At 43.0% G+C, this 144179-nt stretch overlaps 3 protein-coding genes across 4 annotated transcripts; 2 read left to right on the top strand and 1 right to left on the bottom strand.

Annotated features, from left to right (window-relative positions):
• The first annotated feature begins 19701 nt into the window (after positions 1-19701).
• Positions 19702-34052, top strand: PRKAA1 (protein kinase AMP-activated catalytic subunit alpha 1). Its single transcript, XM_054986479.1, has 6 exons — positions 19702-20165; positions 22179-22266; positions 26965-27189; positions 28398-28881; positions 29028-29154; positions 29943-34052. Exons 2-6 carry the CDS (start codon positions 22190-22192, stop codon positions 30185-30187), a joined length of 1158 nt encoding a protein of 385 aa, XP_054842454.1. The 5' UTR covers positions 19702-20165; positions 22179-22189; the 3' UTR covers positions 30188-34052.
• Positions 34053-38040: 3988 nt separating this feature from the next.
• TTC33 (tetratricopeptide repeat domain 33) lies at positions 38041-79859 on the top strand. Of its 2 annotated transcripts, XR_008597520.1 has the most exons (6): positions 38041-38181; positions 40514-40741; positions 62914-62995; positions 68349-68480; positions 76591-78605; positions 79795-79859. XR_008597520.1 is itself a non-coding variant. In XM_054986842.1 (5 exons), exons 2-5 carry the CDS (start codon positions 40524-40526, stop codon positions 76945-76947), a joined length of 789 nt encoding a protein of 262 aa, XP_054842817.1. In that variant the 5' UTR covers positions 38041-38181; positions 40514-40523; the 3' UTR covers positions 76948-78931. The 2 variants fall into 2 exon arrangements, 1 of the variants encoding a protein (XP_054842817.1); XM_054986842.1 differs by lacking the exon at positions 79795-79859 and having other exon boundaries at positions 76591-78931.
• A 2559-nt stretch (positions 79860-82418) lies between these two features.
• On the bottom strand, positions 82419-96389 carry PTGER4 (prostaglandin E receptor 4). Its single transcript, XM_054986991.1, has 2 exons — positions 94761-96389; positions 82419-84205 (listed from the first exon to the last, which is right to left on the bottom strand). Exons 1-2 carry the CDS (start codon positions 95589-95591, stop codon positions 83612-83614), a joined length of 1425 nt encoding a protein of 474 aa, XP_054842966.1. The 5' UTR covers positions 95592-96389; the 3' UTR covers positions 82419-83611.
• Positions 96390-144179: the final 47790 nt, after the last annotated feature.

The following is a 144179-nucleotide window of genomic DNA, read 5'->3' as shown; positions in this document are numbered from 1 at the left end:
CTTTTGCTATTTTTGTTGCTATCTTGAGATGGAGAAGATGAGGCAGGGTATAACTATTTTAAGTAATTTTTTTTTAGAAAATCCCATATCAAAGGTTGGAGTAGTAGTCTGTAGACCACCATAGCACATGATCAACACTTTGCCTTTAAACATGTTAGTATTTTTTTCTTCACTCTTCCCAAGTATTTCAGTGGCTGGCAATATAAAAGAGCACTTATTGTCCACCAGTGGAAATTGAACTAAAGTTCAGGGTGAATCTTACATTTTGTGTAAGGGCTGAAATATTGAAATGTCTTGATTGCTATCTCTCCAGCCCCGAAACAGATCACAATCCCAGTGGCAATGCAGAATCATAAAAGGACATATACCAGTAAAAACATGACTAAAAATTTTAACTTATCAAAATATGTATTCTTCCATTTTCCAGCTACCTTATCACATATGCATACCCCTTTGCCTATCTTTGAAGATGCAGGGGTGAGGTATATATATCCTTTAAAACACGGTGTAAAGATTTGGTGTCCTTGACTTGAAAATCTGGTATTTGATAAATAGCTGATCAGGCTCTCCCTCCAGAAACTGCATCACTTCAATATAAGGCTTTAAAAGTAGTTTTTCAAACGACTGCACTGGATGTTTTTATAGTGCCTTGATAAACTACGATGTTCTCTGAAGTGCAAAAACAGATTCTTCCAACCTGTTAAGTAACCTCTGTGGAAGGGAGGCTTTCACCCCCTGGAGTTAATGATCACTGCAAGAATAAACTGAACTTTTCTGACTTTATCAGCAGATCTGGGAATTTGCACATTCAGCAACTCTGAGTTTAAGAGCTTAAAACAATACTAATGAAGGTTGTGACGGATTTATGCTGCTCAGTAATAATGGCTATGGATTTGTCTATAAAATGAAGGCAAAAACAGGTGAATTACAAACACATGAACTGTATACATACTATAGAGATGTTTTATGTGTTTGTCCTGGGAGGGTGGGTATGTTCCCTAAGCATCAAAAAAAGTTCTGCCCTCCTGTCAAGTATGAATGTATGAAGCTGCCTTATGGGCCACATTATCTGACCCAGGTCTCCTGGCACTGTGTGGTCACAGCTTAACTGGAAAATACCATATATGATGCTCTGGAAGCAGGAAGACGTTTTAAAAATACGATACTAGTGATCCAAAAGATGGTATTCCCCATTACTATGTATGAGTGTGAAAGATAATTATAACAACATTCGACTTATACACCTCCCTTCAGGACAACTTAATGCCCACTCAGAGTGGTTTACAAAGTATGTTGTTGTTATCCCCACATCAAAACACTCTGTAAGGTGGGTGGGGCTGAGAGAGCTGTGACTTGCCCAAGGTCACCCAGCTGGCTTCAAGTGGAGGAGTGGGGAATCAAACCCAGCTCTCTAGATTAGAGTCTTGCCACTCTTAACCACTACACCAAACTGGCTCTTCAGATCAGCAATGAAGAAAGCCGACAGGAAGAAAATGGATTAATTTGACGTGGTGTGGGAGGAGAATTTTGCACATCCCATGGACGGCCAAAAGGACAAATAAGTAGCTTCTAGATCAAATCCGGAATTCTCCCTAGAAGCTATAATTGACAAAACTGAGGCTATCATACTTTGGTCACATCATGAGAAGACAAGACTTGAAAAAATAATGCTAGGAAAAGGCAGCAAGAAAAGAGGAAGACCTAAAATGAGATGGCTTGACTCGATAAAAGAAGCCACATCTTCCAGTTTGCAAGATCTGAGCAATTCTGTTAATCATTTTGGAGGGTTTTTCATTCATAGGATTGCCATAGATCAAAGATGATTTGTCAGCATATAACACACATTGATGCTGCAGGACAAGATACAAAATTTGCATGCAAAAAGTCCCAGTATCCATTAAAGGATTGCTGAGAACACTACGAATGCCTCTGCTATTAATGGGAGATCTACAAGGTTTGTAGGGGGTTATCTTATTTTGTCCTCCACTCCTGTTTCCCTTCCATGAAAGCCCTCATAATCTCTCCCCATTTCCTGCTTTTCTCTCCTTCCCAACCACCACCAGTCACCCTACCTGAGAGCATGGCGTAGGAGTGTTAGACTAGGATCCAGGGGGCCCATGTTCAAATCCCCACTCTGCCATGGAAGCATACTGGGTCATCTTGGGCCAGGCAATCACACAACAGCCTAACCTACCTCAGAGGGTTGTTCTGAGGATAAAATGGAGGAGAATGATGTGAAAGGCAGGGTGTAAAAAAGTAAAATAAAATTTATCTGCCCGCCTTTAGCTTTCTCTCCTTCCTCTAGCAGCCTGCATCTGGGAAAACTATAGTCCAGTGTTGTGGTACTGGCTGCCAGGTAGGGTTGCCAGCTCCAAGTTGGGAAATTCCTGGAGATCTGGGGGGTGAAACCTGGAGAAAGTGAGGTTTGGGGAGGGAAAAGACCTTGGCATGGCATAATTCCATAGAGTCCACCCCCAAAGTAGCCATTTTCTCCAGGTGAACTGATCTCTGCCCTGGAGACCAGTTGTAATTCCGGGAGATCGCCAGCCACTTCCTGGAGGCTGGCAACCCTGCTGCCAGATTTGGGCCAGTTGTAAGGTGGGGAACCTGAAAGTTGTAACAGGAGGTACCTAACCTTCCCCTTTATCTCCTTTTCCTTCTCCCCTTCTGGCAACCCCCAAATTCTCTTCCCGGCTTCCTTCTCTCCTTCCAACCCACCAACCTCTCTTTCTCCCTCCCACCACCTTCATCTAGATTTCATTAATACTCGGTTGGGTACTGTCTGCTGATGTAGACATACGCCTTCTAGGGAGTTTTCACATTAGTAATGCTTTGTTTCAGAAAGAATTAGTCTCTGCTTTGATTGTTTTCCAAATTTCTACCATATCCCATTGTATCTCTTTCACTGAATGCCCTAACAGTTGCTCATTATTGTACTTTGCTCGGTGAATCTCTTAGCTGTTGAGGCTATTGTATTTTCACTTGCACTGTGTCATCCGCCTTGGATCTCGGAGGGAAAGGCGGACTGATGGTGATGATAATTTTCAGGGCTTCCCTCCCCCCCCTTTCCGGCCCCGAATGGTCCTTCCCCTTCCCCGAAGAATGGTTTCGCCCACAAATTGGGCTAACGAGGAAAGGGGCGCAGAACTGTCTAGCGAGCCGCTTCGGTTCGCTTCCGGGGTTTTGGTGCGGGCGGGCTCTCGTTTGGTTGAGCCGCTCCTTTCTCCTTCCTTTTTGTAGTCTGCCGGCTCCCCCGTGGGAGGGGAAAGAGGCTCAGTCTTCTCTCGCTTGTGCGCAGGCCCGGTTCTTGGTGCAAGATGGCGGCGGCGGATAAACAGAAACATGAGCACGGGCGGGTGAAGATAGGGCACTACATCTTGGGGGACACGCTGGGCGTGGGTACCTTCGGCAAAGTGAAGGGTGAGTGCTGGGAAGGGAGGCCCGGCCTGGCCTCCCCTCATAGGGGGAACTGAGATGGGGGGTGAAGGCGCTCTGTCCCCATAGGTGGAGCGGGGGGGAGGCACTGGCGCCTTTCTGCTGACGGGACTGAGGGCTGAGACAGGGAGGGGGTCGTTTATTATTCTGGGGGTGCACAAACGGTTGCTCCCCCAAGTTTTGGAAAAACAAATGGGGCTGCCTGCCTTTGGGTTGAGGGAAGGAAGGAGGGGGTGGCTTCATGGGGTTTGTATCCAAGAGGGATTAAATGCACCTGCCACTGATTTTTTTTAGTTAAAAACAAATTTTGCAAGCCGGATTTGCTTTTCTTCAGCTCTGTATTGGGTTCCTGCTGGTTTTAAATCTTTGCAAATTTGAGTTTATTGAAACGTCTTTGAAATTGATTCTACTGACTCGCACCATATAATCTGCCTCAATGAGAAAGGCGGATTATAAATAAGGTAAATAAATAAAAGTGTGCTGTGCAGCCTGAGCCTGTGTGCTTTTGCATGGAAGGTGTCTCTAAGTGCCCAGATTTTGCTGCTACTACAGACTAACACGGCTAACTCCTCTGGATCTAAGTGCCCAGGGGCATCTACTTGCCAGAAGGTGTTGTCAGACCGGATTCTTGTAGCCTGAACCTATACACGTTTATTCAGAAGTGTTCAAAAGTGCTTGTATCTAAGGAGGGATGTGTTGGAGTGCAGTTTTTTAAACAAAAGTTGAAAAGCCTGTACCTCTGTAAATTCATGGAGTTTCCTTATTGTTGTTACCTTCTAGCAACCTTCTCCACTTCCTAGCCAGGTCTGCCTCCCTATTCTTGCACCATCCAGTTTCAGCCAGGGTGGCATGTTCTTATCCTTTTCCAAGTGTACTATATAATGAGGTGGAGTGGTAGGAATGGCAATAAACCTGTAAAAACCAAGGTCTCTTGAGCACACTGTCTGGAAAACTTTGCATCTGTAACCAACAGCTTTTTACTTGCAAAACAACAGGCTGGCTGTAAATGTTAACCCAAGGTGATTGATAGATGTGTACACAGTTTCATGTTTGTGGTGTACTTAAAAGCTTCTTTTCTTATTGAATAGTCCAGCTGAATGGCAAAAGTAGAACTTGTTTTGCTTGTAATTCCTTGGGCAAGTTCCACTAAAATCCACAGTTGGAAAATGAGCGAATGAAGATTTGTCTCAGTGTGATAGTTTGAGGCTTGGAGGTTTGTAATGAAAATATAATGCGCTGTCAACGAGCCAGAGTACTGTGATTCAACTGATTGCTTATGTATATTTTGTTTATAATGTTTTTCCTACCTTTCTGCAGTTGTTCTCAAGGTGGCGTACAAATTGTCATTTAACAGAACGAAAACAATAAGTACACTAAAATAATAGGCAATATAGCTTTACCATTTGCTTTTTGAAGTGCAAATCGGGTGTGGCCTGGCAAACTTCTTAGGAATTGGAGTGTCAAGAACCCCCCTCCCCCCCTGCAATCCAGAGCAATCTCACTTAATACTGCTCTCTTTGGGAGCAAGAATTACTTCGCTGCACCCTCTCCCCATGGCATTCTGTTGATTGCAGTGTATTTCCCTCAGTCCCTAAAGGGCTGCAATTAGTAAAATAATGAAGGGTAGAAAATACTTGTCTCCAAAAAATGTTGCCTGAAGCTTCAGGAAAGAAACTATATCTTCCTTTTTCTGTTTGAGACTTTTTAAGAACAGCCTGTAAATTTGGATCACCTGAGCAGCTAGCTCCTGCTGCTGCCATTTGGGTTTGGCTGGGCCTTATGCGTTTATTAAAATTGCTTTCCTATCATGCATTTCTTCTGTAGAACTCAAGGTAGTTTACCGAGAGGCTCCCAGAGCCAGGCTTTAAACTCAAGGTAGTTTACTGAGAGGTTCCCAGAGCCAGGCTTTAAATTCAAGGTAGTTTACCGAGAGGCTCCCAGAGCCAGGCTTTAAATTCAAGGTAGTTTACTGAGAGGTTCCCAGAGCCAGGCTTTAAACTCAAGGTAGTTTACCGAGAGGCTCCCAGAGCCAGGCTTTAAACTCAAGGTAGTTTACTGAGAGATTCCCAGAGCCAGGCTTTAAACCATAACTATGGTACCTGAAAGATCAGTTGGAAAATTTGATGATAGGAAGGAGCTGCCCTGGATATGCTGTGCTCTGGTTGTTTAGGGTTCTAAATTTGGTAAAGTCTTGGCAGCTGATACTTTTTTCTTTAGCATTGTTTATGGTTGCCACCTTCCTTTTGAATAAGTACAGTATAATATAATAAAAGGTATTGTGGAAAGTGTTCTTTGATTGTTTTGAATTTTACTTTGGGGTGCGTATGGCTGCTAACAAGTTTCATAACCATTTGAACTTCTGAATTGTCTTCAAAGGGTAACCATGCATAAAGAAAACTACAAATCAGGTATGAGCTTGAAAGGAAGCATTGCAGATAGCTTTCCAGGTGCAGCTGATGACATCTAGTGCCACTCAGGCTTTGTGTTTGCATTAGTGAGGTGCCCTAATCGGTTTGTAGTTAGTATCTGACAAGAAGAGCTTTCACTCTTCTCAGATTCCAAGTGACAATAGCCGTGATTTCCTCATCAAAGAAAATGCCTTCTAATTTGAGCCTTTGCATTTGTGGAGAGAAATGCGGTGGAAGATCTTCCTCTAAAGTTTGTTTTAAATATTCCAGTAGAGGTAAAGTCCAAATAACTGGCCCTGCTGCTTGTTTGTTTACTTAAAGGAAAGCTGAGCACTTTGCCGACATGTCGCTCTTAAAGTAGCCTCTTGTTAAATTCATCCGAAGTATTCAAACATGTTACAGTGACGATTAAGGCCATTGATTAACATAGTTTTGTGTACCATTAACTTGGGGGCCTTCTACTAAGCCCCTTCTATATTCACTAGCATATGCGTATAAGAGTGTATATAATATGCAGCAAACCAAGACTGGGTGTGAGTGAATTGTTACTCTGAAGCAGCTTGTAAGGCAAGTAATGCATTTAGTCAAGCTGTTTATCAAAGATGAGCTTAAAACAAAGCCTCGTCTCTCATCCAGCCCTTGAGAATGCCTTGTACAAGTGAGGTTGCTGTGTGGCTATAATGTACTCCAGTTGCTCTAGCCAACAAAATGGAAATGTTTATTTTGCAGCCTGGTTCTGTGCTTGCTTACTCAGAAGTCCCACTGAGTTTAATGGAGATTATTCTCAAGAAAGCGTGCTCTGGATTCTCTAGCCCAAGAACAGTAGTTGATCACATATTTTGAGCCTTTTGTAAAAAATATCAAGGATGCCCTGTTGCTAAAAATGGTTATACAGTTAAATTCTTGATATTTGCAAGCAAGGTTCCTTGATGCTTCATGACATCAGTAGTAAAGCACATAATTAGCAGGCCTGTTTTTTTTAAAAGAAAAATAGAATGGAAACAGTACCTGCAACACAACTCTCTAGGTTTTCTTCTTTGTTTTAAATAAAGTGGAATAAAGCTGCTCACACAAATCTTCGTGAAGAAATTGTCTTCCCACTTACTTGCAGATGCTTTGAAGGCAATTTACAGAAATATCTGCAAAGCATCTGCTGTTGTGCTTGCTGCAGTCTCAGACAGGATTTTGAATGAGATGAATCACTAAATGTACAAATCAAAAGTGCCACGTTCTAGCATCTGTGACTAATACCAGCGATGCTGAATTGGCATAAGGAAAGTCGGAGTGTTGGCGTGATAATAACTCAGTTAGGGGCTTATTGTCTCTCCTCTTTAGGACGAAGAGGCTATGGCCCAGTAATAGAACTCATGCTTTGAATGCAGAAGGTCCCAAGATCAGTCCTTATATGTGGTTGAAGGGTCTTGGTTGGCAGGCGTTAGAAAAGACCCCTTTCCTGAGACCTAGCTGCCATGCAAAGTAGTAGGTAATATGCAAAGTTTTAGGTAATACAGAGCTTGATGAGTTAGGGCACTGCTCTAGTACAAGGCAGTTTTAAATGTTCCCTTGCTTGTGAAATTTAATGTAGGGATATCTGTGACATACAAGCAAGTGCTGAAATGGCATCATGCATATATAGGAGAACACTTACACTCCATATAACCCTTGGGCTAGCTCACTATTGAACATTTGAACATTTTTCCTTGTTAAATAGGCAGAGTATAGTGTGGGTATTAGAACCTCACTTGGGCAGAATGCAGCAATGCTTTGTTCCTCCTTGTGTGTCTTCACAGGAAATTGCTGGTATACTGTCACTGGAAGAGGTCTATTTTGTAGTAGTTGTTGTTGCAGCAAGAAGAAACCATCTTTTGGAAAGAAAATTATTTCCCTCTGATGCTTTTTCAATTAGCTTTTAGTGAATGTTTCACTGTGAAAATTCCATTGTCGACCTGACCTCTACAAAAAAGAGCTCCGTAAATATCCTGTGGCATGCTTACTTACATGTAAGTCCCACTAGGTTCATGGAGCTTGATGCTTGCAGCTTTTGGACAGAAATACAGGGGCCTTATTTTTCTGCCTCCCAAGGATTTCAAGCCATGAAATGAGCTTACAGACCATTGGGGCAGAAACACATAAATCTGATAATGTTATTGGCTTGCTAATCTTCCAGCATTTTAATTTCCTTACTAAGCTCAATGTAGTCTTTATGGGGTTTAGGAAAATGAGGAAAACCTGTATGTTTTGTAAGCATTTGGAAATGTTGGATGTCTTTCCTCTACGGGTTTTAAATTGAGCTAGTGTCCTGACCCAAAGGCAGTGACTGGTGTGTTGTTTTTATTCTCTGTGTTTTAGTATATACCTTTCCCTGTGCAATTGCATGAATGACTTACACATTTATTTTTTTAAAATGCCTTGTTACTTTAAATGAGGAAACCTAGCCCAGATTAAATCACATTTGGTCAATCCAACTGGGTCCTCCTCCCCCAGTAGTTTCTTTGCTATCATAGTTGATAGCATACTGAGTTAGAGTTTCATAAAAGTGCAAGTCCTGGCCTTGGCATTGACCTGAGTTGACAGTACCACCGTGTGTTGTGTATCTTGAATTGGATTCAGCTCATACTTTGTTGTTGGAAACAATACTCATGCTCTAGCCTTACTGTTTTTCTTTTGTAATTGTTCTGTATGGCTTTTAAACTTTTGTTGAAACAGGTCTTCGTTGTGCAGGCTGTATGCCAGGCCAAACTTACCCTGGAAAGCTTCAAAAGTGAGGTTTTCTTAGTGTGCTCTTGTGAGTGTGTTAGCAGGGAGTTCCCTGAGTGAAATGCAAAGATATCTTTTTGTCCTTCTAAATTTAAAGCACGCTCTGCTGCTGAAGACTGGCAGTAGTCATTAAATCATCTAAATCTGTTGTTGTTGTGGGTTTAAATGACTTAATGTAAATAGACAGTCACCCACTTCCTGCATTCAGTAAGATGTCTCCAGGAGATCTGTGGGTTAGGAAAATTAGGGAAACAGATGAGTTTGTTCCTTTTTCTTGCAAGCCACCAATTGCCACAGAGATGGTTTTTTTTTGTTTGACACTCCTTGGAAGGTAACTTTTCTGAAGAAGGGAGCTCTGACTCTTGAAAGCTTTCACCCTAAAAAAGTTTTCGGTTGTAATGTGCCACTAAACACAACTCCTGCTGTACTATTGTAGACGAACACCGCTACCCACCTTAAACATATTTTTTTCACTTATTTTTCATATGTTTTTTTTCTTGTGATATGAATATGCACTGATTAGTTTTGAAAAACTTGCCTTTTCCCCTGGCCCAGTACTGGAAACAATTTGACAGGAAGAGAGGGGAAGTGGCTCTTTTTATTTTCCCACAGAAACCTAGGCAATGGTATGACCTCTGCAAGCTTGCTTTGAACTTCTTAATTCAGTTGCTGAGGTAAAACAGCCAGCAAGCTGTCATCTGTGAAATTTGGCCTGAGTCAGAAGCGCTAAACTTTTTCTGATTCTCAGAGACTCAGAGATACTTATACGTTTTGGATTAAAAGCCCAGAATTTGGCAATTTAGCTTCATCGGCTGTTTTAATAATCTTCTAGAAAAAAAATAGTGTAGCCCCGTTCTTCAATTGAGCAAAATGCCAGTAGTCTTCCCTGCAAAAGTAAAGTTGAAATTAAGGTCATTGGTAACAAAAGCAATTAGGTGCAGACAGATGATGTTTCTTTGAAAACCAAAGCTGTGTGAAAAAGAATATCCCATTGTAAGTTCCTTGTGGGGGGGGGGATTAATTTAGGAATTTCATGAGGGAAATTTGCACTTCTGCATCTGAATATTTAATAGTCTTGGGGTTTTTATCAGTTTGTTACAGTTCTAGATTACTTTTCCTCCAAGGAGCAGAAGGTGGCATAAATAGTTGAGGTGTATCCACTCAAAAGCAAAACTTTTCAGAAGCCATGTGTGTGTTTACCTGAGAATCCTGAAGTGAACATGTAAAGCAGCTTAAACTACATGCCCCAGCCACCCCTGCAGGTCTTTCCACCCGTCCTCTTAACCATGATGTATGCATATCAGCCATTTGGTCTGCTGTCATCTCTAGGGGTAGAAGATTTCTGTTTAAATAATCTGCATTCTCCATTTGGACAGCAGACACGGTTCTATAAAACTGAGTAAGAAGAGACGTGGCCTAAAGAGAGGGACGGTGCTACTGCTACAGAATTTCTTTAGAGATTTGGCATATTGAGTCCTTTTCTATTTGGTTGATCTTGTTCATTTTTGGTGGAAGACTTTGACTGTGAACAGAAAGCTGCACGCTTAGCTTGCCAGAATCCATTTGGCTCGCCATTAGTGCTTTCCCATTTCCTTCATTTAGGAAAAGTTCTCCTTGTAAGAAGTTCTCTTGCCTTTTTATAGGCTCCTTGATTACGCTGTTTGACTGCAATAGAATCCATTGGCTCAGTTATGTCATGCTGGTATCCTTTTGGCCATGTTTTTGGTTTAGGGGGGTACTGTAGGGGGTATTGACCATCTACCCTCCATATATGAGCGACCACGCATGGTTAAGCCGCACCTCCACCTCTGTCAGATGTTATATGGTTTTTATATGGTGAGCAGATGTTTTATTAGAAAACTGTGTTAATTTATTGTGATTTTATCTTGTATATTTTATCTTCTGTTGTAACCTGCCCTTGCGGGGAGGGCAGGATATAAATATAATAAATAACAACAACAACAACAATAATAAATAATTTAAATGTTCTTGGTTTTAAAAAAGTGGGCTGGGATTCAGAACGTTAATTTAGGTGATCCCAAGGGTTTGCGTATGCTTAGTGGGATGTCAATGGGCACAGAAAGAATCAGATTTGAACCCCATGGGGAGATCTGACTTTAAATCTACTTAGCAATGATGGTCTCTGGGTGACTTTGGGCTAGTAATTGTCTCTGTCTAACCTACTTCACAGGATTGTTGTGAGAGTAAAATGGAGGGGAAGAACAATGTGCTCTGACCTGAACCACTTAGAGAAGCCTCTTGACCAGTAACCACCCCTCCCACTATATCTCAAACAGCTTTTGAAACACTTAAGTTTCAAAAACTGTATACCGTATTTTATAATGGAAATTTTTGGTTCTTCCATTCTAAGATGTGGTACACATTCGCAGAAAGAACTCAAGTTGTGATATGTCATTCTTTCTTCCTCATCTTCATGGCAACCCTGGAAGCTAGGTTAGGATCAAGCTAGCCCACAGTCAGTCTGTCAAGCTTTCCATGGCAGAGCAGGGATTGTCTCCCCCAGATTGTCCTCTGACACTCTAGTCACTCACCGGGCTGGTTCTCTCTTACATAAACTTCGACTATAATGTTTGTAACATTGCAACGCTTTGGAAACTGTTTAGTTCCCAGTCAGAGACAAAATGCAAACATGACCTCCAAATAAATGCATACTTTCTCTGTGTGTTCTCAAGTAAGAGAAAATAGAATTAGTTGTTTAGTGTTAATTATAGGGTCAGTGTTGCAACTGTTTTTTAAAAAATGGCCACTGATAACTCAGGAGATTGTGGCATTATGAGGTTGCCTAGTAACCCCCTTACAGGAAGCATTTTGAGGGGAAAAACGGCTGGGGGGAAGGAAACAGCAACCTGGAGGAAGGAGAGAAAAGCAGAGATAAGAGGATTGGCAGCAAAAAAGAGTCTAGGAGAGCTGGAGTAGAAAGTCATGTTTATTGAAATGTCTTTGATATTGACTATATTTTGATATTGCCTGTACTGACTAACGCTGTGTAATCTGCCTGGAGTCTCAGTGAGAAAGGTGGACTATAACTAATGTCAGTAAAAAAAGAGAAAGCAGAGGCTACAGCAAGATTGGTAGGACAGTAGCATTGGGTGGGGAGTGGCAATGAGAGAGGACAGGGAGAACAAGTGGTGAGGAAAAAGGGGTTGTTTTATACACCAAGTGCTTTTTTTATGGGGGGTGGGGGGAACAGCATGTTGTAAGTACTATGTTTCGGAGACATTGTATTCTAATAAGCAGGTGGCATTTTTAAAAAAAGAACAGAGCTGTAGACCCACATCTGTATGTATTATGCCAAGCAAAGTGTGACCAGGAAGAGGAATTTCACCCCACAATGTTCGCAGCAGAGTTTGTTAGTTTTTTAAACTTTTCCCAGGTGTGTTCTGAGCCAGTTTTTTCATATTAGCATGTAGTTTTTATGTAGAGGAAGATTTAATATTGGAGGCATTGAGTAGACCACACAAACATACCTGAAAATATATTTATAGCTTGGCATTGGTATCTGGCTGCATAAAAGCGCAACTTGAAATATGACATAAGGAAAGAAACAGAATAAATGCCAGTAGTTAATAATTGTAACCTAAATCCTAAAAGCTGTAAAATGACATAAAAAAACATCCTCAGTGTATTAAAATTAATCCTCTCCTTAAATGCCTGCCGGAATTTTTAGAAAATAGTTTTCTTTGATTATCTAAAAATGTAACAGCTGGTTTGGAGAATTTCTTTAGGGGGTCTGATAATGAAGACGTTACTGCTGAAAACATTCTGCTTTAGCATTGGAGTTTGTTTTTATATTGATGTTGCTGCAGTGGTGTGAACATTTCAGTATTTTTTTATTCATTTCAGTTAGATTTTTGTTTGCAAAATACATGTCATTTAGAAGATGGTGTCTTAGAAACCTCACAACACAATTACACAGTGTATGCGCACTTATTTTGCAGTGAAAGGCGAACTGAAGCCTGATAAAACTTAGCTGGGGAAGTGGTGCGTCTTGTCCAGATAGTGCCTTCATTGTCTAACTTATTCCCCTACATGGAGTAAATTATTAAAGGAACTAGAGTTCAGGACGGGTTGCAGCGCCATCCTTTCTTGAGGCAACTGTAGTAAAATGCCCTTGAAGATTTTGAGTTTCACCAAACTCCTGACCAAGGAAAATAAGTGGTTGGAATATTCAGCAAAATAGTCTAGAGTTCATTACCTTGAATGAAGATGGCATAGTTTTTACTTGAAATCACTAAGACCGTCTTACAACGGTATTCTATATTGTTAAATTTTCTTGTACATGCTGAAAGGGAAACATGTCTAGAGGCATTTTTTCTAATAGGACAGACTCTGATCCTCAATGCCTGATTTGCAATGTTGTGTCTGAAATAGTCTCCACTCTCAAAATTCTCAAATGGATCTGACCTTTCCAATTCTTTTTTTCTTTTTTGTTACCTTTAATTAATCATTAAATTTCTTTGTTTAAAAAAATTGGTGTAAATGTCAGTGTTTGTTTAGGTTTGCGGGATGATTTTTCATTTCATGTATTGCTGCTGCTTCCGCTCAACTGAACGAATCTTTCCTCATATTTTAAGGTATTTTTGTTATTCGGTGCTGTGTCACTTTTCTGCCTACTGGCTCTGTAACTACCCATTGTGTGGCTTACCAAATTATGTCTAGAAACTAATTTGCTTTGCTATTTTGAAATTGAAGTTCCCGCTGACCTCTGCTGCTGTCTCCCTGATCCCTGTCTTTCTCTCTCGGCACTTCACGATCATCACTGCAAAAACTTTTTTCAAACAGTTTGATGTTGAGTTCCTGGATTCACATTCCCCCAAAGGCTGAGAACAATAATCTTTTTCTTGGCTATTTTCCATAACAGTTTCTGTTAAATTTTAATCTCTTTTAAGATAGGATATTCCTTGGGAAACTAAGCTTACCTGCCTAATGTATAAATGAACGCTGCCGAGTTTTCAGGTATAATTCTGTTCTTTTGTTGTATAAACCAGTGGTGGCAAGAAAACATTTATAGTTTATATAGCTTTAGATGTCCTTGTGAAATCCAAAAAGGCACTCAAAGAAAACTAAGCTGGAGTGAGGCCTCCTCAGTAGTAAATGCAATAAAATAGCTGTTATGAGGCCTGAAGGAAACTATGGGGACAAGATTAGATGTGTGGAATGTACATGGAGGAATGCAGGCTCTTCATGTTAATCTCCATTTTCCAAAATGCCATGCAATTTATACAACTGACTAAGCTGGGTTAGCTATTGGGGACTGGCAGTTCTTCTGCTACAAAATGGTTGTACGGTTGGATGTATACCTGAGGCTTACACATGACATCTATAAGTAGGATCATCCACTAGATTTGATCAAAAAGAATCCGTGTGAAAGTATTTATTTTACTTCATTTATACCCTGCCTTTCTTCCCAGTGCAGACCCGAAATGGTTTACAATCATACTCTCTTCTGTTTTATCCTTACAGAACAACCCTGAGGTCACCCAGCCAGCTTACATGGCAGAGTGAGGGCTTGAACCTGGGTCTCCCAGAGCCTATTTCACACTCTAACCACTGTATCAATACTTGTTGCTGTGATTTTCTGCCCTCCCATGTGTCCTTTGGGGAGGGTTCAGTCCAGTGAAGTGAGGCAGAACATTTTCCAGAAATAGGCTTGGATCTCACTGAACATTTCCAATAACTGTTAATGGAGTGCAGTTTGATTGCTTCTCACTTCCTACAGTAACCCCAAATGCCAGTTGAAATGTTGCTGGGGGACATTGGAGCATGGGTGAAAGGGGAGTGCAAATATCTCCAGTGGGAGGGGAGAATTGGGGAAAATCTCTACCCTTCTGTCAGTGAAAATCCCATGTGGGCTTATATACGTACCTGTAAAAATGTTCTGGATGCCCCCCGCCCAGTAGAGAATATTCAGTGCGTAAGGTTGCCTTGTTCCATAAAACTAAATAGTAACACAATAAAGATACATTGCCAGTCAGATTTGGCATTTTTCTTCTGTAATTAACTTTTTTCAGATGACCACCCCTCAGGAAGCACCATTTTGTTTCTTTATTAAAATATGTATATCTCGCCTTTCTTTTTTTGCTCAAGGCTACTTACAGTAATTAAAACATTACAAATCAAAAATAAAATAATAAACCCCAAACTCTTTCTCTCATGTACAACATAATCTGTTTTCTCTAATCACATATTTCAGTTCATCTACTTCTGGTTTTTGAAAAAAGTTGTGTGCTGCTGTTATTTTTTCCCCTATATGAAATAATACAAGTTTGAAGTGAAATACAGTAGCTGTCGAAATATTTAACTTGGTCCTTGTTCGCCTGGATGGTTACTTTAGTTTCAAAGCCTCTTGATGGTGCTTTAACTGCGTTGTCCTTGCTGAAAGAGGAGCAGGAAGGGTAGATATGGATTCTTCTTGATCTGTTCATTCATGTTAATGTTACCAAGTTATTGGCCACTTCACCTTGTTTCAGTTTTCTAGAATTCAGAATGGAGTTTCTCATACAGCTCTATAGAATATGATCCTCATATATTACATAGGGAAGGTATTACTGTATGTCCACTTAGTTAGTAACACAGGCATAAGGTGTGTCTTGTTTTTGTAGTAGTGCCCAGTGTCATTTACCTTTATTTTTGAGAAGTCACCCTGCAATAAATGTGTATAATATTAGAATAAGCATACAACATTTTCTGAGGGATTCCTGTCTCTGGTGCTTTTAAAACAGAATTTGTCAATCCTTTTGTTACAGTTGGCAAGCATGAACTGACCGGCCATAAAGTTGCGGTGAAGATTTTGAACAGGCAGAAGATTCGCAGCCTTGACGTGGTGGGGAAAATCCGCAGAGAGATTCAGAATCTGAAGCTTTTTCGGCATCCGCACATAATTAAACTGTAAGTTCACATGACACGTCTGTCCCTCAGTCCTCTCCCGTTGCATGAGAAACTGAGCTTTCCTGTTCAAACTGTAAAATAAGTGCCAGCGGGTTTGATTTGTGCTCTTCCTTGTGCTAATAGGAAGCAGCCATTTTTATAACTCTTATGTAATTGGGAAGGCACCTTGCTGAAACATAGCTTGAGAAGCCTTCAGAGGATGGAGAATAACTCTTGTGAGGCCTGTGGGAGACTTAGGCAAGATTGGAGTCACAAAGAATGGCACTGCCCTTCAGCGAGCAGCTAAATGGCTTGCTGCATCTGTGCTTCGTGCCTTCTGCATCATTTTGACTACCCACTTCTCTTGCAGCCATTGCAGCTTTTAGGAGCCAGTCCCTATAGGGCTGTCCTGTGTTTTTCCCTGAATGGGGAAATACAGTGGAGTGCTGCCACAGTTGTGCTTGTAGAGGCTCCGACTCCTTTTATGGTCAGAGAGCAAGAATTTGGATACACGCACAGCTGCCACTGAACTGTTCTGTGTTTCTTCAGATACGCAGATGCAAAGGCATGGCTCATTCTCAGGGTTTTTTAAAAACTAGAAATCAGAAACTGAATTATGGGCGTCTTTAGGGTGGCACTGCCCCCTTCCTGCCTCAATTTCAGAGTGCCATGGCAACTGAAGATCCCCTAGAAGACTGAGTGGTTCTTAGAATGATGCTGCAATAATGAGGGGGAGGGCAGAAGCTCTTGCTGTTCTAATGTAGGTTGTGTCAGAGGAAGGGAGGGAGTAAGGAGAGCAGCAGAACTGAGGGATGGGGTGACCACATCTCCTTTGAGCACATGAAGTAGCCTAATACGGAGTTGACAGTAGTGCCATTGGTCTGTATTGTCTGTTCTGGCTGGCATTGGCTCTCCAGGTGTCTCAGCTGGAGGTCTTTCCCAGTACCTACTACTTGATTTTTTAAAGTGGAGATGTCAGGAATTGAACATGGAATCTTCTGCATACAAAGAAGATGCTCTAGCACTGAGCCGTGGCTCCTCCCATTAATATATAATTATATGAAATCTTGCTTTACTTGCTGGTTAGAATACTCGTTGCTAGTTTGTCTAATAAACTACAAATTCTCTGTTTCTGAAATCCGGTAAGTGATCCAAGTGATGTTTTAAGCATCCTGTCTCCATGCCCTGGTTTTATTATTCTGGTTTTGAGAGGTGGGGGTGGGGGGAAAGATGCCTGTGCTGGGGAACCCTCCCCTGCCTGTAGTTCGAGGTTGTGACAATATTGGCAATATTTGTGTTCCTGTTAAGTCAACCGGTCCATTTCATTGATGAGCAGTATTGAAGCAGGCATATCTGAAGACGCTTTAATGGTAACTCACAGATTATTTTTGAATGAAGGAGTAGGGACTTTATATAGCCAAATAATAAATCTCTTATTTGTTGGTGAACCACACTGAGTCCCACAAAACTCCCAGCACATTAAAATGGCATGTTCCCTTGCGTGCATAAATGCCTCTTCGTATGTCAGTTATTGAATGCAGCACCGCTGAAGATTCTCATCCAAATCCTTTTGATCTAGTTATTTTCCCCTGGTCCAATATGCCATGGCCAATTTAGGCTTAATTGTTTGGGATCATAAACAATTTAATAGGGGTCAGATTTGGCTACTGCTGTTGAGCCCGTAGGTTGAGAATCCTGTATACATTTATTTGGAATCAAGTCCTAAATGAGACTTCCAAACACATGTACGAGTGGTCGGATGGCCTATCTGCGTACTGTCCTTAATTAAAAGAGCAGCCTAGTTTCATACGGTGTGCAAGTGTATACTTTGAGTTAAATAATGTATTGTCTTTCTCAGCTACCAGGTCATCAGCACGCCATCTGACATTTTCATGGTGATGGAATATGTTTCAGGAGGTGAATTGTTCGACTACATCTGTAAAAACGGAAGGGTAAGATGCTCCAGCTTTTGCGAGGACTGTTTTATAGACTAAGATGGCCTTTTTGCATGTGGCTGATGAAACACGGAGAGCCGACTTGGGCAAAAATGCAGTGCCCAGGGGTAGAGGAGTTCCCTCCTCCCACATTATGCTGCTCACACAAGCAAAGAATCTGTGTCAGTGCTTTTGTAGAAGTCGGTTTCCAATGTCTTGTCAGAACTGCGTGAGAGAGAACCTTCTCTCTGGAGCACGTAGATACACAAGCATTTATTAGCACTAAGTAGAAGCATTGTGGTGCATAATGGCCATGGCCTTCAGAATATTGCTGATGTTCTCTTCTGGGAAGAGAATCCTTAGTCATTGTTTTGTATTATCAATGCTAAATTGCTCGCAGTACTAATTTTAGGATGCTGTATCGCTTTGTATTTTTGCTTCTGTCGCATTCCTCTGGAAGCTGATGGATAGATACAAAAGAATAAGCAAGGGAACAGAAATATCATGGCAGCTGTTCTCCTTACTACCAGTGGTGCTTGATCATACGTAATTGCTCTACAGGTTTTTTTGGTATTTACTTGTTGGTTTAAATTATTTGGAGTATGATTGCCTATTTGTTGAGAGATTGAATGGGAAGACATTCAGGTTGTAATTTCAGTAGCTTGTAGTTTCAAGGGTTTTGGTCTGCTGCGGAGTCTCATATGCATGTCTGCTCCAGCACATCTGTGATGCTCCTGTGGGAGCAAGGGCTTCTCGGTTGGTTTCGCTGGTGGAGTATCTCTGTGCTCCCATCTCCTTTGTAGATACAGAGGTATATTTAGAAGACCAGGAATTATGTGAGAGCTCAATATATATTATCTGAACGAGATTCTTAGCTTTGTTTTATAACTAGTAAATTGGGGAGGGGGGGGGGCTTTAGCTAGAGCTTCCATATGAGCTTCCACCTGTTTACTTCAGTCTTTTTCTGAGAGTGGTAATTTTATCTGAGAAGCCGCATTACTTCTCAAATAGGGGAATAACATGGGAATCTGCTAGCATTGCTAAAACTGTCCGGAGGTTATATTTCACTTTTTAATTTTTAAAGCCTTAACCTAGCCTTTTAAGTCGGATGAAATACACCCTCTTAGTAAAGTGAATTCCATCAAGGCACTTAAAGCTGTTTCTTAGTCGTGAGATGGATAGCTGTATGCTGTTTAGATAACTAATTTTTAGGAAGCAGGGACATTTATTCAGATCTTTCCACAGCTACTAAGCAGGCAAGGACATATTTTTGCTGGGCTGAGGATGTTTGTGATTTTTTTCCCAACAGTTTCCCCCCCAACCCCTTCCCTACTGCAGATGCCAACATTGCACCTGGTTCTGTTCCTGGGAGTCCCATGAAAACAGGGTGTAACATTTGGGGAGGGTTGCTGTGGAGCGCAGTGGGAGGGAGAAGGCAGGAAAACTGTTTCATAAGCAGAGCTCTACTTATAGTTGGCAAAATACAAATCAAGGATAATCCTTCTGCATATGTATTGTCATTCATATGACATCAGAAAGCCATCTTGCTGTGTGTCCCCCCGCCCATACTGGAAATGCCCATACCGGAAATGCCCATATATTTTATGAGGAGTGTATATTTAACACTCTATTCTCTTCTTCTGTTTCTAGCTTGATGAAAAGGAAAGCAGACGCCTTTTCCAACAGATCCTTTCCGGTGTGGATTATTGCCACAGGCACATGGTAGTTCATAGAGATTTGAAACCTGAAAATGTTCTGCTTGATGCACATATGAATGCCAAGATTGCTGATTTCGGTAGGTTTCCTTGAAGTGTGACATTATTTACTCCATAGTTAATCAGAATTTCCCCTCATTGATATACGAGGTATCTTTGCCAGAATTTAAAGTTGTGTAGCTGTCACGTTATCATGATTAAAACTGCTTTCGGCTTTCTATGTATCTCTTTTATGCATTTGTTACCTTTTTGTAGATGAAGAGTGTGGCAGTTTACAAAAGGAACCACCAGTAATGAAAAGCAAAAAATCCTGGCTGGATCCTGCCTCCCCTCTTCTGCTTTGTGTATATTGGGTGAAAGCGTAAACCGCAATGTGCTTTAATCACGTTTGTTAGCTACTTTACAGCCTTATCCTAGGCACATTTACTTGAAGTGTGTCCCAGAGGAACGTGTTTCCAGGTAATGGTGCAGAAAATTGACCTTTATTCACTGCAGAAGTGGGTTGGATCCTTTACTTTAGAGTGAGTTGTATCTGGCAATCTGGACACAAGGATTGCTGATCATTTCCGTGTTTGCTTTTCCCCCATCAGTCCTTTCCAGTCTTTGAAAAGTTGCTTCCCAATGTCTCAGGGTGGACTGATAGCCATGTGGGTCAGGTGGGCTACATTAAGGAAGGGGAATGGGGCAGAATCATCCTATACTTCCTCTTCCACCCACACATCTCTGAAGGGGATGGAAGGGTGACTTCAGTCCCTCCTTAGTGAAGCCCACAGAACCATGTCCCCATGGGTTAGTCTAGATGAGACCCCAGGAAAGGATTGCTATGGTAGAAGGAAACCAGGGCAAGGTTTGCATGCCAGATCTAACCCAGTGAAAAACTCGGTTTTGTGGATTGTCCATAAAAATACAGCTACATAATCCTGATATTTCTTTTGTAGACATAGTGGATAGTACCTGTCCTTGTAAAGCGTTTTGAGGTCTCTGATGAAAGGTGCTTTATAAATGCTAAGTATTCAATTGTTTTAAAGGTACGGAGCTCATGTACAATTTGGGGGTTGGGCATCTGTTAAATATTCTTATCCAAAAATTGCCTTATGTAAATGTTGTAACACTTCTAGCCAGCAAGCGACTTTGTTGTGAAAAACAGAATTTAGCTTTTTCTTTTTCCAATTTGAAATGTAGCTAGTGCATTGTAAAAATATGAAACTGTTTTATAGAGTTGGACAGTCTGTCTTGACTGGATGCAGCTTTCCAAGAACTTGGGCAGTGGTCTTGCTAGAGAAATAAATGTTCTGGAAAATTTTTAAGCCATGGGAGAAAACCATTTTTTTCCTAGAATTTTTGTTGGAAAAACGGAAAGAAGAGGGGAATTAAAATATGTGCAGTACTTTATCATCCAGCACAAACTTATATTACTGCTTTAAGAACATAAAATGCATCATTCATAATTCTTGTTAGAAATTGTATTTGACACGTTTATAAAATTCAAACATAGCTTGAATGTGCCTGATGAAATTGCAAATGTGCCAAATACTAGAAAAAGATGGAGAACAGCAAACTGCTCTGTCCTGTGCTACCAAACCACACCCATCTTGAGTTTTGCCACTAGGGAAACAGGAAAAAATAAACTATTACCTGGACTTAGAAACAGACTTCACATAAAGCTTTCTTTACATGTTACAGTAAGTGCACGTACATAACAACAACAACAACATTCGATTTATATACCGCCCTTCAGGATGACTTAACACCCACTCAGAGCAGTTTACAAAGCATACTATTATTATCCCCCCAAAAACACCCTGTGAGGTGGGTGGGGCTGAGAGAGCTCCAGGGAGCTGTGACTAGCCCAAGGTCACCCAGCTGGCTTCAAGTGGAGGAGTGGGGAATCAAACCTGGTTCTCCAGATTAGAGTCCCGCGCTCTTAACCACTACAACAAACTGGCTCTCCAGTAAGTAAAGGCATTGTATTCAGGTGGTGGCATACTTTGAAAAGATATTTTCAGTTCACCATATCGTTGATCCTCCTATCCAAAGATATGAAGTTGGGTGCGGGGGTTGAGGGATGCTTGTTTTCTGTTTTTTTCTAAAAACTAAAAACATTTCTAGTGAGGGAAAATGGGAAATTTGGGGGAGCTTTTTGAGTAAGAAAAACCTCATCTTAAGAATTTCATTTAGCCCTCCAACTTTTTGTGCTATTCATTTGGATTTCAATTTTTCCAAAGGATACATGTGCTATGATAGCACCAAATGCTCCAGTTTGCAACCCTTCTTAAGTATTGGGTGTTCTTGCAGTTTTTTCATAGAGAAATCAATGACCCTTAAATTCCACAAATATGCCAAATAGTATAATTTTACATGCTAAGTCATACATGATGCCTTTCTTGTTGTTAAATCAGTATGTTTATAGGAAAGTAAGTATTACAGCTCACATTTTTCCTAGACTTTTAATTTTTTAAAGGTTTTTTTCTCCTGACTTCAAAATTTCCAGACTCTTTTTTCATCTCTACTTTCCTTCTTGAGGACACAGAAAACATTTAAAAGTAGGCAGCAGCGTCTGAGTCGGTCATGAGCTAAAATGGTTGATGTGCAGCTTCTCAAAATGGATGTAGAGGAACATTCCTCATGTATCTGCCAGCTTTATATAGTAGGAGTAAAAATTGTTACAGGACTTGATATTCTTGGATTACCCTATGTTGTGTTTGAGTTGTATGTGTTGGAGGGGAGCTGTATTCTAGGGTACTTAGAGCTTACTCTGTTCTTGGTTGATCCCTCAAAATAGTAAATTCTGTATCATTTAATCTGATCTAAAACTTGTTCATGATGCTACTTCTTGAGGCGAATTACTTTGGGGCATGTTTACACGGAGCCTAACAGCTGCTTGTCAGTATGTGGTAGTGAACAAGCAATCTACCATTGCTGTACAGAGACATTAGGAACTTAAGGTACAGGGTTCAAATCTTGCACTACTAACTTGTGTTGATGTGTGTCAACTATGTGGCACCAGCCGCCTTCATCTGAATCTTTTGTGCATTTTCCAGGCCTCTCAAATATGATGTCCGATGGTGAATTTTTAAGAACAAGCTGCGGTTCTCCAAACTATGCTGCTCCAGAAGTAATTTCAGGAAGGTAGTTTCTCTTATTGGATAAATGTATATATGTATTCCCAAAAACAAAAGCCCTGCTCTTCAGTGTTAAAGCTGCAAGATATATTGCTAAGCTTCCAGGTTTGTACTTGGAAATTTGAACTTCCTGGCTTTGATGGCGGCTTTGCTTAGTCTCAGTACTTTTATGTATGATTTGCCCAAAAGAAATAAAGTAAAAAAAGGAATCAATATTGCTAGCAGTGCTAGGCATAAAGATACATGCTCTTGGCCTTTTGAATGGATAAAAACTCTCTTATCTTGGACTTGGCTGGGAAAACATTCCAGATGTTTAGTTAGCAACATCAGGAATGAAAGCAGTCAGGATCCTTTCTTCCCCCTTGATCTGCTTTCTGGATTGAAGTTGTTGTAATATGATGTTGGTTCTTACAGATGTATCCTTCTGTATGAGAAATGAATCTTCTTAATAAAATAAGAAGGGTATTTTTGTCATGATACCTTGGGTTTTGTAGTTTGCTATCACGGTACTTAGAACATAAATGTAGTAATTTTCCTACCTCACATAAAATGTGTGTCCCCATAGTATTGAATGCTTGAAGCTGCTTTATACGGATCATGTGTCCATCAAGTTCAGCGCTGCCTTCTCTGACTGGCAGTGGCCCTCCAGGGTCTAACATAGAGGTCTTTCACATCACCTGATCCTTTTAAACAGAGATTGAACCTGGGACCTTCTGAGTGCAAAACATGTGCTCTACTTCTAAGACATGCCCCCCTTCCAGTTTTCAGTACTTTCATGTGGTACAACTGTGATGGTGGCTTATGCAATTGAACATATATGTTGCTGCGCCTTGCACCCTTCCCACGGAAAGCTCATCACTGGGTACATGAGCTTATCTCTTTTATACTCTTGCAATCTCCTGGCACATTTTATCTGCCACCTTGAGGCAAGTGGACAAGTGCAGTATAAATATATTAATAAATAAAAATAAACAGATCTCTGAGAGAATTTAGGCTAAGAGGGAAGGTTGTGCAGATGTCTTGCTGCCTACTCCTTTACAGTAATTAGGGGAACTGGGAGTGTCTGCTCGGTTCCCTTTTGCACATGAATTGCTCTGCTGTTCTTAACCATGGTGGTTCATTATGTAATTTTAGCTATGGTTGGCACTAACTAGAGCTTGCTTCTATACATGATTTAAAACTAGGAATCTGCTTAGGCAAGTTGGAATTAACTTGAACCAGAATGGTTTAGGGCAGGAGGAACTTGTCTTTAAGGGGAGGGGCTGGAGAAGGGAGCACATGATAGACTTCCTGCTTTTGATACCATCCTAAGTATATAACTGGTGCCTGTTGCATCATCTTACAGTGAATTGTCTAGAGTACCCTTTAAGCATCATTGCTGAATGACACCCCCCCCCCCGGATATTTGGTCCTTCATCAGTCTCGAACGGGAAACCGGGGGGGGGGGGTGGCAATCCTTATCCGAGAGGCTTTCTCTTTCAGGCCGCTCCCCATCCCTGAGATCTCTGGCATTGATTGTGTAGGACTGATGTGGAATGCCAAAGAAAGTTTGGCTATCTGCTTGGTGTACCAACCATCCAGCACACCAGCAGATACTCTGCCGTGCCTGCTAGAGGTGGTCGCTGGGTGGGCCTTGGAGTATCCCAGACTGATAGTGTTGGGGGACTTCAATGTCCATGCTGACGATGCTGCCTCGGTGCAGGCTGTGGACCTGGTGTTGGTCATGGCAACGCTAGGACTTTCCCAATTTGTATTGGCTCCACACATAAAGCAGGCCACACGCTAGACTTGATCTTCGGGGTAGGGTTATATGTGGTTCTGGATAGGGTAGAGTTGGTGCCATGGTCAGACCATGCATTCTTGAAGGTTTGGCTGGGGTTGCCACGCCCCCCTACAAGGGCGGGGAGCTAATTTATGCTCACCTGCAGAGACTCATGGATCCAATTGGTTTCCAGAATGCTCTGCGGGAACCGATGTTCCATGGCGGTTCGTTGGAAGAGCTGGTGGAGGACTGGCAAAGCCGGCTCTCCAAAGCCATCAACAAAATCGCACCCCCATCATCCTCTTCGCCCCCGCAGTCGCCGAGCTCCCTGGTATATGGAGGAGCTTCGGCAGAGGAAGCGGGAGCTAAGATGACTTGAGCACGTGTGGCGGCGATCTTGGGACGAAGAGGCAAGAACATCTTATAGGTCGTTTTTGAAATCCTATGAGGTGGCAGTGAAAGCTGTGAAGAAGGAATTCTATGCAGCTTCCATTGTGTCAGCTAGCTCACGCCCAGCTAAATTGTTTAATGTGGTACGTTCATTGGTCTCCTTATCGAGTGGAGACCATCAAAATTTGAATTTGGCCATTAGCTGTGAGGCTTTTGCGAGCTTTTTTGCTGATAAAGTCCTGTCTCTCCACCATGATCTGCCGGCCACAGTTGACACGGTATGTGAACTAGAGGCCTCTTGGCCGCCTTCGGGGTCAGTAATTGATCATTTCGGCCCTCTCTCTGGGAAGGAAGTAGACAGGATCCTGCAGGTGGTGAGCCCTACCTCTTGCCTCCTGGAGCCGTGTCCATTGTGGCTGGTGAAAGCCAATGTTGGTGGACTACGGGATTCCTTGGAGGCTATTGTCAACACATCCTTGGGCTCCGGGGTTTTTCCTGGGGTACTAAAGGAGGCTGTGGTGAGGCCCCTGTTAAAGAAGCCATCACTGGATCCCGCCAACCTGCTCAGTTACCGCCCAGTCTCGAACCTCCCATTTCTGGGTAAGGTGATTGAGCGGGTGGCAGAGAAACAGCTGCAGAGTTTCCTGAAGGAGACCTCGGCCCTGGATCCCTTCCAGTTTGGCTTCTGCCTGGGCCATGGGACTGAGATGCTTCTAGTTGCCCTCACGGACAATCTTCGCAGACACCTGGATTGAGGTGGAACGGCGCTGCTGATTTTATTAGATCTTTTGGCAGCTTTCGATACAGTTGATTATGATAATCTGACCCACCGCCTCACCAATGTGGGAATTCAAGGGACGGCATTACAGTGGCTTGTCTCCTTTCTCCACGGTCGGGGACAGAGGGTGGCGCTAGGGGAGAAGTTGTCATCCCACTATCCACTAGTGTGTGGTGTGCCACAGGGGGCAATACTCTCCTCATTATTGTTCAACATCTATATGCGCCCCCTTGCCCAGCGTGTGTGAAGTTTCGGGCTTGGGTGTCATCAGTACGCTGCTGACACCCAGCTATACCTGTTGATGGACAGCTGGCCTGGATCGGCCCCGGATGTCCTGGAGCATGTTTTTGAAGCCGTGGCTGGATGGTTGAGGCAGAGTCGGCTGAAGTTAAACCCCTCGAAGACGGAGATCCTGTACTTGAGTCGCGGGAGTGCGGATTTGGGGCCCAGGCTTCCTACAGTCGATGGGGCGGTGCTTACACCGGCTCCGAGAGTTAGGAGCCTGGGGGTGATCCTTGATGCCTCCTTGAAAATGGAGGATCAGGTCATGGCAGTTGCCAGGTCATCATTCTTCCATCTCTGACAGGCCAGACAACTTGCCCCCTATCTTTCAACCCGCGACTTAACTACAGTGGTCCAGGCAATGGTCACCTCTAGGTTAGACTACTGTAACACGCTCTACGCTTGGCTTCCCTTGAACTTGATCCAGCGGTTACAACTGGTCCAAAATGCAGCGGCGCGTGTCATCACCAGAGTACCTTCTAATGCACACATTATACCAGTATTGCGCCAGCTGCATTGGTTGCCGGTGGAGTACTGGATCAGATTCAAGGTTTTGGTATTAACCTGTAAAGCCCTTTGTGGACTCGGACCGGTGTATCTGCGGGACTGCCTCTCCTTATATGAGCCCCAGAGGATGCTTCAATCCAGCAACAAACAGCTGTTAATGGTCCCTGGCCCCAGGGAAGGCCCGCCTAGCGTTTACCAGGGCTTTTTCAGTCCTGGCTCCAACCTGGTGGAACGCTCCGTCTAAAGAGACTAGGGCCCAGCCGGATTTGTTATCCTTCCGCCGGGCCTGGAAGACAGAGCTGTTCCGCCAGGCATATGGTTGACGCTGGTTGGGCCTCCCCACCAGCTGACTAGAGGAAAACATGCCCCCCTACCCACCCAGCCTGTTAAATACTTTGGAAATGGTTGGGGGGTGGTTCTTGGAGAAGTCTGCTGTTGTGTGTTTTAAATAGTTATGTGTTTTTAAAGTTATATGTATTTTAAATTATTATACTGATTGTAATCCGCCCTGAGCCTGCTGATGCGGGGAGGGCGGAACATAAATTGAATTAAATAAAATAGATAAATAATGTTGTTTTAGATCCTGGTCTCCCTACTTTGAGTCTAGCATATGGAGAGTTACCTGCCTGGCTTCATTTCATACTGTGAAATGAAGTGCAACGCCCTTTGGCTTGTATCTTGTATCTTCTGTCTGCCATGGTGTGCATTCCTCTTGTGCTTAGCACTTTTTGGCTTCTTGAAAGGCATTCCATAAGAGGAAGTGCCTAATACCAGATGAGGACACACCACACTGGAGGGCCTCCCCTACAATGGATGACCAGGAGCTCAAGCAGAATGAAGGTATAAGATCCAAGCATGAGAACAACGTATGTGTTTGTGTAGTCCTTCCAGCTAGCTGCTGAAAGACTGAGAAATCAGTTTAAGAAATGATTATTGCAAAACTTTTATTCCTTGAACAAAACTAATTTTAAATGCAATTTTTTCAGGTTATATGCAGGTCCAGAAGTGGATATCTGGAGCAGTGGTGTTATTCTCTATGCTTTGTTATGTGGTACCCTTCCATTTGATGACGATCATGTGCCAACACTTTTTAAGAAGATATGCGATGGTATATTTTATACTCCCCAATACCTGAATCCAGCAGTAATTAGCCTTCTGAAACACATGCTTCAGGTGGATCCCATGAAGAGAGCTACGATCAGAGATATAAGGTAACTGATGGCTCAGATGCAGACACAACATAACCCCGATGCTAAATAGTTACACTTGCGTTTTGCGCTGTAACACCGGCCAGACATCCTATCCTGCATTACAGTGATATGATCATCTTGTAATTGATACATCATCTCTTCTTGTGTATTACTGGCCCAGCAAATTGTGTGTCCTTATTTACCAAAATCTTCTAGCCGTAGTGCTTCGTATGTGACTATAAAATTAATGATATAATTCAATCTACTTCCAGCTTCTTTGGGTTTTGGATAACTTTCTTCTTGAAACTTTATCTGTAATTTGCTTTCTGATCGTTAAATTTTTGCTGCTTCTAATCTGCGGTTAGGTTTTTAGTTCCTGTGGCCTCTTCAGACTCATATTGGATTGGACCCAAACTCTTCTCCCCTTTTGCAAGGAGGAGATGCTTCCACTTGTGCAAGGTGGAATGTGGGGTCCACTAACACCCCCCCCCCCACACCACCACCTTTGCTGTTCTAGGGGATCTCTAATCCTTGGGAGTTACTTTTCAGGGTGCTCATGTCGTTGCATCAGGACAGGGGAGGTGGGAAGGCCATGGTCCAGGAATGGAACTCTGCCCTCAGTTTGCTGCATCCTGTACCCCGTTCTTTTGCACTGGATATTTTTACACTGGATTTTATTATTTTGGATACTTTTGGTAGGAAAGTGACTAATGTTAGTATTACAAAAATCTTACGGATGAAAGAAGACCACCCAGTCCCAACAACTGCATCTCACTCATGCAGGGATATTCCTCTGGTGAAAGAACCTCCTTACACTGGAGTAAAGTGCTGCTATCAGCAAAGTGGAGTCATTGGATGCAGTCCTGTGTGTGTGGTCTGATTCCAAACCCTATTTTTTGCTGTTAGGGTGAATTGATATTGGTGGTAAAATACCTTAAGGTTTACAGAAGTAAAATTTTTAGACCTGAGAAAAAAGTGTGTTATAAAATTGGACCAGGAATAGGTATAAAAAGGCAGTTATATTTTATATATGTTACAAGAGTTGCAGTAGTTACCACAGCTTTTTGTGGTGAATCAAATTCCATTTGTAAAGAGAGAACAAAGTTCCTAAGCTGTTGTGTTAATCGAGTCTAAGTGAAACTTGTGTTCACAGTAATAATCAAGACACTCTAGGTAATTTTTTTTCTTGTCGATCTGGCTTTTAAAATGCATCCCCCCCTCATATTTAGGGAACATGAATGGTTTAAGCAAGATCTCCCCAAGTACCTCTTCCCAGAAGATCCATCATACAGTTCAACTATGATCGATGATGAAGCCTTAAAAGAGGTCTGTGAAAAGTTTGAATGCACAGAGGAGGAGGTGCTGAGCTGCTTATATAATCGGAACCACCAGGATCCTTTGGCGGTTGCCTATCACCTCATCATAGATAACCGAAGAATAATGAACGAAGCGAAAGACTTCTACCTGGCGACAAGCCCGCCAGATTCTTTTCTCGACGATCACTTCTCCCGTCCCCATCCTGAAAGAGTGCCATTTTTAGTAGCCGAAGCACCAAGGCCGCGCCACACACTGGATGAGCTAAACCCACAGAAGTCCAAACACCAAGGAGTCAGGAGAGCCAAGTGGCATTTGGGAATCCGAAGCCAAAGTCGACCCAATGACATCATGGCAGAAGTTTGTCGAGCAATCAAACAGCTGGATTATGAGTGGAAGGTGAGAGACGTCTGTGTGCATTTTTTAAAACAGACTATTTAAACATGCAAGCCATGAAAATGTGACTCGGATTATTGCAAGTGAATACGTTCTGGGTCTCTTAATAAAAATTAGACTAAGAATTAACTTTCAGGTGTATTTCCTAGGTTGTAAATCCGTACTACTTGCGTGTTCGACGGAAGAATCCGGTGACTGGCACGTATTCCAAAATGAGCCTGCAGTTATACCAGGTGGACAGTAGGACTTACCTGCTGGATTTTCGTAGCATTGATGGTATGAGAAAGGAGGACAAATATAATCTTAATTTTTGAACTGATTATTGGTAGATTAGCTTCTAATTTTGCAAAAAAGGGAAAAAAAACTTTAAAATCTCCATGGAATTCATTCTCACCTCAAACCTATGAGGCAAATTACTGTTTGGCCAGTGTTGCAGATCCTCATCTGACAGAGGAAAAATGAGTTCCTTGGGGCATTTTTTAAAGATAGTATCTATCAGTGCAAGAGAATTTGATGTGTTACATATAATAATTTATTCCCTGCCTTGAAATTACTGCCATAAATTTTAGCTGGCAGTAATTTCAAGACAAAGGAAATACTATATGTAATATATCAAATTCTTCCTACACTCAGATGCATGGATGGCTGCAATTTAAATGATTTAAAAATCACGATTGTTAAATAGAGCCCTCATATTTAGCACCTCTTTGTCCTTAGGATCTGAGATGGCAGGGGTGAACAGAAAATGGCCCATGCCTTTGTGTCCAGCTTGTGAGCTCCCGAAATGGGGTTTGGGCTGAGCGTATTTGTGAGCAGATGGATCTTGTCTAATCTAGGAAGGAGATTCTTATTGCTCATAAGAAAAGATAAGACCACCCAGTTAGCAGCTAAGTTGGGGTCAGTTTGAGGCCAAAATAGCTGCACTTTATTCACTGTATTAAACTGGTTCAGCCTGGTTCTCTTAATCACTCAGCAGTTGACCACTGTTCCTCTAATTGCTTGCTTACCATTGTGTCATCCTTGCCAGCATCCCTTTATAGATTGTTTTTCTGTTGTTGCCCCAGATGAAATTACTGAAGTAAAGTCCGGGACTACCACTCCGCAGAGGTCAGGCTCTGTGACGAACTACAGGTCTTGTCAGAAGGATTCGGACACTGATGCTCAAGGAAAATCCTCTGATATGTCTCTTCCCTCATCGGTGACCTCTTCCCTCGACTCTTCTGCAGCTGAGTTAACCCCAAGATCAGGAAGCCACACGATAGAATTTTTTGAGATGTGTGCAAATCTAATTAAAATACTTGCACAATGATTTATAAGATGGGTTTATTTTTTTTACAGCAATAAGCATGCCTAAAAAAAAAAATCATAGTTAAATGCTTCCAACTATAATCAAATACAGTTAACTTTGGCGCTGAGACAACTAGCCACATTGCAATTTGCACAGAGATTGAATACACAGAAAGCTGTCTAGACCTTTTAATGCGGTGAAGCAAATTGTGATTAGACCTCCAAGTATGATACAGGTACAAGAAACAGGTTTTTTGAGTGGGTTTTATCTTTTTGTTGTGTACACATTGGGATTTCTTGGAGTATCACAACTGACCATAAAGATCTTTTTTGTAGTTTATATTGCTGATTATATATTTCTGTTATGGTATAAATGGTCACTTGGTAGATTAGTGGTCCATGCCACGGGTGACTCTCTTGATCTCAGTCTTCAGTAGCATCCTACTCTATCAGTATAAGTGTTCTCCTTGTCAAACTGCAGTTTAGACCACTGGCACATCTAAGTATTTTGCAGGTGCAATTGGCTTGGGTGAAAAAGGCTAAAGGAAGACGCTGCCTTGCTTTGCACCAGTGAAGAGCTTGGAAAGTCCAAAGTCAATTCAGTATCCAAAGACACTGTTTGAATTTTACATCAGTTAGGCATTGTATGCCTAACTGATACAGCCAACAGTATTGGGTTCAGTAGCGGGGTGGGGGACATGTAGAATTGGGCCTAAGGGGACTCTAGACTCTCTTGCTTTTTCTCGGACTTCAGCCTCATGCCAAAGTGCTCTGAGACTGAAGAGTTTCAGAAGTAATTGGCGGCATAGGGGTGAGCAGTTCAAGGCAGAGAGTTAAAACTGTTCATGGAGGATAGCAGAGGCCCTTTCTGTGCACTTGAGAAAGGTCTTCAGTCGGGGTGGGGGGAACACCCTTTCCAGCATTGCATAGGATATAATCACAGCTGTGTAGATTCCATTTGTGATACTGGTAGCCTAGCAAGCAGCTTCTTGCATGCTACTATCGGATACGGATCCTGTGCCGTGCCCAAACTCAATGAGCATGTGGTTGACAGGACAGCCCCAGTGGATTGGTGCATGCCAGTCTAAAATCCGGCATTGATCATTGTCAGTGCTCCTGCCTTTCATGCATCTCACTGCTTTTTGGCAGGTAATTCTTCTAGTAGTGGGTGATTTGAGTCTTGCCTGTGTTGTGCGTAATCACTTTTTTACACCACTTTTTTATACTGAATTAAAATTTTTTAAAAGTAACGGAACGTTAGTTATGATTTAGTTTTGAAAATGGCAACAGCCCCTTGAATAGAAATGAATGAGCAGGCTTAACTGATAGACACCTGCTTGGAAATCTTTTAATTCGGTAAGTTTGCTCCAGGGAAGGCTTGATTTTTACAGTAAGTTAAAATTAGAGAAGAATATGTATATGGAAATACTGTGTTTTCTGTCAGTCTTGCCTGACACGTACATTGCATGTAACTGCAGCCAGTGCTAATCCTGGTTTTCTGTCTTAACCGTGGTTGAGCCCCCGAATGTACAATGAAACTATAATTTCAAAGTGAGCCCTGCCTCCAGAAAATAGGCACTAGTGAGAACTGCTTTTTACCTTGAGAGCATAAAGGTGTGAGAAAACTCTCTTAACCGTGGTTTGCTTGGTATAGCAATAGTGCCTAATGGATACAAATCCTTGTCAATCTATGGTTTCATGTTCTAGCTTATGCCATCCGTAACCGTCATGTAAAGGGGTGGGTTTCTTTAGACAGTTGTAGGAACTCCATGGCTAAGGAAAGCAAACCATTGATTAGTGTTACGTCTGCATCAGGTCTATGGTTTATGCAGATGCCATATAGCACAAATTTCTTAATCTCAGTTTTGGAAGTAGCAGTGTTTAATTTTTAAGCCCTTCATGATCTAGCTCTGAAGTATTTCTTTATATCATTGGACACTTACGTACATGGAGCTAAATCATTCTGGAAACTTGTGCATGGGTATCTCATATTTTTAGAGGGAAGTCTGTGATGAGAGGTTCTGCTAGCGATAAACAGCTGGTTAAACAGTGCTTATAATTGCATCCAAGGCCAGTGATCTCGATCTGCTGAGGGTGTTGATGCCTGCAGCTTCAATATGCGCTGAGCTGAAAGAGACATGCAGCTGCTTAAGCCTAGATCTCCATCAATTCGGGGGTTACACTGTTACCTTGCTGCTATTTGAACTAGTAGAAGCTGGACCTTAAAACCTTCTGCAGAGACTCAAATTCCATAGTTTGCTTTTGGAGTCATTGGATTTTTTCATATACACTCAGTGGTCTTCTCGTGTTGCAGTTTTCACAGCTCTTCAAACCATGATGTTACTTACCATAATGCAACCATGTCTTTAAAATGTGGTTTGAGTAGCCGTCTTTAATATGCACTTCAAATGGAAAGTATGTGTGTATTAGTGTGTGAGAGAGGGGGGGGGAAGAAAGAGGGGTGAGTTTTAAAGAAAACATTGAGTACGTAATGCAGTTCCGATGACCATAATAGAAATGTTCTTGTGGGGGGACCATGTCGTAGTCCTACCTTTTAATTTAAAAAACAGATATTGTTATGTCTAGTTCTGCTGCACCTGTTCAATAATTGTGACTTTTTAAAGTTATGCTGTGTTTAATTTTGAAATTGTTAAAATTGCACTTGGCAAATGGCATAAAACGCACACTTTTTAAAATGCTGGTTAGTCTTCTAGAAGTGTTCAGTGTTACACAAACTCTACCTTTGGCACACGTTACTGGGCACAAGCCATAAGTGCTATTGCTGCAGGTATGCTGTTCATTTCCAGGTGGCCTGTAGCTGGATTGCATACACTTTTACTCTAAAGTAAGTCCCATAGAGATGAGTGGATGCACAAGAGAGCAGCCGCTGAGGGATTGTCATGAGCCCTGCTTGAAAAGACTGAAAGGTGTGTGCCACTAGCACTTGGTGGATTGTGTCCAGTGTTGTCTGTTTGGAAAATGTCATGGTGCAACAGATATTAATTTTAAAGATCTGTCTATCTATATATATATGGTCACTCCTTTTGTTTTAAAGCAACCGGGCTTTGACTTTACTTTGGTGTACAGTAGTTAAAATACATGGCAGAAAGGTACTGTGTGCCTGTTCTTATATGGAATCAGTTTTAATTTTTTAAATAGCTTTTGGCCATCAAATATTCCTTTTTTTATTGAGGTTTTTAATTTTTTTTTCCATAGCAGGGCTGTCCAATGTGTGTTATTAAAGCAAAAATAAAATCACTTTTTCATAACTTTTTTACACTTACAATAAATATTGAGGTTGAAATGATTTTTTTTACCAGACTTTTACAGGGTCTTGCAGTGGAGGCTTAAAATTGACATTTCTTAGTATTACCTTAGAACATGGCAGTAGTTGGTCACATACCCAGAGTTTTGTTTGTTTTGTTAAGAAAAAGGGCTCGCTTAATCACATCTTTCAAAGGCTTAAACGGCAAAGGGAGTGTTGTGTAACTAGCCAAGTACCTTTTGAAAAGTAGTATTTCTCTAAGTTTGTTCCAGTGGGAAGGAAAGCCTTTGAATTATTTATTTCACTAAAATTCATAACGAACTAGGGCTGTTAATCTGTCCATGTGCAATGTATTGTGACACTGGTAAGAGGGTAGAAGCCATTTGTGTGGTGCGATATTGTCAAGATCAACTTTCAGATACCAAGTGTTTCAGTACAAACTTTTGAGAGATTTACTTTGTCAATTGATTTACCATTCTATAGCTTAAGAAAAGGATGACCACCTTCTCCTACAAACAAGATGTGCCTACTTCTATTGCAGATTTTTTTTTTGGCAATACTGAATGAAAAACTGCTTGTGATAGCTGTATGACTTGTTACTTTTAACAAACATTAAATTGTATGCAAGTACATCTGTGTATTGGTCTTCTGTGTGCACGGTATCCTGCTTCTATCATCTGTGCATAGCCTTCGATAATCCCAAGGAAAGCTGCTAAATTGATTCAGATTTAGAAAAAGAACTTTACCAGGGCGCACACTCTGGTTCATGGGGGACTGTTAACACAGTACATTCATAGGACAAGCAAGGCAGTGCTGTCTTGTGAAGAGAGTGCATCAATATACAGGTCCAGAGGAGTTAGCCGTGTTAGTCTGTAGTAGCAAAATAAAAAAGTCCAGTAGCACCTTTAAGACTAACCAACTTTACTGTAGTATAAGCTTTCGAGAATCACAGTTCTCTTCGTCAGACGCATGGAGGGCAGAAGGAAACTGGTCACATTTAGTTAATGCACAGACATTACTCATTAGACTGCTGCTAGGAGGCTTCTTTGAATATACAATGCTTCCTTCTTTCAAGCCATACCCATGAGCCATCTAGCTAATTCTTGTATCCCTTGGAAGCAGTGTGGTTTCATATGAATGGGAAAATAAAGGCTCCTTCATCTATAATTTAAATATAAAGGAAATTATTTAGAATATGAATTGTTAGTAATTTTGATTGTCTAGTATTTAAAGAGTAAAATTTGGTTGAAGGATCAAATGGCAGATTGGATAAATAATGTCTGTTGCCCTGATGTCCTCGGAGGCTAGGAGGATGAGATAAAAACGTAATAAGCAATATATTATCAATGTATCTAATTCTCAATGAGGCCCTATCTGTGGATACTTCAATCTGGAGCCTGGAGGTGTGGACAGACAAGACAGATCTTTCTACAAACTTGAGAATAGCCCCATAGGGGGAGGATTACCCCCCCCCCCATGATAGGAGCACTAGTAGCTTTAAGAAAGAGTGCTCTCAGTGGCTATTGCTTGGCAACCACAACAGTATTGCCAGCCTTAGTTTTTGTCAGTAAAAGGCGGAGGGACAGGCCCCTTCCATGAGTGTCTTGGCCTTTGGGGGTGGATTTATTGGGGCCAATTCCTGAAGCAACCACCAGACAACTTTATAGTATGTGACTTGTCCCTAGGATTGGCTGCTTGCTACTGTTGAACAGCAGCCACCTCATGAAAGCCAGTGTGCGGCAGTAGCTAATGTCAGACCAGGATCTGGGGGACCCAGGTTCAAATCCCTATTCCACTGTGGAAGTTCACTTGGTGACCTTGGACCGATCACACACTACCAGACTAACCTACTTCACAGGGCTGTTACAAAGATAAAATGAAGAAGGGAATGATGCAAGCTGATTGGGGATCCCCATTGTGGAGAAAGACAGGAAATAAGTGAAGTAAATAAATACAGCTGAAGATGGCAGATAAAAGGTAGATTAGTGATGGGTTGAAGGAGAGAAGGAAGCAAGGAAAGGTAAGAATATAGGGGCTTCTAGGAGGAGGGAAAGGGGATGCGGTAAAGTGAGGTACAAATCCTTGCAGGCTCCTCACGACAAGCAGGTCCAGCTGAGGCTGCACTGTGCAACTTGGGGGTTTTCCAGCAAGAAGCTGCCTGGGGGAGGGAAGGGGAGAAAGCTGAAGTTGGATGGACAGAATAATAGTAGTTCGGCTGATGGGTGGGGAGCAGGAAAAGGGGAGAAATGGGGGCCTTTCAGGAAAGGAAGTACTGGAGGAGGATGAAATGCCCCTACAAGTCTTTGTGAATCTCCACCAGTAATATCTAATTTTGGGCAATGGCCTTGGTGTCTTATCAAAAATGGGACCATATCTAGATAGGGAATTTTTTACAAGCCTAGGGAAGCCCCAAGTTTGCAGACTGATAGGAAGTGTTTTTTTTTTTAAGTTAAACCACCATAGGATCATAGAAACAATCTCTGCTGCTTTAAGAAAGGAATGCCAGTGACGCTAAGCTTCAGTTTTTTTGAGCTAAAATTCAGGCATGAAACAAAAGCTGAAGAAGAGTGTGTTCAGTTTTAGTTTGCCATGCCTAGGAGCAAAGAGAAAATCCCTAAAAGTAGCAGAAGAGAACCACCAGAAACTGTAGTTCTATTTTAAAGAGTTTTTTGACAGTCATCTCTCAGTAAGCTTCAGGGAGTAATTAGAGACGGTCAAAGTGAAGGTTCAGTGCTATGCCAGATCAGTACCAGAGGGGTAGCTGCCTATTGCACAAAAACAGGCATCTCATGACACCTTAAGAACGAATACATTTGAATTATGATGCATGAGTGCCTACAACACTAGCTGGCCTAAAAGCTGCTGTAGCATGGTAGTTAAGTGGCTGGGCTGCAAATCGGCACTCTGCTAGTTCAACTCCCACTACTGCGCTCAGCAGGTGGCCTTGGGTGAGCTACTCCTCTCAGTCCCAGCTCTGCAGCTATATTGTGGGGTCTGGGGATAATAGCAACACTTAGTTCACTGCTCTGTGTGGCACTGGTCTGTCCAGAAGTGTGTTATATAAACACACTGTTGTTATTACTAGTCACAATTTTTCAACAAAAATCCAAGGAAGAATCTGATGTGAAATTGCTAAATTAAAAAGTATTAGGAAACCTGATGCTAGCCAATTAGGGTTCAACAGGGATGTAGGTTCTACTCATGGTACTGAATGTCTAGGAGTGTTTTGTTGTCTCCCACTTGCTGGTGTTGTGGTTACAGGAAGCTATTTCATGGCCTTTTACTTCCACTGTCCACAACTTCTCATCTGTAGATACATACATATACATAGGCACATATCCATATCCATAACTAACTTTGCAGGATGAGGACACCATGAATCTGATAAGATCCAAATCAGGCACTTGTGTGCATCATCTGCCTTGCACATCTCATTCCTATTAAGCTGAGCCCAAACACAAGCATAACCACTTGTTAAAGCAGTGGATGAGATGGGAGGATGAGATGTATTTTAAACTTACTCAAATTGCACTCTCTTCCAACACAAGTCTGGAGGTGGCTTAAATATTGTAAACCATGAAATACAAAATGCATAAAGACATAGCAGAGAGGGTCGCCACTATCTACTGCAGCAAAAATAAACGAATATTGTGTTAAAGCTTTTTTTTTTTAAACCCTTTTATTCCAGCACTAGAGCCGTTTTCATGAGCCAATTCAATCATGAATTGCCGGAAGAACAGTTTAATCAAAAATGCACCCACAAATTAACAGCAGCAATGGGAGGGGACTAGGGCTGCCAGGTACAGTTTGGGAAATTCCTGGAGATTTTGGAGGTGGAGCCTGCAGAGGGCAAGGTTTAGGGAGGGGAGGAGCCTCAGTCGATGTAATATCATAGAGTTCACCTTTCAGAGCAGTCATTTTCTCCAGGGGAACTGGTCTTTGTTGCCTGGAGATCTGGGGTAATTCCGGGAGATCTCCAGCTACCACCTGGAGGCTGGCAACACTAGAGGGGTCTCCCAGGTTTTGCTAATTCCATCATAATGTTATCGGTTTCTTCTATTCCTTCAAGGGAGCCGAGGAAAAAGGTTTGTAAAAACGAGGGTTGCCAACCTCCAGGTGGGGCCTGGGAAGCTCCCAGAATTACAACTCAATCTCCAGTACACTGTTCACGAACATAAAGGAGCAGTCAAATAAAACTGGGAAGCAAGCAGCAGTTATTGCTATAAAAGCAAATAACATCGAAACACACAAAAATTTTATCTGAACTAGCCAAAGCCAACGATAAGCAACAACCACAAAGTAGAATTTAACAAATAAAAAAGCAAAACCTAGCTGTACTACATCATCGAGCATGCTTTTCGGCAAATCCTGCATAAAGACCAAGCCACGGGTGTTCCGTGCCATGCTGGGAGTTGTAGTATCTACGTCTTCTCGCCACAGAAACGGAAATAGCATGTCGTTTCACCGGGACTTCCGGTAAAACGTAAGGTCCCGCCATCGGCTCTTTATTGGCACAGAGCGGCATCGCTCTAGGCCGTGCCATCTCCATAGCAATATTCTTGTATACTCGGCCTCATCCCGTTCAGGACTAGACCGGAAGTGCTTGCGAGAACAGCGGTGGTCTGTAGAATGGGTCTGCCTCTATGGCTCTCAGAACGCAGCTGTTTCCTCTGACGTTAGTTCCGGTGGAGGCAGGGCATAATCCAGAGGTGACCAGCCTGAGAACGACAGTGCTGGAGGGGAGGCTGCAGGTAACGCCTCGTTCCCTCTTCTCTCCCCGCCGAAGGAAGAAAATGCGCCCCCGAGCCCTTGTCCCCCAGCATCAGGGCCCCGGTTCTGGATTTTCTGTAGAGAAATGGGGAGTGGCTTCTCACTGGCTGGGGATGAAGCTGCAAGTTTTAAGAGTGAGAGAGCCACCACGTAGATGGTGAAAGCAGGGCCCTGGAAGGATTTTTAGTATGTTTATTATAGAACAAAATTCGAGTCCTATAACAACTTAGAGACCAACACAGTTTTCCAGGGTTTAAGAAGGGTTACCAACTTGGGCGGGTGGGGGAGCTAGGAAGATCACTTCCCCTGGAGGAAATGCCAGCTTTGGATGGTGGACTTTATGGTATACCATAGAGTCTAGGAGAAACTGAAGTTTAGGAGTGGCATCATATCTCCCAAATCTCCAGGAATTTCCCAAGTCAGAGCTGGCAATTCTAGGTATCAACTTTCCTGAGTCAAAGGGTTGCCAGCTCCAGGTTGGGAAATTCCTGGAGATTTGGAGGGTGGAACATGAAGAGGAAGGGGTTTGAGGAGGGGAGGGACCTCAGTGGATTATAATGCCATACAGCCCATCTTCCAAAGCAGCCTTTTTTCCCCCAGAGGAAATGGGTGTTGTGGCCTGGAGACCCGTTTTAATTCTGAGAGATCTCCAGCCACTACCTGGAAGCTGGCAACCCTAACTCAGATTCAAATAAAATGAAGGTCCATCAATCCTTATATCTGGGTCAGAAGGTGGGATGTAAGGCCTATTTGTATCTGAAGAAGGGAACTTTGACTCACGAAAGTTTTATTAGTCTCTACAGTACTACTAGACTCAAATTTTGTTCTACTGCTACAGACTAGCATGGCTATCCACCTGAGGCCAGGTTTATTTTGGTACCCCAAAGGCGTCCTAACAGATTGGAATCTTTGGCACCAGTTCTTATGCATTATCAAGCCTATTTCATCAGCTGCATGAGGAGAAACCTTATCAGCACTGTATGTACAGGTATATAAGTAAAACTAAACCAAGGAGTAGATGCAGAGGAGTTAGCCGTGTTAGTCTGTGGTAGCAAAATCAAAAAGAGTCCAGTAGCACCTTTAAGACTAACCAATTTTATTGTAGCATAAGCTTTCGAGAATCAGGTTCTGACGAAGAGAACTTGATTCTCGAAAGCTTATGCTACAATAAAATTGGTTAAACCAAGGAGTAAGAGTGCAATTTCCAGATCAAGGACTTCGAGTACCATCTGGGGGGAGAGGTTCTCTGTTTAATACCCTAAAGAGTTGCTGACACCGGTTACAGTAGATAATACTGAGATAGATGAACCAACACTCTGGCTTGGTATAAGATGGTTTCAAGTGTTCATATTCATAGATGTATAGTCTGTGTCATTTCTATGCAACAGATGTATATAAGTTGAGAACAGTGAACATTCACTATAGCACTAATATGTTGGTGTACTAAGGTTACACCTGCAATATGATAGGCATCTATTGCATTTATTGAGACCAAATGAGATGCTGTCTCATTGCTGTCTTGCAATGGAACCATTTAGCTGTCTTCTTGCAAAACCTGGGCCACCAATCTTATTGAGCTTGCAGGCACTTTTAGAATTTTGGGAATTGGGAGGGGGTGCCATAGAAAGGCTGCCATGGGGGGCAGAGAGTAATCACAAAAAGATGACAAGTTCTAAGCCAAACACCAACCTCCAGTGGAGGTAACTGTTATTGGATGGGCACTTGCTGCAGGCACAGAGGTGATGCCTCCTGGATTCTTCTGAACCACTTCCTACTCCAGCGAGGTAGACGAAAACTGGGACTTTGGCTCTTGGCTTTGAGGCAGAGATGCTTCGTCAAATAAACAGAAGGGCACCAGGAAATCCATAAGCAGGTGCTAGGTTATTTGAGCTAGGTTGTTTTTTAAAAAATGAAAGAAAAACCAAGCATAGTTATTGTTGAGTTACTACTAGCTTCTGTAGAGCTTAGGAAGTGCTAATGGCTTTACAATTATTTTCACATCTGGCATCTCGCACTTAAGCAATATTATGTCACTGTCCATAGGAGTTTACAGTCTACATGGGGAAAGCAACTTGTGGGCGTTTCCCCATTATCTAGATCCAGTGGTTAAGGAGGTGAAATCTGCAAGCCAAGATCAAAGACTAGGTAGATGGTTGCATTACTGCATGTGTGTATAGAAGCTGTATATTATTGCCAGAATCTGTTTGTAGAAATTGGTCTTCTTTTCAGTCAATTGTCTTGTATCGTTCCTTGAACTTATTTCAGTTGTAGTTTTAAGATGCATGTGAAAAACACAATATGCATTTTTTCCAGTTCTTAAGAAATGGCTTCCTTTGGGTGGAAGAGGAAGATTGGGGAGAAAGTATCCAAGGTAACATCACAGCAGTTTGAAGCTCAGGCTGCAGATGAGCAGGGCCTCGATAGCGATGAGGCCAATGGGCTCCCTGAGGCCAAAAAGAAAAAGGGACTTCTCCATGAAGACTGCTTAGCCCAAAGTAAACAGCTGAAGGACGAAGGAGCAGCTTTGGCAGAAAACGAAAGGTACAGGTTATATTCTTTAGTTTCTCTTCATGGCGCACTTCTTCGGGTGCGCACGTTGCCCTTCTGATTAGATAATCTCCTCAAGAGGATTTGAGATTTGTACAGAGTTAGAAAATGGAAAGCTCACAAAGATCCGCTGCACATGAAATGTTCCCTGATCCACCTGTCCTTAGTTAAGAATGTTCTGTGGGCTCATATAATCTTGTCTCCTCTCATGCATCAGTCCCTCCCCCCTTATCTCTGATGTAATCTGAAAGCAAGCAAGGGTGAACATCAAACCACAGTTTGCAACCTCGGTTAGAGGCAGGTTTGTAAATGGCACTTTGGTGCTGATGCTTTGCTGGCTCAAAGGTGATATTTTTACTGTTCCGTAAACTAGAAGGATCCTTTTATTAGAAGAAGACAACTTCTGTGAACAGAAGGAATAATTATAGGAGTGGATGATCCAACTACAAAAGGAAAAGGGGCCATTGGATTGAAGCCTATGGTTAGCTTTAAAAGACAGTGCAGAGATACCTATCCTGTAGACCGCTGGATTTATTTTTATCTTGCCTTTCCTGAAGGAGCTCAGGAAAGGCTCTTCGGTCTTGTGGGGGTCGGTGAGGTTGAGACTGTCCCATGGTTGCTCAGCAAGCTTTGCAACACAGTGGAGATGTGAACTTGAGCCATCCCAGTCCAATTCTCTGATGGCAGCACTGCTGACTCAGTGGTGCAGTTTAGAAAAGGCAGAAGACTCCTGCAATGTCTTCCCTTCTCCAAACTGCAGTGCAAACGAAAACGAATCCCACCTCATTCCTCTGGCAAATGCACAGAACTCGCAAGGGGGGCTGGGTCTTGGTTCACTTACACTCAGGTTTGGATAAGAGAAACATGAGTCTTCTGCACGGTTTCTCTACCTTTGTTATAGCACACCCCAAATAAGAGCAATCCCCGTCTCTACTCAGAGACCTCTACGCATGCCAGATTGCGGCTGGAAGAAAGGAGCACAAATAGGGCCCAGATAGTAAAGCTGATGTTGATTCCAACCAGGGTATCCCAGATACTAGTTTGACATTCTGACCACTATACCGTACTGCTGTGTTTTTGGTGGGTGGTGATGAATTAAAGGTCAAGAGCCATAGTCTTAGATGTATACCTTGCGAATTACGAAGTGGCCTTTAAACAGTCGAGCAAATCGAGTAGTTATATTGATTATCCACTAGATGGCAGTAGAGACCATGTTAACATTGCAGCATGGCTTGATTTGGACTGAACTACAAGCTGTGGTTTGGTACTAAGTGAATACGCCTTGAAGGATTCTTGGTCTTCCTTGTACAATCAATTGTATAATCTGAACAGAACATATTCAGTGCTTTGGCCACTGAAGGTGTATAGAAATGTATTGTCTTTCACTCTTTTTAAAAAGCCATTGTACTGAAGCATAGCTGGCTGGCAGCATTTCTTGCAGAAGGTTGATGCTTAAAATGAGTGGGAGGTATAAAAGTACATGGCTGTGCTTCTGTGCAACTTCATTATTTTCATTAGGACTTCCCCTGGAGAAGATCCCTGCAGAGCGTGTGACAAAGCGCTGGAACTTCTAAAGCAAAGCACAGCTTGCGTTATTCTGGGAGAGGGATATTAAGCTGTAAATTGTCTCTCCACATGGGACACCAGCACCGTTTCTTTTTCTCTCCTTAACTTTTTATTAATGTACTCTTTAATGACGTTAGCTTGTGCCTTAAGGGGTGTGGGACATTATTAAGTAGAACATGACTATGTCATGGTTTTATGCACCTTTGTTTCATTCAGCATCTTCTCAATTTTGTGGTATTACACATGACATCTACTACGTTTTCATTCATTGCCATAATATGGAGGGTTCATATAAGATACACACGTTGTGGACGGAAGTAGGAATGGTAGGGGAGAATGCTGAGGAGTTGGAGTGGACTGTACTACTTCAGACCTTTTTTTTTTGGCACGCGTCACCCTGTAAAACAAAATTTAAAAATTCTTTTGCAAATAGTCCTTTCAACCGAGAGTCCTGCTTGCATGGGTGGCTTTCTGTTTTTAGAAAGCTGCTTTAAAATGTGTTTCCTTCCCCTGCGGTCTGACGTGGCACAGACCATTCTACCATCTCTTATCTGTTGCACGTGTGGATTGGGCCTGCCTAAGGCTTTTTTCAGCTGAAAAGAGTACCAGACAGGCATGTTGCTGACAGCTAAAGTGTATTTATAGACCAGCACTGAACTTGTTTTGGCACAGCAATAAAAATTACATCATGAATTGGATATAATTTTATAATTGCCTGGGCAATTAGATTTGGACTTTTCTGATTATTTTATTAGTCCATATTGTTCTGTGTAATGAATGCATTGTGCTTATAAAGCATATCTCCTTTCTTATAGTATCTGTTTTTTTGCATATCCTTTCCTGGCTGTTTCCTGGCTTGTCTCCCTCACCCCTTTCCGCACCCTGGGGTATCTTTTGTTGTTTCCGTTTTACTCTATCTTCTGGCTTAAACCTACATTTAAGTGCTGGAACATTAACAGACATGCAAGCCATTAACAATATTACTTTCTCACTCATTATTGCAAGCTTTTAAAATGAATCTGTTATGTTTTTGCAAACAATGGAGTAATGAAAATTGTTTAGCCTCTTGAGACTCAGCACCATTATAGTATATATGAATGCTGCCTCATTCTCTAAATTTATATAGGAGTCAGTATAGTGTAGACTTTGGATTCTGCTCTCCAGTCAGCCAGGAAGTGGGGCTGAGTTACCTTAGCTCTCCTGCTCTCTCTCTGTGAGGATGTCCTATCTCACAGGGTTTGGGGAGAGTCTACAATAGTTCATGTATTTACCATGGGAAAGGCCCTATTTCCTTGTCCCCCTAACTTGTCTTTGAATGCAGGAAAAAACCAAGTAGGGCCATAGATGGCAAACAGAATGCCCATGCTGGGGCCCTCTTCCAGTCCTGCTTTTGCATTCTAGTCCACCTGTAGTAAAAACCAGCACCCTGGATTGGGACTGGAAATAAATGGGCAGCCAGTGAAGATCTTTAAGCACTGATACAGCGCGCTTCCTGTAGTCCGTGTTAGCTAGCTTTCTTGGTCCTGCCTCCTGGACTGATTGAAGTTTTCAAACCATCTTGAATTGGAGGAGGAAACCCTGCGCCTGCTGCCAGGAGCTCCTTAAAAGACGAGTGGGATAAAAATGTGATACATAATTCTACAGCTGGGTAGATGGACAATGTTATATGTTGACTTAGAAGTACATCAGGTACTCAAATACTGGGAGGTATGTAAGCAGCTAAATGAAGTCCTTTCCTGGGTGGGTAGCAGTCATTGTTTGATGTGAGGAAGGTTCACAGAGGACAAGGCTGTTGGAATCATTTAATCAGTTGAGGAAGTCGGTGTCTTGTATAAATACGATATGAAAATGTGATATTTTTTAATGAGCCAAATAATCTCAGAGGAAATGTGGCAGCTGTTTTATAGCACACAGTATTATTATGCAGCAGGAAAGGAAATGAAGTATATGGCATGCACTTGTAACAACAAATAAAATTAGGCTTGTGGTAGGTTGTGTACTTACGAAATCTCAGCCTTAGCAACAAAGTATAGATTCTAAATAGGTTGAACACCTTTATGTTCTGGGTGGAACTCTATCTAGCAAGAAACTCAGGACTGCCACTGACTTTGGCATCCCTGTGTCATGTTCTGCTCTCCCCCCTTCTGGAACATATAATAACTTTCTCTATTTTCTGATGTCATCGCATTTTGCAACACACAAGTATACTGTTGGCTTGAGTTTCTAGGGGCAGGTGATCAGGGCATGGGGAAAGTTTTACTGCCTGTAACTTCAGCTCCTACCTCTTCTGTAGAAGTCCCTTTGGTTGGCAGCAGCTTTATGTTTCTGACCCAGTTCAGTCATGTCTCTGATCACTCTATATTATTTGCAGTAACAGGAAGATTCTGGATCAGGTCCGTTAGAATTCAGAATGTGGGCGTTCTATTAAAAAATACTGCAAAATGGGATAATGAGAAATAGAGGTTTTGGACAACTGAGAATACAGGCCATGAATTGGATCCTGTTCTTCTATGATTTAGAGAGCTTCTAAAAGGTTTTATTATAATCATTTAATGGCCTTTGTGGGTTTAGTAGCTTTCATTATGAAACTGAATCTTCAGTGAGACTATTGAATTTTGGAGATAAAATGGGATTAAGTTGGTAATTATGAAAAATGTAGTGAAATGATACACATTATTATTAGATACACATTAAAAGGAAAACACTGATCATATTTTTAGAAACAACATCTTGAATATATTCTTGTATTAATCAGGCTTCAAAATGTCTTTAACAGATTCATTTTCATCTTTTGATTAATGATAATGCGTTAATTTTATTTATTAAAAATATATATACCTTCTTTGTGGTTCTAATTTAATTGTTTAAAGTGGCTCTTGTAAATAAGAGTGTTCAAGAAAAGCAATGACATTAAACTAAATGAGCAGCAACCATTTTTTTTGCAAATAAAAAGTCACAGCCAAGTGAAATGATGCATAATTCAGCAGGAGCAGTTTCAAGTGTTCAAAGTCTTTCCCTTACATTGTCTTCTAGTATGGCCCTTTAACATAGGTTAGTTGCAGATGGATGGGCAGGGCCTGTCTATAGGCACCTGCAGAGTTTGTGACAGGTGAAATTCGAGCAGGGGAACGTCCTGAACTGGAGCTCAGTTGTTTAGCCATCAGTCTCTGGATTTAAGTATCCCCAGATGGGGCCATTTTGAGAATTAGATATTTAGATGAAACCACTGCAGAGTAGTGATCAAGCTTCCAAGTTCATCAGCATTCCGGGGGTGGGGAGATGTTGGTATGATGGAAAGCACAAACATGCAGGCTGCCTTAAGGTGGAGCAGTGAATGTGTCATGCGTATTTAAATTAGAATGCAGCCTGCTAGGACCCAGAGAGATCTTGGGTGCACCAAAGGCCACCAGGACAAAAGCACAAAAACTAATACCTAAAATATAAAAGCCAACAGTAATTCAGATAGCATCCCCGTGTTGAAGTCATTCAGTCTCCTGCCCATTATTAGTTCAAGGTCCTGACTATCACACACAAAGCCCTTCATGGCCTTGAGTCCAGTAGCACCTTTAAGACTAACCAACGTTATTGTAGCAAAGGTTATGCTACAAATAAAGTTGGCTGGTCTTAAAGGTGCTACTGGACTCTTTGCTATTTGGCTGCTGCAGACTAACATGGCTGACTCCTCTGGCTCTATCTTCGTGGCCTTGACACTCATATCTGCAGGACTACCTCTCCCCTATGTTCCTCCATGGCTGCTTTGCTTCTCTGAGCGAGGCCGTCTGCAGGTACCGTCCAGTAAATGGATGAGATACTGTACTCATGCATTCTCTGTAGGGGCCCTCGCCTTGAGGAATGGCTTGTCTGAGGAGGTCAGGAAGGTTCCCATGCTTCTGACATGCCACAAACTATGTAAAACAGAGTTGTTCAGATGGTCATTTTTACACAGATAGTATGGCTGCATTATAACAGAATGGTTTAGATGTGAAACGACTATCTGGGAGATCCAGGTTCAAATCCCTCCACTCTGCCATGGATCCTTGCTGAGTGACTTTGGGCCTGGCCCACACTTTCAGCCTAACCTATCTCAAAGGGTTGTTGTGAGGATGCAGTGGAGGAGAGGAGAACAATGGAAGTCGTTTTGGGTTCCCATTGGGGAGAAAGGCAAGATATAAATGAAGTAAATAAATAAAATAACGTTACATTGCTTATTCGATGTCTCATCCTGTTGATTGTACTGCCTTATGTTTGTAATCCATCTTGGATCTCAGTGAGAAACATAGGTGATAAATAACGTAAATGAATAAAAGGAGACGTTTACGGAGAATTTTAGGAGAAATTCGAATACTGACTTACTGTTATGTGCATGGACAGATCTGTGGAATAGTTTCCCAAAGGAGGTGTCAGGGGTCTTGGTTTGCATCCTGTCAGCCCTTTTCCGTGGCCAAAAGGGACCCACTTCTCCCTGTTCCAACAGTGGAAAAGCTGGTGGGCTACGACGTCTTGTTCTCTAAGATGTTTTAAATCAAGGAACGATAATTTTAGTAAGGACTGTAGTTTAGGGGGCTTGGCCACTTTTTGTTCTGGAAATCATTCGTAAGCAGCTTTGGCTGTTTTCAGTTGTTCCAGGGAGGAAAAGTGCATTATGAGGATCCCCAAAACAGGGCAATAAGGCACAAATACATCTGCTAGAAGGAGGAAGACGAAATGTATTTTCAGGGCTTTGGGTTACCATGGGAGATCAATGAGCGTTTGGGGATATCTCACTTGTATTAAGTGAATACAAGAGAGACAAACTATGGGGCAATTTTTGTTTACTGTGGATTTTTGCAAGGCACTGTCCCTTCTCTTTCCACTCCCTCATCCAGAGCTCTTGAAATCCAGAATAAGCCATTGTTCTCTTTGGGGAAAATTAACTGAGTTAATATTCCATATGGAAAATATAGGCATTAAATAGTGCACTGCCCTAAATTGAAGAATATCCAATAGAGCCTTCAGAACAGGAAATGAGATCAGTTGGTGCCTGTCCTTACTTTGGAAGCAAACATATCTTTTAAATATCCTAATGCCTATTCATGGATTTTCTGTGTATCAGACATGGCTGGGTTTAAGTATCATGGCTTCTCTTTAAGAAATCTGTGGATTTTTTATTTACAGTACAATTCAGTCTATTAGTCCCATTGAAATCAGTAAATTTAGACTGGAGTAACTCTTCTTAGGATTGGTTATTTAGAGAATCTGTGCTTTCTGTCCAGGGTTCTGCTCAAGAAAGCTCAAAAGTAAAAACAATTACATAAATTAATAAAACATAAAAAACAACAACATAAATTAACCAGTATTAAAAACAAGCCAAGGGGATAAGAACATAACATTAATCGTTGATTGGACTGAATAATATCCATTAAGCACCTCTCATGGTAGAAGCAGACTATAAAACAGCTTAAAGAATAAAACCCCTCAAATAAAATCTGGGTGAAAAAGAAATATTTTGGTCTGGCCCCTAAAAGACAGGTGGGTGCCAAGCAAGCCTCAAGAAGGAGACATTCTAAAGGCAAGATGGCACCACTGAACAAGCCCTGCTGCTGTTCACCACGTGGCTCACCTCTCAAGTGAGAACCACAGAGCGCAAGGCTTGGGAGGCAGATCTTAATTGACAGCCTAATGGCATGCATGCTGTGATGGCCTTTCAAATACCTTGGCCCCACACCAGTTAATCAGTTTGAATTGTGTGAAGAGCCTATGGATTTCCAGTGCTTCATCTTCCCAAAGTGAGGTGCTTATGCAGAAACCATTCTGAAGAGCTTTCTTTGATTACCTCATGGATGACAATAAATTGCTTTTATATTTGACCTAGGACAGCCTGATCTTGTCCGATCTCAGAAGTGAAGCAGGGTCAGCCTTGGTTAGTAATTGGATGGGAGACCTCCAGTGAAGACCAGGGTTGCAGAAGCAGGTGATGGGGTTGCCATGTCAACTATGACTTGAGGGCAGGATTTTATTTTCATATTTGCCTTGTTATCATTACTTCTTGCTAATATAATAACGGTCATTGTGGGATGGAGGGAGAGTTTGTGAACTTTGTGAACTGTGTGACCTCTCTGTTTTCCATACACTGAGATACATTTCACTCCCTATGGAGTCTTGTTTCATTTTTAGGGGTGGAGTGCTGCTTTTGCCATCACTGCAGGAGCATCTCTGTAGGAATCACTTACACATACGAAAGTAAAGAGGAGTAAAGAAGGAACCTGTTTCCTCTCACTGGTTCTTTCAGCCCATTGTGCTTCAAGCTTACGCCTGTCTCCGTGTGCTCATCTGTGAGTTCTGCTTGTCATTTGGCAAGAATATGACAGAATTTTGAAGGATGGCCTTTCTCTGTAATGTGGTCCAGGACTGAACCGTGTCTAGTGCCCAGCTCAAGGGATCTCTCATAAAGAGCTTTAAATGACTTCACAAAACTTTCCAGAGCTGCCTTGGGAAAGTTGTTTAATCTAGTTTTAGAACCTGTATCGATCTGAAACATAGATACTACAAAAAGGATGATTGGTTATTAGAGCAAGAGCAATGCCAGAAGGCTTTTGACAGTGAGCTTTTCATTTTATTTTGCTGCCATTCTGCAGTGTATGTGAGAGAATAAGAGGACCAGTGTGCTCTTATTCTCTCACATACACTGCAGGGGTTGGACTAGATGACCCTAGAGGTCCCTTCCAACGCTATAATTGTATGACTCTGTGATTCTAAGAGAACCACATTATAGTAATATCTCCCAAAAGGTTATTCTTAAAGTTTTCTCTTTTTACAGAAACCATGATAGGAACAACAGGACTGGAGGACATTCATGATTATCTATAATATTTTTATCAGTGATACCGTCTCCCCTCCCCTGCCTTCCCCATGAATGGAAATGGTTTTGTGTCTTGGACCCCTATTCTCAGGGGAGTGATCTTATGCAATGTGCCTCCCAAAAGGTGGTCTCAAGTCAGCTGGCTGTGGAGAGTATAATTCCCTAGGTGTCTGGATGACTTTAGTTTTTCCCTTGCTAAAAACAATATTGTCTACCGGAGTTCAACAGTAGTCCAGTTACTAAAGAATCGTAAAGCGTTTCAGTCAATTAGAGAGAATATCCTATCTAGAATACCTGACTTCTTTTAAACCATCTGTCATTTAACTCAGCTTGATTTGTTACATTATCAGAACTGTAGGAAAGAAGATAAGACTATAGGACTATTTATAAGATCTTTTCAGAGCTTTGCTATAGCTTCTTTGTTTCCATTTGGAGCCAGTTTAGTTCTGTAGTTAATGGGGCATTTCTGGAGTTATTTGTACACATTTTTGTCTTTGTGGTTTGTTTCCATGCAATAGTTGCTTTTTCTACTATTTTTTTGGAACTGTTCTGAACATTTTTGAATTTCAGGCCTTTCTATCAAATGATTTATTTATTTTATTATTTATTTAAATATTTGTCTACTATCTCTTTATTATTAGTCCTTGGGGTGACTGAAATGAATCAAGCAACCCCTATAAAAGTATAATTTAAAACAAAACAAAATAATTTCAAAACTTTAGTAGCACTAAAGTAGCAGTAACTAAGAAAAAAACAGCAACCAATTAAAATCATAATATTATCAAAAGCTGAAAAACAGAGGGGGGAGGACAAAGCCATAGATCAGCCAATTAAAGCCAGATAATTTTTTTAAAAACATTGGTTTGGTGCCCAAACTCCTTAATGATAGTGTCAGGTGTGGTGAGAGAGGGAAGGTTTTCTATAGCTAGGGGGTAGCCACCTGCCACCTTATACCCCCCTGCCTCACCTCAGAAAGTGGGGATATGACCACAGTATTCAGGCAAGATATAACAACAACAACATTTGATTTATATACTGCCCTTAAGGCCAACTTAACACCCACTCAGAATGGTTTACAAAGTGTGCTGTTATCCTCAGATCAGAAGATCAGAATGTCATTTTCAGTTATGAGAACAGCATATATATATGTTAGCAGGGATTAATTAAAATAAATTAGTTGCACTCCTTAGTTGAGACCACACATTAGATCTCTGGCTTCCTTTCAGTGAAAGATTAAATTTATCCAGCCATTTGTTTTAACAGTCCTGACTGAGAGGTCAGAAGGGCGATTAAAGTGTTAAGTGGTCTTGAATGCAGACCTTTGGAGAGAATTTTAACTACTCACACTGGAAAATGAACAGAGTGCCAAGACTTAGTTGCCTATTATCTCAGCCAAGAGACGCCTCCAACAGCGCCAGTTTTCTCAGAAGCACAGTTTGTCACCAGTGAAATAAATAATTGTCATTCAGTGGGAAAAGTGCAGCCAATTAAATCCCCCAGCGCCTCTTCCTGTCTCATCCTGAATTCTTCCTGGTGATGCCAAGTGTGTTCTAGCTTTTTACAACCTCAGCCTTCAGTGCCACTCCATTCATAGTTTTTCTACAAACCGTGTCCAGTTAAAAAGATAAGCTTCTTCAATCAATCCAGAAAAGCTCGTCTCCAACCTGTGATCTTGCTGTCTTTTACAGAAGGAAACCTGGGGGTCCTTTTTTTTAAAAAGAGGTGATTTCACATTTCATCACAAACAGTGATCTTCCATTTGTCTTCCTATGCACAGATTGTAAAGGAAATGGGTTTTAGTCTACTGGAGAAATGGAGTTCAGTTTTTTAAGGATCTCATTAATTAGCATGTCAGAGAGTAATGCTAGGGGTGAGCCATGGCTCCCTGGTGTCTCTAATTGGATCAAGTAATAGATGATGTGGAAGAGTTCTATCTGAGACCCTGGAGAGCCTTCCAGTCAAAGTATTAACCTAGACGGTCTAACTCAGCATAGAGTAAAATTTTCTTGAAAAGTGTTTTATTATTCATCGTGGGAACCACTAAAGATGCATCTGTAGACAGATTCCTGCAATTTGATATTAGTGAGCAGATTTGACTTGTAAGGAATTAGTATCGGTTTCCTTATCAAACCATGAAGGCTGCATCAAGATATTTTATCTGATAACAGCTACTATGGCAGGGTTAGGTTAATAATTTTCAGTCGTATTTATGAGTTTTTTCTTGTAGGCCTATGCATTTTAAGTGTTGGGTAGTGAGACTGGGTTAAATCTAATAGCTCCCTTCCACTAAACTTGCTATTGGATCCAATGCATAGTTGGAAGCTGCTTTACAAATGTGGTTTTGTTACCCTAAATGGGGGGCCTCCTTGTGAGATGGGGGAATTAGCATACAAGGAGAAGCTATGAGAGGGGGTAACTAGCAGGATCTCCACCAATGTATACCAGGATCATTCCCTTAGAAAACCAGGGAGGTGTTCAACAGGAATGGTTTTATTAAAGGGGCAGCAAAAGCAAACACACAGGTAATCACACATAGCATACATACAGAGCTAACTAGAAAATAGGGAGGGAAAGGGAGAGGAATATAGGGACATCCCTAGAGAGTAGCAGCTGAGTTACCAGTGCTTTACGGGAAGAGGAGGGAGGCTCAGACATGCATCTGAGGGTGTGCATAGGATCCCAGGACACACACACTGAGCACAGGGCCCAGCAGTCTAGTTATACTGGGGAATGTACCCTGTGTGTTGCAGGGTAGTCCTTCCTAATGGCTGTCCCTGCCCTTTGCGTTGCTATCTGTCCTCTTCCTGCATGCCACCTTTTCATATTCTCGCTTCCCCCACCCTATGCAGCAATATTGAGGAGGAGGGAAGCCATCTTGCAACTAGTAATGTTACATGTATACACATTTTCCTATGTAGAATATTTCTCTAGGAAAATCATCACGTGAATCCCCATAAGAACGAACTTTTGTGCTTAACTTGAAGCAAGGCTTTGATCAGTATTTTAGAAAGTAAGACCTGAACCTGGAAACAATGTCCTCTATGTCATACGTTAGTTGGTATTTTTCTTCTTCACTGCATATGTATGTTGCTTAATAAAGAATCAAGTAAAATGTTTCCTGATGGTTAATAGAGTGAGTTTCTTAGAATCTTAAAGGGGATTCGAGTGTGGTCAGAGGCTAGAGTATAGCCATCATATGCAAAGGCTGTATACTTCAGAATGCCTCTTGCCTGGGGTTCATAGTAGGATGTGATGTTTGTTGGTTCCTCAAAACATCTGGTTGGCCACTGTAGAAAATGAAATTCTGGACTACTTGAGCTTCAAGGTCATACTTAGAGTGCCAGAAAACCTCAGGTCAACCCTGGATGTGTCACTGTACCAAGTAAATTTGGATTTGTGGTCACCATATCCAAAAAGTTTGGGAACCACTGGTCTTGATCAAGTGAGAAATAGGTGTTACTTTGGTGTGTGTGTTGTGTGCCATCAAGTCACAGCCAACTTAGGGCAACCCCATAGGGTTTTGAAGGCAAGAGACGTTTTGAGGTGGTTTGCCATTGCCTGTTTCTGCATAGCAACCCTGGACTTCCTTGGTGGTTTCCCATCCAAATATTGACCAGGGCTGATCCTGCTTAGCTTCCAAGATCTGACAAGATCGAGCTTCCTGGACCATCCAGGTCATAAGACATGGTATTTTAGCTCCAGTCTTCAAATTTTTTATCTTCTTTGCTTCCATATTTATACTTGATTTTTAGACTCAGATACATAAGTTTCAGTGTATAAATTCTTTGGAGAACCTGATATATTAGGAAGCAGCGGGTGTGGCGCCCCCCCCAAAAAATTTGGGTTTCCTGCTCTGAGTTTACCGAAGCGGGAAAAAGATCTGGAAAAACTCGAATCCCAAAGTGGCAAGTCGTTTTGGGATTCGGGTATTTAAACTGCTTCGGAAATCTTCGGGTAGAGCTCAAAGCAGCACTTTTCTTGCTGTTTGCAAGAAGGGTGTGAAAGAAATTAACTCAGGAACTCCACCCACTCCCATCAAGTAAGAAAAGGCAGCGGAGGAAGCTCAAAGCAGCACTTTTCCTGCTGTGACTGTTGCCACTCTACTCAAAGCTTTCCGAAGCATTCCTAAGCGCACCCCCTGTTAGGAAGACATCATCTCAGTCCAGGCTTTTATGTACTCTAAAAAAATAGAATAAGTATCAAAGCCAAACTAAGAAAACATATCTCTTTCCTTCCCTGTCCCCCCTCACCCCCATAATTATTTTGGGATTCTATGTTATGATACCTCAGCCCCACTTGGGTTTTTGATACGAAAGCAGGTTTTCAAAAGGAGATGCATTCAGACATTGGTGTGTATCTCTGATTGGTCTACATTTCTGTTGCTGCTTTTAATTATCAGGGTTTTATGGCACTTTTAAAACCAAATGGTTTTTAGCTTTATTGATAATTGTATATTTTTATTATTATTAGTCTTTGTAGATTTCACTGCTAAAAGAAGAGGGGGGAATTGCGGAGAAACAGTGAATCATTTGAATCAGTTTTTGCTGAAGAAAATGTAGGACACTTACTCATGCAGGAGCTGTTGTTTTCAGGAAGGATGCCAGAAGAACCAAATTCAGTAGAGATGAAGAGCTGAAGTCTGAGGTGGAGGACATCTTGATGGGTGATTCCCACCCTCCATTCAAGGAGGCAGGAACAAGTTTTCTACTTCCTGTCTTCCTAGTGGGAGTCATCCTTTCTTTCAGTTTCATTCCTGCCTCGACAGGGAGAGCTGCTTCATCCGAGCACTGCCTTGCCTTTCAACTGTTTTTCTTCCTTTCCTTCACTTCTACTTTCCAGAACCTCATTCTTGTCTTGATTACTCCTCTCTACTCTGTCTCCTTGCTATTCTTTTTCTCCCTATGCACCTGTTAGTAGGCTTGCAGGGAAAGCTTTCTCCTTCCTTCCTTCCTTCCTTCCTTCCTTCCTTCCTTCCTTTGGCCCCGGTGGCCATTTCATGGCAAGAGTGAGTTGTAGACTGGCAGAATGTACTCTTCTGTCATGATAGGACGGAAAATCACGGGAGACGCCATGGATTCCTCTCTAAAGGAGAGTTGGAAGCCCTTCTCACTGCCGTTTTCCAGCAACAACCCTAGAGACATTGGGTCATACCATGAAGAAACTGCAGCTGCAGCCACTCCTATCGCGAAGAGACCGGAAGCACAAAAGGTGCTATTCTTCCCTGAGCACAGGAAACACGACAGCTATTTCTGGCCTTGCCAATGAGGGCAACATTGCCAACCCATGAAGAAGTGGCTGTGGAGTGGATTTCTCCACCTCCCTAAGCCTGTCTAGTGGCGTAAAACCCAGTGTGGGGCAGCCAAACTGGTCTAAGATTCAACAGTCATCCTCTGGAGCCCATGGTGAACGAAGGAGGGCTACTAGTGAGTAATGCGTTGGGATCAGGACCCTCGGTAGTATCCCAGGAATTCCTAAATAGGCAGACTATGGAGAGAAAAAAGAAGAAAAAAGCTTATATAGTGGACAAGGATGACCAACCTTCTGCAAGGGAAGCAATACTGCATTGCAGTAATGGAACAGGTTTCCACAGATGCCAGTCTGCCTGGATGGTGAGCAGCACTAGAAGATCCACTGGTGCAAGGTCAATAGTCCAGCAGCGAGACGAGACCCTCTGTCAACATACTAGAGCATTGGCAATTTATCTAGCCCTACTACACTTCAGACCAAGAATACTTAGATGAACAGATTCTAATCAGAACATGTTCACCAATTAAGTAGACAGATATTTCACCAGATGCTTCCATCCTGAGGGCAAAGTAACCAATGCATCAGTATCACAGTGACCACGTGTTCTGCTGTTTGCCTTGCAACCACTCTGATTCCCCTAAAGCTAATCAGGAATTTTTTTTTAAAAAAAGCAGAAATCATAGTGGTAGCACCCTACTAGCACCCTACTGGCTCTCTGCTCTTCAATAGCTGTCAGCATTTCTACCACTGACTCTTCCAATATCTCCGGATATGCTTCAGCAATGCCCAGTTCTGCATCCACACCTTGAATGGCTACATTTAACAGCATGGAGAGTGAGCAGGATTACCTCTCTTGGCTAGGCTATTCTCAAGAAGTAACCGACATGCTACTGGCCTCTAGGAGACAGTCCACTAACAGGATATATAATGCATTATGGAAAGCCTTTGCAGGGGATGCAGAAGAAAAAGAGGTTAATGTCCTGAAACCCAAAACCAGATCCATTCTGTCCTTCCTACAGGTTGGTCAGGTAAACAGTCTAAGAGCCTCAACCTTAAGATGCCAGGTCACAATCTTAACAACAGTGCTACCATGCTACCAGGGTCTGAGTCTGTCCAGACACCTCACATCCATAGCTCCCTCTAGAGTGATACTCTGAAGGATCCACCACAGGTTCACCAATTTCTGACTTGGGAATTGCATACAGTTCTGTCTGCTCTTACCAGACACCCCTTCGAGCCTATCAAGGAAATTCCTCTTAAGTGGCTGAGGACTTTGTTTCTTACTGCAGTTACATCTACATGAGGAGTATCAGAACCGGGTGCTCTTTCAATTAGCTAGAGCTATGTATCTTACACAAGGACAAAGTGGTCCTGAGAACAGATCCTACTTTCATACTAAAAGTGATCTTTCCCTATCACAGATTACTGGAATTATGTCTACTATCAGTTGGCCAAATACTTTTCATCCCAACGAAGAAATGTGGCATACTCTGGATGTAAGACTTACTTTAAAAGCATTTATTCATAGAACAGTGCAAATCTGGAAAACTACTTCCTTATTTATTTCTATATCCTCACCGAATAAAGGAATGAGGATGTCTAAATCAGCCATTAGCACTAATCTCAAGGCTTGCATCATCGAAGTACACAAATTTAAAAACTAGACATACCAGCTAGGATTACTGGTCACTCAGTACGAAGTGCCACAACCAGTGCAGTGTTTGCCAGATGGGCTACAGTTAAGAGATTTGCAGGGCAGTTACTTGGTCATCTGTATCTACCTTTGTTAAACACTATAAGCTGAACACGTACGACTCCGCTGATGCAGTGTTTGACAGAAGTGTATTACAACATATCTTATGACTAGATGACAATGACCCACCCAGAAAATAAGGACACTGCTCTGGGAGGTCCCATCAAGATGTCCTTCGCCTCAGAAGGAGAACGGACCATTGGGTACTCACTGTGAAAGGTCCTCTGCCTCTGAGGAAAGGAGGACTTCTTGTCCCTCCCGAAGTCATTGTTATTTTACACTCTTCTGTCGGACAAATTCACTTCCTGTCCTTTTGTTTCTCCTTAACATGTTGTTACTCACCTTTCTCCTTGTTATTCAATTCTAGAGTGTCATATTCATAATTATGACATTTTAACTGCTTTTGGAGTTGCCAAAACTGAAAGTAAGGGTAACTCCCACTAGGAAGGCAGGAGATAGGAAACTTGTTCCTGCCTCCCTGAATGAAGGGTGGAAATCACCCATCAAGATGTCCTCCTTTCCTCAGAGGAGAAGGACCCTTCATGGTGAGTATCTAATGGTCCATTCTTGGGGCTAATGGACAAATTAGAAACTAACAAGCCACCTGATCTGGATGGCTTTCCCAAGGTTCTTAAAGAACTTTTTAAAACCCTAAATTGTTCATCGCCTGACAGAAATATGCAACATCACTAAAATTATCCTCTCTCCAAGAGGACTGGTAGTTGGCAAATGTAATGTCAGTTTTTAAAAAGGAATCTAGCAGAGACCAGACTGTTGCAGTCCACTTACCATAAAGTCAGTTCCATGCAAATTAATGGAAACTGTTATTGAAGGTAAAGTTATTAAACATATAGAGGAACAGGTCCCACTGAGAACAAATCACTGGCTTCTGTAAAGGGAGGTCCAGTCTCATCAACCTTTTGGAGTTCTTTGTTAATACACTTGTGCGCAAGGGTGATCTAATAAACATTTTATACGGACTTCCAAAAAGCTTTTGACAAAGTGCCTCACCAAAGGTAAACTTAGCAGCCATGAGATAACACATCCTGTAATGGAAATGGTTGAAAAACAGGAATCATAAGGTGGAAAAGACAGTTCTCACAGTGCAGGGAAGAAAACAGTGGAATACCAGAGGTTTCTGTGTTGGGACTACTGCTCTTTAATTTGTTTATAATTGATCTGGGATTGGGGATGGCCAACAAAGTGGCCAAGTTTGGTGATGACACCAAATAATTCAGTATGGTGAGAATCCAGGTGGACTGTTCCAGAGGAATGTTTCCAAATTGGGTAGGAGGGCAACAAGTCTAATGAAAGAAGCTCAGTGTGAGTTAGTGTAAAGTGATGCACACTAAAGCAAAAAAAATTCAGGATACATAGTTAAGCTCTGACCTAGAAAGAGATCTTGGAATTGTGGAGGGCAGCTTGACAACATTGACTAAATATGTGGCAGCAGTGGCAAAGGCAAATTGAAAACAAGATAGGCAGTCTCACAGGGTCCATGGATGCAAAATAGTAAAGAGTCCAGTAGCACCTTTAAGACTAACCAACTTTATTGTAGCGTAAGCTTTCGAGAAGCACAGCTCTCTTTGTCAGATGTGTGGGTCCATGGATCTATCTCTGTCCATGGATCTATCTCTGTTGCAGCCGTATCTGGGGCTCATGATCGAGGTTTATAAAATCATGCATGGAGTAGATAAGGTGGATGGAGAGAAATTTTCAACCATTTCTTATGATGCTAAAATTCACAAGTGATGGGGACTAGATTCAGGCAAAGAAGTACTTCTCTCAAAAAAGTGCAATTAACTTGTGAAATTCACTGCCACAAGATGTAGTGATGGCCAGTAGCATAGATGGCTTTGAAGGAGGATTAGACACATTGATGGAATTATTCTCCATTAATTGATATTAGCCCTTGTAACAAAATGGGCTCTCTGTTTTTAGAGACAATGATGTCTGAATGCCTACACTGGAGGACAACAGTAGGGGAGACTTCATCCTCCGTGCCGAAGATATTCTGGGGTATGTAGCTGGTCAGTGTGAAACTGTATGCTTCACTGGATGGACCATTAGTCTGCATCAACATGGCTATGGAAGCAAAGAAGGCAGGATATAAAAGTTTTAAATACTAATAATGTTTTAACCAAAGTTAATAATCTTTTAACAAAAGTTAGTCATTTTTACATCTCATTGATTTCAGTAGAAGAGCTTAGCTCTCTCTTGTGCTCAACTCTTCCATTAAAATTAGGGGTTCAAAAACATACTTAACTCTGGCTGCATGTTGTGCTGTATGTTATAAGACATCTCTTAATCCAATTTCAGCTTGTTTTTGCTATTTCTATACAGATTAGGGCTGAGATTCCACTTAGAATTTCAATGGACGTGAGGCGATCAAATTCCCCTCCCATGACAATCCAAACTGCACCCCAAATTACTGCTCCTAAGGACAGGAGGACCCCCCTCCCCCGCCCAGGAATAGCTTGGGGGGATCAACGTTAGTTTCAGGTGGATAGCCATGTTGGCCTGCAGTAGAAGAGTAAGCTCTAGTAGAGTCCAGTAGCACTGCACTAATCTCACACTTTTTAATCTGCCTTGAGTCTCAGTGAGGAAGCTGGACTATAAATAAATAATAAAGATCAATCAGATTTTCCAGCATATAAACTTTTGAGAGGCAAGCTCCCTTTGTCAGATACGAATAGGAATGGAGATCCCTGAGTCCTTTTATCCCAGTCAGAAGGTGGGAGGGATGTTACAAAGAAGGAATTAGTGAAGAAGGAGGGATCAGTGAAAACCACTCCTTCCCCTTGTGCCTGCAGAAATCCTAGGTAGGTACCAAGCCTAGGGATTTTTTTAAAAAACATGCTGTTTGTAATTAAAATTGGAGTTGAAGGGAAACACTGAAAACTCTGAGGAAACACTGAATGGTTAGTATAATATGTTTGTTGGCTGCACAGACTTTTCTTACTGCAAGTAGTTTTGAAAGCCTGCCAAGTTTCTATCTCTCCCAAAGGGTCAACAGGAGGATTGAAGAAATTATTTCCGCTAGATTAGAAGTGCACTGAGCTCCTGTCAGGAAAACTGTCGATATATCTTGGAGGCCTTGCTTTTGAAGCCAGAGAAAAAGTTGCCAGGTTTCAGCCACATTACTGCTGTTCTGCTGTCGCTTATCAATGAAAAGATCAAATTGCTCCAATGAGGGTCAAGGAAATTGAAGTTTTGTGGGAGGAAGACTGAAGGGACTGTCTTCTATTGCTATCAGCTTTAGTAATGACCGCACGTTATTTACACATTTGAATAGATCCATGTGATTGCACTGTCATGAAACAGCTGTTGAGATACTGAACAGGTAACAATCAACAGGTAGCATGGTTATCTTTGTCTTTTTCCTTGGGGATATCATTTTGTGTTTTGGCATGGTTCCTTTTCCTTGGGAAGTTAAGTATACACACACACACACACACACATACAAACACATACATAGATACTTTACTTCTTACTGTTTTTACAACCTAAGTCATAAACAGCAACCCTCATGCCACAAAAGGAGAACTAAAAAATTAGTTTTCACAGAACTTAACAAAGGCTGCCAAAAATTTCGCCACACAGAGAATAGTTTGTTTATCTTAGTCTCTGAGTAGCCAGGATGGTTTCGCTTCTGAAGAAAGAGAATTCTGATTAAATAGTGGGGGGATATACATATATACATTCATAAGAATTCTGTAATATTATAAATACTATGACAATGACAATGTGCAAATGTCCATACAATTACAAAATAATAATTTTACTCCAATGCATTAACAGTGAATAAGGGAAAAGATACTGTTGTTTGCCCTTTGTTTTAAGGGTCTTTTCTCTCTCTCTCGCTCTGCTCACATCACATCCCTAAGCTGGGGCCATGGCGGGGAATGACTAGTGCTGTCTTTCCTAAGTGCTTTTCGTTGCATGAGGCCCACATAAGCCACACCGTTTCTTCTTGCTGAGCCATTCGTTGTCTCACCTGGTTTTCTTGAACTTGAAAGAAACAAGGAAGAGGAGTTCCGTTTATTTTGAAATGTTTGCGCACAGCTTCTTGTTATAACAATTCTCTAGGTGTGTGCGGGTCTGTCCCCTGTAAACTGCTTCACTGGTGTATATGGGGGAAGTATGGTGAGAAAGCTAAGGTGGGAAGAATTGGCTGTTTGGGAGAACCTGTTGCTTTTTTCACATAAGAGAGAATGGCACAAATGCACCATTTTTTTCAGGAGCAGCAGTAAGGAAAAGGCTACCTCAGTGCAGGGGTATATAGAGTATTGTGACATCATCAGCTGGTAAACCAACCTTCTCCCATTATTTTCTTCTCTATTTGCTTGCTTGAGACTCCTAAAGCACTAAATGGCCCAATGGGCAATGCTTTAGATTTCAAAGGTTTCCCCCCATTTGGTGGGTCCCTGTGAGTTACATATAATGGCTGTGATCTCAAAATCCAGTACATGCGTGTACAAGGGAATTGCATGTGCCTTTAGAAGCCACTGTCACATGGGACAGCCATGCCCAGAGAAGAGATTGTAAACCTTTCCTTGTTTCTCCGTACAAGTGTAAGAGGCACAGTATTCAGTGCTACATTTGGATCTGCTGCAGATGCTTGCCTTGCAGTTTGGACTTGCAAGCAATTTGAGATTAAGGTACCAAGTTAATAAAAATGTGCATTTTAGAATTGATCGGAATACAACTCTTACATTTATAATCTTTAGAATGGCTTAGATATGTCATTATGCATTGTGTCATGTGTGGCTACATAGACTTGAGAATGTTCTTGTCCAGCAGACATTATGAATGCCCTAGGCAAGTTGATACAAACCTTAGTGACGTGTTAATGTTTACATTTAACAAGAAATATCAAATACTTGAGGTATTTTTGAACTGGAGAAAGAAACATCTAGGTGGATTTTGGTAATGTTTTATTTGTCTGAAAGAAGCATAATAAAAATGTGATGGATCATTTAAAAACAAAACAAAACTCTGTCTCATCTTCTGATAATAGAAAGAAAATGGGTGGGAGTCTTCAAAATAAGAAAAAGAAACACTGTGTTCCATATCCTGTCACAAGCTAAAGGTTCGATCAGTAAAATTTAAGCAGATGTCACTATATATGAGATTGTGTCTTTATTTTGCCTGTGCATGTATAATAGCCCCCAATCAATAGTAGTTCCTAGTTTGGAGGCTGGATTATTGCTGTCAAGAGATTGTTTGATGAAAAGTGGTTTGGCTCTTTGCCAGGTTGTATGGCACTTTCAGATTTATGGAACCAAACAGATTTGTGCTGTGATACACCAGGAACATCAGCTGCCCCAAGACTTCAAGAGTGTTGGGTTTTACTTCATAGAATCATAGGGTTGGAAGGGATCTCTAGGGCCATCTAGTCCAGCCCTTGCACAGTGCAGAAAATTCACATTTACACCCCCCCCCCCACCCAGCGGTGAATGTCAGTTCCTGGACGTAAACAGATTTGTCTGCTGCAAATTTGACAGCGTACCAAGGAACACAGAGAAAAATACGATATAGAATTGCTAGGTGAGAAGTTGTCTTCAGCAGTTTGAAACCACGCTGTTGTAAGTTGTTGAACTGTACCCAGATGTCATACAAGGAGAACTTTTTTAGAAGATGGCCGGTTTCTGTCTATACGAGACCGCATCCTTCTGCAGTTAATGATAACTAAGGTTTCAGTTGTGCACTTGGAAGTCAATGCCATGCAAGAGATTAGTTTTTACTCCTGAGTACATAGCTCTAAACTGTGTATGTTATTAAAACCAACTTGAGGACCACCTCTCTATGCAATGCCAGGCTGGGCCTTGAATCCCTGGAATGCTAATGCTGTATGTGCAGAAGAGTTTTAAATGAGGTGCTGGATGTTCGGAATATGAGGCTCTAAGGCCACAAAGGGCCAATACCTTGAACTGAGCTAGTAACTCGAGAAGCCAAAGGAGTACCTGCGGAGTGGGTGTAATATGCATGCTTCACCTAGTTCCTGATAATAGCCAAACTGCAACGTTTTCTACTAACTGGAGTCTCTGACTTCAAGGGCAGACCGATGTACAGTGCATTATAATAGTCTAGTGCTGGTGCTACCGTGGCATGGTTTCAAGTGGACAGATCAGCCAGGTCTTGGCAGGGAATCACGTTCCAGGTTGAACAGAGTTGGAAGAAAGTGTTTTTTGCCGCTGCATTAACTTGCATCTCTAGGAGTAACGCTGGATCTGTTATAACCTCTAAACTCTCAACCAAGTCTGCAAGAACCAGCTGAATTCCACAGAGAGTAGGAAGCACCATGTCCTTCAAGACCTCACTTTCAGTTTTTGAGTCTCCTAACCATAATAAAAATAAGCTGGAAGAACCTGTCACATTTTTGTCCAATAGGAAAGTGGATAAAAACAAGTAGTGAAACTTACCAAATGCAGGATAGTTAACAAATATCTAAATTTGAGGGGGGGGGGCTTGAGCTTGAGGCCCGGGCCAAATCATCCTCCTGGCCGTCCCTCTGATTGGCCCTGGGCCAAGGGGGTTGTCACATGCTAACATCTCCATTTCCAGCCAGTTTGATGACCAGACTATGTTATTGCCACCCCTTAAGTTCTTTCTTTACATCTCATCTCTGACAGGATAACATTGACTATCATGAGGTGTCTCCATGTATCAGAGCTGTATTGTTCCTATAAAGCGATTGACGTTCATTTTAATTCATCTGTAAATCTAGTAAGACCATTCTGTTGCTTTAACAACTTGCAGATACCGGGAGGCTATTCACAAATGGGATGAAGCACTTCAGTTAACTCCAGAAGACGCTACCCTCTATGAGATGAAATCACAGGTAACACATTAAGATGGTTTGGCATTTTAAAAATATGGGAATATTTATTTGTACCAGCTGTAGGTGGTCTTGCAAAGAAGAATCTCACACTGGGATCTGTGTTATAGGCAATCCAATCGCAAAACATTCCAGAGCTTTTTCAGAGCTTCAGAGCTAGATCTGTTCCTGCCATTTCCCCTCACTGGGACATACGGATCTGTACACAAGCCAATATTTAAGATTTTAGGGGATAGGAGTGGAAAGGAAGTAGCCATGGAATAATTCTTGGTAGAATTAAGACAGCACATTTTGGTTGGTTCATATATTATGAGTTACCAGTTTTTCAAATCAAATTTATCAGATGATAGAGTGAAAATTGTAACTGAGCACAGTATTTGGTGCAAATGTCATGTGCTGCTTGCAGTATGTGACTGATCAAATAGTTTGGTATAGAAAACTCTTAGGAGAAATTAAAGTGAAAGTATTTTACAATTGAGGTGTAGTTTGAAGAGTTTATTATCCTAAATTATTATAGTTAACAGAAAAATGATTGAAGACTGAAACTTCAAAGGGTCATGTCCCAAGGAAATAGTAATTGGCTACTGCGCTATAAAAACACTAAAGAGCTAAGAATCCAGACATGAATAATCTTATTCTTCTTCACTTTGAATTGAATATGGAACACATGACCAGGTCACTTTGGAATGTGTCTGCATAACTAAGAATAATAAAATGCTAGCTGTATTGTGGGATCACCTAAAGCAAAAACATAGTGCCCTAAAAGTGGATGAATTAAGCAATCAGAATTAAATTTATTTCCAGAAATTACCCATCACTGTATTCCATGATTCTCTGCAGTTTGGAGGCAGACCGTACTAAAGAGTATTTTAATGCTGTACATTTTGCTGAAGATGTACCTGGCTTTTCATTTTCATTTTCAATTTAATTTAATTTATTGCATTCTAGCCCTCCCTGCGAGTTGGCTCAGGGCAGGTAGCAACACCTGCTCCTTTAAAAGAGAGAGTAGTAGCGTTTGGAAATATTATGAAGTCCAATGCAATTCCAGGACGCTTCCTTAGCCACTAGACCATGCTGTCACTGCCTGCAGTTGTGCCTCACTATCTTAACTCTGCATTCAAGTACTGGACCTTGTGACTGGTGCAGGGGGTGAGGGAGTTCTCATCTGGTGTTAACTCCTTCCTAGAACTGGTGTTTATTATTTTAAAATGTTGTATGCTGTATCCTGAGATTAGGGTTGCCAGCTCAGGATTGGGAAATTATTGGAGATTTAGGGGTGGAGCCTGGGAAGGACCGCGTTTGTCAGGAGGAGGAGGAAGCTCAGCGAGTATGTTGATATCCTAAAGTCTACCCTCCAGAGCTGCCATTTTCTCCAGGGAAACTGTTCTGTGTAGTCTGGAGATCAGTCATTATTTCAGGAGAATCCTAGGCCCCGCCTGGATGTTAGCAACCCTATCTAAGATACAGGCTATCCAAAGCCTCTTGCAGTTTGGCGTACAGGTTTAGAGCGGCAGGACTGTAATCTGGAAAGCCAGGTATGATTTCCCACTCCTGCGCTTGAGGCCAGCTGGATAACCTTGGATCAGTCACAGCTCTTTCAGAGCTCTCTCAGCCCTACACACCTCACAGGGTGATCGTCATGAGGATAATAATAACTCACTTCGTAAACCGCTCTGAGTGGGCATTAAGTTGTCCTGAAGAATGGTGTATAAATCCACTGTTATTATTTATTTATGTTATGTATATCTACATAACAGAAAACAGTGATGAAAAGCAGCTGCGATAAAGCAGCAGCAGTAAAGTTAATACCTGTATGAATCTGGTTGGGAGGGGGAACCACACACAAATAAATGGGTCCAGTAAATGGGTCCAATGATAGGACAGACTTTGCCTGGTGCCTAAATTATCATCAAAGATGGTGCCTCATGAACATTCTTTCGGGAGGGGGTGCCATTGTTGGGGGCACAACAACAGAAAAAGCTGTCTCAAGTAGATGCCGATCTCAGCTGCTGACGCTATCGGCGGACAGGCAGTCTGCTATGGAGTTTTTCATTTTATTTAAAACATTTCTACGCTGCCTTTCCATCCAGTTCAGGGTCCCTGCGGTGGCGAATATTAAAACATTAAAACATTTCAGACATTAAAAAGCATTTAAAATACAAAAATAGAAAATACAAACATGGAAAATATTTTAAACAATTAAATCAAACTGAATACAAACATATAAAAATATAAGTGCATAAACACAGACAGGGAGAAGTACTTATAAGAATTAGTGAGGGAATGTCAAACAAAACCAAGTCTTTACATACTGATAGAAGAAAACGATAGAGGGAGACAGGGAGGGAGTTCCAAAGCTTTGGTGCTGCAACCAAGAAGGCCCTTTTTCAGGTTGTCACCTATCTAGCTTCAGGTGGCAGGGCAGCCGCCTGTAAGCTACAGACCTGCTCTTTTAATAGGAATGCATCCAGAACAGGCAGTGTCCCTGTTCTTGGGTCACACCTTCCTCCAACCAGGAGCACCTTTGTTTTGTCAGGATTAAGTTTCAGCTTGTTAGCCCTCATTCACTCCAAAAACGCCTCCAGGCACCTGTTCATGGTTTCCACAGCCTCGTTGTGATCTGCTGGAAGCACAAGATACAGTCAAGCATCATCTGTATATAGGTGGCAGCTCAGTCCAAATCTCCATATGACCTCTCCCAGCGATTTCACATAGAAGTTGGGAGGCATGGGGGACAAGATGGAACCTTCTGGGACCCTGTAAGCCAGAGGCCAAGCGGCAGAGCAGCAGCCCCCCAGCAGCCCGCTCTGAAACTTACCTTCAGGGTAGGGCCGAAGCCACTGCAAAATGGCGCCTCCCAGCCCAACCCCCAAAGGTGTTTCAGAGTGGCTTGTGTGTGCAAACCAAGCAGTGAAGAGAAGAGCAAAGACTAGCACATCCTATTCAGTTGCATCTTTAAGACATTCAAAACCACTATGAGTTTATCCATTTTACGCTTAGATGATAGAGGCACACTCCAGAGCAACGATTTCCATGTGACTATGAAGCTGGATGGCTTTCTTCCATTTATCAGCCTCTGTGCAAAAATCAAAGGGTTCTTAATTGGTTGGGTCCCCCCCCCTTTTTTGGTATTATAAAAGTGCAGCATAAATAACTGATCATAAGAACCTTCTCTGATGGTTTTTTCATGGGAAGGTTCAATATTATATCCACTTTAGTACAGCCAGATTTTTTTCCAGTGCGGAAATGGTTCCGCCGCTAACACACCCTAATGAGGAGTGTTACTAATTTCCTTACCATTAGTAATATTTTGAAAGAGATGGAGTCTGAACGGTTCTTTTTCCCAAGCCACAAGCAGCAATACTGAATGCTCTCTCCCACACCCATCATTATTATTTTGGCATTGGCAAACATTAAGGGAACGGGTCTGGTTTGAAAAATTCCGTCACTTGGTGTGTTGACAGCTGTGCTGGTTTTCCTGGAGACCTTAAGCTGAAGACAAAGGTGGAGATTTTATTGTGGCAATCAGTGCTCATATTTTCAAATTTTGGTTGTAGTGTGATTGCTCCCAGAATAGAAAGTTCTGAGGCCATTGTTCTGGTCTAGATGATGTACAAACAAGACCTTCCCATCTTAAATTTTTACAACCCAGGAGTATCCTGTAATTGCCCCAATTTCCCCAGATGTCACATAGGAAGAATGAAATTTCATTAAAGACTCAGAAAGAAGCACCAGGCCTGCCAAGCTGCTTCCCTATCTTCTGCATCCTTTCTCATAGCAGTATAAAGGTAACTCTTTACTGCGTGTCAGCTGGCATGGCTTTTTGGCAAAAGATCCCATTGTAAAAGTGAACATGCATCAGTCTGTGTGCTCTTATTTTGTTGTCTCTGAAGCTGCCCTGACTCTTCTGTTTTATGCTTACAACCCTGGGATTAATCCCCATTAAACAGTTAAATTTGCTTGTGTGTGACCAGAACTTTCCAGAAGTAAGGCCTAGTAGAGTTTTTGAATGAAATGAAAAATAAAAACCTTGCTTTGGTGGTACATAGATATTCATAATTTGAATATACAATACAAGATTTGTTATCCAACACTCATGAGGAATGAAGGTTGCCAGCTGATCAGCTGTGCCGGATACTCAAGCTTATTGCCCTGCCCTCTCCCCTACTCAGAGGAGTCTGCAGCAGCCAACTTCCACCTCATTGAGAATGCTCTGATGACAGCCCCACACCTGGAGATACCTTCTCCTCGAGCCACAGAGCTGTCTTATGCAGCAGGGTAGATAAGCAGGCCAGCTGCCTGGAATCCATTTGGCAGCGATGGTACCTGACAGGCTGAGGAGGAAGGCAGCATCGAGGGATGAGGTCACCAGGCAGTGCCAGTTGTCAGAAGCCAGAGACATCAAGCTGAAGAGGCGAGTGGGGCATATGTGCACATGAAGACACGGGAATGGTGGGTGGGTGGGGGTGAGGGATTGCCCTCTGGCAATGTTCGTTACGTGATCTGGGCCATCAAGTACCTGATGACAAAGCTTATAATCTGAACACAATGAAGAACTCAAGAAATCTGCATGCCTAGCAACCCACGATTCAGCGCAAAATCATTTGAGGGAAATGGGATAGATTGGGAGGAAAAAGCCATCAAGTAGATGGCCGATGGGGTAGGTTGGCAAGGGAGGAAGAACTTGGGCAGTTGGGCAGGTTCAGGATGGGGGAGGAAAAGCAGGTCATGAGAAGGGTTGGGAAAAACTGGCCAATTGTGCGGATGGGCAGAAAGCAGAACAAAAGAAGAAGAAGCAAATGGGCACCAGGAAATCCATTAGCAGGTCATGATGGCTGCAGATGCTGCATTAGGGATCATGGTACTAGTTTCTTCCAATGCATCCATTTCTTTATGGTCTTCCCTTCAAGTTTCTTCCTCTCCTGCAGGGAAAGGAAGAATCTCTAGTGTGGTTCAGATGTAGAGCTTGTGCAGTTGTTGGTCATTTGAGTCCCTCCTGGTAATGGAATAGCGATGGGTCTGGACTCATGTAGGTTACTGAACTGGTTAGTAAAGCAGATTTTCAAGCAAACGTACGCAGTGTATTGGCAGTTTCTTAACAAAGAAAACCCCAAAAATATGAATCAAGAGAAAATTGAATGGGTCTGGCTGTGTGTGGGTGATTTTTAAAATCTGTGTTCTTTTGACTTCTGCTGGAGATCGCTGTAACATAACTGCCCACAGCAATTATCTTTATGGTAGGAAAACCAAACCAAAAAGATATTTTTTTCTTTGACCATCCTTCCCCCTCCCTTTCTTTTTACAATATAGTTTGCTAGCTTAAGACTTTCTATTCATTGTTTTTATCCCCAATTAGGTCCTGATGTCTCTACATGAAATGTTCCCTGCAGTGCATGCAGCACAGTTGGCTGTTGAGAAAGATGCCCATTCTTGGGAGGCCTGGCAGACTTTGGGACGTGCTCAGCTTGGATTAGGAGAAATCACATTGGTACGTGCAAGAAACCCAACCCCCCCCCCCAAATAAATGTCAGTCTCTCATTCAGAGTTTTGCATAGCCAACATTGCTATATATATGTATTGTCGAAGGCTTTCACGGCCGGAGAACGCTGGTTGTTGTGGGTTTTCCGGGTTGTATTGCCGTGGTCTTGACATTGTAGTTCCTGACGTTTCGCCAGCAGCTGTGGCTGGCATCTTCAGAGGTGTAGCACCAAAAGACAGAGATCTCTCAGTGTCACAGTGTCAGTGTATTCGTGACACTGAGAGATCTCTGTCTTTTGGTGCTACACCTCTGAAGATGCCAGCCACAGCTGCTGGCGAAACATCAGGAACTACAATGCCAAGACCACGGCAATACAGCCCGGAAAACCCACAACAACCATTGCTATATATAGATTAGCAAGCAGTCAACAGCAATTTAATTTTTTTAAAAATGAGTGCAATAGAGATAAGGATTCTGATCAGAATAGCTTCTCTATTGTTTCTCAGCATCACACATTGTTTAGCTAACAACCAAGTTAGAGTTTGCCCAGAGTATTTAATCTGTCCAGTTTGTCCTCGTGTACCTTCTCCTTGTGACCTGAGTGCATGATATTGCTTTCAACTTCCTTGGATCAATATATCAAATATGCACATGCAACAGCATGCTCACATGAGAACCATGCAGTATAAAAAATAAGCCAGATTAAATGACTGTAGTATTTTCCCCCTTTTATTTTAAAGCACCTGAAGCTTTTGGGCTCTGGTTAGTTTTATGGGAGGAGCAACAAAAACAGAGGAAAGTTCCCTGTTGCTCTTCTGCTACTTACTTTCAGAAAGCTCAGAAATGGTCCACTGTGCTTCAGGGAAGCATTTTACTTCAAGGGAGCTTATATATTGCTGACAGATGACTATGAAGTTTTTGCTGTTGTTGTTCTGCCATATATCTGCTTCAGACATCAGACAGGCAGAACAAGAAAGATCCTATTTAGCATTCCTATTTAGCAGCATGGGAATAACCCTAAGCGGCAACGCTTGCTCAAAATACATCAGATCTCTTCTGATTTTGCTTGACATTAGATAGAGATCAGCACAGCACTTTGGGATTTTCATTCCATCTTTTGACCATGATTGACCCGCCCTTGGGGTGTTTTTGTTTATGAGTGAGCTAGTTAGACAGAAACAGATGTATTGTTAGGCATCTATTTGCTTGGACTCTGCTGTGCATGGGAATTGATGATCTGAAGGAAGAAGTGAGGAAATGCAGTTCTCTGATCAGAATAGCTTCTCTATTGTTTCTCACCATCACACATTGTTTAGCTAACAACCAAGTCAGAGTTTGCCCAGAGTAGCAGTGTAGCAGTTCTCCATAATTTTTTTATTTTGATTCCCAGAATACCTATTCTACAAAACCCAGGAAGTTGAATACTTTCTGCGGGTCCATTAAAGGACAGTTTTTTAAGTGACTGGTGTGGGCAGCGTGTTACCTAGTGGAGATTTTGCAGTACCTAGCCACGCCCAATGAGCTGTGTATTGTTGTGGGTTGAGCAGGCCCTGAATGCGAATTGAGGGACTCAGCTGCTTGAGAAAAGCAGTATCAGCCCCTCAGTATAAGTTCTCTGATAAACATATCAAGCTGCCTTCTATTGAGTCAGACCATTAGTCCATCAAAGTCAGTATTTATTCTGATTGCCAGCAGCATTCCAGGATCTCCGGCAGAGGTATTTCCTGTCACCTACGATTTGATCCTTTCATCTGGAGACTGAACCTGGGGCTTACTGTACGCATTGCAGATGCTGTGCCCCTGAGCCAAGACCCCTTTTCTTAGGTTATAAGGCCAACATTCAGCATTAGTATCAGTGAAACTTAAACCACCTGCTTGCAAGCATTCATTATCAGTGTTTTCTATATAAATCACCACTTGCTGTTGTTTGTTTATGGGTACCATCAATTTTGGAATTCTGTGGAAAAATGAGAAAATCCCTGTTCTATTTTGGTGGGTGGGTGCAAGATTAAAGAGAGACTAAAAGAATAAATATTTGAAATAATTACAAGAAGACGACATTTTTGTGGAAAAGAAGAATTTGAGGAAGGATTTGAAGTGGAGGGAGAAAAAGAAAGAAAGAGATGGTTTTCTAGGCAGGAGCCACTGTAGTGTAGTGGCTAGAGCGATGGACTAGGATCTGGTTCCCCAGCTCCCCAGATTCCTTGCCACCTCTGGTCCCTATTTATCAGGCAGAGAGCCCTGACCCAGCACAGGGTTTCCTCTCTGATGTTTCTAGAGACCTCACCAGACAGGGCAGCCAGTTCCCCATATTCAGTACTACTCTCCCATATGCTTTCAGGAGTTATTTGGAGTAACTGAACTTGGTGTTTACTACCCATATATACTGCCACCATTTGGTTCATTAGGCACATTGGTCATGACCGGAATGCTTGTGTGGGTTATTTCCCCTCAGCTAACAATTTCCAGTCAGCCAGGATTAAGCTGCAAAAAAGCCTTATTTACAAGATGTATAACAACACAGGCAGGAATGATTCAAACACATAAGATACATTGTTCTTCAGATGTGAATGTATAACCCTACTTTTTCATAAATAGTGCTATTTTTCTGCTGCTTCCCTCTGCAGCTTCCAGATCATTTTCTCCCTTAACTAACTATCCTAACAGATTTTCAAGTGTCCCAAGCCCCAGCATTCCATTAGCTCTCATTGGCTGTTCTCTGGCAGAGGCAGAGCTGGAACTGGTCCTGTCCATTACACTAACTTACCTCACAGAGTTTGTAGTGTGGAAAAAATGGAGAAGAGCAGATTGATGTAAGCCACTTTTGATCCCCATTGGGGAGTAAAGCAGGGGTATAAATGAAAGTACAAAAAAAAATAAGGAGGAGTGGACACAGTCCTTTTGAGAGAGCGGGACAACTTGGGGGAGCTGAAGGTGAATAACAAAATTGTAATAACAAAATTATTGGTATGGAATGGATAAAGGAGGAATTGGAGGCATAAGAATAGGGTAATCTTTAAAGGTGTCATTGTACTGTTTGTAAGTTAACATAAAGTAAATTCAGAATGTTATGCCTTGTTGAAGTGTGCACAGAAAAACAGTAGTGTCGATAGTAGATTATTTCGTGTTGATTAAGAGGGCAAAATGCAGTGTTTTATTATTTAAAAATCCTAACAATTTTCAGTAGTGAACCTACATAGCTGTTCCACAGCACATTCTTGTCCTGTTCAAGTTTTAGACATAGTTATTCTGAAAGTAACTTGAAAGTGCTGGTAATAGTGAGGCTGAACAGGAACTTTTGTGATAGCAAGAAAATAGAATCATCACTAGGAAATAAAGAAATGAGCATTTTTAAAAAAAATCCTGAGGAGCTGGATTAAGGAGAGAAGATGAATTAGCTGTAAAAGGCACAGTACTGACACTTCTTGAAACAGTTTTGGTACGGAACTTACTTGGAGTGATAATCTTTTAATATGGCTTGTCTAGTATAAGCTAGTCATTGTGGGTAACCCTTTCTGCTCAAGTTGATTGTCTGAGAGGGTCTGCCACCACAGTAGCTTATTCATGTACTTATTTACATACTTATTTCATTTATAGTCTGCCTTTTCGCTGAGATTCAATGTGGATTACTCAGTTAAAAGGGAATGCAATAATAACAGTATAATATCTATGAACAGTGCATGAAAACTGGATTACAAAATCAGAGAACACAAAAAGAACCACATACTACATACAACAAATAATGCAATAAAACAGGATTACAAAATCGTAGAGCAATGCAATAAAAACAGTGCAATGCATGCAATAAACAGTAAAATAAAGCCAGATTACAAAATTAGAAAACAGTGCAATAAAAAAGTATAATACCTGTCATAAACAATGCAATGATAATTGCCTAAAATTTCCACAGACTCTAAAACCAACTTCGTTCCCTTTATAAACTTGCCCTCCTGAGCAATTTCATTTTACGCATTCTGCAGAATGATGTAAAAGTGGGATCATTCCTGGTCTCATCAGGCAGGCCATTCTGCCAGGTAGGAGCCACAACAGAGAATGCTCAGGTGCAGGCGGCTGTTGATCTTGCCCTTCTTTTGCAAGGTAGCACCTTTGGAAGGCTTTGCTCAAATGAATGAAGCTGCAGCAGCAAAGCAGCAGGACAGGAGCTCCTGCGGATATACGAGTCCTAGGCCATGAGACACTTCATAGGTATCAGATATATTATAGGTATATTTAGTACCAGTGCTTTGAATGGAACTGGGGAACTAATCATTAACCAGTGAAGCAACTGCAGAATGGACATAATATGCATACTCTGCCTAGCTCCTGATAATAATTGAGCTGTGGCATTCTGCACCAGCTAGAGTTTCTTAAGTTGTCTTCAAGGGTAGACTCATACAGAACGCATTACAATAGTCTAGCCTTGAGGTTACCATGGCATGGATCTTCATTGCCAGTACGGATACATCCTCTGGGCGAAATGAAGATAGAAGTAACCATTTATTGTTGCTGGATTAACTTGAGTGTCTAGCAATAATGCTGGATTGAGTGTAATTCCTAGACTGGATCCCCATTGAATCTGGGGAGCAAAATATTCTCCAAGATCTAAGCTTCACTGATCAGCATTGCCTACATCTTGTCAGGATTCAATTTCAACTTGATCAAGTTGTATTTATTTATTTATTTGTTTATTTATTAAAACATTTATACCCCAACTTCCCACATAGTTTGGACCCTGGATTCAGAGATCACTCCAATTGACAGCTGAATTGTATTCTAAGAAAGGCCAGGTTCTATTCTATTTTCACATGAATATGGATGTAACCCCAAAGTTTACCTTCCGATGTCCATATAGATTTATTCCTTTACTATCTAATAAAATGGTGTTCTGATAGATCAAGGAATCTTTGCATGCTGCAAAGAATTGTGGGGCAGAGCACACATTCAGCTTACATACAGCGTCATCCATTCCTATTGGGCCTCTCTGTCTAACTACAACATTTTCATATCCTCCTTCCTCAAAGAACTCAGGACAGCTTACGTTATTTCCCCCAGTTTATCTTACGAAGTTGGTGCGGTGACACGCTGTCTTTAGATTTGGAAACTAGCGACTTAAATTGCATACGCTTCAAACTTAAGTTTGAAGAGTATGCTGTGCACCACTTGGCCTATCATTTATAGTCTGTCTTTCTCACTGAGACTCAAGCTGGATTACTCGGTGTAAGTCAATGCAGTCAATGGCTGGTACATTCAACAAACAATACAATGGTATGGATTGCACAAATGTGAAAACATGTAGAACCAATTACCAATATGAAACATGAGCCTCGTGGCGCAGAGTGGTAAGCTGCAGTACTGCAGCCCAAGCTCTGCTCACAACTAGAGATGGGCACGAACAGGAAAAAAACCAAACATGATGTTCGTTGTTTGTTGCCATCCACGAACAGGGATTCATGAACATCGACGGACATGACATGTTCACAAACATGTCCGTAGTTGGAGGTTCATGGGAGCCAGAATGGCCCCCTTGGGACTTAGCTGAACTTGAGCCGGAGAAAGGAGAGTCCATGGGTCTCCCCTTTTCATGTCATTTTCTCTTCACAGTGACAAAAACTGGACTGTCTGCTGGAAGCTAATTGAGGAGTTCCCAATGTCCAATACCCACCAAATTTACGGGGGAAATAGTCCTCACTGTCCTCCGAAGACCCCCCAAGTTTCAGAGAGATTGCACCCCGGAAAGGGCATGGTCCATGGGTCTCCCCCTTTCATGTCATTTTCTTTTCACAGTGGAAAAAACTGGACTGTCTGCTGGAAGCTACTTTGAGGGGTTACAAGTCAGAAGGAAAATCAGAAGGAGTTCAGACAGAGTTCAGATAGTCAATGCCTATGTTGCCAGGGGAATTGATTGAAAGATGTCAGACTGTCTGGCTCTATGAACGACTGACAAACGCTACGAAGAGGGTTTGGAACGAACACAGGTTCGCCAGGAACGGGGCCTCGGGAACAGCTTGCTCGCAAACAGCAGATTGGGCTGTTTGTGGCTTTTTTTGTTCGTATTGCTGTTCGTGCCCATCTCTACTCATGATCTGAGTTTGATCCTGGCGGAACCCAGGTTCAGATAGCCCACTCAAGGTTAACTCAGCCTTCCATCCTTCTGAGGCCGGTAAAATGAGTATCCAGTTTCCTGGGGGTAAAGTGTATATGACTGTAAGAAAAACTTGTTTTGGCTGAAATGTTTTATTATCCTATTAAATTATTTCTGAGATAAGTTTTTAATTCCATTTCTGCTAGCAAACATGTTTTTAAGCCATCCCTTAGAGAGCAGCTCTTGCATTTCACTTATTTCACTTATACCCTGCCTGCCTCTTTCCCTAGTGGGGACCCAAAGCAGCTCACATAATTCTGCTCTCCTCTGTTTTATCTTTTTAGCAGCTTTGTGGGGTGGATTAGGCTAAGAAGTGTGCAACTGGTCCAAGGTCACCCCGCACACAGAGCGTAGATTCAAACCTGTCTCTCCCAGATCCCAATTCAGGACTCTAAACACTTTACCACACTGGCAAATTTTCAATATTTGGCGAAGATTATATTTGCCACTGCTGAGAAACATAACAAGGCATCTTTCTCTGATTCTAATCACTCTATAAAGATGTCTCCTAAGATAATTTAGTGGTTAGAGAAGGACCAGGAGGCTGAAATTCAAATACACAGTGAATCTCTGTGATCGTGGGCCAGTGCCTCTCAGCATAACTTGCCTCACAGAGTTATTGTGCTTATTAGATGTATCGTTTTATTGATTGCACTGATTTACAAAGTATAATCCGCTTGACTCTCAGTGAGAAAGGCCAACTATAAATCATGGAAATAAATAGTGTGAAAATAAAGTGGGGAAGAGAGAGCCATGAATGTTGTCCTGAGCTCATTGGAGGAATAGGCTTGTAATAGGTAGCCTGTCTTTTAAATTATATGCTGTATATCATCCAACGTTTTTTCCAAATAGATTGTAACCTTTGGATGTTGCCCCAAATATAAAAAAAGCCTATATTGGCTTCTCTGAGAGCTAAATGACCCATGTTTGATTCTCTCCTAACTTGCTGCTGCATCCCTCAATGACTCTCCTCTGACTATGTCTTTTTATCCAATGGCAAGACATTAATCTAGAGATACTGTTGTAGACAAAGGTGCTTAGTAATGCAATTTCACAGCCTCATTAAAGCAAGCAGACTTTTATTGACCAAGTTACATAGGGACAAATCTGTGCTCCAAGAAGTTTTTTCTTTGGAGAGGGGAGCAATCAAAATGAATGTTTTGTGTGTTGCTTTGCATCTGTTAAGATAGCTTTATGTTTACCCACAGTCTAAACAACCTCTTGATGCAAACAGCAGTAAACTGATGTTGTGTCGAAAGACTGAAGCTGAGCTGTTTCCAGTATCTGGTCTGTTTAGCATGTTCAGAAATTTAAGTGCAAAGAGATTCCCTCCCCCTCCCCCGCAACACACACACACACATACTTCTTTCCCTTTGGAAACTAATGGCAGCTGATCAAGACAGTGGTTGGGGTGGGGAGGGGGAACTGAACGTGATCTGCAATTCAGCTTAGTTTCACAGAGATCACAGAGTTCATAACTTTTCTGCCGAGGCCACAATGCATTATGTCTCTGGACACTAGGACAGGAATGTGCTGGCTGTTCTCTTTGCTGTTCAAGAGGCAGCTCTGATGTTTTAAAAGAGATACCAAGAGGACGAACTCTCTTTGTTGGGTTTATCTTCCGTCAGTGTAAAGGGCTGAAAGCTTTTAAAACTGCACAGAACTCTTCACCAGACGTCAGAGCTCTGTGTAAATTTGAAGTTGGTATATTTATGTATTAGCACAGTTATAAGTAAGCTGTAAACATATTTTTTGTTATATGGGTACATCCATAACAGCTGCAACTCCATTGGGCTGAATAAATGTGTGTGCGAAATCCAAATGATTTTTTTTTTGCAGTAATGTGCATTGCAGTTTTGATTTTATTTAGCTCTCGCGACATTGTTCCGATAGATGCTTTATGTAATATAGCTTCCCCTGTTTTCCCCTTGCATTGATGAATTCTAAGCATGCTCTTTCCATGCTTCTCTTTCGTAGGCAATCCGAAGTTTCCAGATTGCCTTGCACATCTGCCCACTGAGCCCTGAACTGTGGAATGAAGATCTTTCTTGGGCAAGACAGCTGCACAAACAGCAAAAGAAAGCAACCGACACTGAGACAATCACCCAAGGAAAGGTGGCTCGGGGAGAGACTTCAAAAGAACTAATCCCGGATTACGATTTTGAAAGCGACGAGATTCTAGCTGTCTGTGCAGCCATAGCTGAGAAGGAAAAGAACACCTCTCCCTCCAAAACTGTAGTGATAGTGTCTGCTTCAGGGACCATTGAGACTGTAACTGAAAAGGAGGAATGTGCGTCAACTCCTGACAGTACTGTTTTTATCAAAGCCCGATAGAGCAGCACTCGTTCTTCTGAAAATAACCCTGCTTTTTGAGGGCTTCCTTGTCCGCCTTCTCCTGCGTGCTTCATCTTCCTGGATCATCAAGAATCAGGACAGAACCTTTGAGGGCTTGCCTTCCAAGTTAAGCCTTGGTGGGTGTAGTTTTGACCCTTTATTCTCTGAACCCCTGTGCCATCAGGAAGGGAGGAAGAACCGGCCATGTATGGGGTAATAGGCAATGCTGGGCAAACTAGAAGAATCACCGTGGAAGTGGGGTGGCTCCCCCTAGCCATGTTGTGCTCCTGGTCTGGAAATGACATCGTTCATTTGGGAACTGAAAGCTAGGTTGCAGAAGTGTGTCACTGTTGTCATTTTTGTGGGAAGACTGCCACCATTTAAATGACAGATATCTAAACGTTTTCCTAGATTGCCTTACGCTGTCAGTTCTGTCTCCACTCTTTATGCATACGATATACAAACCTGGAGGCGTGCTTCCAGTCTGTTGTGCGTCCCAATGGCCCCGCTTCCTTCCCTTCCCTGCCTCTCCAGCCCATCCCTGCGCCTGGCTGTGGCACCGCCTCCACTGTTCCAATCCCTTGGCTTTCCAGTTCATAACCACAGCTTGCTTCAGCAACATCCTCCAACCCTTGCATGAGAGTGATTTTGAAATTGTTATTAAAACGTACTTTTCCAGTCAACGGAATACACAGAAGGAGCAGGAGGTATCACCCCCCCCTCCTCCCCAATTTCCAAAGAAGCAATACTTTAAAATAAATAAATGTCTTTGAAAAAACGATGGGCAAACAAAACCTAAACCTGAGAACTTTTTCTTCCAAGAAACGACCAGATTTCTAATTTATCTAGCCGACAATTTTACCTTGCCTGATCTTATGCACGCTTACTTAGAAGTAAGGCCACTGATTTCAGAGGGATCTGTCTGTGCCCAAGTTTATCCCGTGTAGGACCCCAGTCGATAAGGAACATCGGGGATGGTGGGCAGATTTTTTTCTGAGTGTGTTCAAAGAGAATGCAAGGTGGCATCCGTAATGAAACCACTTTAAATTTGACTCGGCATACTAAGGCTTAACTGTTCTTTCTGCCTCGTTTGTGTGTGCTGCATCATCATGGTAAATGCATTCATGGCAGGATAAGGTACTGCTGACACTTTCTTTCCCTACAGTATTCAGTTTTACGGGAGAGTTTCCTGAGAAGTAGCAGCCAATTGCTATTCTCCTCAAATAACGAGTGGCATTTCTCTTACTCTGTTTTACACCGGTTATGCTTAGATCCTGTTTTTTGAGTATTTTCATGTTGTGAATAAAGTTTGCTTCCCATGTGACTAAATGTATTTGTTTGCAATGCATGAGGTTTAAAAGGATAAACTGTTAAGTCTGAATGCTAGGACTGATAATCTGAAAACAAGACTGACAAAATTTGTACATATAAGTAGTCCAGATACTACCACAAGAAAGGTTTATTTGCAACTTGTTTTACAGATTTGCAGTGCATTTATTTTTCACGTGCACCTCTGAGAAGACCTCTGGTCCACAACTACTTTTGTTATTACTGCAACAACTGTCCCTCTCGATTTATTCATTCATTCATTTAGAAGGCTGCTTTGATCATGGATGGAGGCGCCAAGCTCTGATGCTGTTCCTCACAGTGGCCAACTGGTAAGCGCCTCCTTTTCCGTAGATGCCACTAGGTTGGCAACTGAATGTTCATTTTTGTTTGCGTATGTCTTCAGCTGCATGAGTCACACACGTGCTTGGAGAAATATGTGTGTGCTTTGAGGCTGTTTGTGGATACACTTTACAGCAATTTCTCAAGATTGTAGAAATACAGTACTTATTTTCACAGGCGCTCTGATTACTGGAATTGTGGTGTCATCTAATTTATAGTTTTCATGTGTGTGCGTGCAGCAATGTGCATCATAGATTTGGGACTAAGGTTGCCCTGAGTCAAGAAGAAAAGTTGAGTATAAATATTTTAATAAATAATAAAATAAATAAGGCTGCAGTGCTCAGTCGGTAAATCAATTAAAGCCCTTTTAATCATCTAGAAAGGTGAAATTTGTATTTTTCATAGTTACTTACAGAAACTGGGGGAGTATGTGTCATCCTACAAAGAAGCATTCCCTTTTCTGTAGTGTACCTTATCAGGCAAAACCCACTGTGTGTATCACTTAAAAGCAAAAGAAGTTTGCTTTCCCTCATAGGCAAATCCATGCAGATTTCACTCACTTAAGGTTTCTTCAAGTGCCAATCCTAGTTAGAATTACTTGCATGACAGGGGAAGGAGTGATTTTAGTAGTATTAGATTACATGCATGACATATAAACATTCACACACCAGTTTATATTCTATAAGCATAGATGCATATTTTTGGCTACTACTTGGAAATATTCCCAGGCCTGGTTCAAGCAGGTGAAGAGCATCAGAACTCTCCCAGCATGATGGGTTTGTGGCTAGCTTTGCTTGACTTCTAGCCTTCTATAAAGCAAATCTCAGGTCCTTGGTATTGACTGTGAAATTATAAATATGTTCCACTTCCCAGATTTTTCTGTTAATCTGAGGCACTTGTACCAGCATTTAACTTTCTAAGAAAAGTGTGACCATTTGGGATTCCTCATGCTACACAACACTTCATCCATTTTGAAAGTGATACACAAACGTCTCATTTTGAAACTTTTGTAGTAATTGGGATTTCTAAATACACAGAATGATTTGGAGAGCTCACACACGTACCATCTTAATGGATAAGTTTAGCACCTTCCATAGTAACATGTATTATTCTCATGCTTTCTCAAGAGAAAAATGTGTATCTTCTGGATTGGATCTAAGCACACTTTTTTATCCTCAGACCACCTTGTACTACAGAGGCAGCTACCCAGGGCTTAAAATTCCCTGTCATGGAGCAGGTCTAAGCGGACATACTCTGCGAAGAGTCTACTAGAATGAAGTGTACAATTAAAAACTCATGAAATGGTCCTTTATTTATCCTGCTAATTAGGCTGGGCACGTTGGTTTTTGTGAAACTGCAGTGAGGGCCATCAGGTAAATGACTGCTCAGCTATCTGCGACCCGGCACTGAATAGATGAAGCAAAATCTCTCCTGAAAAATATTTTCACAAAGGAATGTTTAAATGCATGTGTTTATGTTTTTTTTTTAAAATGTGGCATTAGTGTTATTTGGCTGAGGCATTAGTTCAGTTATGTCTGAGAATGAATACACAGATGCGTACACACATTAACATTTGAACTCCAGCAGCATGTCTGCATTTAATTGCGATTTCCAAAAAAAGTGGTTTGTGCCAGTACAAACAAGTTTCTTTGAGGCTCAGAATTCTAATTCCAGCAGAAAGCAATTCACTTGAAGACGCAGGAAGCAGCATAGCATGCTTAATATTTTCCTTGACAAAAGCCAGATTTTTCCAAACATCTGTACAGGATAACAATACCAAGACAAAACTCTAAGCCTTTAAACATGGCACACAAGCACAAGGTCCCTTTGGCCTTCCATTACTGAGGTGAAAAGTTAAGGCAGCTTCCCCACTCCATCTTCTCTCATTTTTCCTCTTTACAACACTTGACCAACATGACTTTTGTCCAAGCAGGCCCCATTATCCCAACGTAAGTATTTGGGGTGGTCAAAAGGGTTCTCTCCCTTTTTTGCTAATGAAGATACCTCAGTTAATCTCTGAGCATATGAAGCTGCCTCAGACCATATCTCATACTAGCTCCATATTATCTGTTGGGATTAAGAGTGGCTCTCCAAAACTTTTCCAGCCCTGCTACCTGAGATCCTGTTACTGAAGATGCCGGGAATTGAAACTCAGACCTGCACAGAAAGCACTGTATTCTTCCACTGAGCCACACCACCTCCCTGACCTGAGTAGGCTGTAGATTTATCACTGAATGCCATAGCACAAAAGTTCTGCTGTGCAGAGGCCAAACTTTTTATCATTTTTTAAAAAAGAGCAGCACACTGCTCTTATCCCAGATGCATTAGTGCAATTGCATTTGTCTGGTATAGCAAGAGGGACAGCATAAAATTGAACTGGGAAGTTAATTTCTAAAATGAATGACATAGCACCACAATGGTAGGGCTTTGGAATATTAACAAAACTTGTCAGAATCACATACAGACAAGATCAGATTTTTCTAACTTTGGACCAATTTAACTTGAACAAGGACCATCTCCTATATTCCTTCTCCTAATCTCACATAAGCGTGCACTGAAGCAGTGCTGCTCCAGGCTGCGGACTGCTGGTTTCCATGCAATTCACACAGTAGCCCCATCAATGATATAAATAGCAACCTTAATTATTTTGTAGGGAAATGGCAATATGCTGCTCCGTGTAAGCTTGCCTAAGTAGAATGCTTTTTAAATGGTAGATGTTTAAAAAGTCAAACGATTCCATTCAGAATTCTTTAGACTTAAGATTTTATACATCTGGTGGTTCCCACATAGTTACCTCCAAAATTAGAAGTGGTGGATTCATAGCTATGTCGTATTAGCCAGCATTTCTGTATCAGTGTGAGGGTGGAGTACGATAATAGTGCTCATTTATTTTAATCTTGAGCTGCTATAAGCACCCAAATTGTAATGGCTGCATTTATACATTCTCTTTCCTATCATCTGCCAGTTGTGGGCATGCCAGTTCATACAATAGGTGCCCCCTGCAATCCTGGCAGAGACATGATCCCACTTGGGACCCTGTAAGTGCTTGACTGGGAAACACTGCCCTACGAACTGGCCAGAGGCATTCAACTATAAGCATATTTATTTGAAACAGAAATTGACTTGTGACACCTGAATGCAGATGGTCCAACAAGCTTGGGGTTTAATGCTTGATACCAAACCAGATTTTCAAACCAGGGTTTGTTATCCACAGTTTTGTATTAATTGTGGTTCACTGTGATACCTCAATTCACAAACCACATATTACTCATATGGTAGTAAAAGATTTGTTACCTATGTCTAGTAGACTAACCAGTTTCTTGCACAAACCATGATTTAAACCAGTGATCCCCAATATGGTGCCATGATGCACATACCCTTCTTCCCGAAAGCAAAGAGCCAATCTTGGCTTTCCTCTGCTACACAGGAATTGAAGATGCTTCAAAAGAGGCCAAGAAGAATCACCTTTTTATCGTCTGGGAAGCATCCATTTGGAAACTGCTTTCTCCATCATGAAAGGCTGCTTGGCTTGGAACCATGTAACATTTTCTTGAACTGCTCAATGATCTGTGGTTGGACCCAGAATTCGTAGCAGCCACTTTATGATGGTTTTCCCTACTCATATGGCAGCCATTTCGTGGTAGCACTATCTTTTTTCAAAATTCCCCAAATATCCACAACTTCAACAAGGTTGGGCACCCCTGGTTTAAACATACCAGTTTGAATGCAGGTTTAGAGGATTACATATGCTCAAGAATTTAGTGAACATAGAGCTGCTTGCCTTCAAATAAACACACACAGGCTTAAGTTGTAAATATGTATTAATTCTATGCAGTCTCTGCATCACACGAATAGGAGCTTAAGTGTGCAAAAAAACTCAGTTGGAAACTTTCCGATCATATGCCTGCATAGAAGACCACACAAAAAACACTGACCAAAGGTAAATAAACTGTTCATAGTTAAGAGAACTGGATTGGTCCCATGGGTAGGAGGAGACACTGTATTCTGAACACATTCACAAAACATAAACAGCTATGCATACACACTATAAGGAACATTAAAAAAAACATTCCTTTATTTACTCAGCAGTATCATAAAATATTCCCATTAAATTCCAAATTCCTATTTTAAGAATTAGCTCTGCTTTGATCTGTCGAGTTTGTGTCTAGAAAATAAACTGAATGAAAAAAAAATCATCTTTCAGCAGGTGTTAAGAGGAGCTGATAATATTATTCTCTATACTTTGTATTAGTAATTAACCTTCTCACAGAGAAGAACAGATTTCTTAAAATACATTCAGTCACAAGATAACATACAGCCAGAGAAATTCACATTTTTCACACTAGAGGAGAGGGCTGGTTTTCCCCTCCCAATTTTGTATTAGCTAGGGCAGCCGTAGAGGTTATTCTACATAACTACCAGCAACTGTGTTAGTCTTTAGTACTCTCTGAACCTTATCATGTGACCAGGGGAGGGAGAGGAATGGTGGATAAGTATGCTTCAATTATATTTGGATGGAAAAGAAAACAGCAACTTTCCAACTCTGGACTTCCGGAAAACAAACTGTGTCCCGGGGCAAGACAAGGCAATAAGTAGAAGCCAGTGCTTCCGACCCCACTACATTCATCTGCTTTACATTAGCAAGGCCTGACAAGTGTTTGGCAATCTTTCATTGCCTGCAAGAGCCGTACCAACCACACAATAAGAAAAGCACTTCTTTATGCACAGCTGCATCTTTCTTCTCTTCAGGGTGCAAACGACACATACGGAGTGTCGAAATGCAGCAGCCCTGGCAGTTAGGATACTCTCCCCTGGACGGCTATCACTTTGTCTCTTATGGGTGCCCTTTCCCTGTTCACCTTACTCTGAATGGCTACTCGATTCCAATCGGACTGAGAAAGTGAAAGCGCATTGGCTGCGCCTCGGGAACAGCAGGCTCACAGATGGGTTGACATCTGCTATGTCCACCGTACCAGTTCCTCCTTCCTTCCATTGTTCAGATACACTTCTCTGACAAATTCAGTGTTTCGCAGGAAAAGGTGACTTGCAGAGAGCTGCCTTTAGAGGCGGCGCTGATCTCGCCATTTGGCCGGAGTTCGTTCACCAAAAATACATTCTCAGAGTCCTGTCCATGGGAAGAGTCTGAGGTTTCCGAGCTCCTCAATGTCCTTATGGACGTAGTGTCTGACTGGGCCAGGCTGCTGCTGGCTCCTGGCAAGAGCATACGCCCTCCCGCACTGTTTTCGCTTGGCTCTAGGGGATAAAGAAGAGTCTGGGATGTGCTGCTGACCTCCCTTAATTCTCGAGAGATGAAGGAAGGGGAATGATTGGTCGTGGTTGCAGAGGGCCTGCGGCCATCAGTGCAGTTGCAATTGCTTCCCGAGTGTTGCCGGTGGACTCCTCCGATACGGCAGAAGAGGCACTTGACCTTCTCGATGGCTTTGCTCAGCACAGTCTTGCGAAGCAAGATGTACACCCAGGGGTCAAGGATGGGGTTGACTGAAGCAATGCGGATGGCCTGCAGGTCCGGGTTTTGCTGAATAGCCGTCACTATAGGTGGCTGGTAGAGCTGGTTCACGAAGACACGCACCTGAAGGGAAGAGGAGACACATAAGGATCCACGTATAAACCAATCAATTGGCTGGCTGCACGCATGTTACAACAGGAAAGGCAGAGAATGGCTTCGCATCATGTCATTGGGGAGATATTTTTGGAATGGGAAAAATTTGCAGCATGTTGATGTTGGGTAGAGATAAAAAGACCTTTCCCCTCTTTTATCTAAATCATGGTTCAATAAACCTTTTACGAATTATTTCAGATAGTTTTACTCTCCCGTACCAGGTGTCTGGGCCTTGTTTATCAATTCAGAGTGCTCAGCAGTTGAGCAGATTTTTTTGTTTTCTACCGCCAGCCTCTCTGCTCCTCATACACCAAATCTGCTATTAACTGTTCTGGGTGTGTAACAGGTACAGAATGTGGCCTTGAGTCATTTTGGAAGATTGAGCCAATCGCTGAATACTTTCATCCAGCCAGCCTCTCATAAACACACGTCTCAAAACAAAATTGGACCCAAGTTTCCACCTCACAGGCAAACTCTCTTTTAGGAACAAGCCTGGAACTGCACACTCTTTTGAGGTTAGAAGTAATTTTTGTAGGCATCTTCCAAGACTTGAATATCCAAGGAAACATTTTTAATACCCTCCAAATTTGCCTGTAGTAGCTTGCTAATTCTTAATTTCATTTTAAGACAGCTTTCCTGGTATAAACCATTATAAAAAACACAGTAATGATAATAATACATCACTTAGGAAGATGGACGGCACAAAATGATGCTGTTGAATTCTTTCCATATGAATCTGGCCTGTCCTATATATAATGGATTATGCATATGCTGGCTGCAGTCCTGTGAACAGTTAATTGCAGATGTTTGACTAATGTTCAGGAAGCTAGCCAATAACTTAAAAGGCAATCACAGAGCTTCACATCACTCCAGCTCCATAGCCATAGCGGCCTACTGCTGAGACAGGTAAGACAGGGGTTGGGTGCTCGGTTCTGTCTCCCTGTGGAAGGCCAGCGTCTTGCAGGAGCACAGAGCAGCTAGTGACAGAGGCGCATGCTCCATCACCAAGGACCGCCTCCAAAAGTAGACAGAAAATTCAGGATCAAAGCCTTTGCCTGCAATCCTGTGTCCTCCGATTTGGGAGCATGACCATTTAAAAGTGTTTGTTTATTACATTTTAGGTCATCTCTGATTCCCTTCAATATGTCAAAATACCGAAATTTTGGCACTATGCAAAACCCTTCACTTTGCACAGAAACTGATCCCCAAACTCTTCCTTTGAACATTAACCTGAAGAAGAGTTCTGAGATATCTGGAAGTATTACCATCCTGCATTTTAAACAGGGATTGATCCCAATAAAGGTATTTGCTCTGATCTTGAAGGCTCAGTTCTACTAGAGAAAAGAGCAGAGGTGGTGGGTGGACGTGGGCGGGCTTGAAAATGAATGACTTGAATGCCAACTAGTTTTCTAACCACTAGATGGCACACACTTTACACCAAAGACTGCTCCTTTCCCTTGTGTACAAGAAGTTCGGGAAAATGTGTCAGGGAAAGAACGAGGTTGCTGGTTCTGGGGTTTGGCTTTGGACAGCTGTGGCCAAAACCCAAGGCTGGTTTCATGCAGCAGGCAAAACAGCAATAACTGCAATAGACTGAACTACCAACTAAAATACAAAGCTGCAACTTACATCCCACCCAACAGAATGCACTGAAGTAGCAGCTGATACGGAGTTTAACGCTTAGGGCTGAATCCTGCCACCGCTGGAACACGCGTGGGATGTTGTAGCATCTCCTTCTACGGCCCAGTCCGGCTCTTAAAAACAATGGCTCTCTAGCAACTCTCATCTTGCTAGTAGATGCAAAAAAAGTTTGTTCTGATCCTTTCCTTCTCAGCTGAGACCACTCTTGCATTTTATACACAGCCTGAAAAGCGGATCTGAATTCCTGATGACACAGACGTGGGATGTTTTCTCCTTCACCAGTCTGATAATTGCATAAATGAAGTTGTCCTATGATCCCCTTGATTTTAACAGGGTTACTCCAGGGAAATACAGTCATAGTATGAATTCCACCCACAGATGCATAGCTTGTACATTTTGTATTATGCAGGGACCAGTTTGGGAAAGCATTAGTGTGTATCCAGCTGTTGTTAAAACTCCAACCAGGCGGACACAGTATGTCTGATTACATTTTTTAAACAACAGTCACAAAATGGCTAGGATGCCTAGTGCAATAGCTTTTATCTCAGAACTGAATTAATATTTATTTACTGTATCTTTTGCAAGGTCTGTGTTTATGTGTTTGCCAGTGATAATAGCCCTTTGCAAACAAAGAAAAGCCCTATGTATTTTGGAGGCTATTTCAACAAAACCCATGAACTTCTCGGTTGCATGAATGTCCAGTATTTAATCTGAGGGCTGGTGCTTGCTAATCCATTTTGAAGCAAGAAGTTACCTTAAATGTATCAAACTTGATGCTAATTGCAAGTTAATAGCTGCAGCTGGGTTCCCGATTAGCAGAAAACCAGAATCATTGAAGCCATTAATCACCTTTGAAGTTTGCATTAGAAGATGAGGGTCTGAGAATGTAGTTCAGAACTAAATCTAAACCCAATTTTGGTGCTTGATGGCAACAGGTAATTGTTTCAAAGCAGTCTCTTTTCTTCAGGCTTTGTAGCTATAAAGCATTATGAAAGCTATGCCCCAAAAATAATACAGTAACAGATTTCAGCTGCTGTGCTTGTAATAAATTACACGTTGCAATACTTACTGCTTCCAAAATGCATTCAAGAAATATGCACTGCAACAGAGAAGGTAAAACTCTGAAGTGAAGAGTGGCTTCTCTGAGCATGTGCAAAATCAATTCCCACAGAACTTGAAAACCAGCGCTACTCTCCCCACCAGATATTTTTGGGATTAAGCTGCAGGCTTCAGAATCATAGGGTACACAATTTCTGGCTGAGCTTTTCTCAGCACCTCTTAATCAGAAAACAACTTTTTGCTTAGGGCCAAATTAAATATGACATGGGAGACCTTTCCTTTCTTAAAATGCAGCTGCAATGGAGGAAGGCTGTTGTATCAGATCAAGGCAATACGGGGGGGGGGGAGGAAAAGAAATTGCTTATCCTTTCCTTGTAGGGTTTTTTCAGTCAAAATTGCCTTCTCCAAGGGCTGTCCTTCCTGCAATTGAAAAAGATATGAACACCACTTGAATGGGCCCTTCAAGTCCACTCAACACACACAGTAGTCTTCCATGTAGGGCTGCCAACTCTGAGTTGGGAAATTCCTGGAGATTTGGGAATAGAGCAATGGGAATGGTGGAATCTGGGGACAGGAAGAACCTCAGTAGAATATAATACCATACAGTCCATCCTCCAAAACAGCCATTTTCTCCAGAACTGGTCCCTGTAGTCTGGAGGTCAGTTGTAATTCCAGAAGATTTTCAGGCCCTACCTGGAGGTTGGCAACCCCACTTCCATGAATTTGTACCAATTCAGAGTGTGCACTGTATTGTTTATATATTTTAAACATTTCTGTGCTGCTATGTTAGACACAGACAAAGAAGCTGGCCCAAGGTTATCCTATGAGCGCCATAGCTGAGTGGGAATTTGAACTCAGGTCTTCCCAGGCCTAGTCTGATACACCTTACCACACCGGATGTCACTGTAATTGGCAGTTACCTCAGACTTTAAAGGAAGCCAGGGCTCCCCTTCTAGCTGAAAGTAAACACAAAGTATGCTTTAAAAAAGTGACCTTTTATGACAGCCACCTCCCATAAGCAAACAAAGGAGTAACCTTCTACCAAATCTTCATCTGTTCTCATAAACCTTTCTGTGTTGCATACTGCTATATGCTGTCAGCTAGTTAAGAGTAAGGAAACCGAATCTGTTGAGTAACTTTTACCCAGAAGAAGTTAACATCTATCTTTATGGCTCCAAAAACTGGCCTGCGAGGGCTCATAGGTGAGAGGAAACCTCATTTTCCCCATCACAGGCCCAACCCTCTTCCTCATATTCTCCCCTTGCCCCTGTCCCCCTTGCCAATCCCACCTTTTTCTTCTTGCCTCTTCTTCCTCCCTCTCTTGAAGTCCACATTTTCCTTTCCTGGCTCTGCTTCCCGCACTCGATTTGCTAGGCAGCCCAACAACTACAAAGATTTACACCATGAGATCACTGGTGACCGCCGGGGGTTTGCTAGTAAGGTTGCTAACTTCAAATTGGGAAATTCATGGGGATTTGGGGGGCTGCAGCCTGGGGTGGGCAGGGTTTGGGAAGGAGCAGGACCTTAGTGGGGTATAATGCTATATAGTCCACACTTCAAAGCAGCCATTCCCTCCAGAGAAACTAACCTCTGTAGTCTGGAGACCAGTTGTAATTCTGGGAGATCACAAGACCCTACCTGGAGGCTGGCAACCTCAGTTGCTAGGCAACCCCAACCAACATTTCTGAGGTACTTTGCCTCAGATGGAGTACAATGTTTAATTTGCTGAAGGACTGAAGGCCCTTTTGAATTGATCAAGCCAATGTTGAAGCGTTGGGGGGAGGGGGAGAGAAGCCCTTCAGCAACTTAAACAGTGCAGTCTGTCTGAGACAACGATCTTCAGGATCTTCTAGCAATGCCAAAATGGCTTCTGAGAACTCATGTCATAATCTCTTGAGATCTCAGTCAGCTTTTTCTGTTCATGAAGTTGTTTCTACGTTTGGAGGTGATCAGCATGGATAGGACCATGTTAGAATCACATATATGATGGGAACTCGTGGCTGGTTTTGAATATCCCAATGGCTTTTGCTTACTTTCAGCCATCATGCATAAATACATTCACAAATAGAAGGAATCTCACTGTACTAGACTTTTTCTCTGTAGATATAGATCATTAATCCACTGCACAGTTTGCACCTGACCTATAGAAAAATCCTCTTTAGGAACTGGCAAGATTATTCAAATAACTGAGCTGAACACATGAAGCTGCCTCATACTGAGACAGACTAGTGGGTCCATTAGCTCACTATTGTCTGTTCTGATTGGAAGAAACTCCCCAGGATCTCAGACACAGACAAGTTTCTCCTGAAACCTACTAACTACCTGAGATCACTTAGAATAGGGTTTGAACCCAGGACTTACTGCCTGCAAAGCATATCCTCTGCCTCTGAGCCACAGCCTTCATTGCAAGCCTCTCTCTACCCTTCTTCCTCACCCTGACACAGTACTCCCCCTGTGGTGATCGGGTTTCTCTGTATGGGTTCTGTCTGAAACAAACCACCTGTATTTTTAATTTTCTGTGAGCCAGGAATGTGATTTTCTATTGAGTGAAAATCAGCAGAATCTCCATCAGCAGAATCTCCATCATATTCTGAGCTTTTAGGAATTTTTAAAGGAGCCCAGTGCAAAAAGTAGGGTGAAAAAATAAATATTTCTCACAGGAAAGTGGACCACCCATTCCCCATTTATTTCATATAACATAACTGGGGCCTCTGCCTGTACAGCCACAAACTAGAGTGCTATAATGGTTACTGTCAGGTTGGGAAAGTCCCAGTAAAGTCCCCATTCAGTTATGAAGCTTACTGAACGACTTAGGGTTGCCAGCCTCCCGGTAGTGGATGGAGATCTCCCGGAATTACAACTGGTCTCTAGGCCACAGAGACCAGTTCACCTAGAGAAAATGGCTACTTTGGGGGGGTTCTATGGAATTATGTCATGCCAAGGTCCTTTCCCTCCCCAAACCCCACTTTCTCCAGGTTTCACCCCCCCCCCGATCTCCAGGAATTTCCCAGCTTGGAGCTGGCAACCCTAGAATGACTGTGAACCTGTCTCAGCTTAACCTACCTCACAGGGTTGTTGTGATTATAAAACCATGTCTATCACCCTGGGCTCCTTGAAGAAAGGCAGGTTGGAATAGGGCCACAGGTCACGAACTGGTGTGCTGTAACCCATACATCTACCTACGGTGGCTCATTTTCTTTTAGTTGTATTTAAGAGAAAGAAAGAGTAGGGAAAGGAAAACAATAGACTTGTAAGCTTTCGCTATGCTTGGGAGAAGTTGCACAAGTTAAATTTCTGCCTGTTATGCAACTGTTACAGACACAAGATTCATGTCAAAATATAGTGAATTACTTGGGCAGCTACTGAGCCATGCAAAGTTCTGTCCCCTCACCACTAAGTAATTTCAGACTAATGGCTTCTATATCTGAGGGTGTCTTGCCCCCTGCTCTCTCACTTCAGAAATTAAGAATTGCTACCAATGAATCGTCACTATCCCTTGAAAAGAAACATTAGCAATGTAAATTTCCAAGCCATATTTGGTGAAATTAACAATAGCTTGGCAGAGGAGCAAATCTCTATCTCCAACTGAAAGGTCCCATTATACTGTCTTGGACTGGACAATTATTTGGTGTAGTGGAGGGAGTGTCTGACTTGGCCCAGCAAGACCCAGGTTCAAATTCTGGCTCAGCTTATTGAATCACCATGGAACTCTCAGTCTCAGCCTGATTTACCTCACAGGTATACAAGAAAGCCCCACGTATGTGGCTCTGAGCCCTTTGTATTTGTTTATTTTTATCCCACTTTTCTACTCAGTTGGGAACTCAAAGAGGCTTAGAACATCATTTCCCCCACCTTCATTTTCTCACCCTGTGAAGTAGGCTGGGCTGAGAGGTTGTGACAGGCCGAAGGTCACCCAGCAAGCTTCCATGGTTGAAGTCAGGATTCAAACCCAGGTCTCCCCAGATCCTAGTCCAACATTCTATCCACTATGCCACCCTTGTGTAGGATAAAAATATCAAAAAGTCAGTAACATCACATCTTTAAAAGCATTATAGTTGGGCATGACTCCTGCAACAGTAAAGGAAAAAAAAAACACCAACATGTCCATATATGTCCTCTGTTTGCTAAATAGATGCCTCCTCAGCTTTCTTATCTGTCTCTTCGGCCTAAGGGTGTACAAAAGCTTTCATTCAATATTTGACAGTAAATCTATGACAGTTTAAAATATACGTGTACAAACAGTCACTTTTCTTTGTCAACATGCTCTTTATGGCTGCTGGTATTTCCATTTTTTCTGTCAGATTTTTCTTAATTAACTTGACTCCTTCATTGCTCAGATAATTGTTGCATCAAGAATACTGGCTTCTAAAAGAAATTCTAAGGTGATCACACTAATTAAATATACTTACTGATCAGATTATTTTCATATTCATTAATGAGTTTTCATAACAAGGCCTAATAAACATGGGAGTTACAAGTTTTAAAACAAACTTAACTAAAGTTCTCTAGATTTGCTCTACCTTTTTGTCAGGTTTGTAAAAGTTCTCCTCTTATTTGGGTTTTCCCTGGGTTCAGAAGAATTTTTATAAAATCTCATAAATACATACAAACTTCAGGAAAGCAACAACCTTTCAGAATATTCAAATAACTCTAAATTCATTTTGTGCAATGGAAACGGAACACCTCTGTTCAAATCCCCAGTCACTACTGAAACAAACTAGGTAGTTTTAGGAACATCCCCCATTCTTAGCCTAACCTACCACACAGGACAGCTGTGAGAACAAAATGGATAGCCCCAAACATGGGAGACAGAAATGCTGCAATGATTACATAATTTATAGTGCAATCTTATATGTTTACCCAAATCCCACTGAGTTCTAAAGGAATTATCACCAAGCTACCATGCATAGGATTGTAGCTTCAATCAAAGATCAATCTTTTCCCCCTTTTTTAAAAAAAAGTATTTGCGGGTAAAGATGTGAAACACATAGTGGAAAATGAACAAAGCAGGAGTTGCTTCAAGCAAGCATGTTTATAACTGAACTATTACGCTATTTCTCCATCTTGTTGCTCATTGGCTGTTCCCATCTCTCTGGAGAGCCATTTTTCATGTTCTATTTCATTTTGAAATCTCAGATGGATTTAATGTTCCCTAAAGTAAACCCTCCCTTCTTCCATCCCTTCATGGGTGACCTCTGAGATGCCAGTATTTCCCCATCCCATTTGACCAGGTATCTCCAACTCTGTCAATGTAACTGTTGTAGCATAATCTCCTTTCTGGAGATGCCTTCTAAGGAAACTTGTTCTGTAAAATGGTCTGCAGATCCTAATTCTGGAGTTCCAGAATGACCAAGAGTCTACTTTGTTCATCAAGGAATGGAATGAACTTTCAGAATTCTGGAACACATCCATTCAGACAGCAGGAAGGACAAACATTTTTTCAGTGTTTCCCCACTTTTTTGGTGGGAGAGGGGACTCTCCATCCAATATCAGGAACAAATATTTACCATAGTTTGTTGATGTGATGGTTTTACAATAGGTAAGGAGAATTTATGAGGGGCAATCATTCAAAAAGATGCTTCCCCCTACTCTTTGAGGTGGTATAGTCCATTATCTCTCCCCCCCACCCCGCCCCCGCCAAAATATTTTGAATGATGTGTGTTCTGCCACTACTTTTCAGTACTGTATAATTTAATTGCTAGGATCATCCACTTGCATTTAAAATATATTCTGCTGGGGGAAACAGGTATTTCAATTAATATATACATTCCAGTGATATCTAAGTGCTTAGGTGAAAGAGTTGATCCTATGACAAACTGATTCAGCTGCCAAAACATGATGTGTGGATAACCTGAGTCTAAACAGGTGACAAAGTCCTTTTTAGCAATGTGTTTTGTCCAGGAACACAAAGTGCTTTCAGCACAGATTGTATATATCTCTTGTTATCCTAGATGCTATTTTTTTCCTTAATGCATTCCATAGTCAACGGCTTGGTGAAATTTCCAGCATTGGAGATCACCTCCACTTAGGTAAAAACAGTAGTAAGGAATACACACAAGATTTTGCTACAAGCACTTATGTAGGAAAACCACTGTGCGTTCTCCGCATGCGGCAATGTACTCTTTCAGCATGGATGTGCAGATGATATTTGTGTAAGAAAAATATCACATGTGAAGCAGTCCCTCTCCGCAATGGTGTATAGTTACACACTGCTAAACACACCGCCTGACAACTTTAAGGCGTGCTATTACCCGAGACCAAGCACATGTTTCCGTATTATGATAGTTATGTCGCAAAACTGGCCAGACTTGTAAATTATAACCATTTACCTGAATTCCTCAGGATTGTGCTCAACCCCGGCCTGTTTTTACCTTCATTGTGAAGCTACTTTTGATACACCCTTAATAGATATTTCAGAATGACTCTTGCCTACAGCAAAATCAAAGAGTCCAGTAGCACCTTTAAGACTAACCAATTTTATTGTAGCATAAGTTTTCGAGAATCACAGTTCTCCTCTATCACCTGAGTTCTAAACACTTCTCTCTAACAAAAGCTGCCAGATTGAAAGGATGGGCCGACAGAATGCATGTGCTGTTAGAAGATTGTGCACTAAGAATATAGTAGTTTGTCATGTTTTATTGGTAAGTTTACAGCAGGGGGCAACTCCTAGCTATCTCTGTAACCCTCCCTGGAGTCCAACAGGAGATAGATCTAGGTCTTTTAATTAAAGGTTGCCTTTTAATGGATGGACCCTTCACCTCCTACAATCAAGTGCGTAACAGTCAAAGAAGAGCGGAGCCACCAATTTATTTAAGGGGTTGGCTGTGGTGACACTCTAACGCCACCTCTAGATTTTCCAAAGCAAGATCTTAGACTTTCTCGAAGCCAAAGTGACACTAAAGGCGGCAGCAGCTCTGGCATATCTAGAGAAGAGCAGTTCTAGCAACAGACAGTAGCAGCCAGGCGGTAAATCTTTCCGTCCCATGTCTCCATCCAGTAATATTTATGCAACACACATATTGCACTAATACTGAGTGATTTCTAAGTGCTTTAGTAATCTCCCCCACCTCCGCCCGTTTCTGGCGCTTAAGCATTTCTGCAAACTTCACAGTGGCCTTACAAATACTTTTTAAAAATGCATTCAACATCCTGGCCTGGCCCAAACTTCATACACTTTCTTGATCGGGCATGTGTTTTTCTATCACTTCTGATGGAAGCAAACCAGGGGATAGTTTTAAGATGGCTTGGCCTGTTCCACAGTTTGGTTTGAGTTCTCATTCTGCCCTCTTTAAGAAGGTGAGAGAAAATACCCTAGCAAAAATACCCCCGTTTCATTTCAACTAACTTTGCTAAGCTACTTCTTGGAGAAGATTATTTGTGCAACTTGAGAACATCTGACACAGCAGAGAAAACATACATGAAGCTTAAATGGGGTTTCCTTTAATATTTATCAGTAGAGTGAATGCAAACCCTATACTGGCAAAAATGTATATTAGGTTTGCGTTCAGTATTCGATGTCGATACATCAGCATGTGCAGCAAGTAATAACTAACAGTGTAGTTCAAAGGTACTGATTTTGAGTTTCTTGTGTGCAAACTGCCGTAGTCTTGCCTACCCGGTAAGAATCAATGTCAAAGAAGAAGACCACGATAGACCCGGACCCTTCTTGAAAATGAAATTTTTAAGATCATGTGCATGAATATAAAGCAAGCAGGAACTTCACTTTCCAAACACCAAAGTCGTGGCAGTGCTGTTTTTCCTACAGAAGGAAAGTAGAACTGGCGCTAATGATATTGGGGAGAAAGGTCTCAAGAGCATTACTCACCACTAGAGGAATGGAGCAGATCAGCACGACCAAGGAGGTGGCAATGAGCAAAATAACCATTTGGATCTCTGCTCCAGCCATGCGCCGGAAGCTGCGGCGCCGGCGAAAGTCTGACACGCGGTTGGAGGTGGCATCCGTCCCCAGAGAGGTGCGCCGCATGAACTGGCGGTGCATGCGGATCAGCGCCATGCAGACCAAGATGTTGGAGACCACGGTGACCATGATCAAGAAGGAGCTGAAGCCAGCATACATGTATGAGTAAGCGGCATAGGTGGACACATTGGTCCGCCAGTCTATGAAGCACCACGTCTTGGGGTACTGCAGGGTCGTTTTCCCCAGACCCATGCTGGGCAGAGCACAGAAGAGGACGTTGGAAACGTAGATGGCAAAGAGAGTGAGCCCGGCCAGCTTCTTATCCACATAATGGTTATAGAAGTAAGCATGGTTGATGGCCAAGTACCTCTCAATAGACATGGCGCAGATGATGCTGAGGCCGGACAGCCCAAAGAAGAGGAGGATGAAGGAGCTGTATTCACACAGCGCATCACCCCCGGGCCACTTATTCTGCAAGTATGTGACAATGGTGACCGGGCTGACCAAACAGGTGCCAAGGAGGTCCGTGACCGCCAAACCACACACCAGCGTGTAGAAGGTCGTCTCCTTCTGCTCCTTCCTGGATTTGCAAAGCACCACGATGGCAATCAAGTTGCCCACCACCCCGAAGATGAACATGACCGTGGGGATGGTAGGAGCCCTGCCACTTTCGGCGGCCCCGCCAGTCCCATTGGAGGTGCCGCTGGCAGAAGGAATCATGGTGTGGTTGAAAGACATGACGGAGGGTTATCGCAAGGGGGAAGAGAGAGGGGTATTTTGAGAGAGAAAAGTCAAAAGCGGCAAAGTCAAGGTTGCAAACCAGCGGCAAAAGGACAGAGGCTCCAAAGGAAGGGAAAGGCACCTGAATGGAGGAAGTCTTGCATTTCAAAGGGAGACCTAGGAGGGGATTGGGGGGGAGCTTTTCTTTTGGAAAAAAATCTTCAGTGCAGGTGTAGGAGAAACTCGATCCAAACGCGAACGGGCAGCTCCCCACCCCCTTGCAAAGCTGCGGCTCCGAAAACGGCGCGCGTCCTTCCCCGGCACAGGGTGGCTTGCCCGACTTCCTCTTGGCGAATCCTTTTTTCTCCCCAACTCGGGCTTGCGCTTTCGAAGTAAAGCGTGGAAATCGATCCCGCCTTTGGTCACGACGGGATTTTCCAGCCTCCCCCTTTGGGTAAAAGCTGCTGCTTTCCGGGTTGCAGTGAGGCAAGCAACTTTTTAAAATAGATATGTATTAAAATTGCCTCCCCAGACTTTGGGCGCGCTGCAAAACGGCCCCCAGTTGAGAAGCTCAAGGGCCGTCGATCTTTCTTTCTGGAGGGGCTGCGATCAGCTCTGCGCGGCAAATCAGCGGCAAACGGTCTGGGGCTTTCCGATGCCCCCCGGCGCCTGGATCGCGGTGTCTAGAGAGCTCTCCGAGGCGAGCCGGTGGCCCTTTGCGGTCCAGCTCGGACGTGGGAGGAGAGTCGAGCTGCCCGGCTCCGGCGCACCCCCTCGCAGCGACCATGTGCGCCTGCCCGCCTGAGCCGCACTCACTCGCGGGCGGCTGGCAAATTCGCCTCCTTCAAGTTTCTCCGGCCGGGGAGGCAGCAGGGCTCGGCTCCGCCCTCGGCCGCCTCTCATTGGTCCGGCCGCAGGAGGACGAGCCGGGCGCTGCTGCTTCGCGCCGCCTTGCCAGAGCCGGCGGGAGCCAGAAGCGCTGCCCGGCGAGGAAAGCGCTGCGCTCGGGGAGGCGGAGGAGCAGGACTCGCGGGTCCCTTGGGGCGTCTTTTGTCCTTGTTTCTGCCGTTCCACGCAGCATCATGCAGCATTAAGGGCTGCCAACCCCCAGGTGGTGGGTGGAGATCTCCCGGAATTGCAACTGATCTTCAGGCAGCAGAGCTCAGTTCCCCCGGAGAAAAGGACTACTTTGAAATGTTTACTCTTATATCCTTTTAGCGTCCCTCCCCAAGTTCCAACTGCAAAATCTCTTTCAGAATTTCCCAACCAGGATCTGGCAAAATAGGATTACCAACCTCCAAGGGGTAGCTGGAGATCTCCTGAAATTATAAGTGCTCTCCAGGCCACCAAATCAGTTTCCCTGCTTGGGCCGTCCATCCCCAGGCCCCGCTCCCCAGATCTCCAGGAATTTCCCAACCCGGACCTGGCCCCACCTGCCACATGTTTACTCAGACCAATTCTTAAAGGCAACAGGATCAAGTGGAATATTTTTTTCTTGAGCTGCACCACTTTAGGCTGCATTATAATAATAATAATGTTATTTATAATCCACCTTTCTCACTGAGATTTAGGTGAGTCAGTACAGTCAATTTCAAAGACATTTCAGTAAACAATGTAACAGGGTACATAAATGCAAATTTGCGAAGATTTAAATCTGCAGAAATCCAATACAGAGCTGAAGAAATGCTGAAAGAGTATAAACAATTCTAAGACTGACATAGTAAAAAACATAGAAACTACCTAGTAGGATAATATACACGGTACATAATACATAGTAGTAGTAAACTCTATAGTCCCTGTCCCTGTATCGATGCATCTTTTTGAGACCACTTCCTTATGGCACAGCTATTCTATCTGAGTCTATAGGAGGTTGTAGATGTCGTTGCTGCTGGGTTAAAAGTCTCCATTCTGTTGGGGAAACAGCATGCAGGGAAGACGGCTAAACTTGAATACAGAAATGCTTGCTTTCTAGATTTATGTGGTTGGGGGTTTAATGGAGGGGGAGTTATAGAGCGCTCAGACAGGGAAAGGTTTATCACTTTGCTACACGTACAGGATCCAAGACCTTCTTCAGGAGGACTGACTGACTTCCAAGGGTTGCATTGTTATTGGGACCAAATATAATGATGGAGATCTAGCAATATCCTTACTTTTTAAATAGTTAAATACACAGTGCAATCCTAAGAAAACTTTGAGAACTAGTGTTGCATAATGGTTGGACTAGTATCTGGAAACCTGGGTTCAAATCCCTGCTCTGCTATGGAAGCTCACTGGGTGACTTTGGGCCAGTCACACACACTCAGTCTAACCTACCTCACAGGGTTGTTGTGAGAATAAAATAGAAAAAAGAATGCTGTAAGCCATTTGGGGGGGGGCGTTAAATGAAGTGAAATAAATTTTCATGGGAGTAAGCCTCATTGGGCCCTGACCTGAGTAATCCAGGCAAGCCTGATCTCATCAGATGTCAAAAGCTAATCAGGGTCAGTCTTGGTTACTGATTGGGTGGGAGACCTCCAAAGAAGACCAGCTCCATTAGTCTCTTGCTTAAAAACACCCACAGGGGTTGCCATACATCAGCTATGACTTGACAGCACTTTCCACCACCAAGCCCCATTGGATAGATCTGAGTATGATTCAAGTAGACCTACTTAGGATCACATTGGCAGTGCTGGAAAACAGGTCACAAATGCCTAACAATGAAGATTGTTCCTTAATTTACACTACAATTTCAGATTGCAGGTGACAAAAGAAGGCATTGTAGTTCTACAAAACAACTTCCTCTTCTTTTAAAGAAATCACGCTTGCATATCATTCTTCGGTTCTTACAACCACCCTATGGGTGTGACACAACGAAGGCATATACTTAATATCTTAATCATTTATCTTAATCATTTCTTAATATCTTAATCATATATCTTAATTATTTCAGTGGGAGGGTGAAGCGCTTGCTGAGACCTCTCCTGTTGGATATGTTGGGATGTAAAAGTGCTTAACTTTGGCTGGAGTGTGCCCAAATGTTTGACGCTAAAGGCGGCACTGGTAGTTTTTCTGTGTGTTATGGTTGTTTAGGCTATTTGGTTAGCCTAACTACCCAAATAAGGCTGCTATTGTGGGAATAAAATGGAGGAGAGGAGAACAGAGGTGTAAGATGCTCTGGGTCACCCCAGGGGAGAAAAATGGGTTATTAAACAAACTAGAAGACAAACATAAGAATGAAAGAACAATCCCAGAATTTCCTGATATATCTGGCCCAGCTAGGGTTACAGCCTTATTTTTTTTAAAAAAAAAAATTAGACCAGATAAAGGGATACAGAGGGGAAAAAGGGGAGGGAAGCAAAAAATACAAAGATTGCAGTGAAAAGAAAATTTAAAATATACATTACAAGGACTATCGAAAATGTAACATTCATCTAACCTTGAAAATATAGTTTCACATATATAGCACAACTACACTTTAAAATATTTCTTCTTTTCATCCTTAACTCTCATTATTAGATCATATATAAAATATTTTACCTTATCTGTTAAAATGCTTTTATAACAACACATCCATCCAAAAATATTAATCAACTTATGTGTGTATGTGCTGTCAAGTTGCCTCCGACCTATGGCGACCCTATGAATAAAAGACCTCCAAAACGTCCTATCATTAACAGACTTGTTCAGATCCTGCAAATTGGAGGATGTGGCTTCTTTTATTGAGTCAAGTCATCTCATTTTAGGTCTTCCAGAGAATCTTCTCTTCTCATGATGTGACCAAAGTATGATAGCCTTAGTTTTGTCATTTGAGCTTCTAGGGAGAATTCAGGCTTGATTTATGGAAACTGTTCTCAATGATGCACTTTTATCCTGGTGCACCTGTGTGGGGGCACCAGGATAAAAAATACATCCAGGCCAATGTGCCCCTCCGGAGGGAGCTGCTGCTGCAGGACGTCCAGGTGAGCCCACCTGCCCCTCCAGAGGAAGACACTGCTGCCGCATTCCTGGGTTATCTAGGGCCCGATTTTTTTTTAATGGACTCTGTAGCTAGTTGAAAATGATTATCAAAAATTCCCATTGGCCGATTATGAGGCCTAAAGGACTCTGCTTGGACAGGGGCTCTTGTTATTTTACTCAACTAAGAGTGGAACTTTCCTCCAGTACAAGGAACCTGTTTGTAGTATAATGCAAGACAAAACGGACTGACCGCTCAGCTACTCTTGCATTCTAAGTAGGTACAGATATATGCATGTGGAGTTCTCTCCATGTGATTGGAAACCCAGGAAATACAATTACAGGACCCAATGGCATCAACTACACTGTCTCTGGCTCTTACAACTGCTCATCCTCCAATGTGATATATGCCCTCATGTGACAACAATGTCCATCTGCTCTGTACATTGGACAAACCAGCCAACCTCTGCGCAAAAGAATAAATGGACACAAATCTGACATTAAAAATGGCAACATCCAGAAACCAGTGGGAGAACACTTCAATCTACCAGGACATTCCATCAAGGACTTAAAGGTCACTGTAGTTCAACAGAAACCTTTCAAAAACAGAATCCAACGGGAAGCTGCTGAATTGGAATTCATATGTAAATTTGACTCAGTCAAGCTGGGATTGAATAGAGACTATGAATGGCTATCTCATTATCAGAAGTAACCGACTTCCTTAACAGAAGCAAACTGATCTCCATATCAGAAGCTACTGTTTGCATCTACTCCGCCCTCCCCTCTCCACCTATATATCTGACCAGTTTCTTCTTGCCCTCCGTGCATCTGACGAAGAGAACTGTGATTCTTGAAAGCTTATGCTACAATAAAGTTGGTTAGTCTTAAAGGTGCTATTGGTCTCTTTTTGATTTTGCTACTACAGACTAACACGGCTAACTCCTCTGCTTTTTCAGGGTTCCTCTATGTACATAAAAGTGTGTATGCTACTGCATAGGGGGCAGAGTTTGCTGCTGCAACTGGACATGCTTATCACATCTAGGAGCTTATCACATCTAGGAGCTATTATTTTTACAATATTTACAACAACCCTGAAAGATAGGTTAAATTATAATATTGCACGGGAGGGGCTTGTAGTGCAGTCCTAACAACAGTTTCCTGGGAGTGGTGGTAGAAAGTGCCTTCAAGTCATAGGTGGTTTATGGCGACCCCGGTGGGATTTGTCATTGCCTGCCTCTGCAACCCTGGTCTCTGTTGGAGTAAGCCCCATTTAATAGATTTGAGTAGGTTTCTGAGTAGACCTGAGAGCGTTTGTAAAAGAGGCAAGATTCAAAGTGGAGACTTCCAGGTGATTTATAGGTCAGCCACTGCACTCTTTGAACTAGAGCAGAGACAGTCGGTTGTGTGAAAACAACTGACTGGGACTGAACTTTTGGCAGAGGCCCCATCTTACTCATAAGGCTGCCATCTTCCCGCATGGGAAGTTGTGTACAAGAGCTGATGCCGTTCACGGCAATTAGCGGATGAGGAGTTGCAGGGTGCCACATCTGTGTACCATAAAAGGAAGAGATTGGCATGTAGAAACAGATGTTGCCAATTGTTTACTAAGAGCCCAGCAACCCCCAAAAAGTGATCTCAGTTTTCCAAGAATCAAAACGATCATGAATATAAAGGAAATGGCAGCATTCCAACAGACGACGGAACCCGCTGAAGACTCCGAGGCAGTTTTGGTGGTGTCTGTTGCAGTACCAGGATAGTTTTCCCTCCACAGGGCATATTCACTCAGTGATCCCACCACGCTCAATAATTGCCTTTATTTGGTGGGGAAACATAAGAATACTTTATTATGTAAATGTGCGGCAGAACTTAAGAAAGGTGTGTTCGCCTGGCAAAGGGCTTGAGACATCTCTTTGAATGAGGAACATGACCTGTCATGAGCAAGAGAACTGCATGACATCATCACCTGGGAGTGGATGTGTAATGGTTAGAGCACCAGGCTAAGCAGGAGATCCAGTTTTGCTGCCATAAAGCTCCCTGGCTGATCTTGGGCCAGTCATTTTCAGCCCATCATACCTTAGCGGGTCGCTGTGAGGATGACATAGGGAAGCAAAAACCAGGAGTTCCTTGGAGAAACAGAGGGCCAAGCTACAAGTGACAAATGACTCAGGTTGGACACTTGTCAGCTTCCCTCAAGTTTTGATGGGAAATGTAGGCATCCTGGTCTTGCAGCTTGGCTCTCCGACTGCCGTCCAATGGACTTTTCAACTGTCACTTGTCCAACATTCCGCCAAGCTGCCTACATTTCCCATCAAAACTTGAGGGAAGCTGACAAGTGTCCAACCTGTGTCATTTGTCACTTGTAGTTTGGCCCAGAGGGATGAAAATGCAAGAGATGTTAAGAGTACAAGAAGAGCAGCGCTGGATTGGACCCAAGGTCCATCTATTCCAGCATCCCATCTCGTACTGTGGCTGAGCAGCTGTCCTAAAAGGACTAGCAGAAAGGCCAAAACCTTCCTCTGATGGTGTCTCCTCATACTGATGTTCAGAAGTCGTCTGCCTCTGAACGTGGAGGTTCTCTTTTGGAGAATTCATGGCAGTATTTTAAGAGCTTTTACTGTAACCTCATAACTATAGAAACATTTGAGCCGAAACAGAGCTGGGCAATAGATCCATGAGCACTATCCCAGCGTCTTCTAAAGAGCAGTGATGGCTGCTGGGGGCCTGTTTGCAGCTGGCAAGATCTAGCCTCTGCCCTCATTTTCCTGAGCTTGCTCAAGTGAGCAGCAGGAGAGAGAGAACGGTGATGTGATTATGATGATGATGTCACAGATGCTGTAATATCATTTCCAGGTGATCATCAAGAAGTGATGTAATGCGCCTCCCCCATTACTCTAGGAATTTTCCTGATCTCTACGGCCTTCACCCAATTCCTCGAACCTTGCAGGTATGTTTGATGGCTGATCACCCGGAAGTGACATCACAGCACCCAGAACTTCCCCCTCCTCAGGTCCCCTCCCCTCCAAAGGCTCCTGAGAGTTTGCGGCCAGATGTCTGGCAATTCTGGAGCTAAATGAGATCGGGTCTGTGCTGGAGAGGATGGAGGAGGAGTTAACCCTTTAATCCCTGCCATTTCGTAGGCTGGTATAGTTCTTTAAAAAAAAAAAGAACTGCAAAAAGCAGAGGCACGCATCCTTCCCCCTTAAATGGTTAATAATAGCATGTTGGGGATGGTTTCAGTTAGTGAAACTGTGTGGGTGTGAAGAATGGCCTGTGTGAATTTGACCTAAATGAGCAGAGCATTAATTGCCCCACATGGCTATAATGGTATCAAGCCTGTCCTCCTTAGGTAAGTGACTTTATTTTCCATTAATTGGTGCATGTGGAATTGTGATTAACTCCTCTTTCCATAAGCACTGCAATCCCATGCAAATTTTTGTACCCTACTTGAAGGCCATTGATGGCTTTCCGTACATATCAAGGCAACTTGCCACATTTAAAAAGAGCATTATAAAAACATGTTCTCTAGTAAATAGCACACGTCTACTAAAACTGCATTATCTCCACATCTCTCTGTCTGACCGAGGTGACTAATATCTCATCATTTAAATTAGGCATTGTACTTCTGTAGCAGTTCACAAATCACGCTATTCAAATGTATGGCTATATATTTTCCTAAGGGAAAAATGCTTGCAAGCTCTCATTTCTCAGAATGAAGTCTTGATAAATCGGCTCGCTGCCCTCAGTCTAAGCAAAACACCAGCAGCCCACAGAGAACTATGCGCGATGTTGAAACTAGTGATTTCCCCATTCTATATGCTTAAGCACACTAGTTTGCCAGAAGAAGGACTGAAGTGTGCCATGAAAAATTAAGATGCCGTGTAGAATGCATCCACCACTCTGTGCCCCTTGAAGCAGGAAGGACCTGTATAGCATTAGCCTCCCGTGCTAATTTCCGGTCTAGACAAGTAGTAGGATGCGCTGGGATTCTCTATTGCTGTCTGTACTATCACTGATGGGGGCTGAGCAATTCTAGAATCCTCTCCAATGGCTAGAAAGCCTGGTCCCACCCAGGAGTCCCAACTGTCTGGGCAAAGTGAAACACTGGGGTATTGTCAGGAGGGTATTTTAATAAAGGGAATAGGTTTGTTGAAAATGGAACTGGCCATGAGATAAGAGTGCTGTCCTAAAGAAAATGGGTTTGTAGTCGCACTGTTTAAAGCATGTGTTATCTTTTTTGTACTTCAGTGTTTTCTAATTTTTGTATTCTGGTTGTTGCATTGTTTACAATACGTCCTATACTGTTTATCTCTATTGCATTATTTTTAATGTTTGTAATTACCCTTGAGTCTCAGCAAGAAAGGTGGACTGCAACCGAATAAGAAAGCAAACAAACAAATATGGGCTATCCTATGCCAGTCCACTGTTATTGGGAAAATATGCATACATTTTTTTGGTTTAGGTGTGCCATCAGTTTAATAATTTTCTAAAAATTGCTCCAAGTATCAAATGTTCCAGAAACGATTTAAGCTGTTCACTTCAGGAGCAAAGAAACATCCCAAAGATATGAATTGTAACTAGAAGGCACAAGCAATCCAGAGGACTCTGATGCTAATCCACCCTTTATGGCAAGAGACCTCAGGCTTTTCTGCACTGAGTTGAGAGCTCCTGTAGTAGAATGATTAAGTGGTTGGACTGCAAATCAGCAATCTGTGGGTTCGAATCTCACTACTGCCATAAGCTCAGCAAGTGGCCTTAAGCCGTTCCTCTCAGCCCCAGCTCCCCAGCAGAGCTGCGGCCCAGCTGTATTGTAGGGATAATAATAAACCTGCCCTTGTTCACCGCTCTGAGTAGGCACTAATCTGTCTAGAAGAGGGATATGTAAACACTGTTGTTGTTTTTATTATTGTTATTGCTCCAGGCTGTCTGCTTAGTGGCACTGTTTTCCTCCTCCTCTTACACACAGTACCATTTGCTGCTCTCCTTTTCTGTTTGCACAAGTTTTTTTCTGTGTTTTTTTCAGACCACCTCAAAAACCAAGAGAGCAATGATACTGTGTGTAATGGAGAGGAAAAAGAGATGCAGCTAAGAAGCCAAAATGGAGCAAAAACCTACTACAGAAAAGTCCCTAACCACTCCCTGACCAGGTGCCTAGCATTTATTTGAATGCCTCCAGCAAAGGGAGATTATGTTCTCTCATTGTCATCAAGTAGCTTGTGACTCCAGCTGAGATTAGTTTTTATCAGATGCCCTGTTTTTACCACTGTAGTTCCTTAAGGGTGTGTTAACACTGTTGCCTTTCCAAATTCACTCAGTTTCCTCTCTCACCCCTCTTTCCCACCTCCAGGCCCGTTGCAAACTCATATCCTACTATATAAAACCTTCCAGAGGGTGCTGCTGTAGAGGGAAGCCTAGAAGAGGCAGCCTGTCCCTCCGAGACTGTGCTGCGGCAGGAAGCCCAGGCCAGGATCAGGCACGGAGCATGCAGCAATACCTGCCCCCTGCCTTCACGCAGCTGGGATAAGGAGCGGAGCAGGTGGCAATGCCTGTCCCTGCCTTCACCCAGCTGAGATAAGGAGCAGAACAGGTGGCAATGCCTCCCCCCTGCCTTCACCCAGATGGGATCAGATGTGGAGAAGGTGGCAATGCTTGCCTCCGCCTTCACCCAGCTGGGATCAGGAGTGGAGCAGGTGGCAATGCCCACCTCCTGCCATCACCCAGCTGGGGTCAGGAGCAGATCAGGTGGCAATGCCCCCCTGCCTTCACTCCCCCCCTTCACCTAGCTGGGATCAGGAGCAGAGCAGGTGGCAATGCCCATCCCCACCTTCACCCAGCTAGGATCAGGCGAGCAGCAGGTGGCAATGCCCACCCCCCGCTTCACCTGGCTGGGATCAGGCACAGATCAGTTAGCAATGCCTCCCCCCCCCCTGCCTTCACCCAGCTGGGATCAGTCATGGAGGAGGAGGCAATACCCGCCTTCCCATCCTCCCCTTTCTAGAGCCCATTGTATTTTTTCCTACAACAGGCTTTGTTGCTAGTACATACATAAAGTTAAATGCAGACACAACTTTGAAATGTAACTAAGTTTTATTGGAGTAGAAGTAGGGAGGAAAAATTAAGTTTGCTGTTAAATATGGAAACAACGTTGGAATAATTTTATTTGTGCTGTTTGGAAGTTAGATGAGGAAGGGGGTTTAAGGGGCCCAATCAAACACCTTTCCCCACCCCCCACCCCCCAATGGTTGCTATGTAAATCTTTTGAGTCAACATGCATAGAATAGTTCTTCTCCACTGTGACCTCTAGAGACAGCTATTTCTGGTATGTTTTTGTGGAAAGGTAAGACTTAAATATTTTGTATGACTGTTGTTTTTCTGTCTCCCCCCCCCACCCTACCCCCCAGGACTGGCTGTAGAAAAGTTAAAGTGAATCTCTTTCTGTAATGATTTCAAGAAATGGGTGCATGTGTCTTTAAATGTTTGGTGAGATAGGAGAAGAGTGGGGGGGGTGAAAGAGAGAGATGAGTGAGTGATATGATTGGTAGATGACAGAGAGTGGGCGGAGTGAAGGCAGTTTTCAGTTATTGAGGGAGAGAAAAAAGATTCAGTTAGGGCAAGAGAGGCGAGCTGTGGGCAGCCTGAGTGTGTTCATGTATTTGTGAGGGAAAGGCAACCTGAGTGGAAGCCTGAACTGAGTGTGTCTGTGAGACTATATATTCACTCTGTTTGAAGCAGGCAAACTGTGTGTGCACCTGAGAGAGAAAGAATTGAGAGAGAGAAGAAAGCAGGCTAGCTGTGTGCTGCCTGAGGAGTTCTCTGTGAGAGAAATATCGAGCCTAGAGAAAGAGGCTAACTGTGTGTGAAGCCTTACAAGAGATCTGTGTGAATGAGTTTGGATGAGGCAACTAGAAGAACTAAGAACGACTTTTATGTAACCAATACGCTTCTTAAAAAAATTAACTTTGTTTTGTTATATCCCAGAGTTATCTCCCATTCCTATCCTCAGGGCCACATAGAACCACGAAGGAGCCTGACGCTCAAACACGTTACAAAAGGGAAAACTTAAATAAAAATATTGGAATTTAATATTCCTGGTGGCAGCAAACTACCCAGAGGGTGTAAGGGGGAGATTTAAAGCAAAATCCACCCTAAAGAAAGTGAAGATCATAACACTCTCCCATTATTTTTCTTCTTCTGGCATGGCAGAAAGAGGGGAGCCAATGGGAGTAAAAATGGACCTTCTCTTGGAATCCCCAGCCTGTATCGCCTGCATCAGATCTCTGCACAGTTAGGCCTGCCTGCTTGTTTGTGCTTCTGAGCTAGCGATTGAATGTACTTCGCTAGTTCCAGTTCTTCTGTGTTTAATCAGGGTGGGTAATAATGGGGGCAGGGGAGATACGCAGACCGCTTTCTTGCACAACCAGACTTGGTTTCACAAGAAAAGTATCTAAAGAACTCGCCACAGGTCAGATAGATGAAAACTCAGTTGCTGGATTTTGTTGTGCTAATTTTTTTTAAACATCAGGCATGTTTAAATTGGCTGTTATAATTTGGTATTAAGTGCTTTGCAGTGTCATTCTAATAGCCTCTACTGAGATCTATACTTGGGGCTGACTCCCCAGAAAATGTTCTTAGGATCATATTGTAGATGGCATTTTCTGCTGGTAACTTTGCTTGGATATGTTAAAGAAACACAGTTTGGCAATGATTATAAGTTTTTGTCCCACTCTTACTCCATTTAGGCTCAGGGTAATGTACTTAAATCTCCTGACTTCCTTTTTTATCATTACCACAACAACCCTGTGAGGTAGGCAAGGCTGAGAGAGAGTGACTGACCCAAGGTCAGCCACTAAGCTTCATGGCAAAGTGGGGATTTGAACATGGGTCTCCCAGACCCTAACCCCAATACTCTTACCTCTGCGCTATGCCTTTATGCATTGCCTGATGCACTTTGAATTTGTATAAGAATGTCGAATGTTTCCGGAACACTCAGGGCCAAGCTACAAGTGACGCCTGGCACAGGTTGGACACTTGTCAGCTTCCCTCAAGTTTTGATGGGGAAATGTAGGCATCCTGGTCTTGCAACTGTAATGGAGAGCCAAGCTGTAAAACCAGTCCAGGACGCCTACATTTCCCATCAAAACTTGAGGGAAGCTGACAAGTGTCCAACCTGTGTCAGGCGTCACTTGTAGCTTGGCTCTCAGTCAGCAGCGATGAGACTTCCATTCCCCAATGTTTACGGCCCCCATAGCCTGAACACAGCCGGAACTTCTGGTATTTAACCAAAAGCTGTCATTTGTTGCGTGGGTGTTTTAGGTCTCTAATAGTTTTCCATGTTGTAAGCTGTGCCTATATCCCCATTGATGGCAGGCAAGTCCCCTGGCTTGCTGTGAGTCATGCAAAACAAACAGAATGGTTAACTGAGTTTTCTGAGGTTTAAAAACATGAAAACTAAACAAAAATTAATATAAAATATTGAATGATCCTGAGTCTGGTAAAGAGAACGGCACTCCCAAAACTTTCACTGACCCTTAGAAAAAAATCAGAAGGCCTCACTTGCTTTCCAGTCCTTTCTGAAATGAGAGGGTTTCCACATTAGATGGGCTTGTGTGGTCTCTCCATTGTGGTTGTGGCTGCAGCTGCCAGTATTTGTTTGTTTGTTTATTTACTTTATTTGTACCTCACCTTTCTCCCCAATGGGGATGCAAATGGCTCACATCATTCTCCTCTCCTCCATTTTATCCTCACAACAACCCTGTGAGGTAGGCTGACGCATCTGGCTGATGCATCTGGCGAAGAGAACTGTGATTCTCGAAAGCTTATGCTACAGTAAAGTTGGTTAGTCTTAAAGGTGCTACTGGACTCTTTTCGATTTTGCTACTACAGACTAACACGGCTAACTCCTCTGGATCTATGACCATGAGAGGGCACAGTAAAACATAGCTGTATTGTGCTGGTTTTTTTCTTCTCCTGCCCAGAATTCTTGCCACTGATGGGCCAAATGTTAGTGGGTGGTCTTTGCCAGGCCAAGGCTTCCAGCAGGTGTCCAATCATGCTGACCTGCAACTGCATAGTGTCTCCCCAAGGCCCAGTGAGACTGCAGGGACAAATCTCCAGCCCCTACCTAGCTCCCAGTTGGGGAAGAGGAGGATAGGGGCTGTCCCTGTCCTCACACAGGATCTCGGAGGTGCTTGGAGCACCTCCAAAGCACAGTGAGACGTCCCAATCAAGACCCTTCCCTCTCTTACCAGGTACAAATACAGCCGCTGGCCGATAACAGTCTAAAAAGCCTCCAAGTCTTGGCATTTGTTGATGTTGTCAAGTCTATACTGGCTCCTTGACCAACTGGAACCTTGGTTTCTGATGTAGTTGTCATATTGACACCTTCACCACCTCTTCTTCGGAGTGGGGAGCAATTCTAACAAAGTAGATGGCCGCTCTTATCTCTTAACGGAATTTTCTATATACTAACTTCACTGGACTTCCTTAAAAACCCATTTTCTATTTTGATGAACAATATAATTTTCCTCGAACAGGCAACATACAGGAAAACAGAAGGGTGACGCTCTGTCTTTGCACCTCTGTGCTGAGAATTCTAATTCACCTTGCATTGGCAATGTGCGTGACAACGCTTAATTTAGTACCAGAAATGCCCATACAAGCTACAGATGGGCTTGACCCCTTTGGTGACCACAGCCTCTGTGTCATCTTCAGATAAATTCCTTCTCAAACATTCCCTTTGATTTCTTGCATACAATGGAAAAGTCTCTTCTGGACAAATTCAGGTAAGAGTTGGGTGATGTGATCCTGGGAGGATAATCTGGAAACAAAAACAAGGTTCTGCTCTGGGATCTTCATCCTAGCAGGAACAAAACTATGAGCTTTGGGAGGGAGTGGATATATCCAGCACCCTGAGGTTCACACACCTCTGACTAACTGAACAACAAGGCCGATTGTTGTGGGGAGGAGACAGCAACCGCTGGATTGGATACAGATGCTCTTCCCCACAGCAGAAGACCAGATGTAAAGGAGGACAGAGTTTTTTTATGGCTTCGACAGCTTTGTCCTGCAGGAGTGAACTAAACTGACCCTGCCGAAATCTCCTCTTTTGCAAAAGAGGAACAATAGCCAAGTTTTTCTTTGCTACACAAATGGGGCAAGTTTTTCTTTGCAGCTGTTTGCTTTTAGTACTGCAAAATCTGGCATTGCTGATCACTCTTTGAGAGAGGAAGAAAGGGATCATCTAATGTAGCAGCAGGGACATAGTGCCTGACCCATGTTGTGCATTAACAAAAGTAGATCTGGGCTGTAGGTGCGTGAATGGGTATTTCAGTGTGAATGAGTATTTATTTTATTTCATTTATACCATAGCAGAGTGGAGATTCGAACCTAGGTCTCTCCGAACCCTCTCTGAAACTCTAATCAGTGTACCTCACTGGGAGCAGAAATACACATTACAAGTTATGCGAGGATGCACACGTGTACCTCATTTCATGTGTTCCCCCTCTGCACTCCCATGCTGTCACTTGCACAGAGAATCTGCTGCTATTTTATGGTGCTCTCTTTGCCAGGAGAATTTACAGGAATAAAGTTTGTGTTTCTGTGTAGGGACTATGCTACGCTAGCATTCAGTGTATTGCAGGGCTGGGGGGTAGGGATCAGCCGTTTTTTTCTGATGGAAGCAATCGGACTCTTAATAAAGAATGAAACCTTTCATGATATGTGAATAGCGGCTCCTGTTTAAATGTTTAATATCTAAAAAGAGAGATACTCGTGTGTCCAGGGTTGGAGGACTCTCTGGCCCTGGTCTTACCTCCCCCCTGCCTCAGCCCCTATGTTGGCTCATGCAGGAGGACGGATGGTGGGAGCAGCCTCCTCTGAGACCCAAGGGGCTTCCCCAGTTGCAGGATGGGCAGCAGCGACACCAGGAGAAGAAACGCCTGACAACAAGGACCCTGCAAGGAATGGGCAGTCAAGGACAGCAGTGGGCGGCTCTGCAGCCTCACTTACCTGGATGGCCCTGACCTCGGGGCGGGGGGAGCCTGCTGGCATGGACAGTCAAGTGGAAGATGAGCATGTGGCAGTGGCAGCTGGTGCAGCTCTGCTAGGCCTGGCAGGAGCAACTGCGGCTCGACTGACCCTTTGGAGCGCTGGTTCCCAGCATGGAGAGGCAGATGTGGGCTGACCCAGTGGGTGGCCAGAGAAGACAACCACGCCATGACCCAGGAGGATGGAGCAGGGTGTCTCTCCATGGCCAAGGGTCATGCTGGGCCACAGGGCCAGGAGGCAGCCAGCCAGCCCCATCTTATGGATGGGCTTTGATAGGTCAGAATGGGAAGAAGCCAAGGAGGGGTACAAGGTTGAGGGGATTGGGGCAAGAGGGGGGTCGGTCACCTGGGAGAGGAGAACCTCATGTGGATATGTCACTGCCTGAGGGGAGGGTGGAGCTACCCCAAGGGAAAATCTCTTAAAAGGAAGACATCCACAGGCAGCTGGGGAAGAAGAGAGAATCTGCCCTAGATTCCACACTGTAGGGAGCTGGGTTCATCACCAGGGAGAGAGGGCTGAGGGTGCTGTAAACCTGCCTCCTTCCCATTTCTGAAGCTACTGGGAAGATACTGCGAGGAAGGAGAAACCCTGGAGGGCAAGCCCACCCCAGGTGCTGCTGACTCCTCCTAGGGCAGAGCCTGACACCATATTTAAGTAGTATTTGGAGTTGCACTTTAGCTGGAAACACCTTCTCTAAACCCTGACAAGATCACTCAATATTGCAAGAAACTCACTCTGCACATGTTCTCTGGAACTCCTGTTTTCACTTTGCGTTCTTGTGCATAAACAAAATCTTGTTCATGCCTCAGAGCAACTTATCAGGGTAGCTGGTCTGGAGAGTTTTCACATGTGGGTCTTAAATGAGCTCTGAGCCGCTTTTGTGCTCTTTGTGTTAAATGTTTACTGTTGCAACAGTAGAAGTTAAAGCAGAACACCTTTGCAATGTGAATGAGCGTTCTGACCAGTTTGGACTTTAAATGCACATTACAGACAGAAACCAAGATCTGAAGGTATCTGAAGAAGGGAGCTTTGACTCTCGAAAATTTATACCCTGGAAATTTTGATGGTCTCTGAGTTGCCATTGGGCTCAAAACCTGCTGTTCTACTGCAGACCAACACAACTATCCACCTGAAAACAAAGCAAGATGGATTTGAAACCTAGCAGGAGAAAAAGCCCTTGCTCTCATGTTCTAGCTGTTGTTAACCACTCAAAATCAAATGTCTCCAATGTAGGTGTAAAGTTTCATTTCCAAAACCCTGTCTCGGGCTTGGGGGAAGGTGATTAAGAGTTCCCAAGAAGAGTAAAAAGAATCTAATCTGATTGTTGATAACAGAACCATTGTGTGCATTTTCTGTAAACAAGGTCGATCGATGCATATTGGTTCAAGAAGAAGCTGTGGGCTATGCCATGCTGGTAGCCACAGAGGTTTCACCTTCCTTCCAGTTTCTAACACAAAAGTTTCCATTCTAAATGGAAGAACATAAGAACAGCCTTAATTGATCAGACCCGTCAGTCCAACACTCTCCCCAGTAGTGGGAAACTCCCACGTCTGACCTGAGGTAAACTACCCTCCCCAATTGGACCCAATGTGGAGGGGAATCCCCTCCCCGCTGCCTCCCCACCCATCTTCCTCTTTATGATGCTGGTTGTCTGCACCGCTGCCTCAATGTCCGGTGTCATTTTGGCCACTCCAAATGATTTTGGGATTTCCCCCTCCTCTTTTGAACAAATCACTGCCCCCCCCTACAAGTCATATGTGTTTGTGGGGAGGGTGGCATTTCCTGGGTTTGTAGAACTCTTAAATGGTGGTCATCACATGTCCCATCGTGTGGACATTTTGATCCACCCAGGTGAGAGGGTGTCCCTTGGCTTTCAGGGCTGTTGACAGGCCTTTCCTCAAAGAATTTGACTAATCCTTTTCCAAAGCAATCTAAGCTAGTGGCCATCAGCTTCTATAATTACTTCATAATTACAATATTTTGTGGTCCATTCTCAGAGGAATTTGCTGTTTTTCAGACACTACTTCATAAGATACTGTTTAAGGGTGGGAGTGAGCAAGGAAGGAGTCTTTGAGAGAAGAAAGCAGTATGAGAGGGATGGCAAAGTCTCTGAGATGTCTTGAGTAATGCTTGAGAAATGCACATGCAGAAGCAGAACTGGTAGAATGCCGAGGAGTCAAAGTGGACTTTAACCACTTCAGAGTTAAATTACACTCCTTGACAGAAAAAAAAACAACTTCATAAAGAAATGTAGTACTTTAGGAAGAAAAATTCTAAGCTATTTTGAGCTGATTTACTGTTTGTAGGGATTCTTGAATGTATGGAAACATTCTAAAAGTGATTCCCCCACATGTAGTCAAAGAACACATGAGTTTCCCCAACAATACCTCTCCAGACTGTTTCAGGCCAGGGAAATGGCATGAGTGGTAGTCTGAAGCACCTTCAGTACATCTGCTGAAGTCCCAGCCTTAATTGGACATTATGCACATGGGAACTGAGGCGAATCTTTACCTCACATTTGACTGTTACAGCAGATGGTGGAGAATCTTCACATTTGACTGTTAAAATGGATGGGGGAGAATCTTCACTTTTGACTGTTAAAATGGATGGGGGAGAATCTTCACTTTTGACTGTTAAACTGAATGGGGGAGAATCTTCACATTTGACTGTTACAATGGATGGGGACTCAATACAGTGGTTCAGACACCACTGGGACTTATACATTCTACCTCATGCATGGATGATTTTATTTTATCCTTTATCAATTGCAATTCGGAGTTAGTTTTTAAATGTCCATTTTTACTCAAACTTCTGTGTAATTTTTAAATAATCCCTTCAAATTACTGGCTAACCACCCCTCTAATTCTGAATCTGCCATTAAATCAGGATCGCAACATAAGTCTTTTGAAAAAGGACCGGGGGGGTGGGGCTTGTACTTATTTGAGAATTGTGTCTGTTTCTTGCGATTACAACTCATGCAGTTACCTTTCACCAAGATAATAGGGCCAATGCTAGGCTTATTATTCCTACAGCAGAAGTAGAAAGGGGAGATGAGGTAACTAGGCTCTGTAATGGAGTGGTTTTGATTAAAACTGCATTACATCCTTGAAGCCCAGTGACTTCAATGAGGTTAGAAATGGGGATGTGCACCTGGAAAAAAAGAACACAGTATTTTTCATTTTTGGATTTCGGGAAGGGTGTACAATACCATTTTGGAATCTGTCCCTCTTCACTGCTGAAGATTCTAGAATATTCAGGTTCCATCATTCCCTGTAGGGAAGTTGGGAGAGGAGCTAAGTGGCTGTTTTACAAGCAAATGGCACCAAAATTGTGGAGGATCTAGTACTGCCTGTCCATTAAAGATCATCCAAGTTTCAAGTAAATTGGACCAGGGGGTCCAATTCTATGTGTCTCTGAACAAGGTGTTCCCATCCATCTGGGAGCAGAACTATACGAGACAAGTTACTAGAGTTCTACACATGTCTGCTTACCTCAAGGTTTGATGGGAAGTGTAGGAAATGTAGGTGTCCTTTCAGCTTTAAGTTTAACATTTACAGAGTGGCACGGAGGGGAGTGCAGGCATCGGGCTTTTGCTGGGTGCCCCCCTTCCCCTCTGCTGTGTGTGTGGGGTTCTGGGGTCACTCTCCTGCCCCTCTTCCCTGCACAGCAGATAGGGCACCTGGCTGCTGCTAGCTGCTAGCGCGGCTTTGGGTGGTGGCCGGGCAAAGAGATCAGCAGACAGGGCGCCTGGAGCATTGCTGCATCTCCCCCCCAGCTTGCCCAGCACCCACCCAAAGCCATGCCGCATGGCTCAGAACTGGGCCGTTCCCACACGGCTTACCTGCACCCAGAATGCAGCGCAGCATGCCGAAAAAAAGTGGAAGATCGTGTTTTCTCTTGCGAGTTTTGAGCAATGTTGCACAACATTGTGCAAAACTCGCGAGAGAAAACGCGATCTTCCACGTTTTTTTCGGCATGCTGTGCTGCGTTCCGGGTGCAGGTAAGCCATGTGGGAACGGCCATGCATAGCCTGGCGGCACTCTGTGGGGGCCAGGCAAATGGGGCGGTGATGCAGCAACATGGCATGTGCACCCGGGCCAGTACAGTGTCAAGCCATAGTATCATTGCCTTTCCCCCCGCTCATCTGGCCCCCACTCAAAGTCACACCACGTGGCCCAGAGCTGCATAGCCCAGTGGTGCTCTGCGGGGGCCTGCTTACCTCTTTGCCCGGCCCCCACCCAAAGCGGCCAGGCACCCTATCTGCTGTGTGGGGAAGGGGGGCAGGAGAGGTCCCCCCAACCCCCCCACACCCAACGGAGGGGAAGGGGGGTGCCTGGCCTGTCCTCCCCTCCCTGCCACTCTGTAAATGTTAAACTTAAAGCTGCAAGGATGCCTACACTTCCCATCAAAGCTTGAGGTAAGCAGACATGTGTAGAACTCTAGTAATTCGTCTCGTGTAGTTCGGCTCTTAGTTGCCTCCATTGTTTTCTAGGGGTGGAGGGGTCCATGTTTTCTCCAGGGCAAAGCCAACAGTCAAACACACAAGAGCAAACAACTACTGGCCACAAGCCTGCCAATGCAAACAGAATGATCAAACCCAAGAGAACCAATGCCAAACCAGAGAATCCCAGCAGAACCATGGGCCAAAGTGACAAGACCAACACAGCCAGCAAGTGCAAACCAGTCCAGAAACAAAACAAGAAGAGGGTCTTCCCAAGCAGGCAGGCAGCATAATTAATCCAAGTCACAGAGCAAATAGAGGTACACTATCAGTAGCACTCCAAAAGGGACAGAAATTAGGGGATGGTGACAGGTTCCCCCCCAAGGCCCAAACTCTCTAGAGAATTTGAGGGGCAAAGGTAGAATCTCATGGGGAAGGCTGGGGTTCCTTCACATCACATCAGCCTGCTGGATAAACTTGGCTTTTTCCAGTACTCACTGGCTTGTTGCAAATGACAGAAAGGAGAAAGAGAGGGAGGGAACTCCACGGGGCGGGTACGATACACCCCAAAGTGTACTCACATTGGCCTGTTTACACATAATAGCAACCACACATATTGAGAGGACTATACACAATACATTAGCCCAGTACACGAAGTAGGAATGCCGAAAGCTGTAAAAACCAAAAAGGGTTATGATGAATGCATGTAAAAACTCCATTAGATAGATCCAGTGCCATTCTACTGTGTGTGTTGGACACGAACACCTGGGAATGCCTGTAGAAAGCGTTTGTTTTCTTTACATATCTATTTCCTACCATTCAAGTGGTCTAGCTAACAGTGACCTCTTAAACCCATTTGCTTGGAACTACATTCCACTTGTGTTTGCAGCACTGGCAAATGTATTTACAACCAAGTTCCTGACAATCAGGCAAGTCCATGTTTCAAGACATTAAAAGTAATGTTCTTTTTAAAATTTTTGATAAGGACTGCAAATAAAATTATTTCTAATGCTATTCTCTTTCGCTGCAGTAACATCTATTCCTGAAAAAAAGCTTGTTTGACATTTGGGAGGGTAATGTTTGTACAATTATGTTCAGACTTCTAGTTTAAACACACCCTTAACTTGTGTGTGTGTGTGGGGAGCATAAACATCGACAAATTCAATAGAATTTTTTTTAATAAAGAGCACTTGCAGCATGTATTTCTGCAGACTCTGCCTTTTTATTGACTATCAATAAAATCTTGTTGGTCTTTAAGGTGGCACTGGACTAAAATCTTGCATGTCTTAAACGGTGCCTGAATTTTACACATCTCTGACACCTCCAATCCAGTTCTTCCTGGCAAGGTGCTTAAAGAGACCCAGCTACAAGGTGTAGCTGTTAATAATTGGAGATTATATTGAAGGCTCAAATGGCTTTCAGTAAAGACAAAGGTTTAGGGCAGTCTTGCATAATTCTTTAAATCAACGGGTTGATTGTCAGAGTTGGATTTTGTCACTTCTGCTGCAAACTGCTCTAGCACTTGGATTTCACTCAATCCTGTTGTCTTTAAATCTATGGTTTTCCAGTTCAACCGGCTTGTTGTTCAAGGTGTCAGTTACTTCCTAAGGAACTTTGTCTTCAGTCCCTTTATAATTTGCTCTCTAGTGTATTGGGGGAGAGTTCAAATTTCTTATTCCTGCCCCCAAATCAGTTTTCCCATTCGTTTATGCAGTTCAACCCTTTTTTTATTTTTATACCATTTTCTGTTTCCTCACACCAAATGTATGTGCCTATAAATATTGTATAAATTAAATATTAAAACCATACAATGTGCATAAAAAGTACAAACAAACATCAAAATACAGAGAAGTAAAACAGAAAAAAATATAACTGAATATAAATAAATGCAAACGGGGATGGTGTACTCGGGGATGAGGCATATCTGTAGTATATGATACCCTTAGTGTAGCCACGTTAAGGAAATGAAGGAAGATATGGTTACCCTGATAAGACTCAGATTGTTCACACATTTATTTCCTTGTTTGGCCATAAAGAGGAAAAGTAAAGTGATCTTTCTCATAGCAAGATCTGGCTGTGCCCTTTACCTACAGTGTGAGCCTGATACTCGTCCAGTTTTGCAAGCTGCACATCAGATATGCAAAGCAAGTACTCAAACACCAGTTTGGGCTGTCAGTCTTGCCTATCTCTTGTCAGTCTCTGTGCTTCAGACAGGATGACATTCCCCCTCATTTTTAAAGCAGTACATGCACATTCATCCATTTAACTTAGAATAGGTGATGTAGGTTTGTGTCACACATACACTAGCCATTAGGTACCCTCCACAAGTGGATCTTCTCCATTGAAACTTCTTTATTTTGTGCGCCCATACGTCAGAGTAGTACATAACTTTTCATAAGTCATGAGCCAGCTTGGTGGAGTGGTTAAGAGCGGTAGGACTCTAATCTGGAGAACCGAGTTTCATTCCCCACTCTTCCACTTGAAGCCAGCTGAGTGACCTTGGGTCAGTCACAGCTTCCTGGAGCTCTCTCAGCCCCACCCACCTCACAGAGTGTTTGTTATGGGGATAATTATAACATACTTTGTAAAATAGTAAAAAGTCCAGTAGCACCTTGCAGACTAACCAACTTTCTTGAAGCATAAGCTTTCGAGAACCACAGCTCTCTTCATCAGATGCATCTGACAAAGAAAGCTGTGGTTCTCAAAAGCTTATGCCTCAATAAAGTTGGTTAGTTTGAAAAGTGCTACGGGACTGTACAATTTTGCAACTACAGACTAACATGGCTAACTCCTCTGGATCTGTACTTTGTAAACCACTCTGAGTGGGTGTTAAGTTGCCCTGAAGGACTGTATATAAATTGAATGCTGTTGTTATTGTTGTTGTTGTTATAACGCAGTGCAACTAACTCCCTTCTCTCATAAATGTATTTTTTTTTCCTATGCACCTCATCTGTTCATGATAGCCATCCAAGTGTTGGGTTTTGTAGTATTCCCTTGCTGGAAAGACAGGAGTATATGCATTTTGACTGAAAAGAATCTGGTGCCCGACTGTGTAATGGACGTTTTCCATACCCACTTCATAATATATTATTGCAAACAGACCAGTAATCTTGAATAAGAAGCTGTACCATGGACATGTGGTTTACTGTACACTTGGGCAAGACTCACCTCAACACCTAGTGTTTTGTTCCTCAAGTGCACATTTTATTTATTTATTTATATTTATATCTCACTTTTCCTCCCAGCAGAGACCCAAAACTGCTTACAGCTTCATTCTCCCCTCCTACCCTTTATTCTCTCGACAGCCTTGTGAAGTAGGCTAAAATGAGAGAGATATTATGTGATTGTCTCCAGGTCACCCAGCAAGCTTCCATGGCAGAGCAGGGAATCGAACCTGAGTCTCCTAGATCCCAGTCAGATGCTCTAACCGTCTTGGATTTTGTCAGTGTGTGTGAAAAAGAAAAGAAAAAGACAACACAAGGGCAGATATCTTAATGAGGTATTCTGTTCTTTTCACAGTAAAGAGCTGGAAATCTCATGGTGTCCCTATTGTGCTATAATGTGACCTGTTTTCTATGATATTGTTGACATGTTTTCTATGATATTTATTTATAGTCCGCCTTTCTCACTGAGACTCAAGGCAGGTTACACAGTATGAGATTAGTACAACCCATATCAAGTACATTTCCATAAATAATGCCATAGGGTAAATAGATACAAGTTTTAAAAGACATAGCGTTAGCAAGAATCCAACACAAAGTAGAAGAAAATACTGAAACAGAACATAATTACTTCTAGGATTGACATTAGACAACATAAAGCACAGGTAGTACATAGGAGTACATATCCAGGCAAGCAGAATTAGCAGAGAAATGTAGGCCTGGTTTCTACTGAGGTGTGATAAGTCTATGACTAGGCTCACATAGAAAACTAGTCTGTCAGGAGAAAAGTCCCTGGCATGTTAGATATCTATATGTAAGAATCATCTTTTTTTCATGGCAGAGCATTCTGTTGAGTACATGAGTGCTCCCCACAGTTTGAAATGTTATCAACCAGGCTGCTTCTCCATGGGGACAAGTCTCCATCATACCCTAACGCCAATGAAAATGGAGAGGCAGTTAAAGTGTCAAGAGAACACCCACACAAGTATTTCCTATTGTATTCCTTTGTCTCTTCATTCCCTCAGCCCTTGCTGCTGGAGTGTTTCTTGCCTGTTTTGTTCTTTTTAAATTAGTTATTTAGTATATAACTAAAGTGTTATACCTGAGCTTTTTTTTTTAAGCCAGCAAAAAGCCTGCTGGTGGTGGTGGTGCAGGAATGGCAGGCACAAGGGGATACAGAGGGAAAATGGCGCCAGATGTGGGCGAGGAAGTCTGGCAATCTGTACCTTCCTATCCACTATGTGAAAAACGCCTTTCTGATTCCTGTCTTTCCAGCAGGATTGGAACCAAGCAGGTTGGAGAGACATTAACCATGAAGCAGACAGGAGACCAACCGGAGGATGACACAGTATAAATGCGCCAAAAAATGTGTTCCAATTTGAGACCCAGAGTAGAGCAAATGGTCCTTGTGACAGCAAGCCTAGTCATAGGATTTACGTCTTCTATGAGAACCAGTCCCCAGACAGCTTTACCTGTTTAACTTGATTTCTTAATTTCCTCTGAAAAAATGTCAGTTTTCCCCATTACATCCTTCTGCAAATTATATATTCATATACCATCAGCAATAAAACTGCTGATAGTTTTTTTATTAGTCTCTCTTCCTGAAAAATAAAAATAACCACAGAAGACATTTCTATTTTCATATTATTTGTAGATTTCAGACACTGAAACCTGTTTCCTGTTAAGCAACCATTGGAACCACACCTAAATCACAAGTCTCTTTCTCTACTGCAAGCTATCTGAAAACAGACCTTGAGTTCCTCCTTGAGCCAAAGATGCTGGATCATACTCCACTAGGGTTGCCGGTCCCCTACTGGGGGTGAGGGATTCCCCTCTCCCACCCTCCACCCCCTGCCTCCGCTTACCTGGCCAGCAGCAGAGGCACGCTCCTGTGGGCCCGATCCAGGCCCAAATCAGCCTGGATCGGGCCAGATTGGGCTGCTGAGGAGCGCAGAAGCGCTCCTACGCTCCACAGTGGCCCATTCCAGGCTGATTTGGGCCCGCTCTGGGCTGAATTTGGCCCGAATCACACCCCACCCCCGCAGAGCATGGGAGCACTGCCAGGGTGGCCCATGGCTTGTGCGATAATGTCAATTCCCGGAAGTGACGTCATCATGTGGTCCCAGGATCGCATGCGTGCTTTCCACGCATGCAACTGACTATGAAGCAAGTAGGTGTTGGGCCCCCCACCTCCCACCGGGAGGACAGGGGGACCTGCCAACCCTATGCTCCACATAGGCTTGCCAACTCCAGTTTGGAAAATTCCTGGAGATTTGGAGGTGATGGTGCCTAGGTAGAGAGGATTTTGAGGGGAGAAGGGATGTGATGCCAAAGAGTCCACCCCCTGAAGCTGCCATTTCCCCCTGGGAATTGATTGTTGTAGCCTGGAGATCAGTTGGAATTCCACAAGAACTCCACCTGGAGGTTGACAACTCTAGCTCCATGGGAGCCGCTGATTGGTCCCTTACAAACTGTTACCTAATTGGTAAGAATGTCTTTACTCAAAACAGCTTTGCAGGGGTTTTGTTATGCTTCAAAAAACTGGGTGGGCAGGGCCTATATTAAGGGAGAAGAAATAAGTATTTGGATTGTGGCTAATGATAACTCCAGTTGCTTTCACATGGAGGTTTCCAGCCAAACTGGTTTTTTTGGAACATCCACACATACATCGTCATCTGCTAGTCATCCAATTTCCAGGTTTTCCCCTGCGATCTTTCCCTGAGTTGGTTTGATGCAATCTTTTTGGAAAGATAGGACTTTGCACGCCATATGCATGAGTTCCCCACCACATTGGTGCACTTTTCCTTGCCTCCCCGTCTCCAAGTCTACCATTCACCCCACCTGACAGATAACTGCTAGATTGCAACAATGCCATAATATTATTACAATCTATTGCTAGCTCTTCTGAATGATCAAATCTGTCTATGAAATGAAGAGGTAGAGGCTTACTTTTTAAAACTGAAAGCTGAGAATTCAGAGGAGCTAGTAGATCATTCCATAGATGGCTATAATGTTATTGTGCTATAGTGAAATAGCAATTGGCTATTTAAAAAGCCTGAAAAAAGCTGCCAGTGGAGGGCCGTGATGGGGAGCCCAAGGCAAGAAACGGAAGGAGAAAGTGCTGAGTGGATTCCCCATTTCCGCTGCAAATACCTCTACATTCACAGCAGCAGCGAGAGCCACACAGAGTCTTTGTGTGCATGCAGCCTCTGCATTACCATCTTTAAAAAGCTATTGCCCATGTGCAGCCTTAACAGGCACTATATTTATGGAGTCAATCTTACACAACTGTGGTCATGCCCTCTAGGCCTGTGATAGGCACTCAGAAGCCATATGCAGCTCTTTCGGATGTCACCTACGGCTCTTCTGAACACTGTTCCCCACTGTGACACCTGCCTCACGTGCCAGGAAAGTGAGCAAGGGCATTACCCAATAGGGGTTGTGGTTGGCAGGTGGTTTACACCTTGAAACAGCCTCCACCAGATGGATTGGGCCTGCCCTTTCCAACAACAGCTTGTGTGCTCTTATCCCCAAGTTCAGGGAAGCAAGCTGACCACACAGAGTAAAACCACTGCGACCATGTCAGTAACACAGGGAAAGAACAAGAAGGCTATAGTGATATATTAGTGGTTTTATACTGCTGTAGCACAGCAGTTAAGTGGTTGGATTGTCAATCAAAACTCTGCTGGTTCGAATCCCACTACTGCCATGAGCTCAGGAGTAAGCCACTCCTCTCAGATCCAGCTCCCTAGCTGTACTATGGAGATAATAATACACTGACTTTGTTCACTGCTTTGAGTAGGCACTAATTTGTTCAGAAAGGTGGTATATAAGCACACTGTTGTTGTTGTTGTTGTACCTTTTTTTCCACAGCCAGCAGGCCCTCCTACAGGCACCTTGACAATATCACTCTCGCACCTGATCTTCTGTTCCTCATACTGAGGGGAGACCAGGAAAGCAAAAAAGAAAGACCTTCCCCTCATCCACATACTCAAGGCCGAGATAAGGTTTACAGTGTTGGGGACAGACAATTATACAGGTACAGAGATACTCCGGTAATTTTAAAAGTTACAGTTACACAGGGGTCATTTCGTAGAAAAAGAGCTGCAGGAACTCATTAGCATAGCTCATTAGCATATGCCACACCTCTTGCCATCACCAGAAGTGTGTCATGAGAGTATAACTGATTTGCATATGCCACACTCCCTGACATCACCTATTCTGGCTGTTTTGGACCCAATCCTGGCCATCCAGGGCCGAAATTGGGTCCAAAATGGCAAAAAGGGGCTGAAAAGGGGCCCAAAATGATCAGGATCAGGCTGCTGATGAGCGGGAGAGTGATCCACCACCCGTCAGAGGCCCGATCTGGGCCGTTTCAGCCCCAATCCAGGCCAAAACAGGCCCAAAATGGCTGTCAGGTGGGCAGGGCCACCTAATATGTGACCTCTTTGGGGAACTGCCGGAACTGCTTTCCTGTGCGTTCCCCCTTGAAATGAGCCCTGCAGTTACATACTCAATTGCTATACTTTATATTCTGTCATGTCAGGTGTGTAGTAAATGACACACAGTAGTCATGTGGCTCTTGGTTAATGGTAATTGCAAAAGTGGCTTTTCACGATTAAAGAAGTGAGTTTCTAGACTGATTCTAGACTGATTCTTTCATTAGTTCTTAACATACTGTGTATTCCAATGTGATTTCATTTTCTTAGAAGAGTCTGGAGGTATTAACACCTGTTTGCAAGGAGCATTTTTCTTGCAAATTGTAAAGGTTAACGAGGCCTGTACTGTTTCAATGCTTGCTCCCACCATTTCACACTTCCACGGACTTTTTTCTTTGTAAATGAATACCTGGTTTGATAAATAAAAAAAAAATCCCAGCAGTAAAAGAATACAGGACTCTTTTTTATGAGCTTCTTTAATAAAATATGTTCTCATATCATAGGGTGAAATGTTTTGCTCAGCAGTGTCCCTGGGGGCATAGTTCAAACTAAAAATCTGAAAGAGACTCAGGCTAATAGTTTAGCTGATGAAGTGTGCAAGATATGTGACTGGACTCTTCAGCGGGGGCCACTCTCACTTTCCTGGCAATTGTTTGTGTGTTCCAAGTCTTGCTCATATACAGAATTAGATAGGCTATTGCTGAGCATCTCATATATGACTGGAGGGGGGGGGCCCATCCCCCACAGTTGCTATTGTGCTATAGCACAATAATGTTATAATGATCTATTGCCACAGTTGACTAGTTCCTCTGAATTCTCAGTTTTCTTTAAAAAAAATCTCTAGCCCTTTTCATTGCAGAGATAAATGGTGAAAAGTTCAGAATGTCTGGAAAGGAATGGGGAAGGGAAGCTGCTAGACAGCTAGAGTGGCGCAGGAATTCATTGCACAGTCAGTTGTGTGGATGCCCTAGAATGCCTCTGCCTTTGCAGTGCTAATGGGAGCAGTGCAAAGAATCATCATCATGTGGATGCAATCTAAAATAATTGTAAAGGCTTTGTTTATGTAGCTACTGATGCTGTTAAACTAACACATCTGTTAAGTCATTTGTTGCCCTTTCAAAGATAATTTTATCTGTTTGTTTCAATGGCTGCTTTTTTTTAAAAAAAGTTTTAACTGTTGTTTTCTCTTTGTTAGCTGCCAGCCTTCTCCTGCCTGTCTTCTCCTTCCCTGCATTCTCCCCCTGCCCTGACCCCCGTGCCTGCCAACCTTCTCTTGCCTGTCTTCTTCCTTGCATTCTCCTCTCGCCCACCTCTGCCCCCAGGCTGTGCAACTCCCCTCCCCTGGGCAGCATTCCTGTGGCTCCAGCTGCCCGGTTCGACCTGAACAGGCCGAACCAGGTGGCTGCCAGCTGCACAAGTGTGCCAGGCTGCTCCCCCCCCCAGCAGCACTCCTGCAGCTCTAGCCACCTGCTGGAGCACTCCAGGGTGCCTGCCCCCCATTGGGGTGCTGGGGAGGGGGCGCTGGCAGGCACAGCTGCCCTGCCCTCCCCCGCCCCGATCAGGGAACAGCAGAGGCAGCAATGCCTGGCCTGCCCTTTCTAGAGCCTGTTGTATTGTTTCCCCACAACATGCTTTGTTACTAGTGTAATATATTCTACCCATCTTACTGCTACATCCTACCACTATATGCTACCACTCTTTGAAGAGCCAATTGAATTGGAGGAAGGATGTTGGGTTTCTTCAGCAAGGCACTCTCTTTAATGTAGAAAAGGCATGCAACTCAAGAATTTGCTTATATGGCCTCTGACCTTTTTAGGAATTCTAGGAAATAAGAAAATGGTGAAGACCACATTTTTGTGGGCATAAAACCTGCTCATCACTTGATATTGGGTGGCTTGGTCCTTTACCAACAGGTATCCCTTTAGGAGGTAAAATGTGTGGCTGTGTATATGTCCCTGCAATACAGAAGTTCTCTTTCCACACACCTCTGTCCAGTTTATTAATCATAGGACTGGAACACCTTCCTCCCTCTTTTCTTTTTTTCTGTCTGCACTGGGTGGCCATGGTGACTGGATCATTCAGGCAGCCGTTAAGATTTGTGGACCAATAGCAATCAAATTCTTGCATTCCTCCAGCTCATAGGTCAATTTTTATTGTTGGACTTTTGTATTCTTAGCATCTGACTCAACCAGGCGAGGTGGGTCAAGCTGCTATTTCTTCAGCCGTCATTACAACCAAACAAACTTGCCACTATTGCTGTTTCTTCGGCATCTCTGCCAATTTGCCCCACCCATTCCACAAGCATTTGTTGTTCTCCCTTCTGATAGGTTATTGGGGTCATTCTCTGAGCCATCCTTGGATTGTGTGTGTGTCACATGACCTTAGCCCACAGTCACATTCCTCTTTCCAGTTTACTCAAGTAACAAAAAAATGAGTCCTAAATACTCATGAGACATATGTTAAGGCATGAAGCCAGAAGTGACATCTCGACATCTATTGCTCAACTTTTCAGCAACTCCTCTGCCCCTCCACATCTAGAGGAAAAGGGGCTAGAGTATGTTAGCTGCTTAAGCAAGACATTTCTGCTGGGACCATAGAGGAACTTTCATGCCTTTCACGTGTGCCTGCTTTTAATTTTTCTTGGTTGCTGGTTGTGTAGATGACCTGTAATATAGTCAACATCACAATATGTTTGGATTTTTTTTAAAAAAGTGCAGTCTAGGATACAGTCAGGGCTCATTTCGAGGGGGAACGTGCAGGAACGCAGTTCTAGCAATTCCCCAAAGAAGTCACATGTCAGGTGGCCCCACCCACCTGACTCTTGGCCATTTTGGGCCCGTTTCGTCCTGGATTGGGGCCGAAACAGCCTGGATTAGGCTTCTGATGGCTGGTGGATCACTCTTCTGTTCAGCAGTGGCCCAGTCCTGACCATTTTGGACCCCTTTTTGGCCATTTTGGGCCCAATTTCGGTCCTGAATGGCCAAGATTGGGCCCAAAACAGCCAGGATAGGTGATGTCAGGGGGTGTGGCATATGCAAATCAATTATGCTAATGACACATTTCTGGTGATGTCAAGGGGCGTGGCATATGCTAATGAGTCTCTCCAGCTCTTTTTCTACGAAATAACCCCTGGATACAGCATTTCTGATTCCGTAATGACAAGGATCATTAAAAAATCACCCAGTTAGTCTGGTCAACATGATCTTTGTGTTTACTTTAGATTCCTAAGACAAATTCCACCTTGCCTGGGGCTATTGCTTTAAAAACTTTTTTAAAAGCTTAATTTCATTTATTTATTTTATTTAGAAAAATTCTATTCCACTTCTGAAGAGCCTGCTTGAGAAGCTTACTCAGCCACCTGCTTTGCTTTCTATGCTCTTATGGCATACTCATTTTCACTAATTTAGGAATGTTACAAAAAAAAAAGCTTTTCTGCTATGAAGGCTTTTTTTAAAAAAAAATCAGAAATCGACGCAATGATTTAATGATGTAACATTGTAGCAACCTGTCAGGTTCTCTGACTCCCCACCTTTCATTTTTTAAAAAGAGTAAGTCTCTACCCTTTTTTTGTTGTGGAGATATGCTGTTCCCCTTATATCTTTGCAACAAAATTTTAGGAACTTAATAGGTTGTTAAATTGATATAATTCTATAACGATATGTCAGCTGCTAATTTTTAAAATACCCCCTCCCAAACCCATTGATGCAGAAGGTGAAATGGCCTCTGGGGTGGGGAAAATGTAGGGAAAGTTGGAAGAACTGTTGCCGTTGAATTGTATCAGCAGCTGCAGCAGCAATGGGGAAACCATACAAGCCCAAGTGTGGAAAACATTTTTCCCTGCCATCGTATTTCTAATAGTAAGAGATAGTAAGAGATCTAGAAAATATAGTCCATAATTCAGTGTTCCCGCTAACGTGCACTAGTGCATGTCGTATTTCTAATAGTAAGAGGGGATATGGCTGGATGGCTCTAGGCGTTGCCTGATTGGAAGGTTCTCCGGTGGTGGCTGGGATGCACTACCACTGATCACCTGATAGGTGGTTTTTCACAAACTGTAACAGTGCTTCCAAAGCTTTTGTCCCCAAGTCAGTACCAATCACTGATCTCTGGTGTGGTGGCTTGCTGCTGAAAGTGCACAAGAGATGTTTCCAGCCCCAAACTACCGCAGATCAAATGGCTCGCCAGCCCCATGCAGTACAGAGCTAGGGGCCCCAAAAAGGGAAGAACAAAATATTTCCTTCTCTGTGAGTGTTCTCAGGTCCCCTGGTTTTTGCTGTCTAAAACCTAAGAATGGTTATATCCCATTCATTTGGCTTAAAGTGACACACCTGGTGAGAGCCAGAGCTTGACCAAAAGTTAATCTATGCCTTTTACCTGTGCTCTATTTGTATATTTATACATAGAGGAAATATTACAAAAGCGACATGAGATTGCGTTACTTTCTTATTCCAATACCACCCCCAGGTATAGTCGATTCTGAAAATTCTTGGGAGTCCATTGGATTTGCCCTAATGCACTCAGTTAAAAGGGCATTTCAAGTGGAATAAATAGGCACTTCTAAAGCTGAAGCAATAAGCTTTTCATAATCTGTGTGATTGTCTAGCTTGTCTACAAAGGCTTTCCTAAGTTTGACAAAAGGAAGGCAGGTTGGGGCCTGCAGAAAAAGCCATCATGCCTTAGGCTGCTGGATGTTTTTCCAGGGCCACATGGAGCAAGATGGTTGCATTTCTTTTCTACAAGTTTATTTATTACAAGTTGCTATTAAATGATGAAAACCATGGCATATTGTTTTATAGATTAGCTATCTAGAAAATATGGTCCATATATTCTTATAATTTAGAGTTAATGGGTGCAGTGCCCTAGATAGCAAAATTGAATATCAAGGCTAGGGATGCAATCTCTTTGTCCCTTTTACAAAAACAACATTTTTGGAGGAGACTCAATAGAATCCCATGCTTGATAAAGGATGCTATGACCCATGTAAGAACCCAGCACATGAACGTGTCAAGAGGCAGAGCCACTAAAGACTCTCCAAGGAGGGGTTGCCAGCCTCCAGGTGGTGGCTGGAGATCTCCCGGAATTACAACTGACCTCCCGTCAACAGAGATCAGTTCCCCTGGAGAAAATGGCTGCCTGGGAAGGTGGACTCTGTGGCATTTTCCACAGTGGTGGCTCCGCCCTTACCAAACCCCACCCTCTCCAGGCCCCACCCCAAAATCTCCAGGAATTTCCCAACCTGGAGCTGGCAACCCTACTCCAAGGGCTTCTTGCCCCACTCCATTGAGCCCTCATGGGCCTCACGATTGAAGAGGGAGGGGATTCAGCACAGCATTGTGGTCCTCCTTCTACGCCTCAGCCAATCCCCTTGCTGTGTCAGGAACTAAGGTCTGAGGTATCCTCATAGCCTCTCCTCCCTCTTATAAAGGCCTATCCCTAATCTGTATAGGCTTGGCAAGCTACCTCAGTTCCTTCCAGGGGATGGACCCACTTCCTGTGGAACTGGCTAAGTTCCCAGGAGCCTCTCCCTATTGGGCCCACATGACCAGTCCAGTCTCCTCCTCAGCCTGATGTGGTTCTGTGTTGGGAAATTCCTGGAGATTGGGGGCAGTGCCTGAGGAGAGTAGCGTTTGGGGAGGGAGTTTACTAGGATGCGCCAGAGGGCCAAGCTATAAGTGACGAATGACACTTGAACAGCAAGTGGATTGAGTGGAGCGCAAGTGAACAGGGAGAAATACACTTGCCGTTCAAGTGTCATTCGTCACTTGTAGCTTCACCCATAGAGTCCATCCTCCAAAACAGCCCTTTTCTCTAGAGGAACTGATCTTTGTAATCTAGAGATCAGATGTAATTCTATGAGAACTCTCCCCCCCCCCCACTCCCAGAGGATTACCTTTCCCTGGGTAACCTCCATGAGCTGGTTGATTTAACCCAGTAGGGCAGATTCAGGGCCAAGCTACAAGTGACGAATGACACTTGAACCGGCAAGTGGATTGAGTGGAGAGCAAGTGGAGGGCAAGTGAACAGGGAGGAATACACTTGCCGTTCAAGTGTCATTCGTCACTTGTAGTTTGGCCTTCAGTGTCTGGAGCTGAGCAGCTGAGGTGAAGGCTGATGTACAGGGGAATTTGAAAAAATTGTATGTGTTCTTATCACCTCAATTAAGGTAACTGGAAACAAGTTGTATGTGAACAATAGTGAGTAAAAGTGGTATATGTGTGTTATATTTAGTTTGGTATTATTTGAATCATATTATTATTGTAGGGCTATAATTTTCAAACTGAAGACAGAAGCCTGGGTTCCAGTTTGTTCCATAATCGAGAGGACTCTTGGCATTTGGTGAGACCCGAAAAGTTGGACCTTGCTTACCCTGGAGTGGTTTCAATAGATCACAAGTTATTTGGCTGAACGTAAAGATATTATTGGCTGCAAGGATCTGTTCTTTGCTGCACCTATGAGTTTGGTTAAAAAAAATAGTTGTATTGTTCTGATTGTTGAAAAACTTGGTTCAAAGAAATTTTCTTAACTTAGGTTTGTATTGCAAGTTTGATCCCTCAATTAGCCCCATAGAACCGAAACAACAAAAAAGAGGTGATACCTCCACGCCCTGTGTAGCAGCTTCATTTGTCCCAGCAAGATCAATTGGCACAATCCCTTTGTCTAAGGCACATGCAGCAGCAATCCAGGTCTTGACTTTGTCCGTGACTGTCCCTGTGGAACAGCTTCCCGGAAGAACATCAGGGGAGCTCCTACCCTCCAGGCTTTCCACTAAGAGCGGGACCACATTTATTTCCACTTCTTTTGATTCAGTTGCTGCATACAGAATCAGTCTTCCTGCAGCTCAGTCAAACGAGCTGCTGTAGCATACTGGTTAAGTGGTTGGGTTGTCAATCAGCGCTCTGTTAGTTCGAATCCTTCTAGTGCCATGATGAGCTTAGGAGGGGGCCTTGGGTAAGCTGCTCCTCTCAGCCCCAGCTGTATTAAGGGGATAATAAATACACTGACTTTGTGCATTGCTCTAAGTGGACACTAATCTGTTCAGAAGGGCAGTATATAAGCACACTGTTGTTGGTTGTTGTGGGTTTTCCGGGCTGTATTGCCGTGGTCTTGGCATTGTAGTTCCTGACGTTTCGCCAGCAGCTGTGGCTGGCATCTTCAGAGGTCTAGCACCAAAAGACAGAGATCTCTCAGTGTCACAGTGTGGAAAAGATGTTGGCAGGTCATTTGTATCTACTCCGGAGGGGTGGGGTTGAGCTGAGTCATCCTGTAAGAGTTTCCCAGGGTGTGGAATGCTAATGGCGGGAGGCTTCACTGTATCCTGAGGAGGTTCTTTTGCATATGGATTGGTGCTTGATGTGCTAATCTCTGCAGGGCTATTGTCGAGTATAGAGTGTTTTGTTAGCCTGGTGTTTTTCAGAACTGGAAACCATGCTCTGTTCATTCTTAAGGTTTCTTCTTTCCTGTTGAAGTTTTGCTTATGCTTGTGAATTTCAATGGCTTCCCTGTGCAGTCTGACAAAGTAGTTGGAAGTGTTGTCCAGTATTTTGGTGTCCTGGAATAAGATACTGTGCCCTGTTTGAGTTAGGCTATGTTCAGCCACTGCTGATTTTTCAGGTTGTCCAAGTCTGCAGTGTCTTTCATGTTCTTTTATTCTTGTCTGGATGCTACGCTTTGTGGTCCCAATGTAAACTTGTCCACAGCTGCAGGGTATACGGTATACTCCTGCAGAGGTGAGGGGGTCTCTACTGTCTTAGACAGCATGGTTTCCAGTTCTGAAAAACACCAGGCTAACAAAACACTCTATACTCGACAATAGCCCTGCAGAGAAGATTAGCACATCAAGCACCAATCCATATGCACCTCTGAAGATGCCAGCCACAGCTGCTGGCGAAACGTCAGGAACTACAATGCCAAGACCACGGCAATACAGCCCGGAAAACCCACAACAACCATCTTTCTCCGGCCGTGAAAGCCTTCAACAATACATCACACTGTTGTTGTTGTTATACTTTGTGGCCTTGGATAAGCTGCTCTTCTCAGCCCCAGCTCTTCAGCTGTATTGTATGGATAACAATAAAGTGACTTTGTTTACTGCTCTGAGTGGGCACAAATCTGTTTAGAAGAGTGGTATATAAGCACAGTTATTATTATTATTGCTTTGCAGCTAAAGTGTACAGACAATATTTGGTCATCTTCATGAGGGATGTTGACATTTGAGTCAATCCTAATTTAGTGTGTCAAGTACTTTATCAGTGTTTATTTAGTCTAATTAAACATTAATGGTCCTAATTCAGAAGAAGGATTTCTGGAGAACTGTAAACCACTTTTCATATTTTATTACAATGCAGGAGCTTTTGAGTCATGCACAAGCCCCACGCATTTCAACAACACTTTTGGACAAGATAATCCCAGTGGATCGCACTTGAGGAGGCTGCAGTCTATTCTGGGAGAGAAGAAAATAAAAACGAGGCATGGTTCTGTTCTGTCAAAGAAGCCTGTTGACATCTGCGTTATTGGTTCAACGGTCTTTCACATATAAAACAACTGTGCACTTTTATGAAACAGCTGTGCTCGAGGCCAACAGGTGAATCAATCATAAATCAGTTGTATAATGCACACCGCCCCTGAAGTGGTATCATTATTTGTGCTTAAAGCTATGTCATAAATTAATTTACATAGCATTTCACACATTTCAAAATGGAACGCTTGGCTAATGGATTTAATATTTTAAAAGTGCTATTATCTGAAATGCTCCAGAATTACCACATCCTTTCTTCTGAGTTCACTTGCCAAAAATGGTCAGGGAAAGTGATGATTCAGAAACACAATTCTCAAAGCTCATACTTTGATTTGCTTATAAACCAGTTACTTGAACTGCAATCTTCGAAGCTGCTTGGGTGGGGCCATTGTTTCTCTATTAACTTCATTTATACTTCATACTTCACTCCACTGTTTTCTCCAACAGGGACCCCAAATGACTTACTTTTTTCTCCTCTCCTCCATTTTCTCCTCATCATAACTGCTCTGTGAAGCTGAGTGTGTGCGATTTGCCCAAGATCACCCAACTTCCATGGCAGGCTCAGAATTCAAACTTGGGTGTCCCAGATCCTAGGCCAGCATTCTAACTATTATACTATCCTGGCCCAGGTTCACTCCTTACTATCATCTCTGTTTAAAAGAACCAGGTAGTTAGATAACAAAATAGACCCCGGAGAGCTGCTGCCAGTCAGCGTAGACAATACAGACCTCAATAGTCCTGTGTCTTGACTCAGTATAAGGCAGCTTTCTTTGTCCCCTTTGAATTCAGCTTCATTCATCTAGAGTGATTCTGCACATGTTGGATAATGCACTTTCAATGCACTTTATTAATCGTTTGAGGTGGATTTTTTGTTCTGCACACGAAAAAATCCGTTCCAAATGATCTATAAAGAGGATTGGAAGTGCATTATTCAACGTGTGTGGAATCACTCCTAACCTAACATTAAAAGGAGTGCAATAGAATGTTATGAAGACTGAATTGCTTGCTGTTTCTTGCATGGCTCATAGAAAGGGATGATTTTGAATTTCTCATTCCTATTGTTTCAGCCTAAAAACTTCTGCTTCTGTTATGCTCCTTCTTCATTGTGTGAATTGAACCTGCATGTTTTTATTTTCACAGCATTTTCTGTTCCTTTCAATCAATCTTTCCTACAAAATGCACATTTTCATCATTTATTTGGCAATAAATCAGCAATATAGATCTAATTCCTAAACTTGGCCCCACTGTGTGGGGGAAAAACCTGAACAATGGGACCAGCAACAGAAAGGGGAGATGTTTGCAGAAAAGTTCCCAAACTTTTTTTTGAAGTTTCTAAAAACAGCCTCAAACTGGAGTGGCAACATGTGCACCTGTGTACATATCACAACTAAAACAAAGAGCCAATCAAGATCGCATGAGCATAGATGGGCACAAAACGAACTATGGAACAAAATTCCGTACGGAATGGCCAGTTTGTAGTCAAAGAACCACGCGTTCCGTGGGACTGTGTTTTTCCAAACCAAACGAACTTTTCTTACCATTCTGTTGCCGGTTTGGACACTTTTGGCGCCAAATACTCTCTCACCCAGGCAATGGTGGCAGTCTTTAGCTTGCCCCCAATCTGAAGTGTCCAGGCTTGATTGGCAGCTGTCCCTGCCAACTAGAGAGCTCCCACTCTGGCCTATCCAGCCAGGAAAAGGGGGGGGGAGGGTTAGAATCTCCAAGGCAACTGAGGAGATGGGCCTTCAGCAGCCATTGTAACACCAATCTCTTCCTTCTAAAACCATGTTAGGCAGGTTTTTCTGCCACCCAGAGTGCTCCTGTGTTGTTCAATCTCTTGGTTTTTTCCATAATTAGGGGAAGCCATGTGATTCCTGGTTTCAGTTTCTCTAGTGGGAGAGGGAGGAGCGCTTGGTGGCTTGGTAGCTGGCTGTGGTGTTGAGATTGGGATTGAAACTTGGATATTTGGCCTGGCTGCTGGAAAAGGGGCTGAAAAGCCTCTTTTCTCTTGCTTTCTTGTTTTTCTTACTGACTGGAGACTGGGGAGGTTTTTTGGAAAAGGGTGCTCCCCCCCCCAGTCTTAGCTTTTCACCCTGCCCAGCTTTGGGGCTCTATAACTCAGAGATCCATATTGCAATCTTCATGAAACTTGGAGGGTGGCTGGAGGAGAGCATACTGAAAATTCCCTGCAAGTTTGGGCTCACTGAGCATGAAGGGGGCCGTCCTGGGGCCCCCCAAACCCCAAACCTCGAACCGGTTTGGAAATCGGGTGAGTTCATTAAGTTCGTGTTCTGTGTTCCGTGGAAATTAACAAATCATGAACCGAGCGGTTTGGGTTTTTTTGTTCCGTGCCTATCTCTACTCATGAGATCACATTTGACATTGTGGGTTTACCTAGCAACTCCATGCAACTGAGCCTTTTTTAAAAAAGGAATGGCCTAGAGAAGGTTGCGAAAGCAGCAGCAGGAGGGTTGGCTGGAGGGGATGATAAGGTATTGGCAACAAGGAGGGGAAGAATGAGGAATTAGTGATGGTGGCAGGAGGGAGGGGAGAATGAGAAAAAAGTGGAGGTGGTGATGGAGGGGAGGAGCAGGAAGTGGTGTGGAGGCAAACAAGAGGAAAGGAAGTGGGGACAAGCAGGGGGGTGGGATTTCCCTTCTCTCATGAGCTCCTTGCAGGTTATCCATGTTATGCTGTGCGTGTCAATTGCATATAAATGCATGCCACATACATGAACAATACAAATCTATCTACCAAACTAACAACTGAAAGTGGAGAACTGAAACCACTGACAAAAATAGAAAAGACTAAAAAAGAAATGAAACAGGGAACGTATGCTCATCCCTGCTTTCAGTATATATCAACAGAGTATAGAGCTCCCTCTCCCAGGAAGATCTTTCTCACCCCTTTCTGTAATGACTCAAAGTCTTAGCTGTAATTTCAAGATATACTTGAAGGTTCCCAGACAGTGTAATGATTTTCTGCCTGGTTTTCCATTCATCAGGATGTTTGTTTCTGTTGATTTTGATGATATATGTTGCTTCTTTTGCAGATGTTTACATTGTTGTAGTTTTGTACTTTTGGTTATTAGTGATATTTTGTTAGATGCTGTATGTGTTTTAGTGATCATCAGGGCTTTTTTTCCAGGGTGAACGGAGTTCCGGAACCTCTTGAAAATGGTCACATGGCTGGTGGCCCCGCCCCCTGATCTCCAGACAGAGGGGAGTTTAAGTTGCCCTCCGTGAGGGCACTCGAAACTCCCTTCTGTCTGGAGATCAGAGCTTCCCTCAAGTTTTGATGGGAAATGTAGGCATCCTGGTTTTACAGCTTGGCTCTCTATTACAGCTGCAAGACCAAGATGCCTACATTTCCCATCAAAACTTGAGGGAAGCTGACAAGTGTCCAACCTGTGTCAGGCATCACTTGTAGCTTGGCTCTCAGTCTAGCCTGAAAGATTGTCCCCTACCTTGACACAGCCAGTCGAACCATCTGGATCCATGCCATGGAACATGAAGACTTGACTGCAGCAATGCACTCTCCACAAGTCTCCCCTCAAAGCCAAATCAGAGACTTCAGTTGGTACAGAACACCAGAGCTTGGTTGTTATCAGGAGCTAGGGGAAACATGATTATTACTATCATTCTGCAGTCTCTCCATCCATACTGGGCTCAATTCAAGGTTTGGGAGATCACATTCAACACCCTTCGTGCCCATGGCTCCTCATATCCACAGGACAGCCTCTCTCACTATGCTCCACCACAGCAGCTTTGCTTATCCGAACAGCGCCTTCTGCAAGTGCCACCCTGCAAATGGGCAAAATCGGCAACTGCTTGTACACATGCATTCTATGTTGTGACCCCGACTTCATGGAATGACCTGCCTGAAGAGGTCAGGAAAGCGCCCGTTCTCGGGGCTTTTTGCAAACTATGCAAAACTGAATTATTCAGGAGGGCTTTTTAAACACGAGTAATAAGGCTGTGCTGTAAGGAAGGGGTTAGGAGAGATGCTTTGACAAAAGGGATAGGGACTGTAGACTATACTACGGTGTACTGTCTATTGCTCTAAATATGGTCCTACTAGGTAATTTCTGCATTGTTTAACGTGTTGTGTCTAAATTGCTTATGTTTTATTTCAGTATGGTTTAGTTCTGTATCCGATTTCTGCTTGCTTATGCTTTGTTTCAGCATTGTTTTAGCATTGTATCAGATTTCTACTTGTTTTCAAATGCTCTGCTCTCTAATATGGTATTGCATCGCTTACTGAATGTGTCAGCTATAGATCATACTGCCTTACCCTCTGTAATCCACCTTGAGTCTCGGTGAGAACGGCAAACTATAAATAACTTTTTTTAAAAAATTCATGTATGCTAATGGGAGCCATCAGTGAAGTCTTGTTCTCCCACATCTCTGAATCCAGTGGTTCAAAAATCACAAGCATGGAGCTTATGATATACCTGTGATGGACTTCTCATTCTACACTGAATTACAGAGTATCCTGGGATTCTTATGATAACAGAATAACACACGTGGCTGCTTCCACACACGTTGGATAATCCACTTTCAATACTCTTTAGTGAACATTTGAAACTGATTTTCCATGTGTGGAACAAAAAATCCACTTCAAAAGGATTGCGAAAGTGCATTGAAAGTGCATTATTCAACATGTGTGGAAATGGCCCATGGTTCAGCAGGGGCAAGGGGTGGGGAGGGACACATAACACTATCCACAAATTACTAAGCAGATTTACAGAGCCATCCTAAGCAGATTTACACCATTCTAAGGCCATAGACTTCAATGGGCTTAGAAGGGTTCAAATCTTCTTAGGATGGCACCATTATTCCTGCTGAAGCTGAGATCAACCCCACTTAGCACATGGACAGAAATCTTATTTAGGTGAGGTCAATGTGATTGCATAAAGCTTCAGCTTGTGCAATTCTCTGCTTGACCAGTGAATGCAACAGAAATCCATTATTTGTTTAATACCAAACAGACATGCCTTTAAGACTTCACTCAACAGCCTCACATAATCAGCTAATCTATAAATATGTTACACTATATTCATGAATCTATGGCTTTTAAAACCAAGCAAGTATATGCTTGATCTTGCTGTTTGTTTTAGGTGAATTTCTTCCTTCCTTGTGGAATGCACTCAGATGATTTGATATCTTGCTACTGGAACATTTCTTGATAGAAGCTATGATACATTGATAGCAACCTGGCCACATATATCAATATACGCTGTTGGAGGAATGGAGGCAGTTTTGGTTTGGCAGAGGGTGTACCAGTTCCAGTAACTTTTTAACACCTCCATCATTTGGAAGAAATCTGCTGTTGTTGCAAAGGAAGAGCTTCTTAGAGCATCCTAGAGAATAGGATGATCTGGAGAAGACCCCTGGAATTTAGAAGGCCGTGAACACTTTGCATTACAATAATCCTAAGTATGACTTAGGCCAGATAAATTAGCAGAGCCATCTGTGGGTTTAGCTGCCACAAAACATGCCCCACCACAACTCAGGAAGAGTGAATTGTCTGAGGTTTCATTTCACTTCAGTATCTATACATGCAGAATTCATACTGCGATCCTTATGATCCTTGGAGCTTTTCGCGCTCCGCAAGTATGAGCCGGGCCACTTCTCCTGGACCCTTTCAGCTCACCGATACAGTCGTCTTCTGATGTTATATGGTTACTGCAGTCCCGAACTCCCGACCTCAAGCGATCATGCAGAGACCTCCAAGGTATTCTTGCAGCCCTGCGTCGAGTTATGTCTGGCCTTCACGACAGCAGAAGACTCATCCAGAAGAGCAGCACAGACCAAAATGGAACTTGCTGGGCCTCTGGGTGTTTCATTTGTCCCTGTGGTGCCTTGAAAGGAAACGGGGAAGAAGAGGTGGGAGAGAGGTCCTTAAATTCTGCCTTTCTCCTCGCTCGATAGCTCACCAGAAAAATATAATTAGGACAAACGATGAGCTTATACGGCACATTGCCAACTCCTAGGCTGGCTCTAGATCCACCAGATTGGGTCACTCAGGGCCATAAGCTGCAAGCCAAGGGTTTGCCCCTCTGGTCATGTGCCTCCCGCCACACCACGGCTAACTATTTGCAACGGAAGGTGAGAAAAGGAAGGTATATTACCTTTGGATGTTTAGGAAAATATTCCAACCACAGTAGGGAACCCTCCCAGTACCTTGATCGAAAAAAGCCAAAGCTTGGGGAGGTAGACCGTGGGGTTCAATCAAAACACCCGATGCATATGTCATTAGTCAATTACAACATTATATTCCACACCATATTCCACACTATTGTATGATTTCATTACACATAAATAATCATCAAGTCCACTTCCCATGTGGGTTACTGAATGAAAATCCTTAATTCTTTATCTGTCCTTTCCATTATTATTAGCTACACAAGCGTGTAGCTAATATAACTTCCAGGATACGCAAACCGTTGGCGTTCCTCCGGTGCTGCTAGGTGAAAGCAATACATCAGAGGCACATAGTGTGGAATATAATGTTGTAGAGTCCATTTTGTTGCAATATACACAGCTATGCCAGAACAGAGACAACAAAACTTCAGTAAGTCATCTTCCCAGACTCCTCTAGGATGCAAATAGCCCTTCTTCAGCACAAACCCTCCGGCATCCAAACAATTTCCCATACAGTTTATTATACTCCCCTATGGAATCAGTGAACATGGGAGAATCCCATTGGCTAGACGCTTGGAGGACTGGGCTTAATCAGACATACCCCCTCCTTGTTACTTCTCTTCACCTCCATCCACCAAGGTGAGAGGCTAACCAAGGTGAGCATCAGCCACAGCTCCTTCTTGCTGGTAGGGTGGCTAAGGTGTGGACCGCTTGCAGAATTACCACTTGTCTCCAGAGTATAAAGATCAATTCCCCTGGACAAAATGGCAGCTTAAGAGAGTGGACTGTTCGGCATCACATCCCTGCCCTCCCCAGGTTCCACCCCCAAATCTCCAGGAATTTCCCAACCCAGGACTGGCAGCTCTAGTTGCGACTCACTCACTTGCACAGGGAATACAGGGAAGCAGGTCCTTTGGGGCCCTCGTGGAAACTACTATCTAAGGGCTCTTATTCTGGACCATGTCCACCAGGTTCCTTCTCTCCTGGGTTTTGTAGAGACTTTGTAGAGAAACTTTTAGATTATTATTGAGCAAATATTACTTGATTACTGAGGCAAAAAGCAAACATGTCACTTTTCCTCATCCTGTCTGATGAACACAGCAAGGAACAAGAACAGAATCATTCCTGATTGCATCCTCTGGGAATGGCAATGGTAGCTGTATGTGTGTAAGCAGGGCTCATTTGGAGGCAGAATGTGCCGGAACAGCATTCCGGTAGATCTGAAAAGAGGTCATGTGGGTTTTGGCCCCACCCACGTGATTCCTTTTCCTCCTGGCTGTCCTCGTCTTTAGCAGCAGGCTCTGCTGTTTTATTTTCATTTGTGACTCATAAGAGAGAGGGGGAGAGAGAGAGAAAATGAGTGAGTGAGTGAGTGAGTGAGTGCAAGCCGAGTGGGGCTGGGCTCCAAAGGAACGTAAGCTGCTTTGAATTCATTCTATTCTGCTGCTTGCTTTATTTTCATTTGTGACTTGTGAGAGAGAGGGAGAGAGAAAATGAGTGAATGAGTGCCTGCTGGGTGGGGCTGGACTCCAAAGGAGGGTAAGCTGCTTTGAATTCATTCTGCTGCTTTATTTTCATTTGTCACTTGTGAGATAGAGTGAGTGCATGTGTGCGTGCAAGCAAGCAGGGCTGGCTCTCCAGAGGAGGGTAAACTGCTTTGAGTTCATTCTGCTTTAAGGAAATACCTGGAGATTTTGGGGGAAAGGGGCCTGAGGGGTGGATGGTGCCTTCTGACCCACTTCCGATGATGTCAGGGGGCACACCCCCTGCTAATGCTAATGAGATATACTAATGAGATATGCTAATGAGATATACTAATGAGTTCCTGCAGTTCTCTTTCTAGGAAATGACCCCTGTGTGTAAGGGTGGCGTGGTGGCTAGATTTCTGGACTTGTACCATATAGTCCTGGGTTCAAATCTCTGCTCTGTCATGAAGCCTGCCTGGCATTTGGCAGGCTGCTTTCTGTCTCAGTTTAATTTGCTTCCACTAGTGATTTTCTAATAGTGGCCATTTGCACAAGCTGTTAAAGAGACAGCCCACTCACTGAACTCTGGCTTTTTTTTCACTCACTTCATACGTCTCCGATTTCAAAGCAGAAGCATGCAGTTTGGCTTCCGTTTTTTCAGTGTCTTTTAGCTGGCACAAGAAAGTGTGGGAGATTCTGTTCTCAGAAAAGATGCTGAAGAAACGGAAGCCAAACTGCCTGCTTCCCCTTTGAAATTGGAGACGTATGGAGTGAGTGAAAAAAAAATGCCAGAGTTCAGTGAGTGGATTGTCTCTTTAACAGCATGTGGAAACGACCAGTGTAATCCTGTGCAGAGTTACTGCAGTCCAGGGCTGGATTGAGTGGAGGGCAGGGGGGTAGTATGCCCCCGGCACTGTCAAGGAAGGGGTGCCAGGCGCAGCTGCCAGCTGCTGGGAGTGCGCGGGTGGCAGCGCGGGCAGCCTCCCAGCCCCCCACACTGCCTTTTGCCTGCCCCGCAAGATAGGGGGCGGCCAGCTTGCCCGCACCATTTGCGTGCCCTGCAGGACAGGGGGTGATCGGCTTGCCGCACAACCCCTGTCCTACGAGGCAGGCAAAAGGCAGCGTGGGGGGCTGGGAGGCCACCCGCACCATTCACCTGCCCCACAGGACAGGGAGTGGCCGCCCGCCCTCTGTCCTGTGGGGCAGGTGAATGGCACGGGCGGCTTCCCAGCCCCCCACGCTGCCTCTGCCAACATCTCAGCACAGCAGGGCACCCAGCTTGCCATGTGGGTGGCACGCTCCGCCCTGCGTGTTGATGTCACGGAAGTGACATCATTACACAGCATCGGGAGCATGCATGTGCACTGTGCGTGTGTGCATGGGGCCAGACTTGGGTTGCTCTGGGTGCCAGCAACCCTAGATCCTAGATCCAGCCCTGCTCCAGTCACGGAGTAACTCTTCATATGATAGCATTGCAAGTGAATTAAAAGAAGTGTGAAGGACACACTTGGTGTTCTTGTGACTCTTAGTGGATTGAGAGCCCTGCTTATGAAGTATATGGCCTAATTGAGCTTGGTGAACATGAAGGTTCCATTACTCTTGTGCTAAAATCATTTAAAATTCATTAAAGGGGAACGTGCCTTGGAACAGAACAGGACGGAAGGGAGGGGGAGGCTCACCCTGGTCAAGGAAAGGAAAATGCAGTCCTAAATAGAGCTATACCATTCTAAACCTTTTGGAATCAATAGGCTTATAAAGGTGTAACTCTGCTTTGGATGGCAGTGTTTGGAAAGTGCAAAAGGACAGTGCATACCAGTTGCCTCACCCTATCATGTAATTCCCCTTCATGTTTAATGACTAGCTCAGGTTGCTGCTGAGCTACGGGTTTAATTCAAACAGCTGTATCCGCTTCTTTGGCAGACTCCATTGGCAGTTGAATGGCAGATCCGGAACTGCCTCTGGTGAAGGCCCACAGGCTGGCAGCTTTGCATTTCTTCTACTGAGGAGAAGTTCTGCCTGGTTATATACATGCAAATCCCACAGTGCGATGCTGACATAAGCCCGTTCATAGAGTAGGAGCGGGAGTGGTTGAGTTCGCGAATGTTCTAGAATCAGATTAGCTGGCACATCAAAGAGAGTGGAAAGATTAGTTCTTATTTCAAGAGTGCAGAGAAATCCCAGTGTATGTGTTTCACAGTTAAGATAGAGACTGCTTCCATGTAACCATGACTCTCCGTGTAGCTTTCACGGAATTTGCAGAGGAATTTGCCGTGGCATCAGAGCATCTACATGGCAGTTTCCCCTGCACTTTCCTTGCTTATTTATTTATTTATTTATTTATTTATTTATTTATTTATTTATTTATTTATTTATTTATTTATTTATTTATTTATTTATTTATTTATTTAATTTGTACCCTGCCTTTCTCCTGACAGGGACCCAAAGAAGCTCACATCACTCCCCACTCATCCATTTTATCCCCACAACAAGCCTCTGAGGTAGTTCAGGTTGAGAAGTTGTGTGAATGGCCCAGGGTTACCCAGAGAGCTTCCATGACAGTGGGGATTCAACTCTGGGACTCCCAGATCCTTTTCCGACACTTTAACCACTACACCAAGTCCCCATGGCTGCCATTTCCCTTCCCTGTTTTACCAGATAGTTTGGGGAGCTTTTCAAAAAAAATTGCTATTGAAGTACCGCTATAGCTCTATCTACCTATCTCTCTATTTATCATCCGTCTGTCTGTCTTGTGTGTGTGTGTGTTATGCGTTGTCAAGTCACTTCTGACTTATGATGGCCCTATAGCTGATGCCCTCCAAAATGCCCTATCATGGACAACCTTGGTCAAGTCTTGCTAACTGAAGGCTTTGGCTTCTTTTATTGAGTCAATCCATCTCGTGTTGGATTTCCCTCTTTTCCTGTCTTTCTTGGTTCCTTCAAATTTACAGCTTTCATTTTGTTTGAACAAGTAAGTCTCTAACCCTTTCTTTTGGGAAGATATACCTTTCCCTTTATATCTCTGCAATGAAAGGGGCTAGGGACTTTTATTGAAAGCTGGGAATTTGGAAGAGTTGAAGACAAAACATTATAATGTTATAACACTATAGTGATATGCCAGTTGCCAGTTTATATATAAAAAGCCTGAAAAAGCTGTTCAGTGACATGGTGGCTGTTAGGGGAGGGACTGAGTCAAGGAAAATTGTGCTGATGTGGCAGAGATAAATATCCATACATGAACATGGCATATGGACTTTGACTGTCATCATTATTAGATGATCTTACCAAAACAGGTTTGGGGAAAGATTTCAGCAAAGTGGGAAGAAATGCAAAGGGGGGTGATGAGAGGATGACACATGGGTTCTCCACAACCCCCCACTCTGGCTTGAAGTCAAATGAGAGTAAACTCTCCATAGAGAAGCAGCCATTAAACTTCATTCCAGAACACAGTTAGGTGTTTTTAATGACACTGGGTTTGAAGGCCTAGGCTTACCTACTGCTGTAATATCTGATACTGCAAACTTCGTAACTTAATAATGCCACAAGGACAATGGAACAATTTGGATGGAACAATATACTCCTCTTACTGCATCTACAACTAAATTCAAAATGGTTGATGTGTTAGATTTCAGATCTCTGCTCGTGTTCTTTAAAATTTCTTCCCACAGTCTCCGAAAAACATTTCCCCAAACATTTTACAATGTTTTGATTCTTGCAGTTGTGACACCTATTTTGGACAGAAAAGATAACTTTGTATCTCAGAGTTTTCGATTGCACTACCTCTTTTATGTGCTCACAGGCAACTGCACATTACACAGCCCTTGGATTGGGTCTGGGACGGATTCACTCCAAGGAGGTGTGCTGTGAGTTCCCCACTGGAAACACCCAGGCACACAGGGGCCTTATCCAGATTGGGACCTTGGTGCACAATGGAGAGGGTACACAAGCCAGTTTGGTGTAGTGGTTAAGAGCGGCAGGACTCTAATCTGGAGGACCAGGTTTGATTCCCCTCTCCTCCACTTGAAGCCAGCTGGGTGACCTTGGGTCAGTCACAGCTTCTAGAAGCTCTCTCAGCCCCACTCACCTCAAAGGGTGTTTGTAGTGGGGATAATAATGACATGCCTTGTAAACTGCTCTGAGTGGGTATTAAGTTGTCCTGAAGGGTGGTATATAAATCACATGTTATTATTATTATAATATTATTATTCCTTCCACATCATTCTCCTGATTTTAAACTGTCATAGGGAGGGCTGCTATTTGCCCCATTGGGGTATTCATGAGTACTGATGGGGAACACATAGGCTTCATCAATGGGGTAAACAACCTCATTTCAGATTAGGATAACAGCATGGGAGGAAGGCTTAAGACCTGAATCAGACCCTTGTATGCCTGGAAGTTGGTGACCTTGCATAGCAATATTTTGTAGTTCAGTAGGATAAGATACTAGAGCTGTGGGGTTGAATTTATTAAGGAGTTAGATTAACTAAAAATGGGCAGAAGATGCATATTATTTTAATACAGGTAGGTTAGAAGAAGCATTCCTTTCTCGCTCATAGGAGAGGCATTCTTTTCTCTCACATAGGAGAGGCATTCCTTTTTCTCACATCCTCTCTCTTGCATACAGGAGACAATCCAACACTCCTCTAGAGCTTGGAGGTGACATCAGGAGAAGGCTTTGGTCTCCGTGCCCTGTTCGTTGGCCCTCCAACTGGTTGGCTGCCGTGTGAAACAGGATGCTGGACTAGACGGACCACTGGCCTGATCCAACAGGGCTCTTCTTAAGTTCTTAGAATGCCTACTCTAAAACCAAAGCATACTTTTTTTGTTTTTAGAATGATTGTTTTTATTCGCAGGCAAACCTCATTGATAAGTGTGGTTTATCGACCACACTTATGATCAATCAACTAAGATCTTTTTAATCAAATGCCTGTTCTATAAGATACAGGCCTGGGTTATCTTCTCAGAATTCTCTTTGCTAATCTTTCTGTCACACCATTGGAAATAATGTCACGAGGAAACAATGGACTTGATGTAATGTGAACTAAGTCCCAATCTTTTGCAAACATTCTAAGCAAGACTGAAGGGCGTTGTCACTCACAATCTCTTTTGGTATGCCATACCTTGCAAATACAGATTGGCAGCGTTTGTTTACTGATTTACTTGTGATGTCTTCAGGCAAACATACATCCCTAGGTTTGGAATATTAATCAACCTGAAGAAGATAAACTTTTTCTTGAAATTTAAAGCAATCAGTTTCTCTTTACCTATCTTATTTTTATCCTACCCTTCCTACAAGAAGCTCAAGGCAGTGCACATAGGATTCCCTACCTGGATTTTATCATCACAACAACCCTGTAATATGTGAGAGGTGGAAGACTGACTTCCCCAAGATTAAACCAGTATGCATTGCTGATGGATTCCCCAAGTGTCATGGAAGAGTAGAAGTTCAAACCTGGGTATAATCC

This window comes from Eublepharis macularius, chromosome 8 (genome assembly GCF_028583425.1).
Source record: "Eublepharis macularius isolate TG4126 chromosome 8, MPM_Emac_v1.0, whole genome shotgun sequence".
NCBI classification, from domain to species: domain Eukaryota; kingdom Metazoa; phylum Chordata; class Lepidosauria; order Squamata; family Eublepharidae; genus Eublepharis; species Eublepharis macularius.
This window is presented reverse-complemented; position numbering and strand designations above follow the sequence as displayed.

What these genes read in the sequence shown, in the direction of transcription:
- PRKAA1 (XM_054986479.1), top strand. Translation starts at nt 22,190, where the DNA reads ATGATGTCCGATGGTGAATTTTTAAGAACAAGCTGCGGTTCTCCAAAC. An exon ending in CCAGAAGTAATTTCAGGAAG is followed by an intron (nt 22,267 to 26,964) that starts GTAGTTTCTCTT and finishes CAATTTTTTCAG; the next exon opens with GTTATATGCAGGTCCAGAAG. An exon ending in GGATTTTCGTAGCATTGATG is followed by an intron (nt 29,155 to 29,942) that starts GTATGAGAAAGG and finishes TTGTTGCCCCAG; the next exon opens with ATGAAATTACTGAAGTAAAG.
- TTC33 (XM_054986842.1), top strand. Translation starts at nt 40,524, where the DNA reads ATGGCTTCCTTTGGGTGGAAGAGGAAGATTGGGGAGAAAGTATCCAAG. An exon ending in GCTTTGGCAGAAAACGAAAG is followed by an intron (nt 40,742 to 62,913) that starts GTACAGGTTATA and finishes AACAACTTGCAG; the next exon opens with ATACCGGGAGGCTATTCACA. An exon ending in GATTAGGAGAAATCACATTG is followed by an intron (nt 68,481 to 76,590) that starts GTACGTGCAAGA and finishes TCTCTTTCGTAG; the next exon opens with GCAATCCGAAGTTTCCAGAT.
- PTGER4 (XM_054986991.1), bottom strand. Translation starts at nt 95,591, where the DNA reads ATGTCTTTCAACCACACCATGATTCCTTCTGCCAGCGGCACCTCCAAT. An exon ending in TCTGCTCCATTCCTCTAGTG is followed by an intron (nt 84,206 to 94,760) that starts GTGAGTAATGCT and finishes TCTTCCCTTCAG; the next exon opens with GTGCGTGTCTTCGTGAACCA.